We start from the raw sequence: 144,179 nt of genomic DNA, 5'->3' as shown, positions 1-144,179 counted from the left end.
ATATAAATTAGTCTTCCAGTCAGGCTAGTCAAATTTTACGAATAATGCTGCTAAACTTTCAGCATTTTTCTCTTTTTGTCACCGATTGAAATAAATTTTATACTAAAATACCTAAATTTTAATTAAAATTTGCTTTGGATGTACTGTAATTCCCTTCCCTCTTACCATGAGCAGTTGCATTGGACCCACACAAAATTCTTGCCACAAAATACAGGCTAAAGGGGATCTGTCTTCTTTAGAAAAACCACAAAAATGAGCTATCCATCTTGCTAACCAAAGCTTCTTCATTGCAACAAAGTGCAAAAGCAGTGATGTTTGTTTAGAGTGACCCTGTGCGTCATGGTTTGATTGTCTGCATTTTTCCAGATGTGACTTAACTTTTACATTCTTTCTAATGTAAATTCCTCCAACTAAATGCCTCTGGATGTAGCAAAATATATGTGCAAATTAACCCCAGCCACTAATAGATCTTCCACAGCCCTGCTGGTGTCAATGAATGGTTTAATCCTGTGTTTCCAAAATGTTAACTCCCTGTAAATGTGGTTTATCTGGAAAGCACCACATTTGTCTAATAAGTGTGTCATCTTACTTTCCAAATACAGGACAGAAATATTTACAGAAGATAAGTGCAACACTGAAGATCACTGTCATCTCTATCCAGCAATAAACCATTACTGTTGCTCAACTTTAAAAATCATTGTTTTCCTTTGTCATACATGCATTCTTCTTTCTCTTTCTATTTCTCTTATTTCCTCCTATTAAGTTTATTTTTAACTCTTTCTCACTTTCTCTTATACTCAATTTTATTTTTTATTTGTCTCCTTTTCTTCTCATTCTTTTTCTTTCTCTCTTTTCCTTTTTGCTTTCATTTCTTTCCTTCTTCTCTCACTCTCATCTCACTCTTTCTTCCTGCTTTCTCTCTTTACTTTTCAGTTTATATAAATGAGACTATTTTATTTCCTTCCAGAGCTTTTACACATTCTCCTTCCATTTCTAACCACTATATTTACTCTTCCAGTAAACAAAATTAATTTGTTTTCTCTTTTTTTCTTTTTAGTTTTTTTAATAATGGATTTTCAGCCATGTGAGAAAGCCTTCTAAACTTTTTATATAATATTTTTTTTTCAGTACATCCTGTCTTTGTTTTCACAATAAAGGATTATTATACATTATCAGATAAGAGTTGTTTACACTGGCTATAACAAGATAATGATACCAAGTCTCTTGTCGGACAAAGCCTTACAAAGTTTAGTAACTTCATCTTACATAATGAGGCCTAAAATATTGTTTTCTCATGCTGGGTCCATTATCTTTCGTATTATAAAATTAATATTGACTCTTTTTTCAACTAATTTGAAAAACTCTAGAGATTTTTTGGTGTTTTTTTCTCTGTAGCAGACTCTCCCTGATAACCTTCTCAGAGTCTGTCAATTAGGACCAACTCATCAATACACATTGGAGAAGGTGCCCCATCAGATTCGACCCTTTAATATTTCCTTTGGTTTTTTGTTGGTCCACTGTATATGAATTATTGGTCCTGAGTTTCTGATTTTAGAATCTTTCCTTTTCTTTTTTTTTTTATTCTCTCCGTCATGTGTATGCTGCCTTCTCAGTCTCTGATTCTCTCAGACCCACTGCTGACAATCATTTCAGGAAGGTTCCTGGCTATTTTATTTTTCTGCTCCAAGAATTGTTCCCTAATGTTTCTACCTGGGGAACACAAACCTGGTGCATTCTGCAACATCAATACCATGGAATCAGGATCCCAGCTCCCTGCTGCTGGGCTGAGCAGACAGCTCTGACATGCAGAGCAGCAGGTACAAGGCAAGGGCTGGAGCACTGAAGTAGCCATAGACAAGTTCAGAGAGGGTTTTAGTAACATTTTGTCAGAAATAAATACCCTAATAATGGGTTAGAGAGGAATGAAGGACTGAATGAGCAATTTCTTTAAACACTGGGGATATCTGTAACTGTAGGGAGATGCGTGAGAGACATTTACTTCAATATTGTGTCACTGAACAATGAAATTAAAGGATTGAGACAGTTACCATCTGTTGTGTCTGGTCTGCAAGTGTCCTGACACTCTGAGTTCCTTATGGCAGGGGCTTCTTAATTTGATTTACTGGCTTAGTGTGTTAATTACTTATCTGGCTATCTCACTCCAGGTTGTATTATTTTTAGAATTTGAACAGGTCATAAAAAAATGAAAGCCATTTTTGGAGTAGTGTGTCTCAAGGAAATAACCAGAAATAGATACCATATAGAAAGAATAAACTTGGTTATTTTGTAAGGGATTGGGCCTGATCCAGTTCCACTGAGCTATTGTGAGTCTCTCTGCATCACTTCATTTTTCTCACTGGATGGTTGTAAATTCATTTCGGTGTTTCTTGTGAAAAGCACTTCACTGTACAAGTTAAAGTACAATTTACTTGAAAGAAATAAATACAGACCTGTGATTCATGTATCCACACTTATTGAACACTGGTGTGCTTATGGTTCCTGAACTCTTCACCAAATGTTTTCCATACTTTTAGGTGCTTAAGGTCTCCTAGCTCAAGGCTGCCTTAGGCAGAACTCTTAGGGGACAGGCTCCAGCTAAGAAATATCATTAGAGTTCCCAGAGTGACCAGGTAAAAGAGTCAGAGAGAAAAGGAGTAGAGTTTCCTATTTTTTTTTTGTAATTTATTAATATACTAATGCTCCTTCAAAATCTCTCCTTTAACCTTTCTATTCCAACCACCATCCACTTAATACAGCTCAAAGTTATATTAGTTATTAGCTTGTAGTTGTATTAGCTTGAAGATGTGGTGAATCCCAAACACCAGAGTACCCAGGGAGTTTATTATTCTTTTTTTTTTATTGGATTAAAAAAAGAAAAAAAAAAAAAAAGAAAACTGGAGCAAATGGTGTCAGGTTATTCAAGCTAGACAAAAACAAATAGACTTTAATTCTTCCAGAAAACAGGTATGGAAACTCAGGTCTCAACATGGAGGTGTACCTGAAATACCTGCATTATCTGTGGCAAGGCACAGGAGAAAATATAACCCTGCATTAGCATTGGCTGTCATTTGGATTGGTTATAAGATGCACACATTTGAATCCAGCAGGTTCTACTTTATTGAACAATGGCAAAGTCACAGCTCCAGTACCACTGTTTGTGTTATTGTCAAGTTTCCAAAAAATATAGGAAAGATGCAGGTGATCCATCTATAAAGCTAAGAAAAGTGCCACAAAAGCAAAAAAAAAGCCAGGATGTACGAGAGCCAGGTAAAATAACTACAGCTGACTACCTCTATTTATGCACATGCACAGACACAGCAGGCAGATACACTCTTGTGGGATAAGCAATCTGTTCAGAGTGTTTCATTAAAATGCTTTATTGCCTGCAAAGGAACCTATCATTATCTCTTGATTCTTGAGTAGAAAGAGAGCTGATGAGAAGATTCAAAAGCAATTTCAAATCTGCTTATAATAGGATAATAGTATTCTATGGCATGGTGGTGTAAGTAACAGCAAGAAGGTGAGTGTGATGCCAAGCAGAACATGGAGGCAAATACATAAAAGGAGACTACAGCCATCCATACAGAAATTTGGCAAGGATAGTGATGTCAAGTTTCAAATTATTGCAAAAATGGGTATATCATCATGAAAGTAAAAACTGTTCCTGGTTTCTATCCTATCCAAGGAAGAGAACTCTCTAAGATAACATATCCTTCCTCTTACTGGCTTAGTTTCAAGTTAAAGAAATGAAAGTTTTAAATTGTCTTTCAGTACAGTTATAGCAATCCACATAGCTTGCTCCAGATTGTCCTCACTTAATTTTAGGCAACTCACTTAGCATCTAAATTAGGAGTATAGTTGTCACAGACTTTCTACATATTATGTGTTGTAGAACAAACATTCACATAGAAAAATTTCAGATGACAGAAATATAATACTGTATTATTTTGAAAGTTTTCTTCCCCCTAAGTGTCACTCTTAAGTCTGTAATTCAGTAAAGCAGATATATCCTTTCAAAACAACTTTATTTTTATTTTACAAAATCATAGTCAAAATATTGTGAGGTCACAGTCAGACCTTGACCTTTTGTCAGCAAACTGCTCTCTTGATATTAAATTCAAATTAAGGCATTTTACTTTTTGATTTCTTTGCAAATGTTTAACAGAATGAACTTGCTCTCACAAAAAAAAAAAAAGTTTCTAATAATAAAAGTTTCTGAATAACTTTCATTCACCCACTGACCTGCATGGAAAAAGTCTGATGCCACTTTGGAGGGAAATCAAGCACTGATTGTGTCACTCAGTGCAGCCACAGGCACGATGCTGATGGCAGAATGGCAGATTTAGAAATCAAATACTCAAGTACAGTTATCCTTGCTGGGTAGCTCTGCTCTCAGCTCACTCAAAAATCACTTCAATCAGCGGCTGTAAGTGTAATAATATCATGATTTGATCAAAATGCATCCTGATGGAAAGCCTAAGCAATTGCCAAAGAGTGTGAACCAATTATTTGTGTTGTCTGGAAATAATGAGGTTGCAGAGTAAGAACCAAAAAAATCCAGAAGAATAGATGCCAAGGGTTTTTTTTTAATTTTTATTGTGATGTTCTCTTAGTTTCTAAACTGGTGGGATTTACTGCACACAAAGTATCCGAAAATTTCATTTCTGGTTTTCAGAGTATTAGAGACCTACCTTATCAATAAAAAATGTCTATCTCTATTATTTCTCACAATAAAATAAGTGAAGTGAATAGGTAAATATTTATCCAAACACTTCAAAGGAAGAAAATGGCACTGACTTGTGTAATATGTCTTATTTTATATGCCAGACTACTAACAGAAGCTTCATTAGTCACATCCTAAAGAACAAAAAATAATTACTGTTGCAAGCACTTCCACTTCTCCAACAGCCAGTAAATCCCTTGCACAAACACATATCTATATCACTTAAAACTTGCATGAACACATGACAAATCATTCTCAATCTACTATCATTTGACATGAAAAATTATTACTATCTGTTATCAATATTTATATCTGGAATGACATTCATGCAGCAGCCTATGACTATGGTTAGAGTTATGCAGCAACCACTGACAGGGTTAAGCAGCACTGACAAATACACACATGCAACTATTGATTACAAATCCAAATTACTTTATAACAATGAAGTCAATATGCTTCTGTCTGAAGTTGGACTTCTGATGTCAGAGACTGGTGAGTAGTGTTCATTAGTAAATATTGATGGAGTGGAGGATATTTAAAAGTGTTTCACATACTTACATAGTAAGACTTTGCTGGTGGTGTCCTCTGATGTATTATTGTTTCTCTTTTTCTCATGTGTTATAATCTGCTAATGGCAAACATCTGTAATTTATTAAACATTATTTATTACCCTAGCATATTTTATTTCTACTGTTGTGCTCAGAAACTTGTTTATGGGAAAAGAGGAAACATGCCCTGTATATAAAGCAGATAATTTATTGTTAGCATAATTCAAATCTCAAGAGTCTACTCAAGAATCACTGCGAGCTCAGATAAAATTATTATAGCAAGAGAAAATTAAAATAAAGAAATTAATACTTACATAATGAAAAAATAGAATAATAATAACAACAATAATAATAATAGCTTTAATTGTTCTACAAACATTTTTTTGTTTCCATCCCTTTTCTTGGTGGTGAATTAACCTACCATTTCTCCTCTGAATCCCAGGTTGGTGGCTGAATCTGGTGCTGGAGTGATGCCATGATGTCCAGAGTTTTCACTGGCAGGAAGATGATATGTGTGTCAATCATTTATTCTTTGTCCCTCTGGGATTCACTTGGGCAGTTTGCTACACCTCTTCCCATTCTGCATTGCTCTGTAACTCCATGTCACATCTGAATTTACAGAATATGGTAAATTAGCAGATATTACATAATTCTTTTATTCTCTTCTCCTAAGAGAAACTTTGGCCAGCTGCAGGTTGACATTTCTTCTGCTGACCCCTGGTGAGTTGTTTGCAGCCATCTCTGGTTCCCATTTCTTCTCACCCCAACCCTGAACTCCTCTGCTCTGCCTCCTGCCTCTCCACCTCTCAAGGTCCCTGATATTGTGCCAGGATGGAATGTCTCTGCACGACATCATTGTGTAAATGCTGAAAATGGCTCATTCTGAACAAAAGAATTACTTGTCAGTACAACCTCTGTAAAACCATGATTGCACCATTGTCATGGTTTAACTCCAGAAAACAAAGGTGAACCAGACCAGCAACAGCCACCTGATCAGGTGAAGAAAATTTTTATTTCAGCTAAACCAAGGAAAAATCAAATCTGCAGGTTGGGCAATGCAAGTTTATACAGGCAAATCCAGCAAGCCTCAGTCCCCAAGCCTGGCCAGCTCAGTACAAAGCCTGTGGCCAGCTACCAGCAATAATGTGCTACAGGAGTGCACAGTTAGAATTGTAAAGGTTCAAAATGTTATCAGTCAAAAAATCAGTGTGGGCTTGCTTGTATCTCCCACAGTAAGTACAAAATAGCTCTTCATAGTCCAGTTAAAAGGCATATTCTCTCTACTGCTGAAGTTTCAGATCAAGTTAAAAAATATCCATATGAACAGTTTTATGATGCAAATTTTTGAGTTCACTCAGGCCCAAAATATCCTCTGAGGCAGAAAACTTCACAGATGATTCAGGGCATTTAGAAACTTTGTTTTTGTCCTATACCCTTAAGACAGCTAAAAATGTTTTTAGGAAAAGCTGTCAGTCACTGAGTTAAGTGCTGGACTAAGATTTAACAATGCTTTTCCTTTTCAGGCATTGTGAATAATGAACACTAGCTTCAAAGACACTAAAAACTAAAGTTTTCCTAATGATTTACGAGATTATTAATATTTTCTAACAAAGTTCCATAATAGAATAGAATGTAGTGGGCAGGCATCTTCCAAAATGTTTTGCAGAAACAAGAAAATTTATGTTACATGAAAATGAAAATCTTGAATTCTATTTTTTTTCCCTTATTTTCCACTGCAATTCCTCAAAACATTAAATTTCAGCAATATCAAGCTGCACTTGCCCCCCACTCAGTTAACTACGCTTTCTTTTTACACTGCTTTTCCTGTTGTCTAGGTCTATATGATTTTCCAGGGCTGTGAGTCAAATGACACTTGCAGAGAGCTCTGCTTTGCCATAGCTCAGTGAATGTCTAATAACCAGACAGAATAACACACTAATTTTGCTAAAAACATCTTGTGTGGGTTCTCTCTCTATATATGGCCTAATTTCTCCAATACACCTTACTGAGTATTTGCCAAAGTGTGTCAAGAAAAGCTGAATTATGCTTTTAATTCTCTCTAATTGCACAGGGCTAGAATAGCATTTGTATAAAATAAGCCTTTGATGAAAGTGTGAATTACTACTGTTCCTTTGCTGGGTATCACCCTGGACTCACTTTCAAAGGCAGGCAGCAGTGTTAGCCCCAAAAAGTTCACTGCCAACCACAGTTTTAATGCTTTGCAGAAAGTTAATATTACCCAGGGTCTGAAGAAAGGACCTGCCAGTCAATTTGTCTGGGAGTCTGTATGTCTTCATAATCTGTTACCAATTAAAAGAAACTAATCAAATCACAACCTCTCAGTAAGTCTTCCCTTGTAATAGTGTAAACAGGAAAGCAGTTCTAAATGCTTATCCTATTAAATATTCCATTAAATGATTTAGTAAGTTAAGTAAAGCTGTCTATTCTTTCTTGATAAGTGATCTTTCAGAAACAAAATACTATATATTGAATCCACATTTACATGAATATTGATGTAGTTTAACATAATGATGTGGTAGATTAAAGAACTGTGGGTGTCCTATGAAGCAGTGAATGGCTGCAATAAAATCTATTAGCAAAATGGCAAAATCTGCCCTGAATTTTGTAGTTGCCAGCACAGCATAGAAGAAAGAACATAGCTCTCCTTAGCCTCAGATTCACATGGTCTGTTACACTTTTTCCATGCCAAATGTAAAAGGCACCTTGCCATAAAGAGCTCAAGTAATACAGTTTAAAAACAAGGTGGATTAATTTTACCAATTGTAAAATACAGATCTGAAAATGGTATACAATGGTACTGGGCCACCCAATTACTGCTCACCAACATTTTTCATTCTATCTCATCATTAACTTAAAATGTATCAGAATTTTTCAGGCACAGTTTATTTCTTCTGAACCATGGTACAAATAAAAGGCAATTGAGAGATAAAACTGCATTCTACCAAACAAATCTTTTTTTTCTTCCTTCTCTCTCTTTTTTTTTTTTTTTGTTTTTTTTTGTTTTTTATTTAGTTTGGTTTTGTTGTCTATGGGTTTGGGATAATTTCCACTTTTAAGCATAGATTTGGAAATAATATAATCAATCTCTATTATGCAATGGCTTTCAGAATTGACAGCAACCATGAAGATCATATTCTGGTGCCAATGCATTTCTCTCATTTAAGTACACAGATTCAGATGTGAAAGAACTTTGAACCCTAATTCAAATTACATGTGATTCACACAGTGAGCCAGGTAGGTGTTTTGTCAAAAAAATGCAGTTTCTAAGATAGTAATAATAGAAACTGATCTCTATTTGGACTAAAAAGCAGACAGGCAGCTGAATGTATAATGAGTGCCAACTCAACTGAAAGGTTGCTTTATATCAATAGAGCACATAAAGCTAAAACAATTGTTTGAACTGAAACTTTGTTTGCATCCATGTTGAAAAATGTGGTGCATAATTCTCATGGGATTGCTCTTTGCTATTTGATTCAATGACCCAAAGAGCGACAGCACTATTTTAATATTTAATTTTTAATATATTTTAATGTGAGGAAAATGAGCATCAGCTAATTTTACCACTGTTGAGAGCTGCTGAGATGTACTAGCAAGGCAGCACATTTCTCTTTTTATTATGGGATACCAAAGTGTGGCATTATTTTAAATTAGTCTTCAGAAGTTTCAAGAAACCTAATTTTGACTCTTTAAAACTCAGACATCAATAGGGTCTCATAGTCTACTCTTAATTTAGGTATGAAGGTAAATTCAGAGGGTGATTTTTCCCATCCAAAATCAATGTTTTCACGATAGTCTCATACTTTAGGTTAACCTTTTATATGAGTATTAGATTTTGCTCTTCCTAGTCACTGTTCTTCTATCCAAGGTCAGGCAGAGACTTCAGATCTACTTAGGCCTCTTTTCACATAATTCTTTCCACTGGACACTGAAGACGACACAGAGAAACCTCCCTCCTCAGTTTTAGGGTTCAGTATCAGCCAAACAAAGGCAGTTGACAGCTGTAAAAATGCTGAGGTGTTGATAATTATTGCAAAATATATTTGTCCCATCCCACTCATAGTTAACTCTCTAGAAGTGCTTTCTTCATCTGCCCAATTGCATTATTACTACTGTGAGTAGTTCAGAAGGTATTTACTAAGGATCAAAGGGGTAGGTCACAGCAGATCAACACCTTGAATCATGTATGCAACAAAACATTCATGGTGCCTTTGTTTCACCTGTGTGTGAAAAGTTTGTTTTTTCAGAAATTTATGACACATTAGTCAGAAAATTCTGTCACTGGTAGGCTGCAGTGTCATGTCATTGATGAAATGTTCAAATCTCTGTTAAGAATACATTGAGACAAATTTAGGTGCACACACACAAAAAAAAAGCCAACGTGAGATATATCATAATACCTATGAGAAAAAACAGAGGTCTTCTCTTTTTAGATGTACTTTCCTGAAATTCATCTCATAAATTTTTTTCTTTGCCTTTGTGTCTTCTCCATACTTATTTTCTGTACAGCATTACAGAAAGTAGCTGAAAGCCTGTGAGTATCACAGCAGAGGTAGTTATAGCTGGCTTTGTGGTTTGTTATTTCTCAGCAAAATTCTCATTGACACTTCAGTTCTCAGCTTTATTCATAACAAATTCTTGTATTTCACTCTCTTGTTTCCCTGTGAGGTTTTTAAAGCTTGGCTACCTCTGCATAACTTAAGTACTCTTCTATCTGTTGTAATTATTCATCTGAAGCATAAACAGTCCTCCACTCTAGGTTGAGCTGGTGTCAGCATGTTGTGTTGGCTGGAGTTTTGCTTGTGTTTTTCTTCACTTATGTCCAAAGCCTAGACCTTCCAAAATGCTGAGGGATAGCCTGTGCAGCCTCCACATGCTCACCTCTTTTGTTCAGCCTTCCACAGAGCATTTCAGAGCTAAGTGGAAAGTTTTCATTTGGCTTTCCCTCTTTTAGAGTATACATCTACTGGCTTTCTTGGAAGTCGACAATGTTTCACTTGTCTCAAAGGACTCCTGGCAGAATCCCTCAATGTCATTTTTGTGTTTAACACATGACTTGGCAACAACTTCTGTTTGCATGGTTGGGATGAGACTTTAAACACTTCGAGGTTAAAGGATCTTTCAATAGTGGGTGGGCATATTGTGTAATTCTCTTTTACAAAAATTACATTTCCATATCTAAATCCTACTTAGTCTGCATTAAAAGGTCCTTCCATCATCACAATTGCTTTCAAGAATTCTGGGTGGCAACTCTAATAAATAAATCACAGAAACAAACTATATTTATAAAAAGGCTTTTTTTTCCTACTATAAAATCATAAGATATCTACAAGCTTTATAAACTATATCGAAATTTTTAGTGATGAATTAGAGACATGTTTTTGATTCTTTGGGTTTTTTTCCACAGCTGGTCATGGATAGTACAATCAAGTCAAACAATTTCATTTACTACAATGCAACAGCACCAAGCCTTAGGAACTGTAAGATATATATTATGTCTGAGATACCCTTCACTGAAAATAAGACTAAATGGAAGAAAAGCAGCTTCTTAGTGCTGATCTGTACTTGGCAAATTTTCGGAAATTCGGCTTTATTCACATGTATACTTGTGGCAGTTTACATGGTCTGAGCCTGATAAAGCAGCTTTTGTACTGTAGTCCTTCATAAAATGGGCTCAACCTGTATTTTTAAATTGTCTATTAAATAAAATCAGAAATTGCCAAAAAAAATACCCTAATAAAAGCCTGCAGGTCTACGTATGTCATAAAAGTCAGATGAAGGCTCACACAATGGAATCTGGTTGTGTGGCTACTCAGAAAAAACTATTGGGGCTGGAGAGGTAAACCTTATTGCGAGGGTGGTTATTGACTAAAAAACCTACATAAGATTCTGAAGCCATGATATAACATTATTCTCTTTATGGGGGAAAAAAAAGGAAAGGAAAATAACCACAGAATCACAAAATGTGCTGAGTTGGAAGAGACCCAGGAGGATCATTGATTTCAACTCCTGGCTCGGTGCAGATCAGCCCCAAGAGTCACCCCATGTGCCTGAGAGCATTGTGCAAACCCTTCTAGAACTCTGTCAGGCTGGTGCTGTGACCACTGCCCTGGGGAGCCTGTTCAGAGCCCAGCCACCCTCTGGGTGAAGAACCTCTTCCTAACCCTGAACCTAAACCTCCCCCAGCACAACTTCAGGCCACTCCCTCAGGTCCTGTCACTGGTCACCACAGAGCAGAGATCAGTGTCTGTCCCTCCTCTTCACCTCATCAGGAAGTTGTGACTGCAGTGAGGTCTCTCAGTGTCAGTCACTGTCCCCTCAGTCTCCTCCAGGCTGAACAGACCCAGGGACCTCGGCGCCCATACAGCTTCCTCTGAAGACCCATCACCATCAACGTTGCCTTCCTTTGGACAAGAAATACAGCAAAACCCAAAAAACAAATTCTGGATGCCTCAGTGAAGATGAACAATAACAAAAAATGAAATGTATTAATTGAAAATTTACCCTGCTGTAAATTTTAAAACTGAGATTTTGAATCATTTCAGAGTTCTGCTGAGAAGTAAGGTAACAGGGAAAGAGTTGACCAGGAAATGCAGAGAATTCAAACATGGCTAATAGGTTTGGTGGATAATCAGAAGCTCAGCAGCAGAGAGTGTGATAGATTGTTTTACTGACATCTAGGACTTGACAGAATTTAATTTAAAGTTTATTAGTTTTTTCTAGACTGAACTTAATTATAAACAGTGACCAAATAACCACAGTAATTAAACATCAGGTGGCCAATCCTGCTCACAGATCACAAAATCTTCCTGCCACAAGTCTTTGTTTTGCTGAGCTCACCAAAGGGAAGTAAACATCTGGAAGCCTCAAACTAAAGCAAACATTTATGATGGTGAAGCATAACTCAGCAAGCAGAGTATAAAATAAATTCTAGTCTTCATTCTGCCATCTTTGTTGTTTTTAAGGAGTAAACTTTTAATTGAAATAAGATGATCAGAGACTTTCAACAAGAGATGCAAGTTAGGAATTTATAAACATCTCCCGATAGTGGAACTTACTAGTTCCATCATTAGGAACTACAGTGGTAGAGGTTTATGTCATTCTTAATGAATTTTATAAATACACATCAGCATTGCTGCACAGTCACATTATCAGTCACACATTCCACTCCATAGCAGCTTTTTGTGGTTTTAGGGTATTTGTATTTTATTTTCCAGACAAATCTGCTCTGTGCCCAAGACAGTGACACCATCATTTCTACAGCTCTGTGATTCAAGCAGGGACTGGATCTTGTTAGAGAATGGTGTTATAAACTGAAGCATGTAGGACAATAAGCACTCTTTTGGTAGTGATTTGCAAATGCCATTGTGCAACCACAATCTATTAATATTATTATTTAATGGGCAAGATTGAAGAGAGAAGAGAAGAGAAGAGAAGAGAAGAGAAGAGAAGAGAAGAGAAGAGAAGAGAAGAGAAGAGAAGAGAAGAGAAGAGAAGAGAAGCAGAGAAGAGAAGAGAAGAGAAGAGAAGAGACGAGAAGAGAAGAGAAGAGAAGCAGAAGAGAAGAGAAGAGAAGAGAAGAGAAGAGAAGAGAATAGAAGAGAAGAGCAAGAGAAGATGAGAAGAGAAGAGCAAGAGAGAAGAGAGAGAGAAGTATCCACAATAATTTGAATGATCAGAAGCAGTGATAAAAAAAAAAGCTTCATACAGCTCAGCTTTTGCTTCCACTTCTGCAGGACTCTGTCTGACTCTCCATTGCAGGATATATTTTATTTATTGTAGATATTTGCAGGTCAGCTTCTTCTCCAGGTTTCTTCAACAATCTAACATTTCTAGGTAGTTGCGTGCTTAGAACTTTGTTTCCTTTTTGAAAACCCTAGAAATGTATTTTCTTGCCATTCATTCCATGGATATGATTTTTTTTTTAATTCAAGTCTTTCAATATAGAACTCTAAAGCAATTTTTCTCTGTCAATCTACAGACCCTTTCTCCTTTGAAGTTTAGATTTGCAGCAGATTCAAAGCATTCCCAGAGTGTTAAGAAAGATTTCATAAGGCAATAGCGTGATGACATATTATATATGGGTCTGGAGAGGAGAGAGGGAAGAGCAGAAGAGCTGCCAATGAATATAAGCCCCTTTTCTAGAAAAAAAAAAAATCCTTATTTTTTATTGTATAATTGCTTACTTTGGGCAAATGGGACAGAAATGGAGGGAGTCAAACCAGCAGGTTAAATGTTTTTATGAGTTAAGAAATGCTTTGTGCCTACAGCACCTCAGCACTTCCAGGAAGAAAGAATTAGAGCCTCAATATGGAGCCAGTAATTTTCTTTACATCTTGTACACAGGAATTAAACTAGATAAAAGACAGGTGAGCACCAAGGTAGAAACACTGAATGGAAATGTTTACCCTGTAAGATAAGAAAAAATTAGATACACAATGTGCTAAGACATTATATTTAAAAGTATTCTTGTTTTATAGCATATGGAAATATTAAGCTAAAGGGAATGGCAGCAGCAGGAAGTATCACTTCAAAACACAGTAAATGGCAAACAAGGTTTCCCTTTATGGAATTAAACCAAAAAATCACAAGTAGCAATCAAAAGTAAGAAGAGCGTTAACTATTTAAGCACAAAGTTAATTTCTTGCATATCAAATAAATCTTGTGCTTAATTTTACTGGGTGATGTTTTTATTTATAAGCCTCTGTTATAATTATTTAAATTTTAAAAAAGATGGATTATACAAGCAACGCTGAACCATCAAAAATCACAAAAGATTTAGACTGGAATGAACTGGCCTTCATGAGCACTTTCACCACAATTTTGCCAGGGACTAAGTTGTGACTGGGCAGACAATGGTTTCCTGGGCTCTCCTTGTCCTTGCAGATCACGAGAAGTGCATTTTCTTTTTCTTTGCCCATAAACTTAAAAAACAAACCTTCTGCACCACCCACCTATGGGACCTCATGGTCTGCTCTTTACAGCTGACAAGCCATTATTTTGCCTTTAAAATCCTACACCAATGCAAATCAAACCAAATCAAGGTTTGGACTTCCCAATTCCATCTCTATGTGATCCTTCTACATTTCTTATGGGCAGACCCTCCCTGCTTCTGCCCTCTCCACATTTTCTTTTTGCCTTTCCTCTGTCATCCTCCATTCAGCAAAGCTGGCATCCTGCTGTTCTTCACAGGGAGTTTCTCGTAAATAAACAGTTCTATATTACAATGGACTGTTTTTCACAGCTTTCAGTCACAGGGGCAGATACTGACATCAGTTAAGCTGCTTAAATCCACTGAGTTCAGTGAAGGTACTCAGTTTGTGCCAGCTCCAAATCTGGGTCATTCACAGGGTTTTAATCAATTACCATTTACAGTGTGAAATTATGTTGTTCATGAAATACTGTGAAAAATGTACTTATAATGTTTTTCATACAGTACTTTGATATAAGAGTTGATACACTGAAGCATCAAAGTAAGAATATGTGGTTCTGTGAAATACATGACTGCATTTTGCAATATATTACCTAGGCTTGATCTTTTTTTTTTTTTTTTTGTGTGTGTGTGTGTGTGTGTTAGAGCATTTAATAGAATTATTTATTAGAATAAAAATTATTAGAATACCTATTTCCATTTTAGTTTAAAAATTAATTTTTAGTTCATTTTATAGACATAGTAAAATCTATCCTTAACATGTATACATTTGCTACCTCCTTCTTAGCAGTATGGGTTTGCATTTATCTGCAGGCACAGATATGAAATTATCTACTCTGAATCCTCAGAAAATGGAAAATACTTACATATCCTCCACAAACGTTTTTCAGTCTATGGCATAATATCATATTACTGCAATTGTGGTTTTCACACACATAGTTCTCCATTTGAGCAAAACAATAATGGTCTGCAGAATTTTGCAATTGTAAAATAAAGTATTCAATGGCATATAATGGGTCTTTATATGTGAGAAAAAAATCAGTGTCTCTCCCTATTATGTTGTTCTATAGCTAAAAAATTTGTTTCCGTTCCTTAACAAAACCATGGAAATACAGAACTTGGGGGAGATCATATTCATACTCACCATGTCTAATTGCAATGTTGCATGCTACTAATTTTACTTCTGTAAAAGATTTAGAATTATTAATATTATTATTATCCACCTATTAGTTGACATCAGAAGGTTGATTGTGTTGACAGAAAAGATGGCCTTGTGTCTGATGGAATCAGATTTACTAAAAATATTCCAATCTACACCTTTAGCTTGAGACACAATTGAGAATCAGTTTTGTTTTTCAATGTAATTACTATTATTTATATATACCTGGCAGCATAAAAAAACAGTATATTTTTTACTGATTTTAATTATAGAGCAGGATTTTTTTAAATGGGCTAATTTAACTTTAAAAATAGCTATAATATGCAACTTTGAATATACTTATTTTACCAGAATTATAAACCATCATTTATTGCTTTATTTAGATAATAAGTTTACACTATCAAATGAAGCTGTACAGATTTTTAAAAATGCATATTGTCTGTACATGTAGTTCTATAAATTTTACAGTTTTCTCAATTTCTACGAGTAGCAGTTCATTTTATAAAAGCTGGCCACTTCTAATATCCAAATATGAGTCTCCCAAACAGGGAGTCTGTGCAGCTATTGTCAAAAACACAGAAACACTGGCAGCCTGTTCATTAACACAAACCTCATACAAATAACTATGTCAGTACCTGTGGAAAACCAGGTCAATTTATGACATTAGGATTATACATATTTGGAGACAGCACAATGCAAAACACAGGAAAAATCTGACAAAAAATGATTGCTGGGCAAATAAAGGAATGGTAACAATAAAAAGAATAATGATAACAATCATTTTTAAAATTGCCTTTGCACCTTCTCAGCAGCCCTGAAAGGAGAGCAGTTGTTTATCTCCTGCCTGGCTTGCTCCCAGGTGCACTTTTATGCATTTCTCTGAACACATCACATCTCCTGCCCTGACAGTGGTGAGCAGCACCTCCGCAGGCAGCAGGAGCCTGTGGGGCTCCCCAGGGAGGGATTCTGCAGGACAGCTGTGGAGCCTGCTCAGCCTCAGCCCCGGGCTGAACACAGCTCTCCCTGACACACTATTCCAACGAGACTAATGCTGCCAGAGCTTTGGCAGCTCGACCTTAACACTGCAACCTCTCAGCCTGCACTCCTCATCAAAAAAAGACCCCAAAGTGCCCTAAATTCTTTAACAATTGCCCTGTGTCCAGATCCATTTAGCTAGTTTAAATCAAAGCAATCCCCATTTAGAAATATGCCACATCAAACTAACTAATGGATTCTTTGCTCCTTATACAAATTAAAGATACATCCCCATTATTAATAATCTGCAAAAAAAAAAAATATAAGCAATTTCCATGTTCACTAGCAGGCAGTACTATAAAAATACATTAATAATTTTATTGATCCCTGATGTTTGCTTTTTACTTCTGCTGTTTGCAGTATTTGCCTCAATTGTGACAAATTGTCTTCTATGGTTTGGGGAAGTGTGGGTGGGGGTGAGGGTGGAGGAATAATGCCTTTACACATAAGGCACTTTGTGAAAAAGATGGGAGCATTGTGTATTATTCTTGGACAAATACCTGTAGGAAAAATGCAAAACAATTGAGGTAATGACTTACTCAAATACAATTAATTCAAAGAAATTAAAAGGACAAAATCATGTTTTTTAAGATGCATGTGAGAATATTATGCTAAATTTGTGAGTTATCTTTTCATCTTGCTTCTCCACCAGCACAAAAATTCTTTGGGGTTTCTGGAGTTGTAAGTCAATGACTGCCAGTGTTTAATTTTACATAAAGGTGAACAACCTATTTCCACCTATATTTTTGGAATCAACCCACTTGGCTCCAGGGATGTCTGAAATTCCAGCCAAGATGCAAACTTTGTTTTTCTCTTTGAAGTAAGAGGAGTTAAAGACATTTTTACTATTTAAAAGCCTTGTATTGCAATCGTCTGGTATGGCTCATTGGTGAGTAGATGGCACATGGAAATATGTGTGTATCAGGGAAATGGAACTTTCTACTTTACTGACAGGCTTTAGAGAAAAGTTCATTTAGACAAGTCAACCAAGAGGCTCTGGTATGAAATATAAAAGGCTTTTTTGAGGGGGACAATGAGTGGGTTTTCTTGATTTTTTTTTTTTTCATAATTAGTGCTGTTTTTTCACTGTGGGAAAACTTCGCATGACCATTTCCACTTTACATATAAATATATTTCATCTGCAAGGTGGGAGAATTGGTATCCTTTAATAATTTACAAGGCTTGAAAATTACTCATTTGTTTGTAATAGGATCCTTCCATCAGATACATAAATCATCAGTGTATGCTTAAACTGTGTCCCAGCAAATATGTCTGAATTGTAATTTAAATCTTTAGACTAGATCTCTGGAAATAATTTAATCAAATTAATTTCTTTTTCAGGACTTTAGATCTAGCAGATTACTGTGAATAGGATTTGTACAGGAATTTGAGCTGGGCTAAATACAGATATTTGAAAAACATAGGGAAGACTCTTCTCCTTGCATCTAAGTTTTATCAGCCATGATTGTAGAATGATCCTACTCCTATTTGAACTTCTATTCTATGAAACTGAAATGCTTTCACCACTACTACACACAGTAAGGTCCTTTCTTCTACAAAGACAGATATAGACATGCTTTATTTTGCACAAATGTGCTTAAATGTGCATCATTAGAATCATCTGGACTATTTAAACACTATAACTTTAGAAAAACATAATTCTTCACTGGGCTGTGGCTTAACCATATACATAAGTCTGTAATTCATCACAGCTTTATAAAGTTCCACTTTAACTGAGTTGCTTGTAACACTTAAAATATAAAAAGAGACAGAAAGCAAAGGAAAATCCTACAGAATTAAGCAGATGCTTGGCAGGGGCAAGTTGCAGCAAACTCTTGAAGTCTGGCAAAATTATAATAGGATGACAAAAGTTCCCAAACTTTCAAGTATTAGCCAATGTTAAATGGATTTTCCTGCTGCCATAATGATAATTAGTAGGTGGAATAGGTTACCAAAAATCAGTAAGATTTATATTACATTATTATTCCCCTGCTTCCACAGCTACAGAAACCCATTTTTTAATAATGATAATACTTTTAATTCAATTGACTGCTTTGGAGTCAGTGCAAAAGTTATGGACACTTAGGAAACAATCAGTTTGTAATTCCATATGCTTAATATTAAAATAAAGTGCCTCACATTGGTACTCTGGTAGATGTCACTTCACAGTGAATTAAAATTGCTTTAGACCTCAAGCATCAAAGAAGAATTGAAAATTATTCAGCTATATAGTCACACTCACAGATATAATTAAAGGTCTGTCAGCACTTTCATTACATAAAGCCATTTTTAAGCAGTTGGCCATGACATTTTGCTTAAAGCTGGACATGGGCTGTAAATTTCCTGGCTGGAAGTGAAGTTTGGTTTCTTATGAATGTAATTAGAATCAGATTATTTTCCTGTGTTTCCTGCCCATGACAAAGGGGTTAAGGAATATTCTCTGTTTTTTCCTGACACACATTCAAATACCTCTGCACTTCAGGTAAGCACCTTGCAGATCACAGGGCTCCATCAATATGTGGGCAAATAAAACTCATCCAGGCACAGGCTGGATCCCTGGCCCACTGACAGGCACTGTCTAATGGACAGCCCTGGAAGGGGTTTTTCCCACCTCAGCTGGGCTTTCCCAATGTTCAGAAGCCCTCTGGGGAATCCCACAGTTAAGGTAGCTTTGATGTAGCCATGCACTTTTGGAGGTTTGGGGAAAGAGTTTAAGTCATGCTTCTGATGTAAACTGTGACAAGATATTTGGCCTTAGGGCCAGAGAAGAACCATTTTGTTTGCATTTTTGTAGTTATAAAGTAGATAAGCCTGTTTTATTTACCAGTATGGACATATCCTTAAAATACTTTTCAGACACACATTGGGCCAAGGTATTTCCAATTTGGCATGTGCTCACCATGCTGGCTGGTACCTGCAAGTCTAGGACCATTCAGGATACCAGTTTGGTTTGATCCTGTTATAGATAATAAAGAATCAATTTCCATGGAAGGTTTAAAACACAGAATAAAATCGCTCAGCTATTAATACCAGGATATATCCAAAATGCATGATTATTCAGGCTGAGTTTCAAGAAAATCAAAGTCTGACATTATGACAGGATTATTTAAAGTAGGACAGTTCACAGAAATGCTGCTTAATTGACTGCTGTGAGCTTTGGAGGTCAAAGTCAAGATGGATATATGCACAGTCACTGCCAAGGAATCCATTGAAAGGAAAGTGCTTGCTCATTCCCAAGAGAAATCACAAGATTATTGAAGAGGTTAAAAGAGCTCAGCATGCCCATCCTCCATCCAGACAAATCCTTCTCAGTGTATGGAGTATTTCCATCATTTCTCTCATCACCTTCAATTGCATCCCAAGTGGATCACAAGTTGTTCTCATGACTGAAAGATAAGCAGTACAGACTTTATTTATTTATGTGAAAGTGTCATCACAAATCAGGAAGTATGACTGAAATGTTTTAATTTCATTAGAAGTCAGCGCAATTTTTTAATCATAAAACTCACAAAGAATTAAATCTTTGGTGAGAAGGTGTCCATAGCCTGTTCTATCTCTACAGCTGGTTGAGAAGGTAACCATTTCTCTGAGAGAAACTGTGTTGGGAAGGTCAACAAAAAAATCTTAAATAAGACATTCCAAAAGCTATCAACAGCATAAGATTTGTCAATCTTGTAAACATATGCACAGTAATCCAACTTTTACACTTTCTACCAAGAAAAAAATAATACTAATATGTTCTTACCAGTTTACCTGAGATGGAAAGAAATTATTTGCTTGCACTGAAAATGAATTTCTGTAAATAAATTCAGTTTCTGAAGAAGGTAGAGACCAGATATAAAAGTATCACTATTACTATCAGAAAACAACAAAAAAAACCAAAAACCAAATACCAATATATCACCATTACTATCAGAAAAAAAAAACCAAACAAAAAACAAAAGACTCCCAAAAAAAAGAAAATATAAACCCCAAAGAAAACAACAAAAACAAAGCATGAGCAAGCAAAAACAAGCCAAAGAAAAATAACAGAAAATTCTCCTTCAGAAAAAAATAATGATGGACATTTGCTTTTAATATTGGGAGCATCATAGCAAAAATAATCTAGCAACAAAAAGCCAAACAAACTAAAAAGAATGAAATAAACAAAAAGAAAAAAACCCACATGATCAAGGATCCCTGGAAATGCAGTCCTCCAGAGTTTCTTTACACTCAAGGCATATAATAGGTATTAGGGCTGAGGACAACTGAGTAAGAGCTGGTAGGATAACATCAGGTTTTGTCTTCAAAAAGACCACATCAAGCTGCACCTTCCCTTTCTGAGCAGTGGTGATGGCCTGGAGGAGCAAGCAGCAGGGCTCAAAAGTAAAATTCTCCATTGTGGGTTGCTTTGCCAGTGACACTAACTAGAGAATTAAAGAAATATGAAGATTTGGCTTAAGACTGTCACTTCAAGTTACTGGAAATCCCAGATCAAGTGAATTATGGGTTCCATCTGCTGTGATTGATTTGCAGTGAGCTGCAAGGAAATAAAATCTCTATTTTACGCCAATAAACAATGAGATTTTCTTGCTGTTTTCTCAGTGCTCACAAAAATTCTTAATGCAAAATATGGTGATCATATTTGACTGACATTTCAACTGGCTGTGCAGTGACCCAACATAGGAGATTTGTGATACGGGAGGGGAAGATTATTGTCTACATCCTTTGAAATAACAGGAACTTCTGCAGTGAGAAGATGCATTCTGTGACTCTCGCTGCCTCAGAGGGCTGAAGCCCTCTGGTGAGGAGCAGCAAGGTCATCATGGTTCAAGGTGACTGTGCCCTAATGGTACCTCAGTGGAAGGTATTTTGAAAATATAAATATTAGATAAACCAGAAGGGACATTATGAAATGTTTATGTGAGGTATCTTGTACAGGGCCAAAAAAGAAAGTAGAATACTAGACTCAAGAAACAATTGAAATGGGAAGAGAGGTATCTTGCCATTATTGAATTCTTTGAGATGCATTTCTGGAAATAGAAAAAAATGTTACCAAGTTCATCTGAGATCTGGTCCTGGGACTAATTAGGTGTGAAGGATCCATGGAAACTGGCCTTTAGACTTTGGAAACAAACTGACATTGGAGGTAGCTTAGGCATAGCATGGCTTCACCTTCACATGTCCCAACACTTCCAGAAAACTTCCCAACTGAGAGAGACCAAGTGAGGAACAAGCAGGCTGATACTGCTGGAAAAAATTTCATTTCTTCCTATACTCTAACAAGGAGTTAGTGAAGGGCTGTTCTGCACATGGGCAGCTATTTTGAGTTCACATCGTTCTGCTCGTTGAAGAGTAGAAGAGAACAAAGAAGAAAAAGAGTATATGACAATCATAATCTTAGTTGAATTTTATATTTAATCTTTCTGTCTAAATGCGTGCATTTTGACAAAAAAGAACATTATTGACTCCAGGAATTGCTCTTGATTTTTTCAAATCTCTCCTTGGGAAGTTTAAGGTGATGGGGTTGTGGAGCATAGTCTCAGCCAGCATGGCTGAGTCCATGCTAAATGGAGAAATTAATGATTCCTTAGTCCATACTAAAGTCAAAAGAAGTAACCTATGGACTAAGGAATCATTTCTCTCTCCATTAATTCTATTATGAGGCTAACACTTTCATGAATTTATGAAGGATGTTTTAGGCACCATCCAAGGTGACTTGGAGGGTCATACGTGCACTGTCACTGCACAGTGAAAGGAGATATTTTAAAATGTGCAGATTTTGATTGTGAAACAAATTGATTTATTCACTCCTGAGATTGGCCTTTGGGAAGGTTTTGAATCCTTCCTTTGGGAACATATATTTTTATTACTTCACCAGTTCTAATATTCTAAGAATATTAAACAGTACTTAAATAATTGATTTTATAACAGAGTTTATAGATAATAAACTTTCAGGCTCTTGGAAGTATTTATCTCATGAAACAGCTTAGTGAAATGAAAAGGAATGTTTTGAATCTGTCACATATCCCCCCTGTGACTCAGAGATTGCGCAATGTTTTCCTTTTAAGTCTGTAAAATTATCCCAGGTATGGTATAATGAATAATACCATCTTAAAGAAAATGAAACGTCAGCTTCAGCTTCATGATGATGTATTCCAAAATAAATGCTGTATTGCATATTCTTTCTTAAAATGAAGTAGGTCAAGCTACTATAAAAGTAATACCCCTTTATTACTGTTGATAACCAATGATTGTCTTCCCCAGCCCTTAGCCAGTTCAAAGCTATTTTCTTATTTTTAGGCCAACTGGCTGATTGGCAGGAAAACCACACAGCTGCAAGGCCTGCTGGCTTCAGCTTAAACTCTGAGTGCTCAGCTCTTCTAAAAATCAGGTCAGGGAGCTGAGGTGAGAGTCTGGGCTGCTATCAGTTCCCTACCTTCCTGGTTTGCACTGTGGTAAAGAAAAGCTCAGACTGCCTGACTGAAGAAGTCTCCTCTGGTGTTAAAGCTTGTACAATTATTGCTAACAGGTAGTTATGTTTTGGTTGTGTTTTCTTTTGCTTTTTTTCAAAACACAAGGACTCAGCTGACTTGTTTCAAGGTGGAAGTAAGTGTAAATAAAACCAGCATTTTGACCTAATACTCTGATTTACATTCTCCAGGTTCATGTAAATGATATTGATCCTGAGGTCATTATTATTGTAAACAACGGGTCAGAATTACTTTGCCAGAACACCTTTAAGTAAGGGAAGTTCTGTTTGAACTGAAAATTCTTCATTTTCTTGATTTTTTTTTTTTTTGAAAAAAATATATTTCTGAGAGAAAGTGTTTTCACTTGGAAAACTGGAAATTTGATTTTTTTTTTGTTTCTTGGATTACTTCACTTGATTGGACAGATACAAGTACAGGGAAAAAATTTAGAAGTATAAACATGAGAAGTTTTTCACAATCTGCAAATTTATCCAAAAGCAAAAAGCTTGGATTCTTTGCTGAAGAAACCTTGCAAAATTTTCAGTCAGAAAACCTAATATTTTTCAGGAAAAATGAAATTTTTGCAAAGCAGAAATTATAAATTCCAGCTGTTCTGCTCAAGTTCCAAACTTTTCTCAGCTCAGGAGCTAAGTGTTTTATTGAGTTACCATCCAGTTTTCTGCCCCTCCAGTTTTAATTTCCAAAACCTGCTTTCATTAAAAACATAACATTATTGTGCAGATGCTCAGCATTACAGGAGACACCTTGGATTTACATTAGAAAAAAATCTGTATCATTTCTCTTTAAAACCTGAAAACTTTTTGAAAACTAGATACTTCTCTGGCTAAGTTAGAAAAGTTGCTCAAAAGCTTTTGGAGTAGCAGACTGGTTACTCCAAGTATGGGGCTATTCTATTTAGTTTGAAGAAATATAGTAAATAAGGTCTTTATACTGAACTATCTACCAAGAAAAAGCTGCAGTCATTGTGATTCAATTGCAGGTCACATTACACACTCAGTTCTGGATTTGCAATGAATGTGTTCATTTTCCTAGCCCAGGTTTTCCATACCTTAAAAATAAATTGGAATAAGTAGAACATTATGCACTTGAGACCTACTTTTCTGTTTTGTGTTGTATGCAACACTATTTGCCAAAATGCAGCACAATATATTAGTTCTGATTAGACACTTTTTCTTCTAAAATTGCTCTCCATGTTAAATGTATACACATTCAATCTTTGCAGCTTTTTCATTTTTTTAATCTTGGTTGTATAAGTGAAATTCCAGATATAAATCTACATCTGCATGTTTGCCTGAGCTAATCAGAAGAGAAATTAATTCTATTTTTTAATTAGTCTTAACAGCTTGAAAAGCACCCCTTCAAAACCAGATAGCATCTTATACCCTAAAACAAATGGAGGTTGTTGAAGGCAAAATAATATGTCCAAAAGAGTGGTTTTGAGGCAGTCATTGAAAAAAACATTGAGATTATATTTCTTCTTTCTATTAGAAAGAACTCCTCAGGCACTAGGAAAACCAGACTTTATCATTTGATTTTCCCTCCTGAACTCCAGAATCATGATCAGCACCTAAAATGTCACCTTTAATATTCTTAAACTTCTATATTAGTGTTCAATTATAAATAAGTCTTCATATTTTTAAATATTCTTGGCCTATGTAGTGATAGGTTGAACTTGACTGACCTGTTTCTTATTGATTCATTTTTGTTGCCTGTCCCAGTCCTGACCATCTGATCTGCTTTATTCACTCCTGAGATTGGCCTTATTAGCACTGCTTGCAGCTCTGCTATGCATATCACTGGCCAGCACATTTGAATTAATTATGTTTTTCTGAAGAAGAAATGGGACAAGAAACTAGGCCAATTATTCACTGTTAACCAACAGAAAACATTCACACTAGTGGTCCCAAATGTTCCCAGCGCCTCTGTTTAAAATTAATCCATCAGAAAATCACAGGGAGGATGCTCAAGACCCCCCTCCAATTATTTAAAATCATGTCATTAAATCAGACAAATGCTGGCACTGCAACTCAGCAGGCGTTAATTTAACCCATATGCTTTGGGTCTGTTCCTACATCCTTTTGTCTTAGCCAGAATTTATGCAAGAGTTATTTTTTTTTTTCCTATAAAATAAAATTGTATTATAAGATCACCAAATAATTTTAAGCCCAACGGGTTCTAAATAGAAGCTGGATAAATATGAAAAAAACTTTAGCTCAGCAAAACACATAATGACTTCTTGGAGACTAATATTACAGAAAGGAAGATCCAGAGAGTGCCAAAAATCTGAAGACTGGAACCCAAGCGTGGAAGTCCAGCCACCATGGAATTATGTTCCATAATTAAAATAATCAAGATATATTCCAACAGACACATGACAACATTCTGAAATACCCTAGTTAAAATTTTAAATTTGTCCTTGCATCTCAGGCTTATATATCATAAGTAAGGCTCATAATCACCTTACTTGTTTTTCTGAATTTCTTTCCTTTTTTGATTCTGTTTTTTTCTTCATTTTTTCATGCTTTGTCACTTTTTTAATATCTTCCCATATCTTTTAATGTCTTTTAATATTTCTCTTCTGGTTTATCTCTCAGATTATTTCTCATTCTTTCCCATGTTTAATATACTTTCCTTAAAAATCTGTGTTTGAAAATAAAAGGACAAAGCAAAGCTTAACATCATTTGGATTCAGCTAAAATGATACTGTCATTATGTACTATAATAGCCTATACATCAGCTTTTCATACTGTGCTCATTACAAAGGAAATGGTGATTTAATTATCATATTTATTTGTATGTGATTTATGAGGGAAACTGTGATCTTTTGGTATTTGAAAATCACAATAATGGTTAAAAAGCACTACAATTCTGTATTTGCTACAGCTCCAATTAGGGGCAGAAGAAGAAATGAGCTTTTCCAGTGTAGTCACGGCAGTGACACCACTCTGTTGGCCATTTACTATGTGGCTAAATGTATTTCAGTGCAGTAATTCCAAGAGATTGTGAGGGAAGCACTTACCTGAATAAATAAAAAAAAAATATTCCTAAATCCTCATTATTTATTTCTTTCATTCATGTTTGGATTTTGCCAATGTATGATATAAGAATTTTATATGTGTATCTTTTTGGTTTTGTGTCTGTCACAGCAACTTACCATCTGGAAATGCTAAAAGTGCATAAAAGAAATAGGATTTATATGCAGAAACAATAACTCCTTCAAACTTTCTTCAATCTGAGCTATGCTTTTGAATACAAGTTGCCCTTTTCAACTGTCATTTGCTTTTTGTTTTTGTAACTGGTCATCACCATGAAACTAGTCTATAAATCCCTGAACACTTCTGTGTATAAAAGACTGCTTCAATTGATTAAAGAATAGCCCTTTTCACAGGAAACTCAAGGGATGCTTGCAGTTCAGACTGAAATACTTTCTTTCATTTTTGTAAGCAAATTGGGAATTGCTAGGAACTTTTATTCAAGAAAAATCAAAATGCAATATTACCAAAGCAACCTCATGCCTTGGACTATGCAATTTTCTATGAATTTGCCATTCTTATCAGAGTCATACCACTGAAAACCGTGAACTTGATAAAACTTGGTCACAAAATAGGGTGTTTGTGGTCAGAATCTTCCTGCCACAAGGGAGAAGTTCCTTCAGGCACAAACTTTGGAATCTCATCTTGGGGTAGCCTGTTCTCTGGCTAGAAGAGTTTTGAAGCTCTTGCAGCCTATTTGCCTGCAGACTTCTTGAAGCCTTAACTGGCAAAATCTTCCCCTGCTGCCTTTTCAAAGTATGAGGTGACCATTAATCTTCTCTTCCCCTGGTCAGTCATGTCCTTACTGGTTGACATACAGGCAAAAAAGGCAATGACAGAGGAAACTGCACTTAAATGAAGTAATTGATCTGTATTTACAGCCATTTCCATAGGAAATTCCCAGAGGTGAATTGGCTGAACCAAGAGCACAAAAAGCTGAGGGATGGAGGCTTTACAGAAGTGGGAGCAGAGGAAACAGCTCACAGGAGTGGAGCCTTGGGGCTGAAAGGGCACAGACTGTGTAAGTGACACATTGCTGATGGATAGATGGATGAATCCGCAGAGATGCCAGGACATATCAGACAGAATGGAGAGCACCTTCAACTGGAGATCTGCAGGAATGTTTGTTTAATGATTCTTTTTCCTTCCGCTTTGACTCACAGATCAACAGGATCTTTGGTGTGATCTTTCCAGGGTATTGGCTCTACAAGACAGGTTCCTGCTCAGTTTTTCTGCTCAGTTATCAAAGTGTGGTATGACCAAGAGAGCTGTGCAGCCAGGAGTCTCTGCATAAAGACCAGCACTGAAATGGTCCATAAACCAGTCCTGCTGTGATAACTTGAAAGTTACAGATTGCCTTCCAAAGAGGAAACTAGAAAAGGAAATAATCCAGGTCTCAGGCAGGACAAATCTAAACTGCTATCAGATGCCCATTTTCCTTCACAAACCCAGGGAACATGTATGTCTAAAGAATTCCCCTGCATAGCTGATTTCCCAGGGTAGAAATGAAAAATAAAAAATGCCCTGAACATTTCATTTGTGTTAGTTAAATCATGACTGAACTGTGCATATCTACCAGAGTAATTAATGTTGAACCCAGAAGAACCCATACAAGCCAGAAGAGCAAAGCCATATGATAATTTATACAGTTTTTCTGAAAATATTTACATTTTCCCCCTCTTTTGCCCCCTCCCCTCAGAGCAGCTGTAAACCATTCTTTCATTCCCTTCCTGTGCCTAGTGAGATCCAGGAGGTAAAGCATCCTCAGCTTTGCCTCAGGGGACACATGGCAAGGCACACTTGTGTGACATGCATATGCTGGCATGCATGCCTCCATGAAGATTAGTAAATATTATCTAGTCAAAAAAAGCTCCCTTTAGAGCTAGTAAAAAGAATTAGGCCCCCAGAAATTAGAATAATGTAATAAATAGGTGATATACCTCATAGTTATCTATCTTACTCCATTGAATGTAAGTGAGGATTATTAAGCTCAAAACTAAATACCTTATTATCTTAAATTCAGTTCCATGTTTCCAAGCATGTGTTTTTTCCTCCATGTCTGTGTTGCATTCTCCAAGATACTTTGGGTTATTTTGTACTTGTCACAGTGAGGATCTTCTGGAAGACAACAAATAATCATTCTAGTACTTCAGGTTCTTGACAGAATCTGATTAGAGGTGGTGTTAAATATCTTATGGCTCAGTTTGAATCCCAATGAAATCAACAGAAAGTCTCCCAAGTATATGCACTGGAATTGTATCTTAAATTTGTTATTCTAAGCTGTGATTTTTTCAAAAAAATCTCTTCTCAATTTCAGTTTTAAGGAGCTGGTAGTGAAAAATGCATTTTAGTGTACAGTTTTGGACTGAGAACATGCTTCTATAAATATCAAATTCTCTTACTTGTTAACAGCTTAGCTGCAAAGTAAATTTCATATATAAGAAGAAGCTGTGGAAATTGTAGAAGTGAATTCTTTCTGAAGACTTGCCACTCCTATTGTCTAATTCTCTTCCCCTCTCCACAGGACTTTTATTGCTCAAAATACCCTAAAGCAAAATTAATCTTTAAAATCAATAGAAAGTAATAGGAAGAGTTTGATAAAAAGACCATCTTTTTGGAATAAACGTTGTTTACAGATCATTTTGTTGTCTTACTTTATGGTCGGTTTCATAACTCAAAGTTGGTTCAGAGATTTTATAAATCATTCACTATCTGGATTCACTAAAAAGAATGTAGTTGTTGTAGCTAAAGAATGCATCAGAGAAAAGTAAAAAAAAATAGTTAAATGGGCAACATGATCTTTTTTCTTATGCCTTTTGAAAAAGTACTTTTAAAAATAACATGCTGTGAGCTAATATTAATCATATGAGGAGGGATCACGTAAACAAAGCCTATCTAGTGATCTAGTTCCAAACTTCAGAAGGACTGTGAATCCTGTTAAATTTTCATTTTTATACATCCAAACCATTTTTATAATGTAAAATTTATTTTTGATAATTCTCAGAACTATAAATCAGTTCACTTTACAGCCCTGTAGTCTTAGGATTTACGAATACAGCACAAAATCTGTTTCCTATTTGTATCCTCCACTGTTTGGAATTACATGCTAGCTGAAGAAAATCTGCCCTTATACAAATGTGATAACACAAAAATATATGAAATTGTCCTTGCTTAGGTATGACTAGTCAGGCTCAGCTGGTGTGTTCTGTTACTTGAACTATATAATGATAAATAAAGTTCTTGGCTCACAAAAAGAGGAATGTTATAACATGAGCCATACACTTTATTCTGTTTCTGTTTTGGGCCTGTAATTCATTGTAAGACACAAAGGCTGAGGATCAAGTGTTCCAAATTTAACATAAATTTATATCACCTTAATTCCCAGCGAGTTCCCAGTCTGGGCACAATTTGTCTTAGGGTGTAAATTCCTTTCCTTGGTTCAGACCAAAATCCTACTGTGCACCTAAGCTACTGTTTTCCAAAGGGAGCTCCTATGCATTCAAGTATTTCTCACATCTGAAAAATAAAAGCATTAATCAAAAAATTCTTAGCACCCTGTAGTTGAATACAAAGAAGCTTTCTGCTTTTTCAATACAGCACCCAAACACGCAGTAAATCTACTTTTTGCATCAGTACAAAAATGCCTCCAAATAGCAATGGACCCAAATTATTAAAGAGCTTTATTTTTACCCTAATAATCTTTAAGAATATATAATTTGGAAGAAAATGTGTGTAATTTATGCAGACTTTGACAGAACTAGAACTAGATATTTAGAGCACAATCAACATGCTTCTGCAACCACTGAGTTCCTTTACAAATATGTGTGATCTTTTACACACTGAAAATTTAGGTTCATGGACAAGGAAGCTGCCAAATAACATCAACAGTCTCTTAGGTATCTGGCCAAGGTAATGTAGGGAAGACAAACTAATCTCTGAAGAAAGTGACATGCAAGAGAATGTAAGTCTCTTCATTTTACAGTCTCTTTTCCCATGGGAGTTCATAGGAAAAAATCCAACGTGGTTACTTGAGATTTCTTTCAATAACATTCAAGGAACATACCTTTAGACTTAGACATATCAACCATCCTCCTGCTGTGAGCCAAAGCAATTTCACAAGAGCAGTGTGGGCTTTGCAAGTCAGCCCTGATGGGCTAGGCCAAGGGAAGGAAGATGGGAACACAAACCATCAAAAAGAAAACTCTCCTGGGTCAGGGTTATTTTCCTGTTTTGATGGTATGAGAACACTAATACCAGCTAGGAATGCTGGCAGAATTTCCAAGGTGTTGACTCTACAGTGATTTCTGTAGGACAGTTTCATGTGCCTACAGAAGTCCTACTGAAGCCCAAAAATTGCAATCAAACACAAATTGTTCCAATTGAAGCATCTTAATATCAAAGAAAATGTAAACAAAAAATGCTAATTTTTCAGAAGAATAGTTAAGATACCTGACATTTTAATTCATCTAATTACATATATATTTAGCTAAAAATGCATTCTCAAAGCACTCTTTATCTCTTTAAATATATGAGTGTTTTTGTGTTCCATGCTAAATGAATACTTAATGCTTACATTTAAATGGCATTCCTCTTCAATTCCCATCTGCTCAAATAAGCCTTCGATCAGTGGGTCTCGAGTTCAGTCTGACAGATCAAAACAGCTCCAGCCATCTTTGCAGGGTTACCCCCCTTCCTCAAGGATTTAGATGGACTTCTGTTTATCTTTGGCTTTCCTCAGGGAAAATGGTGGGAAAAGGTCACTCCTAGGCCATTCCTACCCTACATAATGTGCCATGTGTCCAGAAGTCTCTTCTAGAGAGGTTCATCTCTCATCAGTTTAGCAATATTCTCAGGAATTTTCAATGAGAAATCATAAAAAGGTGCATCTCTGTTGATTATGTAAGACACTTTATTCAGCAGGCTTTATAATTTATTTCAAGAGTTTCTTCAGGATGTGGATCTCTTGTAAGACCTGTATAGACAGCTACTGAAATAGTACATATTTTAGGAATTAACACTGATGTCTTTAGGCCATAAAATAAAAATGAGAAAAACCACTTGGACAGAATAAAGTTTTCACTATTTTTCAAATTGTCATATTTTATTTAAATATGAGTATGCATTACATTAAAGTTGTCAGCACTGGCTAACTATATTCTTAGACAAAAGATAACAGTAGTTGATTTCAACAAATTTAACTTTTTTTTTCCTAAAAAGACATGGAATTAGATTAACTTCAAGCAGAAATATTAATATTCACCCATGCATAGTTACATATCTTTGTCTGACAAAGGCCATATGTTTTTTAAAATGTATCAAGAACCACTTAAGAGTCTGAGGTCAAAAGCTGGTGTTGTACTAATTTGTATTCATTCCTGAAGTGCAGCCTCTCACTGGAATTATTTCACCTTAATGTCTCTCAGAAGACAAAATCAAGAACAAAGGAATGAGGAGCTAGAATGGACCTTTCAGTTGTCTCCTGCACTTTAGGAAATGGTTCTTTGCATGGCTTTTTCTGGTTAGATAAAAGCATATTCACTCTGAAGGCTCATCCTATTCCCAGTTTTTCCCAATTATCCTTTAGATATTAATTGCTGTAGAAATTTTCCCACTGTCTATCATGGTAAACTTTATTATAGTTTTTTCCCTGTGATTTACCATGTGTTAGTAGCCTTTTTTCTTGTCCTAGCCTGTACTCTCCAGTTGAGACGGTTCTTTTGCCCTGGGACACCTGGCACACTATTATTCTGATCCACTGGCCCAAGTGCTATTTAATATAAGTTGTTCATTAATTTCTCATTAATAAATGAACCCTCTGCCTGCCTAGCTAGATACCCTGCATTCACAGCAGTGGAAGAGTTAGCTGAAAGCGTGCATGAAAAATATCACATTTACCAAATGCCAAAGACAATGTGAATTGTGCAGATAAACCAGAAAGTGCCTATAGGAAGGGTTTGCATAGCATACTTGTTTTTTGCACCCTAGAAAGATTCTCCAAGCCAAATCTACATTGGCTGCTACAGAAGGTTGGCTTAATACCTAAAAAGAGCGTCCAGGGCACTTGTTCAAACATATCCAGTACCCCTGGCTCTCAGCACAGCCTGCAGGAGAGGGAGCCAGGCTGTGTTTTGAAAAGCAGCTGTGAACTGAGGGGTTATGCAAAAGGCATGTGCTCTGACTCTCCTCTTGGCAGGGGTGATTTCCAGATCCTCAGTTCCTTTGCACTCCACCTAAACAGATTCAAGCTACTGCAAATTTATGTGACTAGACCTAATTTTTCTCAAGGCACTGGCTGAACTGTCATGATGGAAGAGAGTAGGCAGAGTAACATCAGCTTCCATTGTTTCTTTGCCCCACCGCCTGCTATAGGGTCTGCTCTTGGCTTCCCATATCCACCATTGATTGTGTCACTGCAACTTTACTGTCTGTAACATAGGCAACACAAGGTTTATTAAAAGGTTATATTTTTTCTACTGGATGTACTTTGAAGTTCAACGCTAACTTGTCTGCTTGCATAGAAAACTTGGTTTACATTCACATTAGTCAGAAGTATCACTGGTTTGTAGAAGACGTATTTCAATCCTCTCTCAGTTTTAGAGGTATGGGGTTGACTTTGGGCTTCTCAACACTGTTGAACAGGCTAAAGAAGCGTGGCTGGATATTTTGGGGTAAATTTGTTTGCCTGTCTGTTTCATGTTTTGCTCATTTTTTAACCACAGAAAACGAACAAGATCTCATTGAAGCCCACCATTGATTGCTACTCATGGCAACAATTTTATCTGTTTCATATATTTATAAAAGACAACCTAACATTATTTATTCATTAACTATTTGAAAAATAAAATACCAATATTGGTTTAGAATACCTTATGAAAAAAATACATTTCAGAATGTGGCTTGTAAAGAGAAGATGTAAATTCAGAAATCAGATGATAGGTTTTATAAGTAGTCTAGTTAAAATCCAACATAACTGCTGAGACTAAAACTAAAATTTATCATGAATGTTTATATGGAAAGAGAAGTTTCAAGGATTGATAATGAATATAGCAGGTCCTTGTGTTGCACAACCCAGCTTGACAACTAAGGCTCTTTCACAGTGGAGAAATTTGCAGGTAGTCTGTAGTCAGTGTTGCTGCTTTATATCAATTCCAGGCACTAAGGCTGAAACTTAAATGTTCTTCAAAGGTTCTAGTTAGGGAGTGTGTTGTGGTGGAAATAGCCAGGGGCTATCATCCATTAACGTGATTTTTTGAAATATTTGTGAGCATAAACCCCAAACATATTCACATTATTATTGCCCATGTTCTCTTTGGTGAAATCTCTGTGAGCCTTGGTAGTAGTCAAGTACAAAAACATATGAGCAGATGAAAACAGCAGTATGAATTCTCCCTTCAGTAACAAATTTATGTTTTTATTGAAGTCCTTAACTGAAATCTATTTTATTAAAGAAGTAAATAATCCTCAGAAGTGAAGAAATCTTCATTTAAACCGAGAATGTGCTGAAAAATAATAATTTTATCCTTGATCCAAAATCAAAATAATAATGAGCTAAAGTCTCTGGATCGCAGAACTAAAAACTAAAATACTACAGAATCTGGGATGAAAATCTAATTTATGTTGAAGATACAAAAACACTGTAGTAAAATTAGTTCTGAGCTGGCAGAAGATTTCCAGACTAAAAGGAACATGTGAGAAGTGACGTAAGAAGCGTGAATAGCTGGATTGAAAACATATAGGATGAACAGCAGCTTATAACACTGCTTCAGAAACAGGGGAAGACATCTGGGTTTCAGAAAATCATGATGAAGAAAGGAGATAAATTTAAAATTTGATCAGAGGAGATGATATTTCAGCAACTTTCTAGGGTGGTTCCACAGCCAGAGCTCCTCCTCATATTGTTCTAATTCTGCTGATTTTCAGCAACAATAAACACCTGCCAAAATCAACCTGAAATCTATTTTGGATACAAAATATAAGATTCCCAACAGAGTTAAAAGAACAATCCCAAAAATATGCTTTTAAAATTTCAAGAACCATGATATTTTGGATTCTATCCATATGAAATGCTGGTCTTTTTCAAATATGTGAGAGCATTTACTGGTATTAAAAAGCTCTGGGAATTGTCACTGTCACGAAGGAGATTAGTGTCTTGTGCTCTCCTTATGGTGTTTTCAACTTCTGAACCAGCCTGTGACTAAATTTCTATAATGAAAAACGTTTGCAGTACTGATGCTGACCTCATTTGTCTCTTAAATGCTAAATGAACTTTACCCTTATGAATCTAAAAATTTTTCTGTAGAAACAAAAATCTGATATGTAGGAATGGAAAATATTGGACTTACTAGCATCCAAGTAAAACACTGTAGCAGAGAAAATGAACAGGTGATAATATTATTTGCCTTTTCTTTTAATCTTGTTAGATTCCTTCCAGCTGATTTATTTTCAGTTACATTCATAGAACACAAAGGAACAGTCTTCCCCAAGCTTTATTTACTTAAGTTTTGTAACTTGGTAACTGTGAATTTTATCAGGTAGGATGAGGTGGCTTTAAACTTTAAATAATCTCTATTCTACATTCTCTGCACTTCTTAGTCATCATTGTCAAAAAACTGCAATTCAGCATTCAAGACATTGAGGAAGGAAGAATAAATTCCCTAGAAGAATAAATTTATTCTAAGTGACATGAGTGGGCACAGTGGGCATGAAGAGAAATGTAGGATGTGCTGCCTGAATTTCAGCAGTTGTTTCTTCACTGGGGGGATGTCTGAGCACTGGCAGAGGTTGCCCAGGGCAGGGGTGGAGCTTTCCTTCCCAGAGATATTCAAAAGCCTCCTGGACTTGGCCCTGCCAACCTCTGTTAGGAGGTCCTGCTTCAGCAGGGAGGTTGGACAAACTGACCCTCAGAGGTCTCTTCCAAACTCAGCCATTCTGTGATTCTGCCTCGTTCTGAGGATATTGTGTTTGTGGGTACCCTTACTGCAAATTTCTGTTTCCACAGTACTTCCAGAAGAGTGGATAACTAATTGCATACAACACTCTCTTTCAGACATAATAAAAAATTTCTGAAACTGAAGAGTTAAATTTCTCCCTTCATCATTTATCTGCCACCATTTTCAATATCATCAGCTGTACTGGAAAGCCTTTAGATGGAGTAAAAACTGGATAATTCTCATTAATATCTCTTTTGGCTGTAAACCAAAGCTAAAACCTGGTTTAGTTTGGCTTGTTTTTCAAATTGTTCATAGGTAGTACAGTAAAATATGAGCCATGCAGAAACATTTTTATCTGTCTCTTGTTTCAAATTCCACTGAAGCTATGTTTTGAAAAATGTTTCAGAAGTTCAGTCCAAGAGGAAAGTATTTTTCAATATTCTGGTACTTATTTTAACCTTTTGCATAGGAAATCCTTTCAAAGTTGACCTGGACAGATTCTACAACTGGCCAAGGCCTAATTCTGACATTTTCCTGCCTGTTTTTTACATGAAAACTTTATTATTACCTTAGTCACTGCTGAAATTTGGTTAATGCTAGCAAATCTCACTGTATTTTTAATTCTCCAAAGAAAAGGTTTTCATTTTATGCCAATCTAAATTTACCCTTATCTAAACCTTAAAAAGAATGAACAAAAGGTTTCTTTTCATTTCAATGTAGTTTTAACTGGTTTTCATTTATCAAATTCTGTCCTGAACTGTATCCATGATAATAGAGTAGGGAGTTATTGACATGGTATTCCACTGACACATGGACTATTCTAAAAATAAACTTAATCTATACAATAACATAAGCAATCTGAAGCTACTTTAACATAAATAAGTAATCCAGAAAAATAAATTAATTTTTCTCGGTTCCTAAGTGGTTTCTTCCAGTTCTGGATGTGTTTCGTTTAATGAGCACTAATTGACAACATTTTCTGACCATTCTCAAAGACAAGTCAAAATCTGGCTGCTCATGGAGTCTGAAGTTTTTCCTGTGCAGGGAAAAGGTTCCCCTGGCTTAGGTTTGAGATGTGGCAGCACAGAGTGGATATTTTAACACTTTAATTGTGTGTTAAAACTTTGTTAGAGTTATAGATACTGCAGAATTGGCCTGAGTCAAAACTGATGGCCAGATTTTCACTTCTGTTCCTTGCTCATCTTCAGTAGCACACTCCTGGCCAGTGTTTGCAAGCCAAGGGAAACCCAGCTGTACTTGCTCCTAAATTTTAATGCAGTATTGTCCTTTGAGTGACTTAAAGCATGACAAGATGCATTCTCAGGGCCCTGTCCTAAGAGAGTCCCTTGAAAGGATGTGATATATGTCTCTGACAAAAGGCAGGCAGGGTGACAAAAAGCAGGCAGGGTTTTTTTTCTCTCAGAAAACCCTTGTCATTCATATTTCACCAGTTACAGAGAAAAGGGTTTGGGAGAAAAAGCATCACCAGTCACAAGCTCCTTCAATAAATTTAGAACCAGTTATATCTGAGGTTTTCAGCAAAATAGAAAATATTTATTGTGAATTGTTCTCTTTGCCCATGAAGGAATAATTCTTTCAAGTCATTAGTTCATATCTCTTTAATCCAGTTTCAGAAGTGAATGTGTTGTCATTTGTAATGACACTAGCACCTGAAAAAAAGCACAGATAAACATGCTTATGTAATTTGTATTCTCTCCTCAAAGCATGAAAAATTATTTTCTTTTAACACAGTATTCTCAAGGTTTTCCCATGCATGTCTGATATTTTGACATTTCATATTTACAAATGCAACTTCTGTGGAATGTAATTAAACAGAATAAGGCATAAGATCTCTGTATTAATGAATAGAAGAATTTGGGGGCACAAATGGAAGGTAAATTTTTCCTTTTCTCTTGGTGAAAGAGTTACATGATGTTATTTTTAATTAAGTGTAAATGACATATTCTATCACGGGTTATTCTGGATTAGTTTTTAATTATAAACTCTCTTTTTAACCTATCTCAGAACGCCGTGTTTTAAGAAAGTGAAAATTCATAAAGTCAAGCATTAATAGAACAATGGCTTTTGTCTACTGGACTTTTGTCTGCTGCTGTCAGTTCTATTTAAATATATATAAATAGTTTCCTTTATTGAAATACATTGTGGTGGAATAGGAACATGTTTTATTTGATCATGCTTGTGGAATGTCTTTTGTAAAAGAAACTATTTTGGAAGCTACGTCTATGGAATGAGCACTGATTTCAAATGTATCTCTGTCCAGTGAAATGCTAATCAGAAATGTGTTTAAGTGATTGAGCAGAAAGAAAATTGGGAACTCACTCAAGTCAGTGATAAATTCTTGCTGTTTTCCAACAGCTTGGTAAGATTTTTTTACTGCCAGCAACAATAGGATCATAAGTTTGGCTTATTTCTGTGGCAAAAGATTTGATCTTAGCAAATTCACTGAGTGATAAATACAAGTTCAGCTGTAACCTTAGAAGACAAGATAAACAAAGAGACTGCAGCAAGTGAGCACCTTTCTAAAGGCAGAGAAATTAATGATATCTTTGCAACATAACAAGTGAGCTGATCTTCACTGTCAGAAGTTCTTCCCTATAGCATTACTTGAGTCTCTTTGCTGAACATTGTATTTAGGCACAGACTCCCAAAGCAGACCAAACTGCTTCATCAGTTTAAGATATAAACCCCTCAAATTTCTGCTTGTTTTTCTGACAGAAGTTCTGCTGTGGGACTGGGGTAATAGAAGTGAATATTTGTAAGCCTTAGTAGAGGTGGTGCAATTCTGCCCCTTCTAGCTCAAAGGTGTTTGCACCCTTTTCACATTATCCAGCACGGTGGTAAGGGGAAAACTACCTCCAGCCACCAGGGCCAGACTTACCAAAGGTTTTGGTCCTGTTCATCTTAGTGATTCTTCTAAATCCCCTTATTGTTAATCCCTTTTTAATGTTCCACTTTTTCTGTGGTTTCTCTTGGTACATAAGTCATCAGTCCACACTGCAATTTTCACCAAAAAGTTTCAATTTTGGCAGGACAGCACATGAGAAAGTATATTTCCAATTTGATTTATGCAGGGCTGTTCTGTCTGCTATTGCAATCAGAAAACTGATAAAGACTCAGTTTGTATTTTCTAGCAAACTCATTCAGCACTTTATGACAACAAGGGAAAAAGTTCTGATGTTCATGTCCTCTATTTTTTCCTCTTGTTCAGCTAAGAGAAGTTAAATTCCAAAAGCAAATGACGACCTAACCTCTGTCAGTAAAAGTGAAGACATACATCAGGAATTTGCAGCAGAAAGTGAACAAACTGAAGCTGGTGTGCTGATGTCTCCAAGACAAGATTTTTTTTATTCATTCTCAGAATATCTACACTTTCATAAACAAGATCAGTGATATGTTCCGGGCCTTGTTGCCACAGATCTAAAGCACTTGGACAAAATGAAACACATTGGGCCAGGTCCTTAGCAGAGTTTCAAGGAAACAAAACAACTTGGGCCAGCTCAACATGTACTATTTCCTTTGGATGTTTTTAAGCATAACTTACTTTACTTTTTTTTTTTTTTTCTGGACAGATAGAAATTCTCTGTCTTCAAAGTGCAGCTAAATGATGCTATTATTATCCAGAGAACAGGAAAAATAATGTTTCAAAAGTGTATTTTTTTCCTGCATGAGGTGCAGGAACAACTCAATGAGAACTTATAGTTTCTCCTGCTTCCTTTATATGAAATTGCTTAGAAACAGAACACACTTGAAACAAACACTTCAGTAAGCTCCTTGAAATTACCCAAAGCCAGACTTTTTTTTTTTTTTTGCTAAGGAGCTGCAAACACTTAGGTCATATTACAGTTGATAGCAGTTTGTTTTGTTTGTCTGCCATAGCTGCAGATGACAGAGATCCAAGAGCCATTGACTTGAACAGGCTTTGGATTGACTGTGGGGAAAGGATTTCCACTGGAGATAGGAATGCTTGAAACATAATCATTTAAGGCTCCAGTTTCAGAAAAAATATTTCAGCCTCTATCTTTCTTTCTCTCTTGCACATGTACACATTTGCTTAGGATCAAATTCTCTCTCCTTTGTTCATATTAGATAACCATAAAACCACCAAAGCCATTCAAAGAGCAAGGTGTAATATAGTGTGAATAAAGCTTTAAATGCTTGCCTAGAGGTGGGAATTTCCCCTCCAGGCCTTGTTGAAAAGCTGTCAGACATGCTCTCAAAGGAGGTCAGCAGATTACTGCTCCTTTTTACGTACAGCATTGTCATCAAAAACCCACTTGCAATAATGTCACATTAATGGTTGCAGTCAGTTATTCCATGGCTAGAGAGTGCCAGGGCTGGGGTTGCACTTTCTTTGCCAGAGAGAAACAACTTAGCCTCAGGCTGGCTGTGCTTTTCCAGACTATAACTCACAGGTGCAGAGTGACTGGTCCAGACAGCACTCACCAACACATGCACGTCTCAGACTTCCTCAGAACAGCTGAAAACAGGATTAATTCAGTTACCAAGAAAAGAGGACCAAGGCATAGCAGCCAAGTCGCTTGCTGCTATCATTTATTTTAAACTTTCAAAAGAAGAGAAATAATTTAGGAGGGCCAGGGGTGCATGAGAGAAGGAGAGTGATGGGGAGGGAAACAGAAAAAAGGAGAAAGAAAAGGGAGCTCTGACTCAGTCAGTGAATCACTTTTTTTTTTCCCTCTGAACATAAGTTCAGACATCATGAACAACTCAAGATCTTCTGAAATGATAACCAAAGTATACCACGGGGACAAACAGTAATTTTTATTTTAATCTTTTTTTTTTTCTTGTGATAATGCAAACAGCTAATAGCCACAGGTTTCATTAAATCCACAAATTTCTGTATTAACAAGATAGTTATGTACCAAGATAGTACACAAATTAAATTGGAATGAGGGAAAAAAAAAGAAGACATTACGTATTTTTTGCAAACAAAAAAATATGAAATTTCCTGCTGAACATAAATTCTGTAATTTCTGAGTTACCTTATGTAGCACAGAAATTGAAGACACATGAAGTAAATGAAGTCATTGCAAGGTGATTGCAGTGAAAGTCAAGAGACTGCAAGACTGCATCAATGTCATTGCATTGGTGCAGCCAACAGGACTTGCTGGGGATTCTGGTCACTTAGGTGCTCTTCCTGGCTCTTTCATTTGCTTGTTGGATTCATATGGACTACTCAATTCTGGTTCTGCCAGTTTCCTAATTCCCTTTACAACTGATGGCATTATACGAGATAGGTTTTCCCTCAATACTCAAAAATATCCATACCTTAAGAATCAGTAGATGAAATGGATGTTGTTCTTGGTCTTTCCAAAATTCAGTACAATTTAAACATAGGGCAGGTTTCCCTGCAGGGGCACTGACACAGGCCTATGAAACAGCAGGGAAACCTCTGACATCTGCAGCATCTGAAGTTTGAAAATCAAAGATCAAGCTTGTGGCAATCACCGGTTAAAAAGCAATAGAGTTTTAGTTTATAGAATTAAAGTCATGTCTGCAAATTTTAGCTTGGACCTCAATTCAGATTCAAAACTAATTTTTTCAAGTCTGAACTTAATTCACTCATCAACTAATGATAATTATTCTCGCATTAGGTAATGGTACAATTTAAATAAAGTTTAGAGTGGGAACAGGTCAACATTTCACAGTTTACATACTGCAGTTCATAGACATTTTCCATCATTTTAGACAGTTATATTTATTTATATTCAGAAATCTTTGTGAAAACTTCTTACATAATATAATTTCTCATAGCCTTTCTTCTTAATTTTTATTTTTTATAAACATAAATTTCACAAGTATACTCCCATTCTTATCACTTCTCTCAGTAAATCAAAGAGAATTAACTGAGTTAACTTTAAATAACTTTTGTCCTCATTCTAGACATTATTTTGTGAAATAGAACACAGTTTGAACTCAAGGCTATTAAAAAATGGTGTTCTCTTGTATCTTGGTGATACATATATTACAAAGATACATGATTTCAGTACTATGGACTACATATGAATTAAACATCTGTCTAGTATTTATTATAACATCAATGCAAAAAAACTATTAGGGCATCAAATTATCATGTTACAAAGCTGTGAGATTCATCCTGCCTCTGGGGATATTCAGATATTAGACTGATGCAATACTTGTTCTTGGCCAAGTAAACTCTGTGCTCTTTCCTTTGTTTCATTATGTATAAATATGTACATGCATTGTTTATAGATTGTGTATACTAAGCAAGGCCAGGTCTGATGCACAGCTGTGTAATTAATCATGTTCTATGTACAGGGGATTTCAGGGAAAATGGTTTTGTATCAGTACTCTGACTCTTCACAGTGCTTCCTTTTTATGTGGTAAATATTTAAGGCCAGGCACTGCAACTGGTAAATTATGATTATATAACAGGCTCAAAGAACAGAAGATTAAAAAGTAAAAGAAAAAAAAAGAGCGCAGTAACGTAAGACATATTGAAACACAAACATACAGCATTCACAGCATAAATCAACAGCTTAATGTATTAACTACTTGGCATAAGAAAGACATTTACCCTTTTAACTATTTCCTCAGCAATTTCCTTCTATGATGCAAATAGCAGTGCACAACAATGTAAAGTTGGCAGTTGTTCCAGGCATATGACATGAAACATGTGACAGGAGCTCAAATGGAAAAAGATCAGTGAGTACCTCTCAAAGTGTGAATCCAAATTTATTTGTAAACAGCTTCCATGCATCACAACAGCAGAAAATGCTTTTTGCTGGTTCATAGCCTGTACTGACATTCTTAGACTTGTCCCATTGCAGGTATTCTAAAATTATTTTGACCACAAGTGAGCACAAACCAAAGAGATTAAAATTTGTCTTTCTTTTACAATCAGTGAAATAAAAACTCAGGGATAAAAAAACAAACAAAAAAAAAAAAAAAAAAAAAAAACAAAAAAAAAAAAAAAAACAAAACAAAACAAAACAAAACAAAACAGTACAGTAATATCTGTATCTTTGAAATGTGGAACAAGTTCTACTTCCAGATATGTCATGTGGCATTACTGAGAAGGAAATCAGCAATCAGCATGAAGAGCTGTTCAAGGGGATTTACTGCCAGCACCTCATAGCACCAGAGAAAATGCAATGCCACCAGACCTGTGGGACTGGCATTCCCCTGGAAAAGAGGTTATGGACTGAGCAGGGTCCCCATTGCACTGGAAATGACACTAGGCAATGAAGAAAACTGAATTCTGCACATCAGCTCTTGATTTTTGCCAAAGGGGCATTGAGAGACCTTTCCAGAGACTTCTCCAGATGTAGAAGGAGTGGATTGCAGAGCTTCTGGCAATTTGTGCAAAATGTCTTCTTTCCTTGCTGAGATTTTTCAACTTTCTACTCAAGAAAGACTTCAGAAGTCCTCTGGGTCAGAGAATGCTCTGTGAAATGGAGCAAATTGTTCCACTGACAACTATGTTTAAGAAAAGAAAAAGAAAACAAAGCAAAACAAGAAAAAAGCCACTTTGCACCTAAACCTTAAACAGAATTTCGAGAACTAAACTGCAGTTTTATAGACTTTCTTGACTGCAGTCTTGAGGTGTTTTCACATTCTTGTGAAAGAACCTCGAAGCCAAGTGCTGCTTTGACATCTCCTATCCACTGCTGTAGTGCTGCTGAGGCAGTTTTCAGAGCCTGTCTGAGAACACAGGACACAGAGCAGAGATCTGCCTGCCCCCCACACTTAGGCCAAGTTTTAGGCACTGCAGCCCCTAAGTCCTACCTGAAATGAAAGAATGTAAGTATACCAAAGAGAAGAAAAAAAAGACTTATTGAATATTGGTTTCAGAAACTCTAAACATTTTATTAGTTGCATTTTTTGCGTAAGTTCTCTTTTCAACGCTTCTTTTTTTTTACAGGAAGACCTAGGTTCCTAGTTGCAAAGTAGAGTGGAAAATATCTTAAGAAGAGTAAATCATAAACTTTACTGAGATTTTTATAACTCATTGTTCCTCCTGAAGGCATCGGCCCACATAGGCTCATGTAGGGAACATGACATTGTTAAAATTAATATATTTCCATTCCATTACCCATACTAGTTTCAGGATTTTACTGTTTCAGACTTTTGAATCCAATTTGTTCTGAAATGATGATGTGCCATACAAAATAGTAATTGAGACATGCTTATGTTTTTGGATCATGACAGTTAAGTAGGTGAAACCATCCTGTTTTAATTAAAAAACAACACCCCCTCAACTGTGTTTCTTATGGTTAATGTTTTTCCCCTAATAAAATGCAAGCATTATTATGAGAAAAACTTATGTCATTTATTGACAAAGAAGAAATATATTTCCTGTCTACCATGTGTCTAAATACTGTTCACTTTTCTATTTCAACAATACCACTGAGTCAAAAGCAGCTTTTTATAAACAAGGATTTGACCTTTTTAAGTTTCTTCTGAAGAAGATGTTTAGGAAAAATGAGTAATATACTAAGAACAGTTAGTCTGAAGCCACAGTAGAACAAAAGTGGTTTGTAGCAGTCACTTTATGATAAAAGTATATTTTTTTTAATTTAACAAAAGTAAGACAAGCTACTCAGAATTAGGTTATGTTCCTCAGTACACTGGAAATATCCTAACAAAAAGAACTGTCCCGCATCCTACAAGTCAAGCATTCATTACATGTTCTTGATTCACACCTTTAAGTGCCAACTGATATAAAAGACATTATGTCAAGCATTTCTCATAGAAGTTGTAAAAGCTTGTATCCTGAAAGTGCCATTTCTTGGGCTCAGAAAATACGTAATTCTACTTAGAAGTGCTGATTTCTCAAATGCCTGACTTCACAAATGCCATGGGCATTCATTCAGAAGGACATCTGTCAGAGAAGAAAGAGTTATGTTCTTTTCTTGATGTCTGTCCTTGTGCCAGAGCATATATTCAGAGGCAGGAAATTTGCTTTCAAAGCTTTCTAAAAGGAACCTCCACTAGATAGTTCCTCTTTCAAGAAGTCAGCCTCATCTACCAACCTCTTGCCTGCTCCTCCTTATGGAACTTTTGAATAGCCTCTGTCTAGTGTTTAAGCAAAGAAAATTCCTCCTATCCACTTGGTCTTCTTCTTCCACACTGTTCATCTGAGACTCCATTCCCAGTATTATTTCTGTGTTTTACATGGTTCCTCCTTGTACAGTGAGCACAAACAACCCTGGAGAAAAAGAAAAATCTGTAAACCTTTGCTGATGCTCGGAATGGAAAATTACATTCCTTTCTTCACATTCAATGAATTGTTGAAGATTATCCTGAAAATCAGAATGTTAAACCTTGTAGTAGTGAAAAAACACCAAATTTCTGGTATTATATGAAGTACAATACATCAAATATTGTTTTTTAAATGATTATTTAATCACAGAATCATAGAATAATTTAGATTTGAAAAGAACCTGAAGATCATAGAGTCCAACCATGAGTGTTTGTCCTTATTCATTTTGAAAAGCATATCGTAGTTTTTCAAGATGTGAATCCTAATCTCACACACCGTCAAACACATGAGCATCTGTAACACAAAATCTCTTTTCCCCTCAAATATGTTATTAACAGATGTCTGCAGACTCTGCAAACTGCTCACAGGTGGCAAGGAAATTGTTTTAAAACACTGTAACAAAGACTTAGAGTAAACTCGAACTGCCTACCCAAAAAGAGCCTAACAGATCCACAGAAAATCATCATGGAAGAATAAAACAGGGTATTAGAACCAGGAGGGCTTTCTTCAATAAATAGGAAATTATTTCAAGCAAGATGGGTAGAATTAAGCATAAAGTCAGGCAAGCATGGAATAAGATAGGCCAAAAATCACTTTCCTAAATAATTGCAGGAGGGATAAAAACTGTGACTAAACCTTTTTTGAACATACCCAAAGCAGGAAGCATGCCAATTTGTCTTCAGGGTTTATAGTTGATTTAAAAGATGAAAAAAAGATAATGTCTTCAACAAGATGCAGTCTTAGCAGAAATAATAAGTGAATTATTGACATTGGTGTCTGCTATAGAGTAGAGCAGGTAAACTCTGACACTTTCCTTATGGCAGAAAAATCCAAGGAAATAACTCAAACTGAAGTTTGCTTAGAATAGTTTTAAAGTTCTGATGATTTTTTTATCATTGATAAGACTAAGGAATGCAAAAGAGTTTTCCTTGAAAACTCAAAATCAGATTATATTTGAGATAATCAGAATTTCTTGAGTCATCTTGGATGCTGGAAGAGTGAAAATGCTGAAAGAAATGGTGGATTTTTAAAATATCTGACAGGAGATATCCAGGAAAATACACATAAGATTTTTTTTTTTCTTGGACCAAGTAACTGAATTATATGATGAATATGAATAAATATGATTTAATGGAGAATATTCAGTATGAGTTTAGCTGGGGAAAATTGTGCTTCACTGTGGACTTGGAGAAAAAAAAAAAAAAGAATTTTCAAAAAACTTTCAAAGTTCCTAATCCAAGCTCTTACTCTAACAGGGAAGGTTTTCTCATAAAGTAATGGTCAGTTAAAAGCTGGGAAACAAATAATGAGAACAAACAATCAGTAATGTTACCGTTTTTAATCCGTGAAGATCTGCACTTCAATGCATATGGCTGAATATAAATGGCTTGAGATGACAAGAAAAACAAAACCTGTTGATATTCATCTTTTCAAGACAATAATGCCATAAACTGATTTTGGAGAGTTGAGTATGCTAGATTATACTGGATGGTTAAAAGGTAAAATGAAAATTAAGTGCTGAAGTGCTGATAAATATAAAATAGTCAAAATCCAGTTACTCCTGTATCATTATGGACTTTAAATAAACAGCTCTCAGTGAGGAAAGGGATTTCTGGATCTTTATTTCTCTAGAATTGCCAGTTCAGTGATCATCAACAATCCGAGAATAAGAGAATGCTGTTAAAGACACAATAGGAAACTGTAAAACTCAAACACACCTGCTATGCTGCTGAAAGTGCTCCTCACCACTCTCCTCTCCAAATGAATATAGCAAAACTTGAAAAGATAGAGAGAGCTGACAAGGATGATGAGTGGAGAGGAATGTTTTCCACCTGAGAAGTTTTAAATAGTCTAGAACCATTCTCAGGAAAGGAAGGGACCAAGAGTGATTTGACAGGCTGTAAAATCATCAATAGGCTGAGAAGGTCACTGGAGTATAATAATTTCTATATTTTACAACACAAGGATGAGGAAGAACTAGGTAGAATTATCAGGCAGTAGGTCTGAAGGAAACAACTGGAGTACTTTTTCATACAACACCTCATTATATTGTGGAACTCACTGCCACAGATAATTTCCCATGCCAAAAGTGTAAATGGATTCCAAAACACATTAAAAAAATTAAGCACTGGAAGATCCATCAAAAACTAATAAACCAGATGATGTGGTGTAATCTTCAGTTATAGAAAGGCCCTAGAAGAGAAGGCTGGAAGCTGCACAGCTGTGCAGTTACCAAAGCATTTGCTGACCACTATCAACAACATGATGTTGGCACACATGAGTTTTAATTCTGACTAGAACCAGATGGTTTTATATTCTTAACTCTTCTCACAGTTTCTAGGGAGTTCCCCTCACCCTGAGCAAAATTCCTGAAGTATGCTGCCCCTGAGTTTTGTCTTTAGTGACTGTTCCCATCTGACAATTTGGGCCCATGCATGCCTTCATTCATCCTTAATGCTTGGACTATACCCATGAAGAGAAACCAACATTCATTTAGTGTCAAATCAGTCCAACCAGGACCACATTTCTCCCTCTGGAAAGACATCTCCCTTTCCTTTGATCATATAAGTTTTTAAGTTAGTCATCTTAGTTCCATCATAAAAGGTAGAGAGACGTGGATGACAGAGTAGTTTAAAATTCCCTTGGCTATATTAAAATTTAAAAAAAGGGGAAAAAGGGGGGAAAAAAAAGAAAGAGGGGGAAAGGGACAAAAAATGGGAACAAAAAAAAAAGAAAGGGTTAAGAAGAAAGATGAGAAGGTCTCTAGAAACAGAGAGGAAATTATGGACACTTAGTTGTAAAAGAAGCCAAATATTTTCCTTTTTTTCAATATTAAAACTTCAACTGGTCAATTTTATCAAGATGTAGCACTTTTTAATGATGTAACATATTTCCACACATGAAAATTGCAGTCCTTAATGTTATATTTAACACATTTTTTCCCTGCATCCTCTGTTTCAATATTACAAATAAAACACTGAAAATTATTCATTTATTAAACCTTGGGACTGTACTTCAGAGCAATGGCGTTGGGTGGGTGAAAGAAGTCACAGCTTATAAGGAATTTATCTTTGAAAGCACAAAAAGGTTTTTTCCCTTCTTTTTTTTTAGAGAAGAGCCAACAATCTAATCAGTTTGGTATGTGATAAGCCTCATTTTTCCTTTTTTGTCCAGGTGCATCACTGACCTCTTCTTGTCCAAGAGCTCAGGAAAACATATGATTTTCTCCATGTATGGATTTTTCAGTGAAAAAAAAATTTGCACTGAATCGTAAGGTAGTGTTTTCAGGAGGACTCTTCTAATTTCAACTCCAGTTAAGAGACCTGATGATCAGTGCTTTAGAAAATGTTAATTTTCTTCACTAAGAGACCTATGTTTATATCATGGTATTGTTGTCAACGAACAAACGAGAGGCATCAGCTTTTGTAGAGTGTACTTTTGTACTTAATAACATCATCCAAAGCAACTCACCAAGTTATTAAGTCACTCTTGCAGACTCTGAGTATTCCCAATTTACACATGGAGCCTACAGGAGTTTCTTTTAGGTGGCTGAAGTCAGGTTCCAAAATCTGTCTCCCATAAAGTAGGTAATACCTTCAATTACTTCACCACTCTAATTTCAAACAGTGGTGAAAAACATTTATCTACAGAAAGATTCCCTGAATATCATAGTCCTTGCATAATAAGTCTGGATAAAAAATAAAGCTCAAAGAGGGCAAGATTCCTTTGGTGTTTCTAAACACATTCAAATTACCTATGTTTGAAAATGTTAAAATGGTAACATACTCTTTCTTTTCTTTTTTTTTTTTTTTTTGTTTTTGTGAGGGAGATTCTGTGAGAGTTATTCTGCCTTCACTAGGACAGAGTGAACAAAAGATATGCTTTGATAATAGCCTGGCTTTTTGCTGAGATGCTATTACTGTGTGTTTCAAACAATTTGAGACTGAGGGAAGGTGTTCCCTTTCAGTACTCAAATTTCATGACACTCTGCTATTTTTTTCCCATCATATGGGAAATCCCACTCAAGGGAGAAGATATATATGACTACAACTTGCAGTTACTTCGAGATGACAAATACCATGATGAAACAGAAGAAATTTCCCATTAAAATAAACCACATGTCAGATTTCAGCTCAGGTTCAGCCAGCTCCCAACTAAGGAAATGTGCCTTAGCTGTAGATCACGGAGTAAATACATATCTGCTGTACAGAGTGGCCCATAGAGAAACAAACAGAAATATGAGCTAGCACTGACTATGAGAATGAGAAGAAAAGCCCTCCAAGAGCAGGCAACCCCATGCTTTTACCAGGGCAGCCCTAAAAGAATGAGCTGCACACAACTGCTTGCTTTTGGCAATGCTTAATTGTTTTGTATCTAAATAAGTTGTGGAAATCAAGGCCAAACATTCCCAGTGAATGCTGGAGCTCATCCTGCTTAAGGTATTCCCTGTCCCTGGATATAAAAAACCTGAAGAACTGAAAGCTTACTACGAGATCCAGGAAAACAAAATGTATTTCCTTTGCCACAGATAACAGATTTCTGAGGACATCTTTTATCCAATAAAAAAGTAGTAAAAAGTAAGTCTGGGGAGTAAAGGAAAAACTGGAAATAGGAAGAAAAAGTACTAGAAAAAAATCCCAGTTACAAGTGATTCACTTTCTCCATTGTCTAATTAGGCAGAATGTGGACAGAAACTTCATGCTTAGTTTTCAGTATAGCTCCCTCAAATTCACACAAAAATCCCCACAAAATGAATATTGAAGTGCTTAGCAATTTTTGATAGATTTTCTTCCCTGGTGCTTCATTGCTTGAACAAAAGGCAAAGATTTTCCAGAATATAAGTATTAACAAATTTTCTTTGGGCAGAATTTCATGTCTACCAGAAAGGCAGCTGAGAGCCTGAATGCCATAACTGCTCCTACCTCTCCTATATTTCTCACTCCCCCTTAATCATACTGCATTCTCAATTTCATAAAACCTGATTTTGTCTCGACTCAGACACAATGATTGCTTTCAGGTCATCCTGCTTTGGTGTAATTCCTTAGATGCACACTGGGGAATAAAGTATTCCAGGAAAAACAGGTGAACTAACTTTCCTCATGTGAGAAAAAAAAAAAAAGTCCTAAATGGCTGACAGGGTTTCAGCCCTGAGACTTGAAATGTCCTGGCTCAACGGTACATCTTGTCCCTCTTGGATGAGAAGTCAAGATTAATATTTTTCTAAAATATTCATTTCACTGAGTTGAAGCCCTAGTCATGGGTAAATTCTGCAGGACTTGCTAGGACTTCTTTCTCAGCTGAAGGAGTCAAACAGATTAAAGGGAGTTCATCCATGAATGGGACCATCATCACCCAGACACTTCATTGCAGAGAAACAGGAATGGGATGCTGAAGGGACTATATTCCATATGTGGTGCTTCCATTCAGTTAAAACAAGCACAATACAGCAACAGAGATATCAGCAATTCTATTTGTGGCCTTCTTTGGAAAAAGAACAAAAGCAAGAAAAAAAAAAAGATATGATTGCATACATAGTAGTATTTCACTGAAAAATTAAAAACTAAAATAATTTAGGGTAAAACTTGAGTTTGAACAAATGTCAAAATTACTATTGCATATTTAATGGATTGGTTATTCAATACTCACTGTCCTAACTGCAAGGCTATGCCTGTGAATTGTTTGATAATGGTGACAAGTGACCATTTTTAATATGTTATCAACTTCACATTTCTTTAAGAGATCCATTTAATAAGAGTTTTACTAGTTCGTCAATTTTTAGCACAAACATACACTTGCAAGCACTTGTATGCAGCTATCTTTGGTTTAAACCTAAATGTTTACTTAATTTTTGAAACATTGTGTTAATTGCATTTTAAAAGCACACACATGCAATCACTGATCTTTTTTGGAACATGACCTCAGGAATATAAGAGCCAGAGTAGATCGAAATATGAAATTGAAAATCAAGATGTTAAAATCATGAGCAGTAATGAAACACAGATTATTATTATTATTATGCATTTATTCCCTTGTAGAGATCAGCTTCAAAATAAATTGTAGACCTTTCTGAACCCTGAACAGACCATGTGATGGATCCACTGCCCAGTGTGATTTTTCCTTTTGGACATTACTGCTCCCTCAAAAAAAAAACAAAACAAAACAAAACAAAACTAAGTTGACTCACAAACAAAAAAATTTGTCTTTTTTATTCTTATAATCTTTGTGTTTAGCCCATATTAAAAAGTGAAAATTTGAAAATTTTTTTCAGTTTAAGGGCAATAATGTTCCAGAAGTCTCTAACTGACATATTGACTAAAACCATCTGAATAACGAACATAAAGAACATCTTTTCTTCCACATCTGTCAGCTTATTTGCATCCCATGATTTCCTATATTTGTCAAATTTTATGTTATGTTTGTGTTTACCTCTCATAATGGTTTGAAAAATGAATATTTCACATGAATATCGTACCATAATATTTCTTTTCCATGTCCTACAGACAGCAAGTCACATTCCTCTTTTTATTTTCTCCCATATAATTTAGCTTACTTAGTAGTTATGTAAATACCTCCTCCCTCGTCTTCGTTTCAGAGTCTCAAACTACACTGTCTCCCCATAGGTCTAATTCACAACAGGTTCACTAAACCTTGGAGCAATCTGTGTCTGACTTTGAGGATTGCACAGCTTCATACCTGAAGAAAGTTTCCTGTGCTGAATATTCCATTTATTCAAACTATCTCAGCTGCTCTAACAAAGGCATTCCCTCACAGGAAGATGTCTGTCTCAGTGAGGACATGAATTCACTAATTAAAAGAATCTGAATTTTGTTATTCATTAGTCTATCATTTATTTTTAGCTCAATAATAAAAAGGACATGTAATGAGGCTAGCAGCTAATATAGTGCTAATACAATGTGGTTAGCACAGCATGGCTGGCAACCAATCACATAGCACTCAGAGTAAATAATTAATGACTTTGAGAGTAACTGCTGAACTTAAATATATTCACAGATATAATGATTACTGGTAATTATAAGTAAAACCAGAAGTATACAGAAGTTAGCACAAATTATTTAGAAAAGACTTAACTTTTCATGAATAACCTTGCTGAGCTTGGGCTATATGGGAAAGTTGGAAGCATAATCATTAAAATTGGAGCTGTATGGTTTCACCTTTTTTGGTATTATATTTCAAAAACCCTTTGTTGAAAGAAATGGCGTGATGGAGACAGAAGTGATGAATGCACTGAAAAATTGCTTCCTGTCATAAATGACTTTATAAACCTACTGGGAAATTTTTCATGTCTACATCTGCTAGATGGTGACTAATGCAGGATAATCAAATTAGAAATCATTCAGCCAGCAGAGACTAGTGACCACACGAAGGTCCAGTGACTAAAGCAAGATTAGAAGTTGATATGTGTAAATCACAACTGATTCTAATCAGAAGCAGATGCCTGATTTCAGACAGGTCTTCATGGACAAGATGTCAGAAAAGATTAGGAATAATTGAGTAGATGGAGACAATGAAATGCAGACTCCATTATTGTACAAACAATTGGCAGGACTTTATGCAAGTAGGTAGGTATGCATAGCTTAAATGCAGAGTCCACAGAGAATATATGTTATAAGAATAATTGCTTTCTACCTTATTTAAATTAATAATAGATAGTGTGTACATCAAATGTAAACATATTGTGAAAAAGGGAAATTGTTGATTAAATTTGACATGCAAGATAATATTCTCCATGGTTAAGTTTAACATATAGACATGTAAATATAACATTTGTTATTAATATGTAGGCTTTATGTATGCTTTTGAAAATAGCATGTTTATAGTTATCTAAACTGTGAGCTTCATTTTAAAATGTTCTTACAGATGAATCTCAATTAAAATCATAAAATAAGTGAAAAATAAATTTGCTATTATATTTGCTATCTCATTTTTTGTTTGTTATGTAAATTTTAGTGCAACTTAGTGAAAACTTTCACTCATTACTGACATATGTATTTGTTTTTATTTCATATGTCCTATATAGAATGTATTTTAATGCCTGATAAAGAAAACAGGAGCTGCATAAAGAGAAGGTATGATTTTTTTTCTACTTTAATAATTTAAAAAATTTGTTGTGATATTTTCAGAGTACTGGATATGAATGTGTGTCTCCAGCAGTACTCTGAAGAATAAATGCTAAACTTTTATCACCTCCTCTTAACATTTTCTAATTCACATAGGCACAGAGAACTGAATAGAGTGAGTTATATGTTGTATTACACTGGTTTGTAATTCATGCAATATATCTTGTATAAACTTTCTCAACTGTATCTGGAAGGGGATGTTTTGCAATAGAAGGATTTCTAGTGCTTGCAGAAGACAGAAAAACACTCTATAAAACCATGACAATATTTTACCCATAATTAGCAGATCAGTGAACACTGGGAGAAGAAGGTTTACTTTCAAACAACTAATATATTTTTAAAAAGCAATTGTGAAAAGCCAGGGCGTAGGTTAATTTTACAAAATTAGTAATTTTTATGATTCTTCAATTTTTAGTTCTTGCAATTTTTGCTTAGGTGACTCCTCAGACTCTGATCATTTGCCAGCTCCTCAGTATGAATATTCATGTGACTCATTACACATCACGCTTTTTGATTGGCCAGCTAAGTCTCACAAGGCTCCCTCTCCTGTCTAGACAACTGTTTTACAAATTATATCTGCTGGTATTTAATCTTAATTTCTTATGTAAATCCTCCTGTGACTGAGATTTAGACAAACACATACACAAACATTTCATTGACATGAATGGTCTTCAAAGCCAAAGAACAATTTAGACAGAGTAAGAGCCAGAGCATGTTAGCAAAAATGTGTCAGAGGCCTTCCTGAAAGCTGGGTGGGTGGGTAAGGTTACTGGGAAGGACTCACACTCTGAACTTACAGTAAAGTTACATCTTTACTATCCCTGACTGAACAGGGCCATCAAATCCACCAATGTCTTTCAGCTAAATGTTCTCTATTGATTTTCTCAGTAGGATTTTTAATATGGGTTTGGGAATAACACAGAAGTTTGTTTCCACTATCATATTTATAATATGCCTGGAGTCCTTGCAGGTAAAAGTGATGGCATTTGAGTAACAGCTCTGCACAACTGGAAACAATGTCAGCAAGAGCAGACTTTAGATGCTGGCTGCTGTAAAGCAGAAATATATATAGTCATGCACATTAAACACAGTGTCACCAATCCAGAGATGAAACCACACTCCACTGCAGAAAAAAAGGAACTTAACTCACCCAGCCATGCACAATAATTGCTTAAAGATCTAGACAAATGTTTGTACTCATTTGTACAATGACTGACAGAATAAGAAAAAAGAAAGGAATTTGTCAAAGTGTATATAAGATATATTTAAAAGGATAAATTCATTACTCAAAGCACATGTGCAATTAACATCTAAGTCCTTTTCAGCTTCTGAATGCAAACATCTAGAAGCAGGAGAAATTAGCAAAAGCAGCAAGTATATTACACACACTCAACAGGCAGGATTTTCGAGCAGGAAAAAAATACTCTTTTGTTAATTCTTTGAATCAACAACATATGTTGTTTACTTATTGTTGCATCTTGCAGAAAAAATAAAGTTGGCTTCGGCAAATAATGAGCAGATGAATTTTGAAGAAAGGGGACTGTGTGGCTAGAATTACGAATACCAGACAGTAATGCCATTATACTGTGGGCTTAAGGTTTTTCCACAGCAAAATAAAAGCCTGCCAGGCAGACAAACAAATTAGCTGATGATGGACCTCCCTTCCACAACTAAGCTTTAATCCAAGACAGTCAGTTTAACTAATGAGGAATCCTCCTCTTGTCCTACAATCAAAATTTGAAAGTGGTGTGGAACTGATAAACTGAGAAGTCAGTCAAGTTTTTGGCCTTTCTCAGGAGTGTCTTTGACATCAGCTAGATGAGAATGTGAGGACTCAGCCATTTGAGGAAGTCTCCAGTGATCTAGCCCCTAGAAAGTCTCAAATAACTTCCTTAGTCATAACAGGCACTTTGGCCTGACTCACAGAACAGACTAGCATGTAAGTTCAACTCCCACTTAAAATTGTTCGTGGTTTGAGTTCATCTCACTTAGTTTTAACCAGCTCAAACATACTGGTCTAGCCTAAACTAGACACTTTTCAAGATCCCTTAAAACTCTTTTAGTTTCTGAATTTTCCATCTGAACTCTTTAGAATTCTGCTCTAAGATGTGCCCAGTTAGAGAGAAATATCATATTAAATTGGTGGCTATCTCATATTTAGCTCCTTTTGGACTCACAAAACAGGAGTTTTGCAGCCTCTGACATCTGTTGACCATCAATTTCAGAGTATACACAAATTCTCATGTAAGTACAGGGACAAAGTGCTGCCCTTTTTCAACACAAATATTTTGCTATTTGATCATTTGGATGATGGAACATTCAGCAATTTATTTCACTGTCACATGATACAGCCTGAACTCACTTCCTCCACAATTACTATGACTAAGAACTAGTAATGTGCTAAGTAGTGACCTCTTTGGAGGGAGGGCAAAAAAAGAGACAGATTTTCTCCTGACTTCCAATTTTTACTTGAGCTAGCTTAATTTTCACAAAATGAAGTTAGCAACCCAAGAATTAGGTGAGGGTGTTTTGCCCTGATTTCTGTAGAAACATGTGTAAAAATATGTTTTCAATGTAATGAAAGTCTAATCATAATTTTCATGGCAAAAGCAAGCTACTGTAATGGAACAAACAGTGTGACAATAATACTGACTGAGAAAAATGGACAGATTTGTGGATAGAAAGTACATGTTTTGGGGCAGATGTGCTTTTTACTTCAGTTGTCACTGAGTGAAATGTTACTTCCCTTTGTAGCAGCTCTGTGAGAAGGCTTACAGTGTCAAAATGAAAATATTGAGAGGTTTCTTTGCCTGCAATTTAAGTCCACATTATAAGACATTCCACAAAAAACAAAAACAAAAACAAAAACAAAAAGAACAAAAAAAAGAACAAAACCAAACAACAACCAAAAAACACAAACCCACCCAAAAAACCCTAAGAGAAGGGTTTTGAAAATAAAGACTGTGGAATCAGAATTTTCCTTCCAAATCAGTTTTTTTTTGTCTTTGGCACCTAAAATTAATGGCCAATGGCTCAGCAGGTCATTCATTTTTCTCCTGGAGAGGCGGTGGATCTTCCCCAAAGAAAGTTCATATCAAGTTCTGATACTCAGGGAGGAGCACTGGGATAGAGCAGTAATTGTTTGTTCGTAAAAGAGATAAACTGCTGGGATGACTTTCCAATTCTGGTTTACATGACTTTGTTTCTAATTTCTGAAGATATGTTGGTCACCCAATCCAATACAGTTTTCCTTCTGACTATGCTGAATCAAAGAGAAAAGGGCTAGACAAGTGTATCATGAAAACAACAATGCTTTTGGTGTTTTTTTAAATATAACCAACAGAGCTATAATGAAAAGCTACTGTCATTATTGTCCTCAAGCCTTGTTATGGACTGAAAATGTCATGAATCATGAGAACAAAACTTCTTGGTTTATATGTTCCCCTCATTTTAACAGTTTACCATCTGAAGTGGTGTATTCTCTCTGGAATATGGAGCTTCCATAATTCCTCTTGGCCTGATGTTTCTCACTCCTTCAGATATTCATTTGTGGTTAATTATGACCTGCACTTTTGTTTTCTAATCTATTATGCAAATTTCTTTTCTCTGCCTCATGGTGCTGTTTGGGTATCAAAACTGGTGAAGGCTTTGAGATGTGCTGGCAATAAAGTTTCCATGAGCGAGAGGTGATCTGGAGGCAGGTTGTGCCTCTATCAAAATGCAAGAAGACAAAGTTAAGAAAATGGCAGGACATAGCAATAAGGGAGGAATGAGTCTTTCTTTGTTGCACTGGTGGACAGAGTCAGTACAACAGAGGAAGCAATATTCTAGAGAGCCCACGTGGCCCCACTGTGCCATCAGGCTGTTGGGAGGTGTCCTGCTCTACTGGAAAGAGAGAGGATGTTTTGGCTGATCACTACAGTCTGCACCACAATCCAAAATCCTTGTGGCAAAAATTGGTAATATATGCATTTCTCTTTCTACTTGTAGCACACTCAGTTTTGATCCAGCCCTACTTTTGCACATTTTCCCATGACAATATCAAGCATGAAACAACATTTAGCTGCAGCTGCACCCACAGGTACTTCTGTACCAGAAAAATCTTCCACTGAACCTCTGAAGTTGGTTCATGGTGTCTAAATTTCCACAGAGCTGTGCTCTCTGAACCAGAGCAGTGCAGAAACAGCTCTGGAATCTCATCTTTTGGCCTTTTCAATCCACTGCTCTGATTTCAGAGGGCTATGAATTCAGAGAACATATCTCCCAAGCAAAGCAACCATTTAGAGTATTTTGACAGGATGCTTCAACAGAACAATTTTATTACCAATAAACCACAAAGCCAAACCTGACTTTGCTTATGAGTTTAAAAGCTCTTTAAGACATAAAAAGTCATTTCAGCATCTCATTGCATGGGTCAGTCTTAAAACGGGACTTCCTGGTATTCAGCTTGCAAAACTTAAGACTGCTCACCAGTTTCTCTGATGACAATTAGTAACACATTATTTTAGTGAATGGCCACAATCTGTGTCACATTATCAGAGCAAATGTCCATATGAAGTAACCATATAAATCTAGTGAAGCATTGCTACCTTTACACTTGGGTTTTTCACCTCTAACTCCTCTTATACTGAAATTCTACAGGATTTTAGGGATAATCTTAATATACTATTATGAGAAGATCAGGACCTTCTCCCCAAATAGAAAAATATGTATCAGCAAGGCATACTGAATATTTATTGAACAATCAGTTTTGTTACTAAATTAAGTAAAAAATACTGAATAGCACAGGTTCAAAGAGAATTACATGGTGGGCTCATTATGAATTGAGAGGAAGTAATCAAGTAATATACTATTTTGTAATTTTCAGGAAAGTTGTATACCCTTTTAGTGAGCTCCAGAGGCACTACTTGCCTGTACTACTCAATGAATTCCCAGGCAGTATAAAGTGGATTAACTATGACAATAAAACAAAAATGTACTGCAGATCAGTGATATTTTTTTTTAAGAAAACACCAACCCTATTGAAAATTATTTCAAATGTCAGAACAATATAGCTGTTGAAAAAAATTTCTTCAGGATATTTCAGACAAAGGCAATAGGAAATATCTGATGATGCCAAAAGATAATTTTTTTGTCCAACAACTGCAGGGCTAAGTGTTTTTAATGACTGAAGGAGGAGAGGGTCTTAGGAGACTAAAGTTAAAAGGTTGGTGCAGAGAGATCACAATAGTAAAAACCTGGGAAGAAGATGATTTTGGTCTAGAATTCTCTAAAGAGCACAAGATGAGCTGCAAACAGAAGAGCTTGTACTAAAAGGCAGCAAAAATAATAACAAAATTCCTCCTTTTCAACATATATGCATTCTTTCAGTTTATCTGGTTTTATTCAGAAAAAGAAATATTTTTATTACTTTTTGATCCACTGGCCTGAGAGTTCTGAAACAGCCTGTAGATGCTGTACCCTGCTGTGTACAAATTAAGTAAATACATAAACCCAGTCAGCTTAAATCTGTCAAAAATGCTTCTAGAAACAGGCTGTGCATGCAAGGACAGCAGATGGAAAAAGCTTTCAACTGTGATGAAATAATCTACTCCCAAATCATTCAATCCAGTCAGTTCTGCAGAATCATTTTTCATAAGACACTTCAAGATGGACTCATTCTACAAAGTAGTTTAGAAATGAATTAATTATTGTGGGTTTAAATGACCCTTTATAAAATGCAGATTCTTCCTTTCACATACACACATGACATCTACAGGCATTCTCTGTTCTGCTGAAACTCTGCCATTCTTACAGGCATCAGGAGTTGGCTGTTGTTGGATAGAAATGTTTATTGTCCTCTAGATGGAAAGGACATGACAAATTTTGTTTTGATCTGCCTTGGCCATAGAAGATTTCAATTCCCATCTTTAAAGGGTGTAATGCAAAAGTCTTAATGTGAAAAAAATTTGAATTATTACAATAACTGTCTAATTATACATGGCCTGAAATAAACCTCAATTTCAGTCCAGTTCAAAGAAATCTAATGAGGTCTGATGTTTACACCTATTTCCTGGCTCCAAGCCAAGTTAATGTTCTCATGAAATTTGATTGGCTCTGGCAGGATCAAAATATCTGGCATTACAATAATATAAACATTGAAAATAAAGTTTTATAACACAGTATTGTAATCCATAATTATGTTAAAAGTCTATCTGACTTTGCTATCTCTTTTCTACTCCTTACACTTTTTACCCATATTTTAGAAATTCAGTTTCTGTCCCTTGGCAATCTTGATACACAAGGATGTCTTCCTTCATTGGCAAATGGAGAACTGAGGAACAGGGTCAAATAAGCAGTTTCATTGTGTTAGGAAAAGTATAAAATCCAGACAGCTCAGTTTTGCTCAATAGGATGGTTTGATTCACTTCTACTCATCATTTGCACCTAACTAACAATAATTGCTGTATCAGCAAACAACAAAATTCTGATGAGAAAGGATAGAAGAAGCAGTTCTCAGACTGATCACCTGTACTACTTCTGATGAGATGGCAGCCTTTTAAATACCACCTAAAGTTAACTTTTTAGCATCAGGTTTATGACCAACCACATCACAGCTCTGTCTAAAATGTTCTGGAGAAATCCAGAAAGCTTTATGTTATAATTGAAGCCAATTTTGACAGAGAGCAGATGCCTGCATGTGGATTAGGTACATTTCCTAAGCTCACTGGCTGGTCCAGGCCAGCGCCTGCACAGGGACTCAGGTCAGCAGATCGTGGTCTCAGGCAGGAAAACACTGTTGGGCTGTTGGGTTATATCCTGAGCAGACCCTGGAGTCCTGCACCTATGAAATCTTACTTATTTTGCAGATGGGGAGATTTCAATTTCTGCTAAGAGGAAAGCAGTAGAATGCATCCCAAGTGAATGGAGGAGATGTTACTTTACTGTATTTTCAATAGAAATGGAGAAGCATGTACCCTGGACTGTATTATTCTTGTTGATACCTAGGTTACAGGTCACACAGCAGACAGCTGATTTCAGGAGCCTGAAATTTCATCTGCAGATTTTAGAAGTGCTTTTTTTCTCTTCAAAACTGATCAAGTAATGCAAGTAATTACCTCAGTGTAAGTCAAATAATCGTTCTTCCCTTTTCTGGTACAAGATACTTCAAACTGGAAAGGTACCAGGGCCTGAATAGATTATACCCCCCCCTATTTTATAGTATTACACAAACAATCCTGACAGCAGGAACTTGGGTCTCTGGTTCACAGGAGAGGCTCAAGGTCCTTGTCTGGGAGGGAAGTTCACAATTGTGGATCAACCTGCCAAGTCCTGGCATAAGCCATGTCATGTCAAAAATAAGCATATGCATATGAAAATGGGAAAATCTGTCTGGAAATCAACTAAGTCTGAATTCATGCAAAAATATGAAGAGAAGGGTGAAGCTAATCCTCAGATTTTCATGGGCTGCCAATTCCCTTCTCTCTGTAAGATAAAAATTATTTATTTAGTCTTCAATTTCAGAGTGCAATGCAGGGATTCAAACTTCACCTATGCATTGGTGCCTCCACAGAAATGAACTAGAAGGAAAATTGAGCTTCTAAGTAGTTATGATGACCCACTGGCAGATATGTGGGGATAAACTGTGTGGAGATGACCTACTATAACCCAAACCTTCTCCTTTGCCAGCCTGATCTTTTCCACTAGATGCTCACCCCTGTCTCATAGCCAATAGTGAACTAATAGGTAAATTCCAGAAAGGAGTCCTGACATTACCCTGTCGTTGCAAAGTCAAGTATCAGTGTAGGTTGGAAGTCAAGCCTGAACAGGGCATGACTTTCATGACTGTCCAAACTGCTTTTCTAAGGAAAATATACTGTAATCCCAGCAGAATTGATTGAGACATTAGTACAGAAATTAGTTAATTAGAAGAGCACAGAAACCACATAAAAATCAAACAGAACTGAGACTTCTGTAGACAGAAAAGAGGTTTTTAACTGGTCTAAGTATTTACCTCTTGCAAATAATATATACTGTTGCCACTGTCAGTTGTAGATGTTTGTCACTTACAGCTTTGGTCTTGGAGATTTGGTTTTTCATATTATCAGGAGATTGGTTTGGGAAAATAGGTGCATAATATAGACATTTTAAGAGCACTGGGGTACATAATTAATAACTACAGGAGACTTCATTCTTGACTGAATAAGTCCACACAGAATTCTAAGACTGTAAGAGTGTTTTTGTAAAAAAAGTGAGGACACTGAAGATGTGCTACAAATTTAATTAGTATCTTTTCCTGATGACAGTATCAACTAAAACACAAATTTAAAATTGGACTAGAAAACTAAATAGAAGCTTAGAAGAAACATAATACAAAACCCAGAAGGAGGCAGAGTCATTGTCTTCTATAATAAAAGGAAATTCATTGGTAGTGATTCAGAAGACATGATAGAAGACTGCACTGTCCATGTAGTTCCAATATACTTAAGAACAAATAAGAAGCAGACAGAATAGGATTTCTCAGTGAGGATAATTTTACTGTTTCAGACATTAAATGGAAATAATAGATCTGTAGAGGCAACAATAACATTTTCATAACTGTGAGTGAAATCTCACTTTTATACTGTTGGAACCAAACCATAGTTTTCTGAACACAGTGATCTCCAGGGATTATTTCTTCCAAGAGACTACTCTGTATTAGCCAAAGAAGATTTCTTCAAACTCTATGTGTGTTATATCACTGCCTGTGCATGTTTGTGCATATGTGTCTGTATGTGTAACTCAGACTTTTTACAATAGTCTCGTCTGAAGAAAAAACTCATTAATAGTATCCCAGCCACAGAACATCTTACAAATGAATGGGTATTGTTCCCTCTTGACTAACAGCTGCTTTCAGTTTAAGCAGTTTACTGTAGCTAAAAGCTCTGACAATCCCAGATACTTTTTGCTATCGAGGTTTATCTCAACCTGCTAAAGTCTAGATAAGGGATTGCCAGTTTTCCTGCTTCAAAGGAGACAAGAATAATTGGAACTATAAACTGTCCCATTTATCATTAAAATGCACATTTTTATAGGACCACAGAAAGCATCTGTATCTTTACAAAGACAGGACATGCATTAGACAGGTTTAAAGTGAGACTGCTCAATACAGCAGATCACTTGTCTGACATTTACAGATGTTAATGTGCACACACTTACTTCGGGAGAGGAGGAAATAGCACATGCTTAATCAGAAGATTATTTCACAGAGTGAGGTACTCACCCTGAGTGGGTCTTTGCTTCAGTTGAAGCCAAGGGCTCTTAGTCCTTCACCAGACTAACTCAGTACCTTCCAGGCCCTTTAACATTTTTCAGTGCTGTTTCTCTCACTTGTGCCTTGGCATAAAGACAGTTTTGTACAGCTAGATCCAAGACGACTGCAATCCTGAAGGTTATTATGAACAATATTACTTGGCCAAGTGTACCAATTTTTCATTTCCACAGTTCATTAACAAAAAGTGGAAACTACCAAGCCACTAATAGCCCTGATTTGTATCAGATGTACATACTTCTTCATGGTCAATTTGGTGGGATCTCCACTTCCTTTTTAATAGCTTGCAAATTCATCAAAGAGTGACAAGTTAAAGTTAAGATTACTCCTACAGGCTGCAGTTACCATTCAAATTTATAAATTCTACAGTTTTTGCAGAAGAAAAAGTTAAAAAAAAATTATTTGATTCTTTTCTCTTGTGTCCAGTTATTCTAAAATGGATCCCTGCTGGTTTCCACTGGAACACTGTTAAGAAGGTTGTCTGATAAGATGCCCATTAGTTTCCCCAGTAAAGGATATTTTAGTGCTATCATAAAAGAGGAGTTTGGCTAACAAATCACTGTGAGAGAAACGTATGGAGCTTCTAACTAATCCGGTGTTCTCTGTGAAGTTTTTTCCATTTGAATGCTCTCTCTTTCTACAAGAGATGGGATTTGCAGGATGTATGAGTAGCCTCCAGTAAGCAAAATTACTTGTTCAATGAGAAGGAATAAACAAGAACCAGCTGCACAGCTACTTTGATGATTTCATATACACGTGTTCAGATGAGTTTCCTAAGGAAACAGGAGCACAGAATCATGTATGCACAGTCCCAGCTCCCTCAGCTTCTCTTCCTAGGTCAGATGCTCCAAGACCTGAAATGTGTTTGTCCCTCCAGCATGGGAGGCTGCTGGCCTGCTTTGCTGTGATGGTGCACTGCTGGCTCATGGGCAGCCCCTACCCTTCAGGTGGTCCCCAGGTGGACCCCAGGCCCATCTGCTGGTCTGTCTTTCCCTAACAACTTTTGAATGCTCCGATCAAACTCACTTTAAAAGGGTAAAAGTCTCTAAAAAATTATTTCTCAGCACACACAGAGGTCTGGACCACCCTCATAACTGCCCATATTGTTCAGTGAGGCAGATTTGGTGTTGCTACAGAGCAAGATATTTAAGAGTGACACATCCATAGGAAACCAAACTTCTTTATTTCCCCTTTTAATGAAACATCATCTTTTTTATTGCTATTGCATGGGCTATAGACATACTCTAGCCACCCTTGATAAGTAGCTCAAGTCTACAATGGAATGACATACAAAAATAGATCCTAAAATCAGTAGACTCCTGAAGGATTTAAATAAGACTAGGAAACTACTCCTAAGTTATTCTACAATTAACATTACAGTAAATAATCTTAATGAGCCCAAAACCCAAAACTATGGTTTGTTTACCACAGGATTCTGACAAACTGTAATGAAACTCTGCCTACCTCGCTTCATGTTTGATGTCCTAGATAGCTTTCTGATTATTTTTTAAAATATCTATTTTGTTAGCCTCTTAGCTTCTTTATGAGAGGAGTCTATTTTATTTGGTTGTCTTCCTATCATCTTGTATTTTCCTGTGTGAATGTTGTTTGACTGGTTTCTATTTTAGACCCCAAATATTTTAATCATTTATATATACTTTCAGACCAAGATTTGCAATAGTTTTTGATACTCTAACCTGAGCACTTAACTAGATTTTATATTTGAAAAGCAATGTAAAAAATGAGGCCCTTTCATTGTTCTACAATAACTTGATACATGGACAAGGCCCTGTGTTTGCCTGGCACTTCATGCATCCAAGAGCTTGGGAGTGGTTTGTTCAAGGATACTAAAAAAATCAGTGCTGAATTTCCTCCCTTCAAAGAGCTGTTTCATGGTAGAACTGAATGGATTTAAAAACTCATTTAAAGGTCTGGCAATATGAACAACACTGGCATATAGTTTTTCAGCAAGATGAAATATGCATGTGGAAAAGTAAGGAAAAAAACCAAGATACTTGCAGTCTAATCCATTTAGCAATCTGTCTCTAATTTTAATGATGTATTTGTCATTTTATTACTCACGAAATGTCATTTGTATGAAACTGTCACTATGATATTAGAGAGGAACAGCTTGTGTTAAACTGTGTAACATCTTTGCCAACTTTCAATGTTGGTTGCGTTCTACCTCTTTAAAGTTTCCCTTACGCTTTCAATTCAGCTTGGATATATTACTTCATGCACCAAAGTTTTGTACACAATGGCTGTAAAAATGTGTGCGTTTTGGTTTTGGGTGGATACAGCCACTATCATGTTTAGTTACTTCAATAATAAGGAAAATATTATGAAAATTTAATGTGTAAAAATAGCTTGATGTGAAATTAAAATCTTACAGTATCTGAAATATCTATCATAATTTTTAATATCAATATCAAATTAATATCAAATAGATGGGGTTATAGCCACTTTCAAAGTGGAATAATAAAATAAGATTAAAATAAAACAGTAAATAGTTTATTTTCTTTTCTCTTAAAGATGTTCAATTTTTCTTTTTCTTCATGTCTGATAATCTCCACTGTGGAAGAAAGGTAGGTTTCTTTTTTTAAATGTATATGTACATTTATATCAGCAACTGTGATATACAGTTTATTTCAGTTAAAAGTAAAAAATTCACACCTAGTAAATAAATCCAAAATTTGTAAATTTTTACTTCAGGAAACATGAAGAAACACAAAGGCAAAGCTTGTGTTTTCACACATGTAAGGGATTTAGAGGTCCTTATGTTCAGATCTGATGCCTTTGAAAACTGCACCATTTTTCTCTTGTTTCTCATGTTCTATTCAAAGTTTTTGATGTAAGTATCTGGGAATAACAAAAGCTCATGAATCTTGGAAGCATGGAATCTCCTTTGTTTTCTATAGCAAAATGAAGGCAAATGTCTCTCAATTTCCTTTCTATGTCATAAGGACTCAGGAGAAAGCAACAGCCTCTTGCGGAGCATTTTGAAGCATTAATTGTAATAGAACTGCAACAAAGTTGTGTCCTTGAGTTCAGCACTGATGTTCAGCTTTAAAGGACCAGACCTAAGCATGTTTTATCTCAAACACTGAGTATTGCTACAGGAAGTGTGTGATCAGGAGAGGGTCCCACAGAGGTGGGGCAGTGCTGTCCTGATCCAAATTCCTGCTCCTCCTGGAGACTGGGGTTCAGTCCACTTCCCCCCACCTCACTCTGAGGAGAAGGGCTGGCTGTGAAGGAAAGAACAAAATGTGTGAGAAGTCTAATTTACATAAGAGACAAGCATCAGGTTAACTATAAAAGAGAGCAGATCAAGCCCCTTCACTTTTTTTTCCCTTCTCTTTTCCCTGGCTCTTTTTCTTTCTGACTTTTTCCTCTTTCTCTTTCTTTGTCCTTGCAATCCCAGCTACAGACCATCCACATGGTGAGGCCAGTGTAGGAGCTAAGTACTGGTCATATTTTTTGTCTTCTTCCCTTGCTCTGCCTGGGCAAAGTGCAGTTCCCATATTCTTCCCCCTATCCCTAGTGGACTTTATTGTGGGAGTGGGGACATTGTGGCAGTGCTGTGGTTTGTTAGCCAGTGCCCTTGAGTGCTGGTGTGCTGTGGCTGGTGAGCCAGCAGCTTTTGAGGAGTTTATTGAGGGAGTTGAGAACTTACTGAAGTGTATTTAATTGAGGGCTTGTTTGCCCCCACTCTGGTGGAAGTGTATTGTAAGAATTTAAGGGCTTGTTAACCAACATCTTTTCAGTCTAAATAGAGGGCTGGTTGCTGAGGTTATGGCAACTATACAGTAAAATATAAGTGTTCCCTGACAGTGTCCAGTGTCTTTGTTCAGCATGCTGACAATTCATCCAGAACATCTCAACCCCAACCAATGGGTCACAAAACCAACAAAGGAGGTGTTTTCATTAGAATTAGTTAAAATTGTTCCTGAATTAAGATAAAAGGTAACTGTGAAAGGAGAACATTTTAAAAATGAAGCCTCCTATCTACAAGCAAAATTTTTTCCCCAGCACTTTCTAATGAGCAACCTTTGATATCCATTTTGAAACAAAGTCTGTCCTTTAGAAGTTAAAAATTTTCAGTTGCGAAAATGGAAGGTTTTGAAAAATGTACTGAATGGGGCAAAAATGTGGAGCATCTTTCATATCAAACAAATTAATTCACATTGACTGATTCCTCTTCCATGACAACAAAATTGACCATAGCAGAAAGGAGCATCAGAAGCTTGGTTCTGGTAATCTTGATTTGGTAATAAGAAATGGGAGAAAAAAAGGTATTATAATTATTTAAAAATGAAGAATAAATGTTACTGTGGGGCCAGGAGGGCTGGTGCCTCCGTGTGCCAGGGGCCGGGGGTGTCAGAGCAGCCAGGGCAAGGCAGGGCAGGCAGAGGGACAGACAGAGCCCTGGACATCAGGAACCTCTGTGGGAATGAGGGCAGGCTGAGGCTGGGATGAGCCAGGACAGGTGGAAACAGAATCCTACAGCCTCCCTGGGATGAGACCTGGCAGTTCCTGGAGTGGGTCCTGAGCTGTGAGCAGGATGAGGGGAGTGCCAGGAACAGGCAGGGATAGTAGGGCTGCTGAGAGAACTCCAAAGATAAAGTTAATCTTGAAAAGTCAGAGGCAAAGACAGAAACTGAATACAACTCAAATAAATTATTGTTCAATCAGTAAAAGAAATAAAATTTTAATAGTAATAAAATCAATGCAGATGTTGATTGTAAAGAACTATTTCAGAACTCATTCTTTCTCCAGAGAGGAACATGTCCTCAAGTTCTTCCATGTGAATCCTCACTTGCCATTAGCATTTGGTTTTAATCCACAAATCTACCATGCTAATCTCACAGCAATTGCCTTGTTTGTAGAAATGTGGAATCTAGCTTTACTAAATGACATAGAATAAATTTTGAACACAATTCAGTTGGTTTTCTCAAAAAAATCATGTGACTTAACTATTTGTAGTATTTTAAAAATAATTTCTGAGTCTTTTTTAATCATCTTTCATGCCTTCTGAGGATAGACCTGACTTTAATTTATGGAAAAAAGTTTGGAAAGTCAAGACATGACTTGCACATATAAAGATATATTGTACTCTCTGATGTAATCATAAAGGGGTGTTGACCCTGCCATTGTGAATGATTTAGGCTTCATTCTGATTTTAGATGAAGCACATATCAGATACAGTTATCATCATATTATAAAGATATCTGTATATTCAATCACATAAATGTCAGGCCTGGTATACAATCTGTCATTTGTAATTCTGAATCCTAAGAGATGTGTCTAGACGAGTAATATAGATGCTGAAGAGATATAAAATCTAAATTCAGCTCCAGAGCACAGGCCAGTTATAGGTGCTCCCCACAGGTTCTGAAGTAATTGGATGGAATGTCATTAAAATGCAACCATATTAAAGTGTTCTCTGCATTACCTTTCAATAGCACAAAGACATGAAATAAGGCATCCAATACAGAAGACTAAACCATGGCACCACATTTTCACTGAAGACACACAAACTGTGGTTAAATCAGAAGAAAATTTCAATTGGTTCTCTCCCATATCATTGCCATTGTTGAGCCTTTGAATGTCATTTCAAGTTTTATTTTGAAAAGAGAAGAGGAATTAAAGGGAACCATTAACATTTTTAATGTCAGTTTTGGGAGTCTTTTTTATGTTTATGGTGTTCCTGTCTTAGGCACTGTATAAACAAGACGCATCCCTAAATGGAGTCCTTGCCCACATTCAGCCAAAGCCACAATGCTTTATAAATTCACTGGATTATTTGCATCTTCAAAGGCAGGCATTTGTCAGTGGGTCTTAAGTTTATGCTTGAAGTTAAACATATGTTTAATTATGTTCCCAAATAAGGACTTAAGTTCTTTGTTACAGCATAATATGTTCACATTCCTATTATGGTGCTAAATAAATCATAAGTTACAGTCTACCTGCTCTCACTGATTTTCCATAGATATATTCAGTGTTTAGGAATAGCATCTATGCAAGAGATTCTTTCTCAGCACTTTGGACATTATGACAGAATTTGAGAAGCCTAAAAAACCACGGCAAAACTTGTTGATGTGATGTGTGGTGGTAACATGTGCAGATTCATCTCTTGCTACAAATATGATGGTTCCTGCTGTGGGTTTTTAAACTTGGGCAAAACCTAAAGTGTTATTTATATGGTGGAACTATCTTGCTCACTATAAACTGACTGATTACCCTCATGCAACTACCCTAAAAAGAGTTATGTTAAGATTCACATCAAAGATACCCTGTTAGGGTAAATATCCATGGTTAGATAAAAAAAGAAAAATTCATTTGATTCTTGCCATCTTCCAACTACTAAAGCTTTACTCAACTAGCAGTCTCTAGGAAAAACATCTTAATTTTTTATTTATCTTCATGGTTTGACAGACTGCACTGAATCTGCCCAGACAGAAGAATTAATCAAATGAAATATCTGTGACAAGATTTGCCATCTGGTTTTGACTGCTACATGGCAGGAAAAGTTCTGCAAATACATTAATTGAAGACATTTATGGCAGCTCTGCATCATAAAAACCATGTAACAATGATAAAATCCACTGCTGAGTCTGGCCTTGGAATATTTAATACTATTTTTATTCTTCACATCATCATGAAACTGTTTTTTACTGAGATTTAACTGTAGATATCACATTATTATCAGATTGGTAGTAGCCTCCATCCTATGATTCAATTGATTTATCATCCATTACAAGAAGTCCAGAATTGTTTTGTGAGAAGACTTTTAGGATCATCAAGTCTTAAGCATGGTGAGGTGACAGAATCAGATCCATTATATTTCATGTTATTTATTCCAATGCAATAAAAATAAATTTTGGAGGGAAAACCAAAACTAGTGAGTCATATTCTAAATGTCTTATCCTCCTTTGCAGATGCAGTTTTCTACCACATGACAGGCATGAAATCTGTTTCCAAAAAAATTCTGCAAAACTCTGGTTCTCAATAATGTGTAGTGTTGGGCAATATCCTTTAGGCTATAAGGTGAAATGCTAGGCACCTAAAGTTCTTTTTAGTTCCTATAATCTGTGAAATGTTTTCTTTTCCTCAGAGCTCATATTTTATTTGTTTTGAATGTGAGACAAAACATTAGGAAAGGCCTGGAGGGAAGTCTAGCACACAAGTGACTAGTAACAGTATAATCTCCTTTTACTATTGGAGGAAAATATGTTTTGGTTTCTTTCTTCTTAGTCGAGTAAACAGATAAATATATTTCCCCTGGCTTCCATTACAGCAAGTTGGCAGTTACAGAAGAATCCTTTCAGTTTTGATTTCCTGTCAGCTTTACTAACAAATGACCACAGAGTACAGTATTCTCTTGGTGTGGTTTTTATAGACTCTGTGCCTTAAAAGAAGCATTTTTGAATGAAATTACTATATGCTCTCACTTGAAGGGCTTGGTTTGTTTTCTGCATGAGTGCATTTCTTCTTTTAATGATTATGTAAAATTGGGAAAATGATAGGAAGGATGTGGCCTGAAAAAGAACATTAAAAACCCCCAAACTTTTCTTCCCTTGATCTTCATCTTCTGAGCTGGATTCAAAAGACTGGCTAAATTCAGATACAGACATAAACTGGTTCAGGCCACTTTTTCAGTTTGCCCATAGCAAACAGAAAAACCAAACCAAACCACTCCATGCGCAAAGAGCTGATCTCAGGGAAGTCAGTGGTGTGCTGCTGAGATTTTTTTTCAGTAGAGCTTGCTGAAATTTTTCCCTCAAAGTTGAATTTCTTCTCTTAGATTTATCTTTCAAAGAAAAAAACCTGAAAACAATACAGCTCATGAGTTGTGGTCAGAAGCTCTGTGGTTCCCAAGCTCCTCAGTGGCCACTCCTATGGGCTGGGACCTAAAATGATTGTGCTGCTTTCTCTCACCTAAAGTTCCCGGAGGGTAGCCCTTAACCTTTACATTTGTCTCTGCAGAATGTCTCTGATTCACACCAGGCATCTATTCACTATTCATGTGCAGGCGGACGAGCATCTTGAAGAGCAATCAAAAGCCTTCTGTACGAGCAACAATCTTTTCTAACAATTCTTCTCTTTTCCAGAGTGAGTTTTCTTTGTCTACTCTCACACACCACAGTTGTCATTACAGGCATGGTCTCTGGAGAGAGTGAGGCAAATGTGGAAATGCCACTCTGCTCCGTGCCTTTGCTGTATTTTGCTCTCCAATACAAGTTTGCTCAAGTATCCCTGGGTCAGGATTTTGCAGAGGGAAAATGTCCTGCAGTGAGCGCTCTGTGCTGTTGCTGAGTTGGCACCTAGGGACAGAGATAGCGGCGTGGGGAGGGGGAAAGGGGAGAGAGACACAAAGTGACTTCATCACTTCCACCCTCACAGAGAAGATAATGAGCAAAGCACTTTTCAAACAGAGAAAGTGAAGTGTAGTCAGACAGCAAAGGAGGCCGAACAAACTGCCAAGAGAGGATTGAAGAGAACTTTCCAAAAAGCTGTCCTTAGCAGACCATAAATCTCACCCAGAAGACAGTTCAAACACAACACTTCCACCAGCCCTACTCTTCCCTGTTTATTTTCCTCCTGTCAGCATTAGAATAGAATAATAAAGTACCAGACAAACAAACAAGGCAAACAAGAAAATAAGCAAGGAAACCCAGTAGAGAAGAAAAAGAATCGGTGACCTTGTCTGTCAGCAGTGCTGAGCAGCCTCTTGGATCACTCTTTGCAGCAGCCTCTGCAAACGCCCCTGCCTCACCATGTCTGATCCAAGAAAGGAATTCACAAACTCTTCTCAAGTGTCTGAAATCACCATTCAGAGGAATATGGGAATCCCAAGACTATATTTGAATATTTAACAGGGAAGCACATCCAGGGGTTTTGCTTTATGCTCAAGTGAGATGTTTCCCTGTGAGCTTTGCTGTCCAAGATCACATCAGCTTCACCGATTCCTTCCTGCTTTTAGTTGGAAATTGCTTTAAAGGTAAGAAGTATTTTACTCTCCTGAAAAATTTGACAGGGAAATGGGAAGAAAATTTCACCCTCCACAGGGTAATTTAGGAAAGATAAGAAACTCTGCTGCCAATTTTGAAAGGCAATGTGCAATACATACCGAAACAGGCAGGGAAATACCTCTTTGGAGGAAGCCACACAGAGAGTGAGCCTGGGGAGGTGTAGCAGGCAGGCTGGAGGAAAAACAAATGGATTTCAGTTGGAAACCAGCCTGGTCTCTGTCAAACATACCAATAAAACTGACATGTTCCTGCAGACTGAGTTGGTAAGATCTGCATGTCGTGATGGGAAAAAGTACCGATAAGGAAATTTAGCGGCATTCACGCAAAGGCCAGTTAAAGAAAACTGAAAAGCCTTTCTTTTTTTTTTTTTCTCCTTTTATTTTCCAGCCATATGTATAAACCAGACAGGAAGGTAGGACTTAAAAAACTTACAAAGAAAGTTAAAGGAATTAATGCTCAGGGATTAGTGTTAGGGAGTTACATGAATTAAAAAGTTGTTAACCCTAAGTAACATCAAAAGGGATTAAAAAAAAACATTTGCAAATACAGCCTGGTGTCTCTGATAAAATAAAAAAAAAAATAATGTGAGAAATCAGCCTGAGAAAATAGGACTTTAGAAGACACTCCAAACCAAATTAATTAAGATAACAGCCCAGAAAGAGTTCAGGTAAGGAAGCAGGTTTCTAAAGGAAGAATATTTGCTTTTAAGGCTGTTTTAAAATTAAGGCCAGCCTCTCGTGATACCGACCAAAAATTAAAATGGAATGAAAGGAAAAAGAAACCATCTAGAAGGATCTCCAAAGGCCCATGCACTCTTTCAATAACAGTGTAAATACAGGTGGTTAGCACTGATTCCCTAAAACATTTGAGCATCTTAAGGGCCAAGGCTGACCTTTTTTAACTTTTAAATATTGCAGCTTTCAGATGCAGGTTATAGTTATACCAATGTATCAAAACAAGAACACAGATGCCTGAAAATTAGCCAAGTTTACATTTTCTGCTTCCAGAACAATAAAAAGCCATCCCAGAGTTTTGTGCCAGGAAGAATTGATACATGTGTCTCTGCACACATGGGCATGCACACATGCCCACAAAGACATATGCAAACATGCAATCACTGCAGACCTAAGTGGATTGGTTTGGATCCAGCTAATCCAGAACATGGCCAAAGGATAAGAGGTATGTAAGTTTTTATTCCAGCTCAGGCTTACACTGCAAATGTTTGTCATCACAAATGTGCCAAATCAGGATATCAAAAATTCATATCTCTGGCTGACACTATAAAACTTCTCCATGTTATTCTTGGTTAGTTTGAAAGTGAGATAAATTGTCCTGGTAGGACAACCTCTCTTCACATGCTGTCATGTTCCTGTGCCAAGGCACTTGAGTTATCACAGCACTGGGACAAGGAAAACCCCAGGTTATAATCCTTCTCCTGAAGTATGTGTGTAGACTGAGAATTAATTAATTCTAGATTAACAAAGAACCATTAACCATTGTGAAGGAATTCAGGTGCATTTGGGTGGGTATGATGTGCACTTGTTTCTGTGTCCACGTGTAATTTTTGTGCTTCTGATGCTCAGCCATACCAGACCTCTGGCAATGTAAGGCTGGTTTGGTATGGATGGCTGTGGAGCACCTCTCCAGGCTTTGCTGATGTGGGATGTGTAGAAGCCATCTAGCCCACTAGAATATTCCTTTCCATGAGTTAATGTACTAGATGGGAAATTGGGAACATCAGGGCAGATAGCTGAAGGCTGGGCTGCAATGAGTTTTCACTTCCTAAAGGTATTTTGAGGACTTTTTCTGAATGTATGTAACAGAAAAAAATGTCCCATGTGGGGACACACAATGCTATTAAAGAAAATATTCGGTGATTTCATTTTAAAAAATTAAAAAAAAATAAAAAATTAAATTAAAAAAATGGAGAGGGAGTTCTGTGATGGCAGTTTTGTAACTGCTCTGTGAAGTGAGGGCCCTGTTAAACACAAGGCTGAACAGCAGATGGCATATTTACGCCCAAGACATGAGCCTGTTGTTGACATGGTTTGTAATAGCAATCTTGATGTAAATGCATATTTGCTCATTGTGTGTACAATGCTGACATTAATCCTCAAGAAAAGAAAACCATCTGGATTTTTTTAGTCCGTATTATATGAACTGAATTAAATACTATAAACTCAGATATTGCTGAAGGCAAAACTTCTCTCTGTGGAAGAGAAGGACTGTATCCTTATTTGTGTTTTACACTAGCCTCATCTAATCCAGTGTATACCTCTAGTGTTGTGGGTTTTGCCTAATTTTTGATAAATTGTTATGAATTGCACTGTCCTCTATATAATTTTTCTTCCAGTAGAATGCATTAAATAACCCAATTGAGGTCAGCACTAGTTTCTATAGATAAAATGTGAGATATCTCAAGCAAATGACATCTCTTGGACTCTGAAGTGGTACATTTATTTGCTCTGGTGGGGAGCTTTTCCCTAAAGAATTTATTATTTTTTGTATAAAAGCTAGATTAATAGCAACTGCATTCATCATGGGTTTTAGGACTGTTGTTCTTCTTCTTAATAATTTATAATGATAAAATTATGGTTGTTATTATTATTTAATGAAGAATATCTGAATAGTAAGAAAATTAACCAATTCTAACCTTCAGTCAGACTCTGAGCAAATCTGATAGTCTGCAGTTGAACTTTGATGCCCAGCTCTGAAATAAAATGTATACTTTCTCCCTCTGACACTCTCAAACAGTCCTGAGCACTTCTTCAAGTCAGGATCTGAAACAATGTCAAGACAAAGTCTGAGGGGTTCAGAGGGAAGCTTTGGGACATATCTATTAGCCCCAGATTGGGCTAAATAGTGCTTTAAAATAGTATTTTGACAGTGATTTCAATGCAAGTAGGATCAGGACCTCGGAGACAGGAGAACAACTTGTCCTATATCTTCTACGACCATATGGAGAAGTCATTGCATCTTCCCAAGTGTTCTCAACAAAGTGAAGTAGATTTAGCTATTAAACTATTCTATTGCAGCTTTTCACACCATAAAGCCTATGTTATAAAAACTGAGACAACATGAAAAAAGATTTTTTTTTCTTTTAGGGCTTATTTTGTTGTTAATCTTTTTATGGTCTGCCTTTTCCCTCCCAGCTGTTTTCTTTCCTATTTATTGCACGTGGGTTTTATTGGAACATAGCTGTCCAGAAATCTGTGCTTTTGAAGGCAGAGTAGATACACAACTGAACCCTACTAAATGGCCTGCTCTGTTTACATGAGGATTGTTAAATAACACAGAGCAGAACACAAGCAGTGAGCATCAATGTGGGTTTCCATCATTTATCATCTGCAGATTACAGTGTTCATGCAGCTACAAAAGATAAAGGCAGAACAGAATGTAATATGAAGGAAATATCCCTTTAGAGATTTTTGTGGTGCAAATTGTTGTACAAGAAGTTAATTCTCATGGTTCCCAGAAGACACACAGGTCACCTGAACATACTGAAAACTGAATGTAAAAGTATAGCAAAACATTGTTTTGACAGAGGGACTATTTATGGATTTTTTTATAACTTTGGAGGCACTCATGCATGGTGGAAATTATTGCAAGCTTCCCAGTGATTTCAGGAGATCCTGATAAAATCCATTGATTTTATGGATTGATTAGAAAACTCCCTTTTTGAAAAACACAAAAAAAGAAAGTGATGTTTTCCTTGGAAAACTCAGAATCAGACTTCAAACACGTTGCACATGAGTCCATTTGAAAAATGATTCACTGCGGATATAGCTGGAGCAAATATATATTTAAATCATTGAAATCACAGTGTAACCAGAAATGCTTAGAACTTTGAAATTTTAGCTGGATAATGACAAAGAAGTAATGAGCTTACTGTCCCTTATTTGGGCTCACCAGAATGCTCAGATTTTACAGGAGTTTGACAATACTTGGCACTGATCTGGTGGGGTTAGTAAGGGTGTTGCCTATTTCCTTTTCTGGTAGCTGCTGGTTGTGGTATTAAGCAGCAGCAGCAGCAAGGTTTGTTGCAAGTTACTGCTCTCTGCATCATCTTTTGTACCTCAGCACAAAGTGATATTGAGAGGGGAGCCCTTTCCAGAAGTGTTAAGTGTATTTATTCAGATAAGTAAAATTCCAAGCCTCTCATACTGAATTTGCAAGGGAAAAAAAACTCTACGAAAATATTTTTGTTTAGCTTGAGAACATCCTTTCCACTGCAAATCTACTCTCACTGTTATAAGCTTAGACCATTCTCAATGCAGAAATAATTCAGAAAGGTCTTGGGAACTCTCAACAAGATCACCAAGTATTTGGCTCTTTCTTTAATTTTATTTTCAATTCTGCAATTGGACACAAGAGGATCTTTACAACACCAGTCCTCCTTACTTTGCACATTAAAATCCCTCACTGGAATTGAAACTGGGAAACTGCAGTGGGGTTGTGGCCTTGTTCAATAAGAAATGTAATGCTAATTAAGTTTTTGTTTTTTATAAAATACTTTATTAAGAATAATAAGAGTAAACAAGGTTACAAAAATACCAACTTTATTAACTAATGAACATGTTAATTACAGAAGATTTGTATTACAAGTTATAACCAGAGTGTTCCCTTTTCATTAGGCATTCATCAAGTTGTACTTAATGGGAGCAATATTTTTCCATCTTAAATAAGAAAAAAATACTTTTATCATACACTGAACTCCACAGGCAGCTCCCTGAAGTTAGATCCAATGCAAGAAAATGCGACACCTAAATGCCCAAGGGTATGTTTAAAAAGGAACACTGGAAAAATTTAGGGTGAAAAGCCATGTCAGTTCCTGCCAGCAGCCCCAACATTCAAAAACAGTTATATACCAGTGCACATGAGGGAGGGAAAAAAAAATTGGTAAGGAGACAAAGCTAAATAACCAACCTAATAGGATTCCTACAGTCTCCGTGGGGGTCAACTGGTTTACAACCAGCTTTACAGAAGGATGATGACAAAGCCTCAACTCCTGCTGAGGTTGCCTTGGAGCTGAGAATGTGTACAAGGATCCACGTGGAAAAGCACTGAACAAATCTTAGGCTCTGCTCTTATGACAATCTCATTCACTAAATTCAAGGGACATTTTGCCTGAGTAGATTTTGACCCCCAGAAATATATTTGGACCCTCATCTGAAAAGCTCTACCTCAAGTAAGTAGCTCTGTCAAGTACATTTGCATTACCTGCAAGAAGGGATTGCAGAATGCCTCAGAGAATTTTAATCTTAAACTAGAGAAAAAGATTTCAGCAGTAGCAGCAAAAATCTAGACCAGTACATTCCCAATGAGAGCTACATTTTTCTGAGGGTCATGAGGTTGATGAGATAAAAAGAGATAGGGGGAAAATTTTTTTAAGGGAAAAATGTTTTCTTTAATAAAAGGAAGAAGTGTTAGCCAGTTCCAATGCCCAAAGAAAATAGTAATTAAGTTCAGTTAATTAATATTAAACTAACTTCAGTTGCACAAAATCACCTGTTAGGTTTTAATTCCATAATTTTGTATCCTAAAATTACATTTTTCAGAGATCAAGGATCAGTTACAGCAAAGAGAATGAGAATGAAATTCAATGGAGTTTAAGAATGTCCTTAGACAAGAATTTAAGTTCTGCACCCTTTATTCTAATCTGATTTAAATCACATCTATGAAGTTCAGATCCTACTGAAGTTAGTCAGGGGCTTTTCAGCATTTAGATGGGCACTAGATCAGGTTCTCTTGTTATAACAGAGAGAAAAATATTAGAACAGTGAAAAAATATCTCTAGCGTGTCCTTTCTTAAGAGAGTCCTGCAGTTATAATAATTGCCTGGTACGGTACCATTGGTACCAACAAGAAATATTCACAGGAATAAATGAAGTACAGATTCATTACCACATATCATTATTCTTCTGTTCCCTTGCTCTTCAGGATCTCAGGTGCCCTCCATGCTGAGATAGGGAGAGCAAAAGTACCTGGCAAGCAAGTGCATACAAACTTGTTAAGTTCTGGAGCATTGACTCTGCACAATTTATTTTACTGAGGCACTGCCCAGAACAAACAGGTAAAAATCCTTACACATTGTCTAAGAAAAAACAGTATTTTTTATCATATATATGTGTGTGTGTGTGTGTGTGTGTGTGTGTGTGTGTGTGTGTGTGTGTGAGTGTGTGAGATATATATATATATATATAAAAAATCACAGTCTTCTGCACAGCAGAAGCTTATAACTAAAATATTTTAGGATTCAAATTTTTTAGATAGACATAACAAAATGCCTGCAAATATAATACAGTGAGCACATGACAATTCTTCGAATGCAAAGAGTGAACATGGAATTGTATATTTTATCCACATTCTACTTGTGGCTGAGAACAAAACTCACTTGGAGTTTTTTTGAAGTCTTTCTTAAAAATGTAATCCTTTCAATATGGTCGGTATATACTTAGTACAAATACACTCTTCACCTACATGACAATAATTACGTGTAAATACAACAGGGTAAATCCTGCCCTCTTAGGCCTGGTAAGTAAGAGAGGCTAAAAGAGCATGAAGCCTTCAGAGGTGGCCAGAATAGATTGAGACAGACTGTCTGCATAGCATCCGCAACCTTGAATCTGCTGTACAGAGAAGTCACATCTTGTCCAAAGAGATTATTTACATCAGGAGGAACTTCAGAAGCTCTGCTTGCTGAAACACTTCCCATGTGCCAGTAGAATCCGCTGGATATGTGACACAATTCTCAGCAAGCCAAGCCTCTTAAGCATGGGCTGAAACTCATCCCAGCTCACCAGATGTAAGCATGCGGAGTCCTACTGAAGTCAAAGTGCACTGCTGAAGAAAATTTGGTGAGCCAAGACAAGGCCTGTCTCCCAAGACATCTCCCCTGAAGTGGTTGCTTTCTGACAGGGCAGAATTCAACCCTGCATCTTCTGCAAGAAATGTCCTTTTGTATATCCACACCACGGTGACCAACTTGTGGCTCTGCAGCTACCTATGATACACAGACCAAACACTACTGGAAACATTTACAATTTACACAGTCACAAGTGAAGCAACAGTGCCATTATTTATGCCATTACATGTACAGTAGTAAAACTAACAATTGGATATATGCTGTATCAATTTTCCAGAAATTAAAGGGTAATCAGTGCCACCTATGCCAACATACTTGTACAAAATTTCCAGACATAAAACTAAATGCCTACAGAAGAACAAGCACTTTTCATAGATTATGTTTTTGTGTTCCCTTTTTCTATCAGCATAAAGGAAAAAGATTGTCCCACATATAGACAGGAAACAAGTAACTAAACTATTGGTGATATTGTCCATATTAAATACAAGATCATGTCAATCTCTGCAATTGTTTTATTATCTTGAAAGGAATTATACAAAAGATAGAATTTTGTCCAAATCTAGTTAAGGTTTTATTGAAGTTCTCATGTCTCTGAAAAACTATTAATGTATAACTTACTTTTCCCAGTTTTAAGTCTCTCAGCCAGGTGCTAGATTGAACTGTTCTTTTCCTTGCTGTAAATGCAGAGTTTAATGAAATAATTGGAACCAACCAAACTCTTAATACATGTCTGTTTAGAAATATTTGGGCATACTAGATTTAAATTTCTTTTAATGCCCTAAGTCTTCCAATAGCTCCTTAGGATTACTTTACAGCATGAGATGCTGTCTTCAGCACTGCAAATCCACAGTTATTTCTGGGTCAGATTGTAAAGACATGATCAAGAGTTTGCTACCCAAAATGGGGTTTTAGATACCTGTTAGAGGACCATATATACAGTGAAGGAACCAAGTGCAGAACTGGAGTCTGTAAGCATCGTGTAAAAGAAAGTGGTAGTGACTTCTACGAGAACTCTGCTTATGGCAGGCTTGTCAAAGTCCATCGATAATAAAAATATTGCTTTCTAAAGATATTATTTTTTAATAAAGTACTGAAATCTTTGAACTCTTATAAGGGAGAAACAGAAATATGATCATAAATGCTGTCCTGGACAGATGCATATATTTCTCAGTAGGGCTTTTGTTACATATGAAGAGAAATATACAGCTCACAGAAAGAATAAGATGTGTTAAGTAGAACTATAAGTTGTTTCTCCTAAGATAATCTGAAGAGCAGCATCAAGGAGGTCATATGATATATTTCTACAAAATCATTTATCATCCAGTAATGTCTTTGCAAAATTGTTTATCCATTCAAGTATCTTCAGGAGATATGTCACCATACTTGCATATACTGTAAGTCACTCCAACATTTATAAAACAACACTGAAAGACAAAAAGACCAAAAACACCCATAAATATTAAAAGAAGCTCAACAAACTTGACTATCAAGTACTTAAAAATTGTTGTTCTTTACATTACACATTAATTACAGGCTGTCCAGAATCTTTCAATGGGAGTTGTTGCCTTTTTCAGGGTTTTCTGTAGGTCATCATAATCTTGTGAATCCACCGGGAATAATATGAGACCCGAACAAAAATCCCAGGACGATTTCGAATGGCACATCCACGGCCAGGCACAATGACACCAATTACTATCTTCAGCCTGTTTTGTTCACAAACCAAAGGACCACCATAATCTCTCTAGGGAAAAAATAAACATGAGTGTCACTTCTCAAAATGCTTCAAGACACAGCTCCCACCTGTCTGCTACTGAAAGGTTTCTTTTGGGGGTTACAAGATGCACCAGGCAATAGTGTTCTTGCCATAGGACATAAACCAACTTCCAATATATTTTTTTTTCATAACTGGAACTTATGAAAAACAATGTCAGAGTTGGCCTCTGACTTTTTGTTCCTTCTGTGCAAATTAAGCTCTGTGATCCATCTTTACATGTCATTCTAATGACTTCAGCCTACCAGACTTTATTCACCTCTTTCAGCTACCAGGCAAGCCTAATATTTTTTATGTGAAAATAAACCAGATGAGCAGAAGGTGAGTTGACAGATAAACATCTTTGTTATGATGACAGGCTTTGCATCAAACACTGATGCAAAGTCAGGTTAGTATCTTTCTTTCAATCAATCATCCTGCAAGGCCCCAGGATGAGAATTTGTATGCACTAATAGGCAGAGGGAATAACAAACATAATAAAAAGGTAATACCTTTTGAAGCATTATTTTGAGACATAACTTGTTAAAATGATATTTTTTGTTATTCTGAATGAATGAGATACCTACACACTAGTTTATGGATTCCATGAAAATTTGGAGTATGACCACTGAGATCAGTTAGATACAATCACATAGATCTGGGACTTGAACATAGATGCTGCAGTTTCTACCCAGGCTAAAGGTAGACTGGACCCTGCAAACTCGCTGCAAAACTAGACAGCAAATTCTCATATCAGTGAGTTATTGTTTCAAAAAAGGAAAACTGACAATTAGTATTGCATTCTCTCTGGATCACCAGAGAAACAACAATGCTTGACCTTTATTTGGTTTGGGATTTTTTCTGACTGACGGCAGACTAGTTCCCACATGAACAATGAACTATGTCAGAGCCATCAGAGCTGCTCATAAAACACTTTCAGGAGTGGAGTTTCACCTGCCAATCTGATTTTGTTCCTCTGCTGGTTCTCTGCTGAGGAAAGTAGCTTCAAAGGAGAACTTAGGGAACAGGAAACTGCTCAGTGATTAAGACTGATTGCTAATATTAATTCATTCCATTTCTTCTAGCAGGGGAAAACAAAGTGCAGGATCCCCAGCAGACTCCCATGCAGATGTTTCATTTATAAGCCTTGACAAGTCTAAGACCTCATTTACAATTAAACATTTTATTTTGAAGAAAATACTTTGCAACAAAAAATGATCCCACAGATTATTAATAACAAATGGAAGAGGCCTCAGTTTTATGAAGATGACCTCTGTTCCCCATGGTTTGGCAGTACCCTTGGGTAGGGAAAATTTGACTACACAGTTAACGTCGGTATTAGGAAATCAACAATCCTATTTCAGATAATAAATACTTAATAATTTTCATGACTTCCCTCTTTCTAGATGTCTGCAGTCAGATTTTCCATCAAAAAAATATTATATCTTCCTGTAATAAATTATTTACAACTTTTCTCCTCAGATGTCTTTTCTCCATCATCAAAACTAGATCTAAGCAAAACAACTGTCCCAAACTGCATGATCACTGAAGTGGCTCTCCTTCATCAAGATGCTGCTCAGGCTCAGACACCAAAATGCTCCAGCCTCCTGACTCATAGAAACCTCAGAGCATTTTTGGATTTTTCTCCTTCCCTAATAACTTTATCACCTCTGTTCAGTACGGACTGTTAAGCATTTTGCATGCAATACCTCATCTAAATAAGGATGTAAATTTGCTCCAGCCTTTGATTTCTACTCAATCAAAACATACAGCCATTGCTACCACAGAGCCCACCTTTGTCCTTAATAATAAAAGTTTGCCTCAGTCTAGTGAAGTGTTTTAGTATATGAGTATATATAAGATACCTGTAAATCTTTCAATGGCATGGTAGCACAGTAAAATGAAAGTAATTTCTGCACTCTGACATAAAATAGAAGACTTGCAACCCAAATCATTTTTCAATGCAAAAGTTTAGTGCAATGAGAATGAGTTTAAAAAGCCTCCGGTAATTTATTTTTTTGGTAAAGAAATAGCCAGAGTCCTAAAAATGTATTAGGAAATGCAATATTTACCTCACAAGGCCCAGCACCTACGGTTTCAGCCACAGCACAGATTTCAGACTCATTCACAGTAATCTTTCCTTTGAGATATTGGTTGCATTTCTCATTTCCCAAAATAAACAGGTTTGCTACTTGGAGAAGGCCATCATAGTTGACTACTACAATTGAAAAGAAAAGAAAAAAAATATTGTATTTTAGGGGAAAGTGTTTCAAGATGCAGTCCACATAAAGTTATTAATGTAATTTCAGTTATTGTACTTTCTCTCCAAAACTCATGTTTTTGTCTATCCCCACTGTTAGCATGCTTTTGTATTTTCTATTTCTTATATTTTATGAAAATAGGATTTGCCAGACATTTGTTTGGTTTTCATGTCTGTTCAGTTCTCAGAGAATATCTGGATAAGTTTTTTAGCACTAGAATAAAGGGCTGTGTAACTGGGCTTGCTCTACAGCTCACCACCAGACTGCCCAGTCATCAAAGAAATCAGAAAAGGAGCCTGAAAATGTTATCACTCCCATCAGTGGAGGGAGGATTCTGCTCCCTGCCTTAAACATGAGTTAATGTGTAACAGTGCCTGCCATGGCCTAGGGAAGGATGTGTTACTTGAAAAATACTGTAGCACAGTGGAGTTTTTCTCAATCTGTGCTGGCTCAGCTACCCTGAATGACTTTGTGCCTGCAAGGGCAGAGCCACAGCCTTGTGCAATCTCCATTCATCAGTGTGAAGGTCAGGAAGCAGGAGCCCTGTGGAGCTTACTCTTGTTCTACATGTCGAAAGACAAGCCCTGTACAAGCTGCAAAAATAAATGAAGGGACTGGACCTGCCCATTCTCTGCACAGCCATCAAAAGAAAATGCCAAGCTTGCCCTCCACTGACTTATAATCCTGTTTTCTTAAAAAAAATGGATGTAACACTTCTTCCTTCCCTGACCGGGATTCTGTGAGGATTATATAAAGTACTGTAAAAAATATAGTACAAAGTCCTTGGATGACAGATGTTATGTATTTACTGTATTACATAACTCCACAACATTGCAAATTCCTTATCAGTTCTCTTAAGCTAAGCTTTCCTGTGATGCTGTGCTGTGCTCCAGCCTGATGTCCCTGTCCCCCAGACAGCCGATGCCCCCAGAGGATGGCTAATATGGACATGCTGGGAACATCAAAGGCAGTCATTTGGGAGAGGGCTGGTACAGATTAATTGCCACCCACAAAGAAATGGCAGAGTAGTGGCTATGAGGAAGACAGCCTCAGAATTCCAGCCTAGCTTCTGCTCTGCTTCCAGGACAGTGTGAGTATATTGCTGCTGCTTACTCAGGGTCTGTGGCAAAACAACATTTGAGCACAGTAAATATTGGAGTAATTATTGTCAACTGGCAGCTATTAACTTTTTATCAACACATAATTAGCCAGATATAGCATTTACCAGACTAAATAAATGTCTGTTCTCCCACATATTTGTATTTTCTTCACACAAAACTGTGTTTAATAAACATTAGAAAGGCTGCAAAGTCAAGTACTCAAAAGTTAGGAAATGCCAGACTTAGGGTTGCCTGTGCATCCCTAGTTTGCTGTTATTGTGTTTATTATTAGTCTTTGATTACATGTTTCTGTATTAGTTTTTCCACAGGGTCCTGCTTTGGATTACAAAAAGAGACTGCTCAAGTAGGTGAACACAGATTTGTCAAAAAACCCTGTTAACATTCTGCAGAGCAATTTTGCTATTTTTTTTTAACATTTAGATTGGTATTTTTCTCTAATTCATTCCTCGAAATGTTTGAATCATTTTTTCTGTCCCTGAAACAACAACAAAAAAAAGGAGAGACTAGTTGAAAATATTTCATATTAAATTAAGTTAGATAAAAGGCTCAAAGATTTACAAAATTAGGAAAAAAAAACAACTCTATTTTTTAACAAGAAGTGTTGGACAACCGTGGCATCAGGCCATACCCGTAGCCTCACCTATAATGACAAGAGGAAGTAAGTTGTCAACGTATTCATTTAGTTTTTAAAAATAGTTTCTTACATCCAGTGTATCCCCATCCATAAACACTGCAGCTGGTCTTCTCTGGAATGGTACATCCAGAAATGGGCAAGCGGATTATTTCTACAAAATTTGTCAATATAGCGGGTCTGAAAAGAAGAAAAAAAAAATGGATATAATGGATTTTACTTAACCTTCTCAACTGTGTTTTTAAAATTATGTTAAGTCTGTTATAGACCACAGCAATTTAAAACTATGCCAATTCTTTTCCTTTCATTTTCTGTTTCTGAAGAATATGATGGATTCTTCTACCTATTTTTTGTACTACAGCTGCCAACTGTCAAAAGAATTCTTGAAATGCTGTCACCACTTTTATGCTATTTAACTTGGGTTTTAATCTTAAAAGTAAGTAGTGATGGCATTTCATTTGGATATATAGGTTTATTCATAGGGAGAAATTTTGGAAGCTTGTATATACACAAGGATCTCAGCTACAATCTGGTGCTTATTCTATAAATTAAAACCATATACTAGTCCATGTGGGTACTTAGTGGGTTTTCTTTAAATCTCCCAACAAACCTAGACAGGGTTAACAGGAAGAATAATGTAGGTATGATTTCACAGGAGTGACATCTGTTTTCTCAGTACCACTGATGGGCCTGCATTTCTGCATGTATCAAATAAAATTTCTTCCAGTTGGAAATTTACCCCATGGAGACAGCATCTGTAGTACTGGGGATAGCAGAGCAATGAACTTGCAAATCTCATTCAGGAAGAATCTCACCCAGCAGATGAGAGTGAAAAGATGAAAATTCACAATAACAGCTACTAACCTGCTAAGTTTCAGTAAGACCAAATCTGACCCTGTGGGGCCATACACCAACTGGGAGATGTTCCGGACTTGTTTGCGCTTCTCCTCTCCCTTTCCTTTGATATTATGGACTCCAAGCCAGGCTTTGTAGTCTTTCAAATCTTTGTACCTAAATGAGGCAAAGTTGGTTATGATTTAGCTGAGGGTATAATAAAATAACAGAAAAACTCTGCTTAATATGATTATGCTGGAAGATCTTAAAAAATGCTCCTTAGCAGAAATGGCTTCATGCTGCCAACTGCTATTCCAAAATCAACATGCTTGGATGTAAGGTTTTGGCCTGAAGCCATTACATAATTTTATCTTTAACAGTTACTAAAATCTTTTTTTTTTTTTTTTCATAACAGTATCCAAACATTTAAATCCTTGGACAGTATGAACCTTTGAACTTTTCTAGATTTACCCAAGTTTTTTATTTTATTTTGTCCAGTTAAGCAGAAGCATGAGATTATTCTCATAAAGAGGCAATTGTTTAATCATGACACTTGGAAAATCTATTTATGCTTCTATGTAAAATAGCCAGGGCTATTTAGATTTACAGCAATAATAACAGAAAATAGCAAGGTCCCACAGGCCTTTTATATCAGAAAAGCAGTGTTAAAGCCAAACAGGAGGAAAAACTGCTGCACTCAAGTTGAAGAAGCATCGTGCTGATAAGTTCCTGAAAATAGATGGATTTTAATATTGCAAAGTTCCAGACTACTGTACCGAGAGGGGAAACACTGCCTTGCTGTAAGAACCCACTCTTCTTTTATCAAAGTACCACCACAGATATGCTTATTCCTGGAGGAAAAAAAGAAAAGGAAAAAGATGTAAAAAAAACCAAAAACACCCCACTAATATTAGTTTCTACATAGTCAAAAAGTTCAAAGAGTGTTTTGTTCCCCACACGCTTGCTGGTGAGAAGTGGCAGACTGACAACATTCAAAAACTTGTCTCTGTCCCTTTGCTCCAAAGTTTCAACACTTACAGTAACATGACTTTGCAGAGCTTTACTCCAATGTGCAAAAAACCAGAAAGAAAGACAAATTCAGTTACCCTGTTCATTTAGTGGTTTCAAAGCTGAATTTGTAATAAGACACCTAATTTAAAATGAAAAAAAATAAAGAACAAAAAAAGGGGCAAATTCTTTGTAACAGGAATTGGATTGAAACTTTCAAGCAAGTCCCCAAACTGCCACCAGATGTAAACAACATTTGGTCATTATTCATGTAAGTATTATTCAAAGCATTGACCTCAAGGTGGAGAGTTCCTATTTGATTACAAGCCCTAGGAGACTTGCGTCCCCACATACTTCAGTTGGAAACAATCTTCTGTGTATGACATCCTACATGTGATTATAGAAAACCTGAAGCATAATATATCAAGTAAAATTAAAGCAATTAAGCATGACAGTTCTTAAAAAAAAAAATTACTGTGGAATGTAGATTAATTAGTTTCCTTCTTTGTGCCTCCAAAATCACATTTATTTTCTGTAGCTCTTTGGAAAGTGAATCAGAATTGTCAGCAATTTGGGAAAAGCTTAAAATCTCACAATTTATAAATTCAAATCACACAAATGTCCAAAGCTTTGTGAAGAACTACTGGATGGATACCAGACTATATATGGAGTTCACAGACAGCAGGATAACACAGAGCTTTGACTTTTTTTTAATCATATTTTGATTGAGGAGCAAAATATCTGGTCCAAAAGGCTGGAGTCTTCTAAAATTTAGGTTCTAGCTTGTTTTATAATAAAAATATCACAGTCAGGAGTATATGTTAAGTTTACATCACTTATTGTTTTATACAGGATTTCATCATCTGCGTTAGAAGATTCATTAGTACACATAGAAAGGTTAATTCTTCACTTAAATATGGGGCAAATTTAGAGCTGGTTCCATGAAGCAGATGAAATCCATTTAAATACACTTAAATACATTTGATTACAGAATCTGAATTGGATATACAAGAAAATTTCATTGATCAGTTTAAGATTTAGAGATGGGCTTTGTTTACCAAATATGAATAGCTTCTAATTTTCACTGGGCCTTCACTATTCAGACACAGCAATTCCATTTGGAGTATACAGTTAGGCTTTCTTGCAGAAAGATCAGATGTCATTAAGATTTTGTTTCAGACAATATTCTATTTGCTTCCTTGGTAACAATACAAAATAAAACTACATTTTTATGCCCCCATGTAATACTTCAGGATAGATTTTGCTGCTGGAGTATTCCAGGAATCCGTTATTCATAAAAGGATCTGCAATCATTTAAGCACTCATGCTTCATGGAATTTTATTGCATAGCAGAAAATCCAGGTTCAACTACCCTAACAACAGCTATTTCAATTTTAGACACCCAGATGTAATTCACCTTACCTGCCTAAAAGTTAATCAAATATCAAGGCTACTTTTAAAACAGTGCAAAAGGAAAAGATTTAGCCCACCTATCTGGTTATTTGGTCAAAGAAATAGAGTGATCTTCCTCTAGGAATGCCTTTCTGAGCCATCTGATACACTCCCAAAAAGATTTTGATCTGATGGATCTCACACGATGCCAAGGTTACAGGGATGGGAAGATCCCACCCCCCTCCATGAACTTCTCTAGCAATGAAGAGATGTAGAGAATGTATATTTTATCTTTTCCTTTATCTCCATTTTTCATTTAATACCTCTTTTGCAACATAGTTTTAAATGAGATGATGAATCATAAGCTAATAGAATTGAGCTTCCCTTTAGTCTGGCCCAGCAGACAAAGCATGGTTTTTTTAACCTTTTTTTTTTTCATAATAGAAGAACCAGGGCCGATGCATGAGATACATCCTGTTATAAATTAATGATTCACACTTCCAGCTGATGAGTTATGAACCAGAGTAAAGAGTATAGGAAACAGCCTTTCTGTGTTCTGGCTTTTACACAGCAGCAAAGATCTGCCATAATATAATACATGTGTTATATACAAGTCGTACATGTCAGGGTCTTTTCTTGTTTTACAGAATGAAAAGGATTTCCTTATAGCTCCTACTTATTTATATTTTTTAATATCAAACAAATTTTAACTCCATGCAATGTCATGGGGGAAAGCTTTCTTTGACACAGGTATAAATCCTGAATCCTATACTTCACAAATAAATGCTTTGCCATCAAAGTGAAAATATTGATCTGAAATTCAATTCTTTTTTATCAGTCTCTAAAATAACCACTTTAATGCTGAATGTGAAGCCAGTGTTATGCAAAGGTCTGCAGTAGCTTAGTGGAAGAACAGAAGACTATGAATGCTTGGCAGGTTCATCTGTAGAAGTTAGCTATAATGAACACACAAAGTATTTCACTAGCAGAGTGAATACTATGACATCACCTGACATCAGAGGAATGCTGATTCTCTGCTTTTACAGAACTTAATTGCAATGTAGAAATATTCTTTTATTGTTCCTATGGCCAACATTTTTCTACAATTCTAAAACAAATATCCTAGTAGTTGTATTGCCCTTCTAATCAAAGTGATAGTTACCTGTACGTCAAACTAACCACCCATCCTTCGTTAGTTTGTGTTGGGATTCCATTTACAACTCTCAAATGTTTTGTTGAGGCACAAGGAATGGCAGTATCTGAAAGCAGGTCCAGAGATCACATTTTACTAAAAGCAGTGGTAGGAAACCTGCACAGTTGCACATAAGGACCACAAGAAGGTCAATATTTATTATGTATTAACTTTCCTGTGCTAATGAAATATATTTCTAGGCCATCAAAACTACTTCAGTGAAGCTGAGTAGGTCTATTTAAATATCCATAGGGAATATAAAATACATAAATTTAAATAGGTTTTTGAGATTTACATAGTTAAAAAGCAAACATTGAAGCTCATTACTAAATCTCACCACTGGAAAGACATGAGAGTGAGAATAGATAAAGGAGTATAACAAAGCTATTCCCCATTTTTCTCTTGTAGAATTAATTTTGCTCAGTTTGTATGGTGGGTTTTTTAAAACTGTACTAATTATTATTTTGTTTCCCAATTGGAAAGAAATGTCTACATTTAGAGCATAGTCATGCACTGCACAGCTCATACACAAACTTACTTACCATCCAAGCTGGTTGTAGTAGGAGTTGTATCACCTTCACCTAGACAGACACAGAAGATAGCCATAATAAAAAATTAAAATACATTTAAAAATTGACTGCATTTCAACAGCAAATGACATATTGTTAAGTTTAATGGTTCACAAAGTTTTAAACTTCAATGATTTCTTCAGTACACTGAAAAGCAGTATTCAGTAAGGCTTAACAAGGAGACAGAATTTTTTTCCAATAGAATGAAATAAGAAAGAAACATTTTGGAGCGGGGATGTCAAGCATTTTTCTTCTTGGCTGAATCCTAAAGACATCAGGCTGCCTATCATGTTCAATTTACATGTTTCATTCAAACTAGCAAATGCTGAAAAATATAGTTATCACTTTACTATAAGCTTTCAGGAACTACAGAAATCATGTGATTAAATCCAAAGGAGGCTGAAAGAAATTCTCAATTCCTTAAAAAACTTTGAAAGACATTTTAGGTTCCTATCAACAAAAACTTACTCTTATCAAAACAAGATCTCCAACATCTGTTCAGTATTCCATCTAGTCCAATTAAAAACTAGTTAAAAGTATGTTTTAACTTGTTTCTAAATGTTTACCTTGAGTGACACATACAGAGTGACCTAGCATTTTGAGCTAGACGTAGAGGGGTAGCTGCTGAAAACTTGCCCAGGAAAATTCAAACAGTCTCATCCAAGTAGATTTCCATCATTAAGAAAATATGTGTGTATATATAGATACAAAAACACACACACACATAGGTATATTCATATATTTAGATGCAGTTATATCCACAGTGAAATTTCTATGTGCAGGTATACATGCATACATAAATGTATGTGTATATAGGTATGCACATGTGTGCATACATGTATGTGTTCCTATGTACAACTGTATGTATGTGCATAAATATTTATACAGTATTGTAATACTAGTCCATATGAGTTACCATTGTTAAACTGGCATATTTCCACTCTGGTGTGTGGTTGCAGAAATGTACTACTCACCAGTTCTGGAATTAATAGATCCAAATAATGAACTCAGAAGAAGTGAATAAAAAGTACATTTTTTCAGCTATTCTTTATTTCTATTGACAGAAATAACCTTTTGCACAGTTTTGTTTACTCTTCACATAGATGCCAAAATATCACCTGAGACTTCAAATACCAGAAGAGATGCTGGAGTTTAGGCTATGAGGAAATGCAGTAGATTGCCTCTAGGAATGAGTGTAACATTATCCTTAACCTCCAGAGATCTCAGACATGCATTCAAAAGCCTGATTTACCATTTAAGTGTTCTCCCAGGACATACTGCAGAATAACTTAGAAATAAGAGTTGAAGAGAAAGATTTTGAATATAAAGTGAATTGCACATTTTTCAGCATAAAACTATCTTTTTCTACTTGTCATCAGTTTATTGATGAATTCCCAAGGATTCTTAATTCTGTTTATTTAAGCTATTTAGATTTAAACATTCAACTTTGGAGGCATGATTTTCCTAATTCTTGCCAGGAGTTAAATCATCCCATAAACATCCGAAAGCAGAATCTAATCTCTATAGCACATATTCACTTCAGCATATATATAGTGCGTTATCCTAACATTACAAAGACAGATCTCACAAAGAGTCTCTGAAGCCTGTAGCCCAGAAGATAACTCTGCCTGGGTTTCTTGAGGCCACAGCCAGATTTCTGACCGCTAGACAATTCTTTGTCTCCGTCCAGCCCTCATTCAATAGCTAGATCTGCTGGAAAATGTTTGACCATCTGTAATAGCCCCTTTGTGCTCCTGCTGCATAAATAAGTCTTGAAATCTCCAAGCTGGTCAAGGAAAAGAACCCCTTGTTCATATATTGCACAAGCAGCTTCTGTCTGCTCCTTCTCAGTCACGCACAATTGATTCTTGATAGAATCACACATTTCTGCAGCCACAAGTGACAACAGGAAGGTGTGCACAGGCCTGTGACACCGTGGCTTCACTGGGACTGCACAGCTGACAGTGCCAGCAGCGTGCCAAGTACTCACATCGAGAAATAGGGCAGTAATCCCAGGGCACAAGAGGATCATCTGTGTAACACCAGGGACCATGAAAATCATCATCTGGATTGCGGCAATAGTTTTTCTTCAGTTTACTAACATCTGGTTCTCTGAATATTTGTATATGCCTACAGGGAAAAAAAAATTCAAAGTGTTGAAAAGCTTTATACTATAGCCCAAATTTTCAAAGGTTAAATGTTGCTTTGCTCCACATTGTATTATTAGCTGATTGAGAAGCCTACAGGTCAGGGTTTAGGACTGGTTAAAATCAAAGGGAAGATGAGACTCAAATATTTTCTGGATCTTGGTCCAACTTTCCTCTGGTTGGTATTTTAAGCACTGTGTCTACTGGACAGCTGGGAGGCTTCTAGATCTCCCACTGAAGCTAAAATCTATAGATATCCTCAGGAGGGATCAATATACTGATTAGAAGAGTGCCTGTGATGCCCGCAGAAAATCTGCAGAGCACAGGTTCTATCTCCTGCAGGTTAGCAGCACAAGGGAGCACTGAATCTACAAAGCTAAATCAAAGGCAAAAGAAAGGCAAACTAAGAAAGCAAGCAAGGATGAGCAGCAGGCAATGAGAAAGATGAATGGCTCAGACCAACTGCAGTGCAAGGTCACCTAAGCTGCAAGCCTACGTGAAGCACTGTAGAGGTAAAATTTTGAGGCCAAAATCAGAAGCAGAGGAAGAAGTTTATTTTTGGCTTGTCAGATGCAAGGATACAGGCTTCTTTAGTTACAGCTGTACTGCTCCTTTAGTTAATAAACAACCATTCACGCTGCCTCTACAACACCCATAACCAGAGAAACTGTTGGAGTGAGACAGATAACTTCCCAAAGAAGTTCCCAGATGGAAAATGGGTGGGAGTAAGGAAAGAAAGGCTGATCTGTGCTCTATAGGATGAATGCAATTGCATCAAGCATCCAGTAGGTTTATACTGCCTGAGTCACAGCTAACTAAGACTTATCATGCTTCTCAGACAGCATGAGCTTAAACCTCTGCTTCCCTTCCATGGACAGCACACTGGAATATGTATCCTCTCTCTCACCATCTGTGGGGAGAAACACATGCACTCCAGCTGATGATACCAGACATGGCCACTGAAATCTGTCTTTTCAATTCAGCTTCCCCAAAGACTGACTTCCTGACCTACACAGTCCTTCCTAAGGACAATGGCTTGTATGTTCAGCACTGTGGCTCTACAACAAGTACCAAAGCTCATATTGACACATTTGCATCAGCTTCAGAAACTAAAGGAAAATGAAAGATAAACTATTTTCAGCACAGCCAGCAAAACATTTTAGGAATCAAAGTTATGTTGTACCTCACAGACAGCAAAACATTTTATGAATCAAGGTTATGTTGTTCTACTACTTGAATATGAAGCCAAAGTAATGGTAAACGGAAATTGCAGGTCTTTTCATTGGCATTGGATGTCAGTGTCACTAGATCATAGACTAAAGAGTCAATTTCAGGCTGCAAGGGACATTAGGTGGTTTGAAGTCCAATCTCCTCCTTGAAGCAGCATGAGCTTTGAGATGAGGCTGATGAGACAACCATTTCCTCTTATTTCTGATATCATCACATTGTAGCAAACTTTCAAGGACAAGGATAGGGTAAAATAGGCCAGTAAACTGAACACTAAGAAACATCCCAAAGCCTGCAATTACTGGTTAGCCTGAAAAAAATCATATTGTGCAATATATTTAAACACAAAGAAAAGGAAAAAAAAAAAGGTTAGGAAAACAAGGATAATAAAAGCTCCAGGACATAAGCGGCTACTTTAGAATCAATGCAGATGAAAAAGAGTTGCCATCTGGAGGCAGTATTTATTCAGGACTCACTGAACCATCTCTTTCTGTTTCATATGTACACACCTACGTAAGTCTTCAATATTTTTGTCCCATGTGGAGCAAGTTAGCCCAAATCTTGTCTTGGATAGATTCCCCATGTAACTCTTGCCATTGCCACGATAACAATCTGAAAAAAGAACGATGAGACAAAAAAGTGGAGGGTGAATTGTGCAACATTAAGAAGAAAACTCTTCCTTTCCATCAGTAATCCAAATTACTAAAGACAAGTGTTCTTTTAAGCAAATGCTAGACAATTAAAGGCAATTGCATAAATCAGATCAGAAGAAAAATGGAAAATAGTTTTCAAATTTAAATACATAATCTCCTGTTTGAGAACCTCATCCCCAAGACAGCTGTATTTTGAATTTTGTCTTACTTACATGGACTTGGAAAATTTCTTTCATAAATAGTTGGTTTATGATTAATTTAGATGGGTCACACAGAATATCCTAAAAGTTATCAGAAGCTAGTTTATACAAAACCAAGAAAAAATGGTCCCCTATTCCTACTTCTATAAAAGAACAGGCATTCGGTTTAGCTGTGTGCAGTTTTCAGATATTGGCAACAGTATATAATTCTAGACTTAAGTACTTCAGCAAAATCAAAAAATCATCATGACTTTAATTTTAATGTAATTCAAAAACTTGCTTGTTCGTTCCAGCAGAAGTCATGTTTAATTCATAAGCTTTTATCACAAGCCTTTTTGAGGCTTTTCAAGAGAATTGTTTAAAATTATCAGTACTATAAAGACATTTTGCATAAAGCACTTAATTTCATATTCATCAGTATTTTTACTTTTTGATAATTGATACTTTACGGAAACACAGAATGAAGTAAAAGTTTAATCCTTTCTCTGACATAAGTCTTGCAACTGCAACTTTTTAAACTTTATGGTAACATTGGCTAAAATTTAAAGATGGAGATGTTAATGCAGCCTGATGTAGGGTTATAGGTCTGAGGTCTTAGCCTCAGTTTATGCTGTGATTGACACACATCCAGGATGCAAAATTAGTCGTTACAGTAATTCCAAAACCTCATGGGAAAAACATTTGCCTGAAGACTCAGAATGAACCTCAAAGGCAGAGGTAGGTAAGAACTCAGAGGATCAATCCCTTCTAGACCAGGAGGTATTTGCAAGAAAATAAAAAGGGATAAAAAAACGCTTTTGGTAGCCTGATATGCAATTATAAAAAGACTGTGAACCAAGGAAATCATCTCAGCTGTGGAAAAAGGCCTTTCAAACTAAGAAAGGTAAAGACAGTAGAGCAGATACATAGATGGGCCTTGCCTAAAAATCATGTCCAATAAAATCTTTGCTGCAGCTTTCCCTGCTGGAATTACAAATAAAGTGAGAAAGGAATCTCATTTACACCACAATGATCCCCAAGCGTGCCAATAAAACCAAAGCAGAACGACAAAGGTGTAATACAGACACAACTTCTCCAGTTTTTAAGGCTGTCTACTTGACGTTTGGAACAGTATGGCATTCACTTAAAATCATGTTATCACCCTTTCCTCTGTTACCTTGTTCATTTGATACATCACACTTAGGAATCTGGGAGCAATAACCAATACGGATGTTTGGGTCAGTGGTAAAGCACCAGGGTGATTCAGATCCATCTGGATTTCGGCAGTAGTTCTCCCTCAAATCCCTGTAAAAATAAATACGTTAGCTCACAGCAGGGATAATCTAAACCCACCAATGTGGTCCATTGGTTTTTGTCATGAAATAACAAAAATACAGGCTCATTCAGGTCTCTGTGTTACTGATCAGTGTCAAGTGCAAGGAGATGAGGAGCCAGTAAGAATGCAGTGTGCAGGAAAAAAAATTAATTGTAACAGGAATATGTTTGTGGAAATTCATTTTTAGCAGACACGTGTTGATGGGATATGAGATTTCATTTTAAGATTAACAATATTTGCATCCAGGATCCTCCATCAAAATTTGCACGGAACTGACATTGGATACACCTGCAATATATTACAAGTGGTTTTAAATACAAACATTATCAAAGTGCTTAAAACTCCCTGTACTTTGAATGGTTCTGCTGAGTTTGGAGAAACAAAGTGCTTTAGATTATCAGTAACTCATTTAAGAAGCTGAATTGTAAAAAAATAAAAAAAAGCGTATGTCGAAATTCTATACAACTGTTACCTTTAAAGTAAAAGTTAGTCACAAGGGAACATCTTTAAATGTCTTTTGCAGCTTGCATGAAATATTCAAACCTCTTAAATGTAAGTTTTATTTCCCTGTCTCCTGACAGTTGTTGCTATGTTCTGTGCATCTCCACATTTCACTGTATTTTTAACATCTGCAGCACTTGCTGATAACAGACTATGGAAAGAATGGGCCTAATACTGTAATTCTTACCAATATTTACCCATCAGTAAAGATATTTAGTGCAAACTGGGCTGTGGCTGCAATCTGGTCAACAAGGTTTCCTCTAGGCTTAGTTAAAAAGAACTGAATGAGCATTACTAAGGCAACTGCCTAAAATATGTAGATTATTCACACCTTGGGAGTTAATGAACCATACAGAAAGGTTTGATGACCAGTGGTCAGTCAAGTAAAAGTAGTCTTATTGATGAATCTATATTTAGTAATGAGACAGAAAAAGGACTTAAAAGATGAAAAATTAAAGAAGTGTTTTCAAATATTATGAGTGCTAATTATTACAGAGACGATTACATTCAGGTAATATTAAGGACATATTAAATTAAAGTTAGCAATCAAGCTCTGAAGAAGTTTTTAGTTCCATGAAAAATATCCAGTGGAAATGTATCAATGCTGTTGGGATCCAAGTCCCAGCCTGGAACACATCCAGACACTTCACAACCATACTGGTGAATAGATGCTTGAAGGAGAGGTTAATGAAAATCCCGAGGGTTTCACACAAGTTCATCTAGAACTATTCCTTTGAGATCTGGAGGACTGATTTTCCCAGGCTTAAATAGTTTTGAGCCTCAGCAGGGAGAGTGGACGCGTCAGAACAAAGGGCAAGGACAGAGCCCTATGGTCTGTTCCAGCGCCATGAATTGTTAAACATTTTAAAACTCAGCTCTTTCCCCACTGCAGTAATAATGCCCACGTGTCTCTACTCACTTGCATTTGAAGTTCTCAGGAGTGATGTTGTGCTGGTGAGGAAACTGGGAGTCCCACCTCTGGCACTGGATTCCACTCCATATGGTGCTGACGGTGCCACGGTAGCCCTCGCCCTGACCCCGAACACACGCTGTGGTCTCAGCTGCTGCCTCTGTGCTGTTCACCACGCTCTCCTCTGCAGACCCAGACAAGAAGGGCTCTTTCATTCTCTTAAGAATGGCTCAGGATGTCAGGTTTGAACTCCACATTACTGATAAAGTCATGGATTACATGATGTTCAAATCATGGTAATTGCAGTTTAATTGGTGATATTGCCAATGTGATTATAGAATAATTTTCTCCTCTTCATATTTACAACATCCACTAAAAATCCAAAATCAAAAGAAGTGCCAGACTTTATGCTAGTTTATCCATTTGCATGCAAAGAGGCTGTAATATTTTCTTGTGTGAGACACCTGGCCTATGCTGTACCATTGGAGGATAGAAGATATTCCTGGTTACTTTTTCAAGTTCAGCAAATACCATTCCCTCAGCTTTAAAAAGTTAAGTGGCCACCCACATGCACGCTGTTAAACATGGTAACACATATTTGTAGGATTAAAATACAATTGGGTTTCTCTAAAGAATTCCCAAAATATCAGGTCACAGGAAAAAAAAATGCAGATAAAAAAAAAAATAAAGAACTATAGATACTATTATAAGATAATGTAATAAATTCTTCTGGAAGGTTGTTTTGTTTTGGTTTGGGTTTTTTATGCCTCATATAGTTAAAAGAGGGGAAAAAACCCCTCGCTTTTGAAATCAAAGATCAGTATTCTCTACAGAGAGAAAAATGCTTTAAAGACTAACAAATTCATCAGACTCAAGATCTCTTACAGATGTTGATATACTCTGCACTCACCCTGGTGTGGGCTGTCTTGAACTAAATTCAGAAAAACAGTGGTTTTGAAATGACTCATTCACATAACTTAAAAGTCTCTTTTTATTTCTTATGCAATTTTCATAATTGCAAATTAATGGCACAGATATTGCATCAGATATATACAAAGTAGTGAAAAACTAAATACACTGCAGTATGAGTTTGAGAATATTGAAGAACATTTCTTCAATATTCTCAAAAGCTCCCAATACAATATTTTAAAAGAAACTGCCTATCTGTAGGCAATTGCTATGGTTCACAAGTCTAATTTTATTAATTATCTTAAAAGTATTAGTTGCCAGCAAACAGTATGTCAATAAACTTCTTTATTTAGTTTTCTTCAAATGGTCCAGTGAATAGAACAGTATTTGTGTGTTACCCATATTGTAGTTCACTCCTGGTAACTTGAGCCAGTTCCATGAACTTGGAGAAAATATGGATCTTAAGGAAACCAAATGTCATAACAGATGGTTTTGGCTGATTTGCTGACTGATCTTTGACGTTAAAGATCATTTCCCTGTCAGATGATAACATCAAGTTGTGCAGTTGAATTATACATTTATCCATGCATCCCTTTAGCTCTTCATCTGGTTGATGTTTTTAAGTCAGTGTTTCATAGTCAAATTCATTTCCTGTCCCTCCTTCCCAAGGCAAATGTTGTCCTGTTTCAATGGGATTTTGTGTTCCAAGCTCATTCCAAAGTCAAAAGGATATGGCACTGCAAGTATCACAAGGAGTTTCTGCAGGCTGACAAATGCACTCTTTCTAGGGGAACTCATCAAACACTCTTGCAGCTAGTAACTTTATATTTAGTCTTTAACCATCACTTTTTAAATAATAAGACTACAAAAAGATGAATTCATATAACTCATAGTAATAAACAGCTGCAATATTTCTGTTTTCCATGATAAATAATATATCAAAACAAATGGAGTTATATTCTAAAATAGCTTCTAAGCTGATTAGAGTGAACATTGCTATGCAACATTCAAATACATATTAGTCTTTCTAAAAAATACAGGCATTTCTTTTATACAAAGTATAAATGAAAGAGATCTGGGAAAAAACCTGAGGGGGCAGGGAAGAAGAGTTCCATAAAATGATAAATTTCAGCATGCACCTTGGCCTAATAATATCTCCTAAGTAAATTAATAAATTAAAACTACATAACTCTATCAAAAAGTCTTCTTAAATAACAATAAAAATGTAAAAAAAAATCAATCAAATATGAGCTGTTGCAAAGACCTTATCTATACACAAAATTTACTATTTCAACTGTAATGAACTGTATAGGGCACCTACTCTGTACTCAGTCATGCTAAAGAAAAAGTAATTAGATTGGTGTTTATATATCATTATGTGGGTTTTTATATATCATTATGTTGGTTTGTTTTTTTTTTTCTTAAATCAGATGCCTGAAATGAAATATGTGATGCATCAATTGATTTAATCAAGGCCATCAAAATTTTGTAGAGCATTCCTTCTTGTACATCTGCATATACACAGGTAATTGTTGAACAATACATTATGTGTCTGGACAGTGACCCCTATCTGTAGATCAGATTTTACAACTTGGCCATGTCAAAATATACAATCTAAAGGCATCAGAACTTAACTTTCACATTGTCATGAATATTTGCACAGCCAAGCCACTTCTGGAAAGACTTGCACTATAATGACTAAGAGAGAAATTATTTCAAAATCTGTAGCATGATTATCTGCTATTACTTGTGGCAGCTCTCAAAGAGAATTCTAGTAATAAGAGGGATCAGTAAAATATTCTTATTTTGACTAATAAACCAGTTTAATTGTTCCAAAAGGTCCACAGAGCCCTCCCCAAATTCTTCTTGCTGTACCACCTGCATATACTACAAATGTCTCATTATGAAACATGAAAAATGAGACTCCAAAATATTTCCAAAATTTAATTCTGAAATTCTGAGGGCTTGTGCCCTCAGAACCAATTCCCATTCTAGCTATTGAGTCTCCCAGAAAGCTCAAAACTTACCAATAAAGGCTTGAGAAATCCTTCATTCATCTGTCGATTCCACAAACAGCCATGATGGGAACAGTCTCCCTATTCCTGTTAATGAAAGTTGGGCTGGATGTGCACAGGAACAGGCAAGAGCTTGAGGAGCAGTGCCTGTCTCACCAGACACTGCAGATTATACAGCACTTGCCAAAATAAGTACTGCCCAGGCTGTCCAAGCCTACAACTTACATAGTCATCTCCATTCAGTACTGCTCTTGTTGTTGAGGCTAATTACTCATCACCCACATAGCAAATTAACTAAATTTAATAACTCTGAGCATGAACATCAGATGAGCAGAGCATTGGTGAAAGAGCCCTAAGACCACACTCACCAGTTCTCTTACAAGGCAAAGTCAAGATCAAGATCAAGATCAAAATCTATAAAATCAAATTCCCATCCTTATACCAGTAAATCCTTTAAAATATAAATTAAGATCCGAAAATCCAAGGTATTGCTCCAATGAGGAAGACAGTATGAATTTAGTTAGATTAATTTAATATCAATAAGCAATCTTTACATGGAAGTACTTACTAATATTTCATAATGGAAGTTTCCATGATTTTTTTGCTTCAGTTCAATTTTTTTAGTTCTGAACTGAGATTAAAAGTACTGTTAAAGAAAGATCACACAAAATTCCACCCTATAAAAGACTACTATTTATAATTTATGGATTAAGTGGCACTTTTTACTCCTGTAGGAAAGTTCATTATGAATGGAAGAATTTGGTAGTTGTTAGCAGCATTTTGCTGCTTTTGAACTTTGTGGGTTTTTGTTTTCTTTTTTAAATTCTGGAGGACTAAGATTAAACATGTAACTCAGCCACATGAGTGAATTTCCTATTATTAGTATTTCTACCTTCACATGTTCACTCCAAAGTCCCCAACCAAAAGGCAATAATGCAAAGATATCCTATTTTTTTTCCCCATAAACCCCTCATTTTTTGATACTTCAAAATACATAAATTTATAAATACGGGCCAGCTCATGCATTCACAGAATCTTAAAAAAGATGAAACATTATCCAGGGCCTTATGTGTAAAGCCACAGATAGTCCTTCCAGTTCTGGTTCTCACAGCAACGCCAGCATGAGGGAATCAGCAGGGGCCTTGAGTCATTCCACAGCTGAAGTAACCAGCTAGATACTGTTTCACACTTTAATCCCAATGACCCAGAAGACAATCCTGCACAAATTTTAGGTCAATGGTGAGAATTGCACTGACTTAAAAAAAGGTAGAGATTTTGCTGGGGAATACATGCTCTTTCATGACAGTACAACCTACGTATTTGTGGAAAAAGACATAGCTGGAAAACAAGCAGAGTCCTAAATTATATCATGAGGAAAATACCTGATCTTGCTTATATTCATGCAATGTCTCTTCTACAGTGTCAGTAAACAGAAAGAAAATGTGCTCTGATTTGTAGCAAAACAATTTAAAAAGTTGATTCTAAACACGATCCATGCAATTCTGCAAATGTTATTAAGAGAGCTGAGTGGCATTTTGAAGTTGCTCATGCTCAGTTACATGCTGTTTTCTTCAATGTACCATGGCACAGTATAAGAACGGAAGAACAGCCCAACTTGTTTTCAGTGTTTTGCTTTTTTTTCAGTAAAAACATATGAGAAAGTGAAGAAATCAATTCTAGCCAAGCTCAAGAATCACAGCACTGAAGAACTCATTGTCACCTAAAACCTTCACACATACAATTCATTTGTCTGTGAGCACGGAAAGATCTTTCCAGGCTGTTCCAGTGTCTACATCAAGGCTTTGATGTAGATTCAAACAAGTTTTATTTTAAATTTATTAAAAAAAAAAAAGTCCCCTCACATTTAGAGTTCTAAAATTTCACTTTCAAATTATCACAGAAATGATAAAAATTATTTGAGAAGGATCCTTTTTGAGGCAACAGGGATTAAGCTGTTGCATGAACAGTGCACACTGGACCTATTCTTTGTCTCCTTGTAAAGCAAGATGGGACGTAACACTTTATCAGCCTCTAAACATCAGTCTCTTTTCCCCCTCTCTTTCTATAAACATCTTTATCTTACACAAATATTAACCTTAAATGAGTCTAACTTTAATTTGTTTACCTACAATGATTCAACAAATAACTCTTTAATCAGAACTGTGCATTCAAACGGACAGTTGAAATCTCTGTTTCTAAAGAATGACTAATTTAATATTAGTGGGTTTTTGCCTTCCCAAAGGCTGTAGGCACATGGCAACAGTTCATTTTAGATCTAGAGTCTCAATTTTGGCGTTTCATTACTTGTTCTTTCCCATCCAACTGAGGCCTTTTTTGAATTTTCTCAAAGCTCTTCAAGCTCTCGTCACCCTGACTACTGTCAGTGACTACTGATGGCAAAGGCTGAATCCACAGTAATGGCATCTGGCTGGACATCAGGTAGGCATCAATGAAACACTGTCCTTAACACAGTAATTCCAAAAAGCTCTGCTGTTCTCAAATGACTGATCTACATAGCTTCCTTTATGGGTTTCAGGACCCCTCTAAAATCCACCGATAGAGGAGCTGCTACCCATTTGGGCTTTAAAAAAAGCAGTATTAGTTCCCTACTCCTGCCTTCCCTGTAGTCAATATTCTCATTTATGCCAAAATAACAGTCATTTTCCTTTTTCATGTTTGCTGGCACTGCTTCCATTTCTTCATTTCGTCCTACACTTCTTCATTGCTGTTGTCCTTTTATCCTCTCTTCTAACTAAAAATTTTCTCAAGCCAAAACCACAGACACATATGTGAGCAACTTCAAACCAGTCCTGGGGTCCCCAAAGTCTTAATCCAAATCCAGTTTTTGCAGCTTGAGCCATCTCTAATTCCTAATTGCTCCTGTCATCTCTTTCTCACAGCCCTGGCTATAAGCCACAATGTTTTATGCTGCATTCTGTGCTTGGAAGCAAAATTACAATGCCCTCTCTCTCTTCAGTCTTAAAACCATATTTATTTTCTAAACGCTTCCTTCCACCAACTTTTTTGCTGAAAATTTTGTATATGAGCTGTTGTCAGCATTTTGGCTATAAAGCACACTAGCACTCACGGCATGTAGCAAAAAGCCACAAGCAGCATGCTGCCTTGTGGTCAGTCCCCAAACAGAGGACACCTACATTTTTGTATATGGTCCAAGGACTTGGATTTGCAAAGCATTTTTCCTAATTAGTATTTCTTGTAAATTAAATAAACAGTCCTCAGCATAGGAATTAAAAACCTGTGTGAGAATCCAAACCACAAAGCTATAAAGACCTATAACTCATGATGTTCTCTTTTTAGTGTTCTGAGACTGCAAACAGCCCCAGCATCAGAAACACAGAGCAGCCACCCAAACCCAGAATAGCCAAGTGTTTTGGGCTCCCTGCTAGGAGGTGGGAAAACAGTTTTTTTATGAGCCTCAAGAAAGACAGAAAACTGAAATAATTTCTTTTAGTATTCTGGCCATCAAGATGGTGATTTAACAGTAGCATCAGCAATAAATTCCCTCAGTGGGTTATAAAGGAAAGCGTTGAGCACCACTGCATCTTACATAGAGGCCAATGTCATATGCCTGTGAGAAAAACCCTTTGAAATTATCTGCTGGATTAAGCTTTCATGACCCCTACTTTTAAACTTTTTTCTCATTATTATTAATTTCAAAACAGATACAGTATTCTGCAGGGAAAATATAGCTTTACATGTGAAATTTCCACTGATTTTAATATAGTTTCTAACTGAAGGAAAGAATTTCTAGCTCCTTCAGTGAACTTTTGCCTAGAAATGAGACAAAAGGCTTTCATCACAATACAAAAATCATTACACTGTGTTTTGGAGTTGCTTTTAATTTCATGTTGATCTTTACCTTTTCTTCAGGGCTCTGCTATGATTTGGTAGACAAAGGTGATAATCCAGTAGTTTTCAGGAGATGTCCCACCTAACTATTCTAAAAGGCTGAGGCCAGACTGGAGACACTGGAAGTTGCATGAGGCATAAGCTTACGTGACCAACAAGGCCAGATGTGAATCCTCAGAACAGTGACACATCAGCTCAGGAAATGCCAAAGGATAAAGGTTTATAAAAGTTGCATTTGTGAAACAGTCAGCTGTAACTTAGGAATACTTTTTTTCTTAATAGTAACAGGGGAAAAGAACAGTTCTAGTATGCTACACATGATTCATATGTTATCTAATAATTGGAGAAGTCTAGGAAGCACAGTTTAGTTTAAAAAAACAAACCACAAACCAAAACAAAACCCAAACCAACACAGGCCAAAAATCCAAAGCAGCAGCTTCTTACTTAATGGAGCGACTAAAAAATTGGAAGATGATTCAGTGGCACAGCTAAGGAATCTGTGTTCACAAAGGAGATAGTCTGAGCTTTTCCCCTTATCAAAGATTATCAGCAAGCCTAGATACAATGACATGGATTAGTCTTGTAGTTCACAGGTAAGACATGGGTGTTCAACATGGGTGTGACTTAATGGGTGCCTGACCCAAAACAAGCAGCAATCCTGCCAAGTTTATTCTGTCTCTGGAGAACCTGATCAGACAGTGTCCAAAGTATCAAAATAGCTTTGCCTTTTTTACAGTGAAATATTTTTTTATAATTTAACTACCTTACACTGGAATTACAATGACATAAGATAGAGCAAGTTAAATTACTCTACATCAGGTGGTACAGCATATTCTCACTCAACCCTTGGATTTCAAAAACTGACAAATTTATTAGACCAGACTGAATCTCCAAGACATCAGAACTGGCCTAAGTTGTGAAGAGCCAAGGAGAGAAATTTCTGAATTATTGGTGATTCAGGCAGAAAACATGGCATAATTTTTTTTGATAAGAATTCTAAGTGAAGGTGGAGAATCCCTCTTTAGGCAGCAATGGCTCACAAATAAAGTTTCACGTCAGAGCGATTACCTCTTCCCTGCCACCCATCCCAATATTTAAAGCAAGTCTCAGTAAAACTGATTCTGCCATCTGTCTTAGCCCCAGTATTACCATGAAAGTATAGAAAAATTTCTTTCCTCAAGTTTTTAAGGAATGACCAAGTGTTCTACCTTCCTTGTCCCTTTACTTCTCATTTAAGACATCTAATTATCAGTAAAATAAAGCTTTCAGACCTGTCAGCGAAGTTAAGATGATGGGAGCTTTGTAGACATAACATGCTGTAGTAAGCTCTAGAATGCTGAACAAGAGCATCTCAAAGTGAGGATCCAACAACTGTGCACCTCAATGTCACTTTGATCCAACTCCTTGTCTCTAAAGTGTGGTTAACAAATGCCACCATCTTCTAACTGATGAAGGAAAAGAAATTCATTGCCTGTGGACTGCTTTGATATGGAGTGCTGAATATCACAGAGAGACCCATGTGGAAATTAATAATTCTATCTTCAGCATAAGAGTGAATAATATGCAGGACCCAAGGCCTAGAACTGCAAAGCAGTAAAGAGTTGTTAGCAGAGGACACTGAGGAGGGATTATGTGTGTGCACCAAATGATATTTGATACTCTCAAATGATAACACTAATATCCAGCATGGCAAAACTAATAGTGTACATGAGATCCTCATGATTTTGCAGTCTCACTTTTTTAGCTCTTGATTTTCATACATTTTAATGCAATTTACAGTACATAAGCCATACACATATTCCAGTGGTAAGTAACACACAACTCTTCTTTCCTGTCCAGATCAAATATAAAGTGTTTATAGGAGACCGTCTTTGAAAGCTGTGTTTTAAAAGCCAATGAAGGGCAATGAATGAACTAGCGGTGGTCCTATGCTGCTTGAAATATCTGTGTCCAGATTTTGGAAAGGAAAAGGAAGTAATAAATTTTGCTTGAACTCACCACACGTTTTAATTGCACAGAACTCCCAGGGGGTGTTAGGGTCAAGAGTGTAGCACCATGGTCTCAGCTTGCCATCAGGATTGCGGCAGTAATTATCATCAAAGCCCTTGTCAGGATATCTGCAAACCACAACGAGAAAAGCGTCAGGGAAGTCTTCCTGGCAACACTGCACTGCCTTCTACAAGGTACTTAAAGGACAGATTTCAGCAGAGGCAAACAAGAACTGGTTCCTATTAACCTTGGGTCTGATCCTGTAGGATGGATGCAAATATGCTTTTAACGTTGTAAAAAAGTTAATAACGTATAAACACTTTCCAAATCTGCAGCAGTCAGACCTCCACTGAGAGGACTCCCTGCTGTGCTAATGCACAGGGTACCGGATAGCCTAACTCCACTAATTGCTAAACTCTTGCTCTTGTGTCTGTCAACCGATGACCAGACACTTAAACCACTCTTTTTTTTTTTTTTTTTTTTTTTTAAACAGACTAATTAAATGTGGATTATCTAAATACTGCCTGCCATGCTGGACTCATTAAGAAAACAGGTTCTTCAGTGCAACAGCCCTGGGTTCAAACTGGAAGCTATTTTGAATAGCTTTGTTACCAATGATAACTCCATTTTTGTAACAGAGCTTATTTTTGGTCATGCCCTCATTTCAAGCATTGGAAGAAAGAAGGAGAGAAATAAGCAAATAACTTCCATCTCACTTTATCTCATTAAGACTTGATAATATTGTGCTATATTTAAATGTTTCCACATTCCTACAGCCATCACTGACTCTCAGACAGATATCCAAGATATGTAGGGTTTTTTTGTATAAATACATGATACTAACATCTGTAAACTTGAAGGAGATAGATGCATCAGGTTGGGCTTTTTTTCTCTAGCGAATACAAATTGACTTGGCCTTCCAGTTTTATTGAAATGGGTTTGCAAAAGAAACAAAAAGTAGATTTGCCTCTGAGGAAAACCTGAAAAGTTTGTAAGAGAGCAATAAAGTTAACTACTTGGGACCCTGAATCCATTTACAACTGCAAGCAGATGTCTTTCACACAAGCAGATGAAAATATGATTTACAAGTGTATGTTTTTGCTAGGATGCTTTTTCTGTCAAACCACCATGCTAATTTTGACTCATTTGCAACTTCATCTCCTGTTTCTTAGGAAAAGTCAGGTTTCTTCAACTATACAAGGGACAAGGACAAGATTTAAGTAGAATTAGAAAGAACATAAAAAAAACCAAAAATGGCAACAAAACTACCAAGGAGAACCTCACCAAACTGGTAATTCAATGGAAGTCAAGAACATGGTAATTTCAGATCTAGCAGCAGTTCCTTGTTTTCTGCTGGGTGTAAAACAAACTTTAAAGAACACAGTATGTCCAAGGATTTCCCAAAAAATAGTTAATGGGCTAGTAATACAGAGGAAAACGATATGGATTCGGCCTCCCAGTAGATGCAGTGATGAGCCTTGATGCTGGTGGAACATGTTCCATGTCAAATAACGTGGAAAGTGCATGTTACCACCCAAGAACCAAGGTGAGCCCAGGAATGGCAAAGTATCTGCAGTCACAGCTCACAAAAAGCATTCAACGCAGCTCTAGATGCAAAGAATCCATGCTGTAGAACACAAATGTCTGTCTTTGCACTGAATGCTCCATCCTTCCTAATATTGCCCATTATGTGGCCTATTCCCCTATAATATAGAAAATTCCCACATAGTATATCAAGTACAGGTTATTTACTAATTCAAACTCAGGTAGAGATGTTCTTCCAGGATCAAGCTTTGAGTGGCTTCATGGGATGGTGTAATGCCTGTGAGCCATATCTTTTCACTGACTAGATCTACTTGTCAGTAAAACTAGACTTCCCAGTCAATGGTTCTTCCCCCAATATTAAGGGGGGGCTTCTGTCTTCCTTCATACCCAGCAAGCAATAACTGCTATAGAAAAGGTCAACCAATACATTTAAGAAACAAATATTAGCAATAAGATAAATAATAGGACTTCAAAATGGGCACACAATTCAAAAGTGAGCCTATGAAGGATTCCCTGAGAGCTGTCTCTTTGTTGCACCCACTTCTCCTTCCCCTGTACATTTGGGCACAGACCCCTTTCTTAGACCTAAGAAAGAGCCTGAGGTGTCAGAGATCTTCCAGAATTCTACATATTTCTGGGTTTTCCCCCTTGAAACAGCAGTAGCTCTACTTCACTGCCAGAACTGAAATGAAGCATCAAGATACATATCTTGTTTCAAAATCCAGATTTTACCTCAGTTTCTAGAGAAAAGGGAGGAGAGTATTAGTCAAAGAGATAAAGTTTTTTCTTTTTAGAGACACAGAGGCTGATCTCCAGCTCTCCTGGAAATAAAATGAAACTTAGTATCTAAAGTTCTTCACCAATATTTCTTTTTCCCTTTGTGTTTTTTGTTTTTGTTTGCTTTGGTTTTTTTTTTTAAGACATGTAAGACTGAAAACTTGATTTTTTATAAAGTAAATTTTCATACAAAAGATATAAGTTAGTATAAATTCAGGGTACTAATAAAGTGATGTTTGCAGTTTTTCACCCCCTATGATATACTTCAACCCTACTTTCCTCCACACAGTAAATATTTTCACAGGATGTCTGAGTTTGAGCAGAAAAGGACAAAAACTTTTCCCCCTTATGATGCTCTACGTCCAAGACATTATTCTCAGTGGTCTTCCTTCCATCCTGAGGCATAACTGTGCCCATGAGGAGAAGGCAAAAGAAGTAGAGTTTCAGAATATAATTCTGCATCCACTAATAGCTGGAAATGGGCCATGCAGGAGCTGTTTGGGAGAATTCCTTCTGCTGTCTTCAATCATATCTAAGCAGACAGTAAGCATCTTCAGTAAGTGACCTCTGAGAGGAGTAAATGTGGAACAATTCATTGAGGTGACAGAAAAGAGAGTTGTATTTACCCTGATCCAAAAGCACTGTCCATCAGCATGTAGACTGGTGCATTTGGAAAGATTACCATCTTTACTAATTTTCTTCATCATTGCAACTGATGAAGCCATAAATGAAAATAGGTTTAAATCGGTCCAGATAATCCTTCCTGGTTTGCAGGTTATTTACATTACACCTGGATGATATACTACAAGTGTCTCTAGAGACTGGTATATTTTAATGGGTCATTTGTTCCAGACCTTTTCTCTTATTTTCAGCTTATAAAACTATGAAAAAAACAAAACAAAACAAAAAACCCAGCAAACCAAAACCTTCAGCATTTTAAAAATGTGGTATAATCAAAGTATAATTGCTACTACTTTTAGTGACCATTCACAGAGCTAATTAACATCAGTGTATCAGAAATATGCTGGACTACATTACTCTTCTGAAAGCCCACTCAAGTCAGTTCAATCTGGATGGGTTGCTTTTGTATTAAAAAAAAACAAAAGCACTTTATTACTGTCTGAAAACTTTCAAGAAGATGTTCTCAGAAGGAATTATTTCAAAGAGGAAGATGATTGTTCGTAAGACTGTGGTTAGTCTGAAAAGTCATTTTGCAAAACAATCAGAAATTAATGGAAAAAAAGAAATTTCCTCCTGACAGTAAAATTATTATTGTTTGTACCCATGAGTTCTATAAATGTTTCACTCCAAAGAAACAAAACTGTTTCTGTGACTTATTCTAGAATACACAGTAAGTGCATGGCAGAACTCAGAAACAGATTATCTTCAGTCCCACTCTGTTAATACAAAATATTTATTGTGGCAAAACAATGGGATAGACTGCTATTATTCATGAAACAGATCATCCAAGCCAAGGGAAAAAACAGATTATGCCACATAAGCTCCAAAACTCCAGATCCTCAATACTTTGCTGAATAATCAGGCTTTTTAAAATTTACCAGTACCCATATCTCTTAGAACAAAAAATAATGTTTTATGTGGTGAAACACTTTTACGCATAAAAAGAAACTTTCAGTGGAAGGGCTTAATCCTTCTGATTTTGTTGATTCTTGCAGTTTTTGTCTGGCAGTTAAGTTTATTCAAAACAATATATAAATGGAGTTAATCCAAAATCCAGAATAAAACTAAAATGAAATTGTAGTCTAGTTTGAGTTGAACAGAGACCCCCTCCTGTGTGGCCTAACCCCATCCCAGCCTCTCCCTCCCACAATACTTTCAGAAATGTGTATTATAGATGACCCTTTGTAGTTGGATGAATTTGGCCCTGTAGGACAAACACTAACAGGGATGAAATTTGTCTTGCTATTTCTGACTCAGCTTTTGGCACTGTGAATCAGTGCCTAAATTAAAAAGGAAAAAAAGAAAAAAAGAAAACAAGTCTAATAAAGAAATCCATGTTCATAAAATGCTAAACAGAATGATTAAATCCTTTCCCAGGGTGAATAAACAGATGTAATGGTCAAACAGTTCAGTCAAACAAATTGGATACTTAAATGTGATTACTATGGAAGGTCACCTGCAGCTTTAAAGCTGTTCAATATTGCAAAAAGGAGCATATTGTTATTTGACAATATTGGAATTTTATATTCATCAATTGTGTTTTATCTAACAAAAATGTATTACTTTAAATCATTATTTATTAGGTGATTAAGTTATTTAAGCTGACTGCAGCTGCATACCAATACATACAGAAACATTCAGAGATTATTTATTTACTGTCAATGAACTAGGGAGGAATTTTTGATAAAATAAAGCGGTAGCAGCATTAGTACCCTAGTCAGGCACGGGATATAACCAGAACTGCACAAAACAGCCTCTGCTCTCCATCCTGCATCTCCATTGTGCCAGTAGCCAGCCTCCACCAGGGGCCAGAAGCCCAAGTATCTAAAACTGGTGAACTCCATAAATTTCAGTTGAGCTAATGCTAGTTTTGCTCAGCTGGTTCCAAAATGTGCGTGATTTTCAAATTATGACCACATGGTCTTGCTTGGGGGTAGGAGAGGTTACCTCTCTGGACGAAATTTGTGCTTGTGTGGTCTCTGAAGATCCCAGCGCTGACACTCCTTGCCTGTCTCAGTGTGATCCATTGGCCCTCTATAACTCTCTCCATTGCAGGTCATGCATTCAACTAGGAAAAAAAAATGGACACTAGTCATTTATTACACTAATGATTTATACAACAACAGCAACAAAAAAAAACCCCAAAAAATCCCAACCCAAAATAACCCCCACAAACCAAAATAAAACCAGACCAAACTCAAAAAAACCCTCCTAAAATCAAACCCAAAATCAAAGAAATCAACATAAAAAACCCCAATGTGTCCTTACTCTTATACAATTATAGCAAATTAAGGAGGTATTAAACTATATCTTTCTGTTGGGTTGTTATGTGTAATGCCCTTTGTAATATAATTGTATCTATTAGCACTAATCCAGATGCTTAAATTTTATATCACTTTATAGGACACTTACAGTTTTGAAGCAGGTAGAGGGGAGCTACTAGTGGCATTCATGTTCCTATCAATATTTTATTAACCTTACTTATGGTTAGTAAGAGAGAGAGACACATAGCTAAGGATGAAGTATTTTTTAAAGGTGATATTATCTATCTAGCACCATTTATTTTTCTAAATCACTCTAAGTCACAGTATAATTGCAGGACAAGTTGAAGAGCAGAATATTGGTGAAATTCCAATTTCAGTGCAGTACAGTATGTCTCTTTATATATCCAGTACTTCCTGCTATGTATGATACTGTATCTTTTTTATGGTAATGGTTTTTGGCAGCTTAAACTAAGTCCTGGTTTGGCAAAGTTGGTCGGGGGTACAGAGGGAGAGTGGTCAAAAGTCATCAAAGGAATTTGAAAGCATTGTTGAACACAATTTAGAATGAAAGGTCTGAAAATATAAAAAAAAAAAAAATCACCAGAATTTACTGCAGGGAAACTTCTCAAGTACTCCCTAATTACAGTAATTATAAGGAAGGATCATTTAGAAAACACTATTTTAAGAAATTACAGATATCACAAAACATCTGCTACCAAAGTCTTCATCCAAAAGTGAGCTCCAGGTCAAAAATCTCATTTGCAGTTCACATAAGTTTATCTTTAAATGACAGATTTTCACAAATTCTCAAGCTCTGTGTAAATTATTCTGTTTCTCCTTTCCTTCCTCTCTCCCTCCCTCCCTCCCTCCCTCCCTCTCCTCTTCCCTTCCTAAGGACAGCACAGCTATTGCATGTGACACATTAGCAGGAAAATTAAAGGCATCCTATCTTGAAGATTTAAATAGGTTGATTGACTGGAACTGAATTGGCTGATTAGCAAGATATAAGAGCTTAATTTGGAGGTTAACAGAACTTAAAAGTCAACAAATGCAATGGTGAATATAAAGTGTCTTTCAAATTCTGTGACTTGAAAGTCAAATGGGGCTGGATTTGCTAAGAGTTATACTTATTTACAGTATTTATTCAAAAAGCAAAATGCATGCTTATCTTAAGCTTTCATCTTGTAATCCAATATCTGTATTTTCATCAAAAAAGAAGATGAAAAGCTGATTTTACCATGGAATGGCACTAGAGGATTTTATCTCATAGTAATACTGAAATTGTAATGGATTCACTATGGACTAGACCAGCAAAAAGAAAAGGATCACATTTGTGTGATCAGCACAACTTCATTGTTCAAGCTCCTCCATAACCTGAAAAAAGCTGCTGAGCCTGAAACCTTCCAGCACACTGGAAAGTCACAAGACCTCCTTTTCCTCTATCAACTTCTTTTCTTGCCATATGAGTTACTCTCACTGAGAAATCACATATTCTTTCTCTAAAGGCCATGAGCAAGTGATTACTGGGAGCTCTGTGCAGCCAGCAGAGCAGAGGCAGCTTTGTGCAGGAGCTGTGCTGGGTTACCTTCTGAGCAGAGGGGGATGTCACAGACTTCGTGGCGTGTCTCTGGGCTGGTGGTGAAACACCACGGGCCTCCCTCTTCCCCTCGGGGGTTTCGGCAGTAGTTTTCCCTCAGGTCTTTTCCCCGATAGCTCGAAGGCAAAAAGCTAGTTTTAAAATGACAATCATTACAGTATAAGAGCATGCAAAGGTTGGGGTTAATCATACTATTTTTACAAACAGTTAGAAACAATCACATTTCTGCTTCCTTCTCCCTCCACCCTGTCTAAGCAAATGCACACACCCAAATATCTGTCCGTACACAAATACACATCTTCAGTTGGGATTACTCAACCTAAATGGCCTAAATCTGGGACAATTTGTCTAGCCCATAGCGTGCTCCAGAGAGTTTTACTCCCATCCCTCAGCTGTCCAGAGACAACTATCCAGGGCAGAGCCAGAGGCAGTCACACACTCCCTGCCAGCCTGCACTGTGTTATTCTTCAGGAGTTCTGGCTGCATAGGGGTTGACTGGGTCTGTAATCAGGTGGGGCCTGTCCTTCCTGTGCATGTTGGCATTTACAAGACGTCCAGCTGGGCTCAGAGCTCACCTACTATGGGAAACCCACAAGCAGAGAAACCTCTTTGCATCCCTGGTCAGGCAGCAGCAAGAACTGATCATCAGCAGCATGCAAGTGTGACCAAGTCTGTGCTACACCTCACTGAGAGGCTTTCACTGCCTGAAACCAGGGACTGCTTTGTATATCAGCACCAGAGATTTCCCCAGATGCCATTTTAGCTGCTCTTAGCTAAAGAATGTTCATATTCATTTAGCATGCTCCTTCATGCTCTGCCACAAACCACACTGTGGTCACCTCAGGGTCTGCTACTTACAGACCCACTCATAATTGCATTGTATGTGTTCAGACATTTAACAAAACCCCAGCTGACTTAATATGTCCAGGATCAAGGTGTTTTTTCTCAGGTATCTGTAAAAGTATGTGCTTACATCTAGAGAAACCATGTCATATACAGTGACACATGCACACTTTATATAATATAGAAATATTTACACTTATAAATAATGCTAGCTTATTTACCCCACAAAATAAGGAACAGCTAACCCCATAGTAAGGAACCCAACCCCAGAGCTGGTCTGTTCAATGTGGCTTCAACAGCTCATGACCACATTCAGGCTGCACACTGCAGACAATTCTGAGGCAATTCTGTACCAGTTACATTGCAGCAATACTTAGCAGCAGCTAAATATCTGAGTTAGAAAGCAACTTAAAATCAGAGATCTGTCTCATGAAGGTTTTTTTGTTAGCTGAAATACTGAGCTAACCACATAGGTGATCACAAAAAACTTGTAACTGAACTTAATGAATTTATTTAATTTTTTGAGATTTATAAGATTTGTTCAACTTTTTTTTTAGTATTTAAGCTTTGGTGGAAATATAAATTATGTACCTTTTATTCTAAAAGTATTTGATATTTTATTTTGAGTGCTTTGGGAGAGAGAAACAAGAAGAAAATTTTGGCATGACATTTTATTCAAGTTTTATTCCAATTAATGAACTATTTGAACTAACCAAAGTGAAAAATGCCTCTTTTAAGCACATTGTGGTTCTACTCAATGCAGTATGGAAACATCATATAAAGTCGCTATTTTATTTTTGGTGCTTGTAGAGATTAATTTTTATGTCATTCCTTCTGCCTATAAAAGTGGTGCTTCTTTTTTTCCTCTGTAGTCTTATAATGTAAGTACCTTAAACTTTTTTAATGAAAGACCCTCAGGTGAACATTTTTGATGAGACATTCCCACCTACATATGTGTTAAAGTGGTATGCTAGTGCACATTGGAATATTCTATTTAACTTTTCTGCTCTTTAGAAAAGATAGGGAAAAGGCATCTCAAATTACATCAGATATGCTGTAAGAGCATTAAAAAAAGAAAAAGTCTAAAGGAGTAGCACTAGGGATGCAAGATGGCTCAGAGATACAAATAGCTTCAACAGGTACTGAAGCAAAGTTCTTGAGAAAGGAAAAGATGAGTTGCAGTGAAGATCTACTCAGAAATGGGAGAAAGGGCCACTCCTAAAACTGATGATTTAGTTCATCTCCATTAGGTAAGGAAAGAAAGAAAAAAAGCCAAAAACTGAAGCCAGTAAGAGTAATGGTAAAAACAGATTCAACCACACAAAAGCCATGGAAACTAGCCAAAAGTCTATGAAGCCTTGGTCTGCTCTTTGACCATTTCTCTTTTAGACCTTTTTACATTGGTCTTTTTAATTTAAAACTCTCTAAGAGTCTTAAAATCTGTACTAGGATGGAGATGACAATAATGGAAAGCAGAATTTTGAGGGGAATCTCTGTGTTCTGATGGACTACAAATAATTAAAAATATGACTTGCTACATTGAAGCAAAAGTTTCAAGATGTTTCAATTCTTTCTAGAAATATAAATCCAAATTAATAAAATACATTTCTCCCTTAAATATGAAAAAGGGATTTATTTTCCAATGCCACTTTGTGATAATCAGCTGTTGAGAAAAACTGACCTACAAAGCTGAGCCTTTTTTACTAATAAGTTCCAAACACACCACTACTGTCTGCTTCTTCCCACCTCCCTCATGTCTCTGATGATGAAATCATATTTTCTGATGTTGAAAAACAAAATTAGCATGCAGCCACCTCATTTATCCGGTGACCTTTTAAAAATTAAACTTATTGCACAAGGCAGGAGAACAGTCACTCTCATAAAATTCATCATAGAAGAGTGGCTGTCCAAATGCATTGGATAAAAATTTGTGTGTGATAAAACTGTGTATGCTGTGTATTAAAATGCAGTTTAGTGATAATATGTGCTATCCAGACACTTTCCTTTTTCTAATTATATAAAGTCACATGTACATTAGGTAGAATAAATGCTCATTTTTGCTTAGGTTATAATGATTAAGAATTCTGTCACTTCTGAAAGATGAAGATATCTAATTCAAGGTGTTAAGTCATTGCTTTGGGATCTGGTGGTATTTATGCTATGCTCCCAGTTAAGAACAGGTCTGGTCCCAAACTGAAGAGCAGACACTGCGGTGTATACTGTAAGAGCCAAGTCCAGTAAGTCTAAGCCTGAGGCTCAGCTTTGTAACACATCATAAGAGGACAGAATTCAACTATCCTTTGCCTTTTAATGTTGTTCCAAGATATCCTCTTGCACACTGGATTGATTTGGTCAGGACAGGACTGGGCAGTGCACAGCCCAGTTCCTTACCAGCGATCTCCAGTGTGGCTCCTCCTAAACAAATTGCTGACTCTGGGAGTCTGGAGCAAAAGGCAGCAATGTGGATAGCAAGCTTATGGGTAAAAGGACATTTTGTTTTTGTCTCTTACAGTTTTATTATCTACATGGCTAAAGCCAGTACAAAAACATTTAAAGAGAAGTGGTTAAAGATCAGACCAGTACTTTTTAGTCCTTTAACTGGTTTCCGGGAACATTTGTTGGGGATGAATCTGTTTTTACCATTACTCTTACTGGCTTCAGGTTTTGGCTTTCTTCTCTTTTTCCTTAGCCAATAGAGTTCAACTAGATTTACTCTCAAGGTGTAAGTTTGGCCTCAGTTTCTCACTGTATCAGAGCCTACTCTGAAAAGGTAAGTCCTGTACATGCTCCCTCAGTCTTTAGCTTATATAATATGAAGGGAAGGATTTCAAAAGTCTCAGTCCTTTCCATGGATTTGTTGCCTGGCCTAAGTGCTCTGTAGAGTTTAACATATTTCATAAATAACAGAGAATTGACAGTAACTATGCAAAATATACTAACAATATTATACACTAAGCAGATAGGTGCTCTGCTATCCCCTGCTTCCTAATAATGTGGTTTTGCTCATTCCTTGGGAGTCAATTAGAAAACAGTGATGTACGTTCAGACCCTGGGCTGAAATAATGCAGATGTTTTGTTTCTGCCAGTAGCTAAGAGATCAAGAGGATATAAACAGCTAAAAAGAACCCCCAACACAGGAAAGAAAGAGATACAGACATACAGACTGGCATTAGGAGAGAAATTTTTGCAGAAAGTCCAAGATAAGGATTTTCTGGGATCTGGAGAATGGCATCTCTTGGAGAAAGGCAGAATATACTTAAGAGATTTTGTTGTCTAAGGTTAGTTTTCCCATAAATTCTTATGCTTTATGGGAGCTGTCTTGGCACTATTCCCATTGTCTCTGCTCCTGAACTCTTACCTGTGCTCATGGGGGATCATTGAATTCCAGGCCTGACACTGGATACCACTTTTTGTAACAGATATTGTTCCTTTATAGTCTGCTCCTTTTCCAATGATACAATTTCTGACATAATCTATTGAAATAAAAGAGAAGAAAATTAGGGATTTGGTTAATGTATGAAAAATTAAAGCTCATCTTCTGCTTTTACATAAAATAATATATTTATTACCATACCTACTTAATTCTTGAAAATACTGTTTATTTGTTGACATACATGCCTATCTATTTATTTTTTTCTCCAAATATTAACCACTATCTGATTCCAAAAAAAAAAAAAATCCTGGAAACATTTCCAATGTATCTGATTGAAAAAAACTCCATGTCTGAGGACTTAGGTATCCCACTCATTAATGAGATACAAAAGAACAATATTAAGTAATAAATGGTAACTCATAAAAGCTCATACTGAGCTGCTCAGTAGTAAACTGAAGTACAAAACTGAAACTAGTATATTTGACAGGAGGCAAATATGTAGATTGGAAAAGTGACCAAGAGCAAGTAAGTAAACAAATTTGCATGACAGCAAACTCAAGATTTGTGTAAATAAAACTGTAGGATGCAGCTTTGAAAATGCAGGAAAGCACCATGCCCAGGATGTTCCTACAGCCAAAAAAATCACTGACTGACCTCAGGGTTTTTTTTCCCCTCCCTAGCTGGGAAAACAAAATCAGTAAATAAATCAGTTACCCTTCTTTTCATACAGATCAAACGCATGGTCTTGCTTCTTTCTCACACCATTTGTCAAGCTGTTGAAGGATAACCAATGGCACCGTTTTGTAACTCTGTCATAAGCAAAGGCCCTGCAAAGAAAATCTGGATGAGAAAAAAATCTCTGTGTGGTTTATAATAATGACACATGGCCTGCCAAGGAGCATGCAATGACATCAGATTTATTTTTACTGGGAAAGTCAGAGAAACAGTCCAAATTACTATTTAAACCCACAACTGTGCTGACAAGAGCAAAGAAACAAAGAAATTAAATTGATGTGGTCATTACATTAAATACCAGTTTGGTTGTTCACACTAATCTAAGAGTTTCCTTGTCATTAAAGATCTTTATCTTAAAACTTAGATAAATGTGACTGAGACAGCATTTGTGTCCTCAGTTATGCTGCTCCCCGGAAAAAAAAAGAAAAAACAACTGTGAAGACTCAAACATCATCTTTGCTATCCTTACAATATGCCTCTGATATAGTTAAGTATCTCACACTTATGGGATTGAGGAAAATTCAAGAACAAGGAATCTGTTTCTGGCCTAGAACAACAGAGCTGTTTAAAAATAAGATTATTTTTATTTATATTTTATTAATAAAATAAACTGTGATAGTGTACCTAGAATTTTTCCTTGCTCACTTTCGTCTTCATTTTTTTTTCTCTTATTTTTAACTGCTTTCTAGGAGTGAGTACAACGTGCGCTGAATTGACTGGATATGGGGGACAGCAAGAAAGACAAACAAAACACTTTCTTTCAATACTTGAAATGAAAAATGAAGACTGTTTTCTCTTATAGCAGTTTTGAAAGGATAGTTTTTAACTATAGGTAAAATATTTTAAAGGATTTTAAAACCACAATTGACCACCTTGGAGGGGGCAACTTTTTTCTTTAATTTTTCATTTGAACCAAATAACAAATAACTGACATTTTTTCCTCTACCAAAAAAATCTGTATTTTTGTCACTCATCCCATACATTCTGAGATACTTCATTCTGATCTGAGAAGGCATTTTAACACTACTTGATAATATCCAAGAGTCACACAGATTTCTTACACTTCATGCATACTTTGGCTATGCCATTTTCTTCAGCATTGTGTCCTTCAACAAAAAGTTCCCTGCTCTTCATTTAATTCACCATACAAGATTTCTGTGTGAGATCTTGCTGGCTTCAGTTAAAAATGCTACAAGATCCTATCCAATCTCCCCAGTCCTCTCTCTTTCAAACATCTTCTTCATTATCGTTTCCATCACCAAACAGATTTTTCATCCAACTGCTCTCTCTACTCTGTTGACTCCAAATGTTTCCAACCTGCTAACCTTCATCCCTCTGCCCTTGTGCAGCCTTCTGTTCTCTTCTGGCTGATTCTCAAATTCAAGCATATCCAAGTGCCTCTAACTCCATCACTCACAAAAATATCCTTGACCTTTCCTGCCTTTCCAATTACATTCTCGTTTCTGCTCCTCCCTCCTAAAGTGGGAATGCAGAATGCACTGTTTACAAACTATTCTTTCAGTTTTTGCCTTTCAGTTGCCTTTTGGTTTCTTTCCAGTTTGGCTTCAACCAGTTCTGCACATAAAAGTTTGTAACAATCTTTTCTTGGACCCAAATCTGGAGGGTTTTTATACCTCCAAAGTCAACATATTTCAGCAAATTCTTGGACTTTCTTCTACTGATGCTACCGATCACAACAATTTTTTTTTTTTTGGTTTCTCTTTGTACTGAGGTAGTCTGTAAATTTTCTTGCAGGTGCTGAAATTTTGTGGTCTATACTGAAATCTTTTTCTGGGTAAATACAGACATTCTGAGCAGATAACAAAGGATAAGACAGTGACAACTTTGCAGCAAAGTTATGGACACACCTGCAAAAATCATCTGTATAGTAAATAAAAGAGTAACTGTATTGATTTGTTTTTTCATCCATAGGAATTGTTTTGGGAAAAACCCCAAGGATGACTGTAGAAAAACAGAGGGAGTATTGGATTGCTAAGGGTGGTAAAACAAAGGAATAGAACAGTTTAGCAGCAGCAGCAGCTTAATAAAATTAATAGGGAAGGCAGAAAAAGGCTCAGAGATTTATGAAGTCAAAAACACAGTGTAAGTGAATCTCAGGAGTTCTTTGATGGAGGATTTTAGGAATAATGTTATGAAAAAGAAACAAGTCTAGATAAAGATCTAGTAACTCAGCTGGAAATGAACAATATCTGTGCAAGCATGACAGCAAAGGGAATAGGGGAAGTATCTGTTCTCAAAAGTTACATATATTAGCTTCACCAAAAAAGTGTTAACAGTTAAAACCATTAGGATTAATGATTAAACAATAAAATACTCAAAATTTTCTTTCATGTAACACAGAAAGTTATAATGAAGAAATAGAAAGTCATCTCAATTTCCCCCCCCACTCCAGAAAATAAGGAGTACCTGAACCTTTACAAGTCTGTAGTACCTGAAATCTGCTACTTTTACCACTTTCTGGCAAAAAAGAAACCTAACACTGCTCCTGCTTGTGACTGTCACAGTGCACAGGCACAGATGTTGTTGCTCACAATCCTACTGTCACAATTATGTTACAAAGCAATTCCATTTTTAATTCTTACATAAAGCTTACATACAGAAAATAAAACATCAGTGCTGTGACCCAAGTGATGGAGAACTGCTGCATGGATGTGGAGTATAAGAATCAAGCCATGAAAATAAACATAGGAAATTTCAAGTCTCATATTTCAAGAATTTAAAATGTCATTTTGTGTTACTTCTTATTTTAGAAAACTCCCGCAGCAGGCAGGAAGCTAATTGGTTTTCATTTAAGTTGGCAACAAATTTCACCTTGTAATAACCATGTACTGGTATGAAGTTAAAGACTGGGATCCTAGGAATAAAAGGGAAACATTAGTAAACACTGGATCCTTTAAAATAGAGCACATGTAAAATATGTATTTACAGTAGCATCAAAGAACAGCTCACAGTACAAAAGGATCCATATGGGGCCAAAAGGGAAACCACAAGAATGTTCTGAGATCCCTGTAAAGAAAATCCCATGCACTCTGTGTATAATGGTAGCACAGACCTCATCACCTACACCTCTACTGTGAAAGCAGGTTTTTAGCACCTTCCCTGCTAAAAGCCCACCAGGGAAAACAGGAATTCAGAAAGTCATCAGGATCTGGAATTCTCCAGATTCAGTGCAATGTAATTGCATGACAGATTGCCATTCTGTTATCTGTGAGCAGGGCTTTTCCAAGCTCTACTCTAAAAGTCCCTCATGTTTCCTTTATGTTGTTGCATTGATTCATTAAAGGAGCAATTGCTCCCTAAGATATCCATCAGACACTGAAAAAAATCCAAGAAAACAAAAAACAGCTACAAAACATGAAAACATTTTAAAAATTCAGAGAGACTCTAAATTAATTTTATTATAAAAGATACTAGACACATATATTAACTTGCTTTTTATTTTCAGAACACAAAAGATAGCATCTGGAGCAACTGCAAGTGGCTTGAGACAGTTTTCCCAAACTGATGCTAGAGTATAAAATTGTTGTTTTCTTGGAGTTATTAAGAATTTGTTTTATGCCGTGATACTTAATTTTGCAATATTCCTTGCTGCTGCTCATCAGAACTCAAGGATGTCTTGCTGTATTGAAAACAGCCTGATCCTTTTGGCAATGACATCAGTGGAAGCCCTGCCAATAGGGAAAAGCGTGGCTTGTACCAGGTGAAAAGTCTCAGCGCCTGGAAAATATTTTTTATCTGAAAAAAGTTAACTCTGCTCATTATTTACACATATAAATAGAGAATGATACAAATGAGATCTTGCAACAATGGCATTAAAGGCTTACAGAAGAATTTAATCACAGTTGAGAACCTTTTCTGCAAGGAAGAATATTTGTTGTCACATTTCATCCAGCTTCCATTTGTACCAATTGTCAAAACTGTTTTGTTTCAAGTACAGGCTCACATTTAGGCCAGTACTCACCAGTGCAGAAGTCATCCATCTCTCCAAGATCCTCTGCAATGCCTTTCATTGATTGCTAAAGGTCTAGACTAAGAGAGGCCAGCGGGATCATGTAAGTCTAATACGCCAGATAAATGATAGTGATTTGTTCCAAAAAATAGTAGAGACAATGTAGAAGGCAGACAAGTGATCAGCTGCATGCTGTGTTTCTAAGAGACAGCAGATGCTGGAGGATAGCTATCACAGCCCAGGTTTGATTCCATTGTATCAGATTCGCAGTACTTGCCAGTGAACTTCAGCAGGGCATGTATCTGTGTTCCATGTGTGAGGGTCTCACTGATTTCAGCAGGAGTAATGTGCAAAGAATGAAGACAGAATATAGTCTGAAGTGGTGCTGAAACACTGCAGCTGTGATGTGTGACAATGACCATTTTATAAGAGACATAAAAATCTCAGAAATGTTCACCTAATGCTACACTGCAGCCCAAATCATCAGCATTTTAACATGAGTACATTTTGTCAGGTATGTTATGGAAACGATTACAGATTGGACAAGCTAAGAAGACAGACAACTCAGATAAAGCCTCAGACTGACACTCTCTGGACAGGTAGAGCAAGGCCACTGAAATAAAAACCACAATCTTTAGGTTGTTCTTGGTACAAGCTACCATTGATGACAAGCAGAGAGACCTTTGATCAAAGGCTGTTATACCTGTTTCCTAAGGGAAAAAAAACCCAAACACAAAAGATACATAACTTACTTGCAAGTGAAGGAAAGGCCTTTGTTCCTGCTGCATCTCTTTGCACATTGCTCTGTGGTATTTAACAGCTTCGTTTTTACTTCCAGTGTCTTGTTTACTTTAATGAGCATCAACTCTCCTGTTTTTTTGAAGTCATGAAGAGGATTTCTCTTTTTGCCTTTGCCCTCTAAAAAAAGAAGTGAAGAATATGAAGAAAAAAACCACAACAAAATAAAATATTCTTCAGAAGAATGCTGAGATTAAGGATGGCATTAGATACAGATAACTTTTTCTAGGAATTATAACATCTCCAGAACCTAAAGCATAGAGAATCTCACAAAAATAGGGTATAAGCATATACTGCAGAAGAATTGATTATTTTAGAAAATGAATTCCATTTTTAAAAACAAAATAGAAGGAAATGTAGCAAAACCAGTTTCAAATAAGACATGCATAATGCTGTAAAAATGTAAAAAGAAAGGTTCTCATCCTTTGTTAATTTTTTTCAGAACCTGCAAAATATGCCTAATAATTATCTGAGATCTTGTAAATTTTTCCATTAAAAGCTCAAGCGAAAAATAACATCACTTTCTGAATGCAAAAAAGCAGTTCTAAAAACAATACACTTATCACAAATTGTGAAAAAAAAAATGGATTCTGGAAGTGACACAAAGTAATCATCTCACTGCTCCAGTGAAGTCTCAGTGTGAGTGTTGTGTCCAGTCTAAGTGGGACTGAACTAGAGTTTTTAGCCCACAGAAAAGATTATAAGGTCAAACAGAGGCCATAGCATAGTCTGCAGTGTTCCAAAGATTCCTGCAAAAATGAACACAATGATCTTGTTTCCATGTCTCTATTGAAAAGTCCACAGGAAGAGGTATCAAATGGAGGGAGGAAGATTGGCTAAAGATGTTTGGCTAAAGTGCAAGTGGAAAAGTCTTTGATATCGGTAAGAAAATTCCAGAATTTTCCCAATATTTATTTTTATTTTCGCTTTGCATTCCATTAAAACCAGTCTACCATTTCTGCTTTGCATTCCATGAAAACCAGTCTATTCCATTGTCTCTGAAGACAGATGAGTACATCTGGAGACTAACTGTCCCTATTCTGTCAGATGAGCAACAGAGGGAGAATAAATTGCCCTGTGGATCTATTTCTCCTATTTCACTCAGTGATCCCAGATGATCTTTTTGGATTAGATGGCTTATCCACGTAAGGTTAGGTGAATAAATTCCTTCTTAGTTTACAGATAATAGTATTTTCCTTAACTTCTTTCCATGTAACTGTATTCACAGCTGTCCTTTCATTTTTCTCTACAGACACTGCAACAATAATAGAACACAAATGCTCAGGTTCAATTTATTAAATTTTGCCAGAGGTTTTCCAATAGATAAAACCTCAGCCTAGTGCTCTGAATAGATCCTCAGGCACATGCAGAGTACACTTAGGCCAGTAAAGCTTTGCTTGGTACACTCTGCAGAAGCCCAGAATAACCATAAGCTGCAATAGCTGAGGCTCTGGAGGAGTTATTGCCAGCTCCATGTGCTGGAAACCCAAAGAGAGCTTAGCAGTATCCCCTTTGCAGAGCTTCCATCCTGATCACTGAGCTCACATGTGCACTGCATTCAGCTAAACCACACCTCTCAGTGGTGAGTTATCCCTGAAACATCTAGAAATATCACAAAGACATCTACATTAGACCTCATCAATCTTCAGCTTTTAAAAAAAGAAGAAAAACAAAGGAGCAGAATATCTCTGCTACAACATCCTTACAAAATAATCTTCACCCCATTCTCCTTTCTCTCTTTTTGAACTGATGAAAGTAAACTATGTTGCTCCTCACAAATTTTAATCCCAATCACCAAAAAATGAAGAAAAAAAATCTATTTACCTTTATTATTATTATTATTATTATTATTATTATTATTATTATTATTATTATTATTATTATTATTAATATTAATATTAATATTATATTATTACTATAATATTTTGATCAATTACTCCAATGCTCATAATTTTGGTGTTGTGTTAGGGACTCCTATCAGCTCTCTTAAGCATTTTCAGCCTTCTATATGTGCAGTGCACATGCACACTCAAAATTAATCACTGCTTGGAGAAATATTATGGTAATGTTCTCATCTTAAGGATCCTGAACCTGTTACTGGAAATGATTGAAGCTGCTTCTTTTTTTGTTTGTTTTTGTTATACCTGTGATAGAAACAAAGTGCTTCAAAAAGGATGGTATTTACCCCTTAAGTCAACCACAAAAACAAATCTTCCATAAAGATTTTATGGTGTATTTCTCAATCTATTATCTTACAAGACATACTTGTTAGTTTTATGTTTTCTCAGCCAAGACTTTTATGTCAAATGGTGGTAAGAATCTGTAGAGAAATATCAAAGTGTTTTCTTTCAGTTCCTGATACTAACATTTCCCATCTACTGATAAGTGTCATTATCTTAATTCCCAAGATAACAGCTCCTTAAACTCACCAGCCAGCATGCAAGAATATGATTTAAACAATAAAGAAATTCTGTTCTGCCTGAAAAATATGGTACAGAGCTCTGCTTTTTCTTTTTTGTCCTTCTTTTCCTAGCAGTTGTCCAAAGAGGATTATGGGTTTGATCTTGCATTTAGCAATTCATAACAGCCTGATTTAGTTTAGCTTTCAAACAACAACATTCTATGTCTTGCCTATAATCCAAGAGGCAAAGGGCCAAGTGCATCTGTGGTGTGACTGTTAGAAACATCAGAATAATGCAAAGCACTACTTTAACAATTCTCACAACAAAACATATAAAACAATATTATTTTGGTGTCAAATTAGGTGCCTTTTTAATAAAAAGTTAACTCAAACAGTGTCATAGGCATGCTCCACATTTAAGGTTAGTATGCAGTATGTATCCAATGTGTGATTGCCATTCATTTCAATTTTTCAAACTCTTATTAAATCAGGATTTCTGCTTATTTTGTGGGCCATGTCCTCTGATGTTTTCTGTAGTTTCATACCACATTACCAAGGAAGTCTGACATTCCACTTAAATTTGAAAATATTAGCAGCTGATTCAAACACAAAGGGATCCAGTCAAACATGAACCAACATTTTTTTCTTCAACAGAAACAACTACTAACTAAAAATATTTCTTCAGTCAAAAAAAAAATCTTAAAAAGGTGAGGATGGTGCCTTTTTCTGTTTCTTAACATGAAGTTGAACTGAAAAGAGAAGAGCTCAGTCAACGCCCAAGGAAATGGGAACTGAGACATCTGCTCTAGTAGGATGCAGCATTGGACAAGTGCTCCATAATCTCACAAGGGGTTTCCAGAGTCTCCCTGCTGGTATTCCCATTTTCATAAAAGACTTTAAAGATTTACTTAAGAAAAGAGGTACCACACAGTGAAAGACATTTACCTTGGAGCTACAAGAACTCACCTTTCAGTTCCCTTACTAGATTTTCAAATGAAGTTTCTGTACAGTCTTCTCAGACAAGAACCATTGACTGAGACTGCTATAGGGCACCTGGAGGAAAGATTTCCAACAGTACTTTTCCTTGGAGCAAGTCCAGTCCATGTCAAATTATCTCAATAATCAGAGATAAAGAAAACCGACATTCTACAGCATTTTTGTAAGAAAACTCACCAGCTAGTTACAGTGCCTGTGTTCTAGAACCTGCTTAACTTTAATTACCTTAATACAAAACAGAACCATTAACACAGAGAACTGTGACCAATGGAGACCACAGTATGCAATACCATAGAAAGACAGCTTCTTGAGTAACAAGAGAATCTGGTTTGAATCAGCAAATGTATTTTTATTTTGATCTCTCTTTCTCTCCAGGTATTCTGTAATCACTGGGCTGATAGAAAAATGACAGCAGTATAGCTTCTTTTTCCCTTCTGGCCTGGTGTCCCCCAGAAGGGGCCTCCCAAAAAGAGCTCCCAAATCACCACATCACTCAGTTCTGTTACTACCTGATTATGTTCTGTTGGTCCGATACTGAGCTACATGAGGGAATAGAAATTCAGTAGTTTCAGGTTTTTTGAGTTCAAACACCGAAGCAATTCACATTTTACACCCTCAGGTCTTAGTCTGATTACAAAAAATATTTAGTTTTGCATTATCTATTTAGTAGTAAAAAGCCTACTACAGCAAATACAAGACCGTTTTTGTGGTAATCAAATTAGCATACAGTGTGCCATAGGGCCCAAAGATCACCTTTGCTCATTAAAATGAGATCAAAACATTACTTGTGTTATCCACAGCAAATCTTTCCAAGGAGATGACTTGAATTTATCTGCTTCATTGGTAATCCCTTTCTCCTTCCTCCACCACTCCAGCTTTTTCTAATAAAGATGTTTTAGGCTGCAAAGTTTTACAGAGCTCAACTGGAGCATACTGGCTCCTTCCCCTGGAAAAATCTCTACTTCTATGGACTTCTTACAGGCTCTAGAAATCTTTTATTAAATACCAGTTATGATGCACTCAGCATGTCAGCTTCCAGGGTTTCCAAATTTCCCTCTAGTCTATGCAAAAGTTGGTACTTTTTTGAAGAAACACATCTTGAAGTCTCCTGATAATGTACGAAAACTTATTCCTTTTGTTTCTTTTTAATTTTGCATCCCACTTTGTTATACAGAACAAAACCATCCAAACTTAACAACAGGTTTTCCAAATGGGAAGATAAATAAATAGAAATTAAATGCTTATGTTTTAATTGAGATTCTTAATGAAAACTTGGTTCTTTTTGGTTGAGTTTTATTTCCCTTTTCTGATTGTTTACACTTACAGAACTTGAGTATTTTAATATTTGTTTTGTTGAGCTAAACTTTCAACTCTGTGGGGACCTTTTATAACTGCCAGTTTTTTAAGACTATAAACACTCATCTAAAAGCATCACCATTTTTTGTTTGTCAGATGTCAGAAATAAACTAAATCTATGGGAAAATAAAGATAATTAAAATACCTGAATTCCTTAGACTATCAGATGCTGTCAGAGAACTGCAGGAATCAACTGCAGTCCTTCCAAATGGAGAATGAAGTACAAAATATTTCTCCTCATGTTGTGCTAAGTGGACTTAGCACAACATGAGGAGAAATATTTAAAATAGGGAAATTGTCCACATGCTGTGCAGGAAACACAGAGAAGCTGATGATTCAAAATATATTCCAGTGAAGAAAAAGGATCATATAAAGTGACACAATTATTTCAGAAATAAAAACCAGACATAGGCACTGTTGTTAGCATCAACTGGCATATTAGATCTCTGTTTAATATTTTGCATCACGTTTGTAATGAAATTAAGCCACTTGATCTTGAGCAGTTAACAGATAGACTAATTAGAGACTGACTTATTTGTGTTGTAATTGATAACCAGGTCAGAATGCTAAAATGAGATTAGTTATGAATTTAACTTTGCAAACACAATCATCACTGCAAGATAAAGAAAACTAGATTTTCCCAATGAGCTAGAAAAAAATGAGAGAGAAATATCATGTGATTTAAAACTTGCACATGGGGGGAGGGAAATCAGAAATCTACCATCATATGAAAGACTTTTAAATAAAAAAAAAAAAAACAAAACAAACCAACTTTAAACACACCTGAAATAAATGTAGGAAAGCACAGTTCAATACAGTAGACATCTCAAACATTTTATCAGGGGACACCATACTTGACAAAAAACACATGGTAACTTATATTCATAATTTCTGAATGGGAAAAGTGCAAAGCAAAAATCTGCAAAACAATGTATTATCACAGTGTCAGATATATCAAAGCAGAATGCTTATCTCAGTATAAACATTGACAATTTAATAAGAAAATTAACAACAAAGTATGTTTATGTGCCTAAAACAGAATTTGGCAGTACTTGTGTAACAAGAAAAAATCAGTGAGTGGGTCTGACAAAAAGCAACAATCCTCATCATATATGGCTTGAAACCAGCATGCAAATACTGTGAGGTGTTTACCTTGTCTACACAATATGATAGAAAGTATAGTTTTAATTATATTTAATAAAGTATTTCCAAGACAATGCTTCATAAAGGATATAAAACATCAAGGCTAAACTGTATGTGTTCCTCAGTATGATAGCATAAATATACTGGTTTCATCAAGAAAAAAAGAAAAAACAAACAAACCAAATCTTCACCAGATGGTGACAGTAGATGTTACTAAATGCTTTTGGATACAACATGCCTAAGTTAACAGTGTGGTCACAGAAATAAAAGAAAAGATGAATGTTGATCCTAACATCATTAATAGGGTCATCACAGTATTGTAATCTGTGTGAACCATTTGAAAGCACTTTTTCAATAAATACACTGAGGGCAATTTCGTCTCAAATCAAGTCATAACAGAGTCACTCTGACAAAAAGAATTAGTGCTCAACACTTTTAACTTACTTTCATTTACTTTGACTTCTCCTTCTGCCTGTTTCAGTATCAGAAATATCCAGATTCCTGGCTAGAATGCAAAAAGTGAACACCTTTTCCAAATGACTTCTCAATTGGGGTGAAAAGAAAAAGAAAAAAAAGGAAGAAAGGCAGACCAACATAATGAGAAACTGGAACAATAACAATCTGAGTTGTGCCCAAGAAAACAACTTTGTAGATTGGATAAACTTAAAATGTCAGATTAAGTTTAATGCAGTTATTTATATAAGACAATAATTTGGCGTAAAAGAAGTTTACCAACCATACCCAGAAAATCTGCAGTCAGCTGTATAGATGGAAAGTCACCAAAATAAAAGTAGCTGTCCAAGGAGGCATCTCTAGCTTGTCAAAACTAAACAGTTTCTCAGAAGTACCTGGAGGATGATGTGAATATTTTAACTTCTGACATTTATTTTCTTGGCACAAGACCCTTATGGGGAAAAAAAATCACACAATTTTTAGAAAGTAGTTTGAAATATATACAACTATCCATACAATATCTATATATAATAGATAATGATTTCCGTATTTCTACATTGGCTCTCAGTCTAGTTGTTGAGCAGATTCAGGAAATGCAAAAAGATTTTTTTTTTTGGCTTTATGTTACCACTCACACCACACACCCATTATTATCAACTGCAAAGACTGCCATGTAACTGGGAACCCAACTTCATGTTTGTGCTAAGTCCTGCCTTTGGTATCCACTCCCATGGTCAGCATGAAAACTCAAGGAGCTAAGGATAATGCTAAAAACTGACAGTATGTTCTAAAATTGGATGGTAGCAGCAAATGGACAGATCTTTTCCTTCCAAGAAAAGGTTATCTGCTCAGCAGGATGCTGGGACCCACTGGCAGAAACAAATGTGCAGCAGTTTGTACTCTGACTTACTGTATCTAACCTCTGGCTAAATGACTGAGAGGATTTTCCCTTGTAAGATTTGTCCTCTTACACATTGTGCACAAGTATTAAATGCCCACCACTTTTCATTGCATTCCACAATCTTTACAAGCACTTGGTGTCTCCTTTGAGGCACCCAGCATGTTGTGCCCTTCCTCTGTGATGGCGTCCCTGCCAACCGGAATTCCGGGCATGCAGCAAGGGGTAAGGAGAAAAGCACAAGTAGACAGGGCAGGGATTGGGCAAAAGAAAGAATGACAGATGGCTGAGGGCAGCAAAATAGCCCCTGTGAGGAGTGATCAGAGCCTTGCTTCATGTTGTATACATAAAAATAGTGCTGCTGGCCAAGGCAGCGAGTCATAGGAAAAGCTGGAGCTGAGGGGAGTCAGAGGGAGCAGCCAGTCCCCAGCTGGGCCAGCAGCACCGAGGACTGCCAGGCACGGCTGGGCTCATCAGACAGCACATGGGTGGAGGCCCACAAGCCACTGAAAACTACAGCTAGGTTTTGCCAACACGTTTGACTAATCTGAAGCACATTCCCAGCTCTGCTTCACCACAGTGCTGCTTTGCATGTAGGTACTAAGTGCATTCGAGAACAGCTCTAAACCCTCAGAGCACTGCCACAAAAACTGACAGGAGAAGATGGGGAAACAGTGAGGATGTCCTCACCCCTTCTTCCCAGGTTTTTTAGCTGCCATGTTTTCTCCACAGCAAGGTTCTAATGTTGCTTGCATTATGGCAGTTGTCCTACTTGCTTCCCAAGTAAGCATGGAGAGCAATCCTTTCTCACCTCCATGATCAATCCATTCTCACCTCTGTGTTGCCTTCCAGTCTCTGCATTCCACCCCATCTTAATGCTGATGGGGAGAAAGTGAAATTCCAACACTCATCCAGTACAAGTAATTGTAAAACATTCAGGGCAATGTCTTTTTTCTCCACATCATGCTTTTACTCAAAAAGAGGCCCAGTTATCCTGGTTTTAAACCTCCTTGGAAAAGTCTGAAATGCTTAAGTGGCAAACTAATGTTCAGCATAAAGATCCAAAAGGGAGATATTCTGCTCTCTGAGGGAGACTGAACATTTCCCTTCCAACCCTGGCCTCAGTTGAAGTATTACAATAATGACAGATGAGCTCCTCCAATAAGAGGCTTTCCTTTCCTTGACTTCAGTGGTCAATTTTCCAGAGTTTTACGCAACATTTTAATCTCATGTCTTTCAACTCTATATTCTCCTGCTATGTTGCTTATGAAAATGGCATTAATAGAAACAGAAAATCTGTTAAGCAGGGTAAGTGCTGTATTACATGTGAGAGCAAAACAAGCAGCCCCTGGCACTGAGTACCAAAAGGATTCCATTAAACAGAAGGAATACACTCTTCCAACTGGCACAGTTTCATTTCACTTTGTTGACAGTATATAGTATAATGATTATCTACAGCTGGGATGGGAAAGTATAAATCACATTAATTTTTAAAAATATACTTAGCTATGCAGACCACAGGAATACACAACATTCAAAAATTGATTATGGCTATGGGATTTGATTTTTTTTCTTTAAGTGATAATATATATAGGAAATAAGAGCAACTCCCACATCTTCATTAGCAACTTCTTCAGATCATCCAAACTACAGAATGTGCTTTAAATAAATTTGAATAAACACACTTGGCTGACAGTCTTCTCACAGAAAAATGTATCTTTAATTTAAATAAATCTTCAACATTCACTCTTTTGCAACATGCCAATCTACTTGTTGCTTTGATTAAAGAGTCATTTTTAGTTTCACTAGATGAACATTATTAAAGAGATTCTTCCCAAGAATACTGAATTATAAGAATATTTGATCAAGAAAGAAAACTCCTTGATAAAGTTATTAGCTACAGATTAATGTCTTTGTGTAAGTGACAGAGACTTACAGGATATTGATAATGACTAGGCAAGCAGTCTATAGGAACCATGCACATTTATCTTTCATCAATCTCAGTCTTATCTTTTTTATATTAAAAAAGAACTCAGAAAGTGATAGCGTAGACAGCTTGCTGACATTTAAATTTCTTGTGTTTTCTTCACCCTCCTTTTTCTTTACCCCTTAATATAACCCAACTGTGTTAGTCAGCAACTTCTGTTACACAGGACATTGTCTTTGCACAGAATTTAGGGCATGGGATTACAAACCCAGAATATTTGTTCACAGAAGAAACTAAATTCACCATTATGTACATTTGAAATCAGATTTGACAGAACAGCGCTAGAAGTATGGATGTGCATTGGCAAAAGACTTCTCATGTTTTAATTCCATTTGCATAATTTAGCTTGTTTTTCATATCTGAAAATAATCCTATGTAGGCAAATCCTAATCTTTCTTAAAAAAATCCCAGTAAAAAGGATCCAACATCCCAAACAAAGACAGCATATATGTTTACAAAGCAATCATTTACAGAAATGCCCCAGAAATTTGTATTTTCATAAAGAAGTAACACAACTTTCCCTTGCCTACAGTGTAAATATACAGACACTTCTTTTGAAGATCACATATTTTCAAAAACAAGGTAAGCAAAATGGCAGAATGTGCTAAGAGTCATCTTCCTTGCCAATAAGGCAAACAACAGGATTAATTAATACTAAGGAAGATGGGGGAGGAAAATTAGGAAAGGCAGGTTGTCAAGAAAGTGTCACCATGAAAGCTGATCAGAAAACAAGTCCTACTCCAAAAAACTCTTAAGTTTCGGAAATTTAATTTTTCCCCTCATCCAGGTGAACCAGTCACCCCCAAACTGGAGAGCCCATTGGTTAATGCACAACCCTATTCATCAGCCCAGTACTTATGTATGCAGCACAGAAGGTGTCTCTCAGTCTCCCTCTCAAAGTATTAAGTAGATCCAACATCCTTTGAAGTTGGTAAACTACAGACCAGCACTAAGCACCTACAGTCAGGGACAATAAGGACCTTCTCTCACTCAAGAAAAGCACCCTGACTTACCAGGAGAGCAAAGCATGACCTAACTTATTATGACCTTGTCTATAGACTAGTTGAGTACCTCTGGCCCATGGAATAAAGTGTGTGTGTGTAAGTGTGTCTGAAGTGTTTATTTTGCTCTTTTTTTTTTCCTAACTAGCCCATCAGTTAATGAGCTTCTGTCACAGGTGAGGGTTTCTCAACAGCAGGTTACCACTATTGCAAATTACAAGCTATTGGCAATGTCTCCTGCTGCACACTTCTCTGCCATTTGATTTGAGGGAAACAAACCAAGGAAAGTTTCTCTTTAACAGGAATTATTTTTGTGAAATGTTTTGACGTATCAGCATTTTCCAGTACAAGAAACCCAAAACATTTTCTCAGAAAATTCCTAACCAGCTCAAGTCACCACTTTTCAGAGAAGCTGCACATCCAAAAAATGGAAATTCCAATGTACATGGAAAAGGAGTTCAGAAAAGTATAGTATCATAGTGTCTGTATCTCTGTGTCACCTGCTAAAGAATGCCTGTGAAAACAATATCCTCAGTGAGCAGACTGAGCACAGAAGCTCTAATGAGATTGTTCAGCATCCTACAGAACCACACTCTTCCTTGCAGGGGGAAAACAACAGGTTTTACTGCACGTGATGCTGCCAGTCTGTTTTTGACTTGCCCACTCAGATCACAAAATATTCCACTTTGAAATTCCATTTCAAAGTATTTATTTTTTAACTAGAAAGCAGTTATGTCTTGGAAGCCATCAGCATTCCTTGCCATACTGTGCCCAATGCCCTCAGATATTGCCCCAGAACCCAGTGCCACAGTTCCCTGCCCTTGCTTTGCCTGCTCCTGGCAGATTCTTTCCCTGAATTGTGCCTGTCCTTTGTTTCTGTCTGTGCAAAGGTCTGACCCTAACAATGTTGCCGGAAGGAAGGAAAGGTTTGTAGAAACCTTTACAAACTTTTTTCCTTAAACGTCTTCCCAGAGGGCCAATAGAAAGCACAGAGTTGGCTCTTCAGATAACCAGTCCAGGGGGGACACTTCAGGAAAGAAATTCAGCTAAAGAGCATCCAGCACCTGATTACTTATTGTTCGTCCCTTGCCCCCCCGCCCCCCCCCCCCCATCTCCCGGATTTCAGCGGGAACATCTAATGAAATTACAAGTATTTCAGTCTGGAAATAGCACGCTCATGCTGCTGAACTTCAGCAAGGACATTCCCGTTCAGCAATGCACTACCCCGTGCTTTGAGTATTTCTTGTCAACTTCTATTATTTAACATTTATTCTACCACTGGAAATTAAGGATACACGGTCGCGTCCTGATAACGCCCGGGAGCACCACTGGGCAATGATGCGATTTTCCTTCCCCTCTCTTCCCCTTCCAGCTCTCCAGTCCTGAGCGAGCCCCGCGCCCCACTCCCGCACGGTGCAGGCGCTGGAGCGGCGGCCCCTCCGCAGCCCCCGGGCCGGGACCCGCCTCCCTCAGGGCTGCGCGCCCGGAGCGCGGCTCGTCCGGCCGGCTCCGCTCGGCTCCGCGGAGCTGCCAACCCGCCTGGACACGCAGGGTGAGGCGCTGCCAGCCCCACCTGCGGGCAGCGACCTGCGGGCTCGGACCTGCGAACTGCGGGCAGCGACCTGCGGGCTGCGACCTGAGGGCAGCGCCCAGCGCGCCGCCCCAGCGCCCTCCCTGCCGCGGCGGAGCGGGGGAGAGGGGCCGTGCTGAGGCTGCGAGCGGACGGGGGTCGCTAGCGGAGTGATAGAACTGACCTGCCGCGGGGATGGCGGTGGGCAGCAGCAGCAGCTGGTGGAGCAGCAAGGCTGGCAGGAGGTGGGTGGCCCGCATGGTGCCGGCGGCCCCCCCGGCGGCTGGCGGGGAGGAGAAGAGGAGATGGCTCCTCGGAGGGACCCCGTGCACCGACGGTCACTCGAGGAGGCAGAGTGAGCCGAGCTTTTTATTGCGATGATCTAAGTTTGTTGTGTGATTAACTGGAAAGATCTGGGTCCCAACTCCCTCTTACGGTAAGAAACTGTTTAACAACATCCCCTCTCTGCCTCTTCTCCTCCCCTCCTCAGGAGCTGCCTCCCTTCCCTCCCACCCCTCAACCAGCCCAGGGAGAGGGCTTCCCCCGCCTCATCCCTCCCTCGCTCCCTCCTTCCCCCCGCCTCTCTCTCCATCCCTCAGAAGCTCGGGAGGAGCTCGGGCCAGGCCGGGTCTCTTAACTCTTGCCCCGGGGCTGCCGGCTCCTGCGGCATGATTCCCTCCCACCCCCCATTGCCATCTCACCTGCAGCCAGAACAGACCTCTCCTTCCCCGCAGACATGTCCCTGCACAACGTCCCACTTTCTGCACTTGCCCCTTGGCCTCGTGGCCAGGCAGCGACTCCATCCATTGCCGTTTCACTGGGATTCTCCCACCACACGGAAAATTTCACTGTAAGAAAACACCTTTCCTCTGACCTGCCCATGGCCGCCCCCAGCCACCAGCCTTGGCCTTTCCATCGCCCTCTTTGGCCATCTGACAAATGCCACTTCCTCAAAATTGTGGCAGCTCTGGGGAATTTAAAGGTCAAGTATCAGCTGCTGGCGTTGCTCCATGGAGGGAGACAATCTTCAGTCCAAAGCGATGCCTGACCTTCCTTCTGTTGCAGGCAAAGTCATTGTAATTTTTCTCTTGCACTTCATTTTAACCTCATGGAAGCAATGACATTGGGTTTTGTTTAAAGTCATGAGACCGGCCTTCGTGACACGCAAGTGTTCAAAAATAAACACTTGAGGAAAAGTTTTGCTGTAATTTAAACTGTTCCTTTCTCCCATGCATCCACCTACCATCTACGGCAGGAGTGTGTGACAACAGCGGAAACTGTTTTCCTCCATTTTCCACGAAAAACCAGAGACCCACATGTGGCCTCATGCCATGTGAGTCAGAAAAATGTGTCTCTGTCCCAGCCTTGACTCCTTTGCCCGTATTGATGATTAGCATTTATGAGTGATAACAGGTATTCTTAAAAAAATAGATTGCTTCCCAATCCACAAATAACTTTTAATCAAGTATTTCCAACATATATGAGTGGGACTTTTTATCCAGTTCCTTTTGCCCAAAAGGAACAAAAGTTAAAATTTCCATTTAGGAATTACTGCCTTACTAAGTGAAAGTAAGGTGACAAAAGCAAGTTGAGAGACAGTCTGTTAAGAAAATATTTTGAGCATTTGGTATTACAGGAAAAACATGTTTGTGTGAAAACAATACTTTCTCTTGCAGAATGAGCATTATTTCTAGGGGTTTTAGTTGATTTTTTGCTGTCCTCGTTTTTCTGCCAAGACTAAAAGTTAATTTTCAGGAATTTCTTGGAGATGTACTACCTGAGAAACAGAGAACATATATTTCACTGGCCAAGAACCTTGCATGGAATCCTTGTCCACTGCAACTGATAAAACAAGGATTTCTCAGGTTTTTTTTCTGTTTTTTTCCCTGACAAAGATAAACATAAGTGTAAACAAAAAGCAAGAAAAATAATCATATCACCATTCTGAGCCCAAAATAGCCACATTCTGCTAACCAGATGTATTTGACTTGTTCCCCATGCATGTGTGGAGTGACATTTTTTGCAGAGGACAGAATCATGCACCATTAGAGTGTTTTACCACTGACTTCTCTGAGGAGAATATTTGGCCTGTATTCAGATTCCTCCTAAATTGTAGGAAGATTGCTTTTGTGTCTCTTAAGGTCTGGAGTGCTCCCTAATGGAGGAAATATTCTGTTATATGGATTCTTATTATTAATACATAATCTTGTGGATTATTCGTGATGTGTCTCAGTTCTGTAAGAGAGATCAAGTCCTGGTCATGAGCTTCTTTAGCTGCAGATGTTGTGCTGGGCAGGTGTAACTCCATAGTCCTGCTTCTCTATTTGTCCAGTTTTGGGGAGCTGTTTGAGGGTGCCTCTGCCTTTTACATAGGCCAATTATATATCTCCCCTCACAAGGACACATGGACTCCAGGGCCAGGGACAGCAGGTACATTAGAAAGAAAAGATCCTGCAGATTCTATATTCAGATGTTCTGTTTGTAGGCAGTCAAAACTGAGATTTGCATCTGGATCTGTGAAAGGAAAATGCTTTTTGGTGCCACATCATATTCTGCAAAATGTAGCATGAGCCTTTTTCTGCATCTTCATGCCTCATATATTTTGCAGTGGAAGCATAATATTTTATCAATTCAATCAAATTTTATCTTGAAATGGATTTTCAATATGAAGGATTTTTTTTTTCATGCAGTAAATTTTCAGGAAGAATTCTGTTTTCAGTTTCAACCTACACATATAGTAACTAAAAATTAAAATACAAGATTCAAAAGTAGTAGGTTTTATGCAAGAATATTTTGTTTTCTGAACCTTTGAGGACATGTTTTTGGACCTATAAATCCTTTCTCTAGTTCTGTTGTTGGGGCTTGTCTGAGAGTGGGGATTTTTGGGTTGTTGGGTTTTTTGATTTTTTTTTTCTAATTTTTTTTGGCAGCTCTGCAAACTTGCTCTGATAACCTGGCTTTCAAATCAGTGTAGCTCTGTGTATTATCAGTGTATTAGGAAAGTAGCATAACATTTCTGTAGAAGTTATCTAAAAGAAAAGAGTTACTTGCACACTTTACCAAAGATGTATTTGCTCTGGACTGCTAACATGAGTGAAAAATTTCAAAAAACTTTATTTTGGTTGGAAAAGTAAGCAGACATGACCAAACACATGGAAACTGCTATTTTTATATTCTCTTTTCTGACCATAACCACAGTTGAATCTGTTTTTCAGATGTAACTTGCTGTTCAGAAATGCTAGATATTCACAGTTTGGGCAGGAATCCTTACATGTATACAAGATAATATTAAGTCACCATTAGCTTCAAAGAAACCTTTTCTAAATGAACCAGCATCTTTCATGTGAAGCAACATTTTTGCTCAAAATATTTGCTTTTTACTTCTTGATTTATCTGGTATAGGTATCACTGTGGTAAAGTCCTACCAGAGAATAAGCCAAATAAAATAAGTGCTTGCAGTAATTACTATTAAACACAGAGTTAATCAGTGAAAAAGTCTCGGGCTGCCTCAGTAGTTTAAACTGAGCAATTGGTCTTTACATTTCAAGAAGTACTAAACTTTGTTGTCTTTTTTTATAACCTGACCTTGAGATTAGGAGCAGGAAAGATTGTGGTATGGCCCACAAGATTTGACACTGCTGGAAAGGCAGAGTTTAAGCAGAGTTACAGCCCATGACAGGTGTCTGTACTTGCTGAGGCACCTCAGCCAGAGCCCAAGCTCTGGTATTTTCCAAGATAATACCCATGCCTTCTTTGTGCAGAAAGAGAAAGGGGAATAAGGCATGAAAACTGGGAGGAGGAGCAGGAAGAAATGGATAACAAGATCCACACGCGGTTTTAATGTCCAGTCGAAAGCAAAGGCTCAGAAACTTCATGGTCTACTGTTCTAGATTCAGTCCAAAGGACTTTGCATGTCATCATACCAAATGTTGCAGATCTGACCTGCTAGTCCCAGAGGGCAGATTCACCAGCTCAGCCAAGTGTGCAGAGCCCTGTGCAGTGGAGCAGGACAGCATGGCACCTCCCATGAGGGTTTGTGCTGATTCCCCACCAGGGAAACTTGAGAATGAAGACAAGCTCCAGAGTGACTTGGCTGGGCTGGGTTCCACCCATTTGAATTCACATGTGTTCATAATATTCAATCATACATAATTTACAATTCTTCCTGCACTCACAGTGTTCAGGCCTGGCTGCTAAACCCAAGGCAGGTAATCCAGCATTCATCCCTGCAGTCAGTTAATAGCATAAATCCCTTATGGTTTTCCTGTGTGGGAGATGTGGTAATTGCTTTTCTCATTTTTGCTGTTTGCTAACTAGGAGGAGTTCAGATGGATAACAGAACAATTTTTAAGTTCTATTGTGAAAGTGTTTAAGTCATTTATGGAATGGTACCCAAGGGCAGCAGATCATAATGCAGCCCATCAGAAATTACTATTTCTAATATTTGGGAAGAGAAAAAAGAAAGAAAGACGAGAAAGACAGGAAAGAAAGAAAGAAAGAAAGACGGAGAAAGAAAGAGAAAGAAAGAAAGAAAGAAAGATGTAATAATATACACAGCACATTTTTATTAGTAGGAAATGTCTGTTAAAATTTTATCTGTTTGAAATTTAGATATTTCTACACCATGTTCTATCTACGTGGAGATGTATGTGCAAAATTAATATTTTCATGAAAATTTTCAGTAATATTCATTCAGAGTTTTGTGGGATGTGCTGTACTGTGGTTATGTGGATGTTGAAAGAGCAAAAATCCCTCAGTCTACTCAAAAGAATTTGTTCCTCGTATTTAATTAAAGTTTAGGTATATTGATGAAGAATGCTAAACTTTTGGTTTATATTTGTTTTTTTTTTCCTCTGCTATTAATGTCTGCACTGCCAAGAAATTCTGGAAAGAATAAACACCACTGGTAGTACTGGTAAATAAAATCTCTTAGTCAAGGCCTAATTTGAACTGCAAACCTCACAATTGCTTCTTATTTACTTTTTTTTTTTTTTTTTTTTTTTTTTGGTGCAAGAATGTAAGAAAAAATGAACCTCTCTGTGACCTCAATCTGCTAGAATTAAAATGTGGTACTGTCCTTTGGAAAAAAAATCCAGAAGCTGAATATGTTTGATATGAAGCAACAGCCCTAGAAGCCCTTAATTTACATACCATAGTTAAAGTTATTTCTCTGAGGATGTGGTTTTTGGTTCAGAAAGTCTTCATTGTTTTGCATATTTAGGTAAAGTACAAAGCTTGACTGTAGTCAAGGAATTCTACGTTTGGTTTTGCACTTTTTTTCTTTATTGTAGAAAAACTTGAAAATATCCACCTAAAATATTTAACCACTAAGAAAATCTCCAGGTCACATTGTCTTTAGAATTACCTGTCGTTTAAATGAATTTAATGATTTTATTGTCTGAGGTAAGGTGTGTATATATGTCATTTGGACAGTAGATTAAAGCTTTCTTTTATATGTACAAACAATTCACCCCTCCTGCTGCATTTTTTGAAGTCAGTGAAAAAAATCAAGAGTGTGCTTAAGTAAAACTATTGAACATCACTGTCTGAATGTTTGGTTTTTGGTTTTTTTTAACCTGGCTTAACCATAAAACCAAAGACAGTTTTTCCAAGATATTTTCATGTTAGATCCCAAACTGGAGAAAAAAATTTGCGTTTTCTAGACAATTTTCTATTTTCAGTAATTGCCTTTATTTCAAAAAGACAATAAAATTTTGATGGATTTCAAATCAGGACATAGTTTTTACTTTGAAATTTAAAAAAAATTGTAATGTAAAATAAAAAAGTCCAAACAAACCACAATTATTCCAGGAAAATTGTGACAAAAGCAATGCAGACATGTTAATGCAGGCCCATTATTGGTTTGTTCAACTTAAATGTGTGCTTTTAAATTGGGAAAAGTTTCCAACATGTTCTCGTAGCATACATTTTATCCCTAGAGGAGGTACAATGGTGGCAAAAGGCGAAGACTCTTTATCTTCCAATATGATATTTCTGTAAAAAAAAATTATTGTCAGATAAACTGAGAAAAAACTACCAAAACTGATGCTGAGAGATCAGATACAATAAAAAAGGTAACATACAGTGGTTTAATAAAAATGAGATATTGTTATAAAAATACTATTAATATATCTCAGACTGGTATACATTTTAAGAAGTGTTCTCAATAAATTTAAAGTACCAAAGAATAAAATTAAACTGGTCTTTGACTGTAAATTGTAGACTGTGGAATAACTTCAGCAATTCAAAAATCCAGAGACAAAAACCTTAGCTCTTTGAATTCCAGAGACTGAAGACTTCCAGAACTTGCTGTCAAAAGTAAATTCTCTAGGATTTCATATCAAAGAGCAGAATTTCTACCTAGGGTGCTGTTAAAGGTTTTAGAAAGAAACCTTCATGGAGATTCATCAGTTTCCCAGCAGTCTCTCAGACATGAGGCCATATTAATAACAGCTCAGAAAAAAAAAAAACCCACAAACAAAAAAGAAGTCATGGTTCATGGCCATAAAATACTGATCTTTCCTGGTTTAAGGTTTGTAAGCCCAGAGACAGAAACCTTGCCAAGATATCAGAAAAGATGTTATCAAAGGAGAAGTCTCAGCTTGACTTCTTTTAAAGAACAAGCTTTGGGTACTTTGGAATCAAAGTCTCCTTGTTTGGGATACAAGCTCTGTAATGCAGCTATTGGAAAATAGTCAAGTAGGGAAAGGGGACATGTGTCTGCAGAATCAGGACAGGAACTCTCAAAGGAAGATTAGGAAAAACTGGAAATTTTTTCTGCTGTGTCATTTCTTTATATCTTAAAAAAAACCCTTTTGTCTGCCCAGTTTTCTCTCTTAGGCTCCTACCAGAGGTATTGCAATTCTGGTAGTGAAATGATGCTGATAACAGTGTGATTGCTCCACATCTGCTATGCCAATAAAACAAAATATTCCCTTCTCTGGGCTACTTTTAGTATTCCATACCTCAAAACTATGCACAGTGTTTTCTACAAAGTACCCAACCCCCACATTTCATAGAGATAAACTGTTGGCCAAGCCTTTTTGTTATAGGTGGAATTTGAACATGGATGATGAAGCTTCACTGCACATTAGACAATGACAGAGCATATTCTTGCCTTAGCATATTCTTCTGCTGAGGTTTTCCCTACCAATTTCTACAGCAAAAATAGGACTGAAGCAGAATTTGGATGTTTATGGGCTGAAGTTGCAGTTCTAAAGCTGTCTGAAGCTTTGCTGAACTTTGCTGTAGTTTTTATCCCATTCTTTACATGAAGAACTAAACTTACCAAAAAACAGGTTTTGAATTTGGAACTCTACTGCTAAGCAAACTTGTAGGATGGTCTATTCCAATGTTTTTTGTCATATTATTAAAAAATATTTTCTCATTCATAAAATGAGATTGATATATATCTAAACGAAAACAAACAAAAAAAAATTTGCAACAGTGGCATAGAAAAAAATATGGAAAAGTTGTTTTGTTTTTTTCTCTGCTGAAGAGAGTTGTGCTGTACCCTAAACTGAAACACATTATTTCTGACTTTGTTTTATTACTGGAAGTTTTTTGAAGTCTTTCCTGCAGCAGTCATATACCGATTAATACTCATTGTATCTCTTAACTCCCCAGATCAGTAACACTGGGTTTTAATTTAAGAATTTGCAGATTGGGTTGAGGGACAAGTTCAAATAGACAAGAAATTTTATCTGACAGTGATCAATGAAGGTTTTCTAGGAAAAAGCGTAAATCCAGAACAAGTTTTTAGAATGTTTTCCAACTTACCAACATTTGATGGTCATCCAACTTTCAGTGCTATGAAATTAATTATCTTCCCAGTGATTTATGACTTTCTCTCTCTGCAGAGATGCAGAGATGTTTCCCATGTAAACATCTAAGCAAAAATATTAGCTAAATCAGATAGGGAAGGGAGGGATTTTCAAATATACATTTTTGTGAGGTTCTTTTGTCTTCTGGTAAAAAATAGCTTTTTCCATATACTATAGAAAATCAATATTCAGAGGTGCAATATTATTACTTAAGAAGAAAAGACGCCATACCAAAACAAACCATAATAACCTTGCTGTCCTTAATTTGTTTTTCATGTGAACCCTTGAATAAACAATTCATGTAAATTCTTGAATAAACAATTTTTAATAAGGAAGTAAAGCCATCAATACAGAAAATATGCAGATTTACATAATTTACCACAAATCTGATTTACAATTTTTTTGCCATTCCTATCTATTTCTTCATTTATTCCCAGGAGATAAACCAATGTGGATTCAATTCATGTATTCAAGAGCAATGGCAAAACTCTGTATTTTCCCTGAGTTTATTTTATACACATGTCCTTCAGTTATGGAAATACTTCAGATAAACCACTGATAATGTGCCTTGAGCACCCACAGGAAATACAGGGATATCTCAGCCTGAGATGAACAACTTTTAAACTATTTTTCTTATAACTGCTCCAAGGGAAAAAAAAAAATCTGGTATTTGTTTCCCAAGATTAAAATAGCCAACACACTATTGACATTTAATCTGTATTTTATGACAAGAATGTTTGATATAGTCCTATTGTAAAGACTGAATGGGTATAGAAACCTGTCTCTGTATCTGGAAATAATTTTCCAATTTTTGACAGGAGGCATAGTTAACCAAAATGTTGAATGCTGTATATCATATTTTTAAATAACTTTGAGTGCTAATTACTGTGGTAAACCACTTATATGCCTCATTGACAGTAGATACTGACAGTGGATATGGAATTTTGTATTTTCTTTCTTTCTTTCTTTCTTTCTTTCTTTCTTCTTTCTTTCTTCTTTCTTTCTGTCTTTCTTTCTTTCTTTCTTTCGTTTCGTCTTTCTTTCTTTCTTTCTTCTCTCTTCTTTCTCTCTTTCCTCTTCTTTCTCTCTTTCTATTATCATTCTCTTTTTCTCTTTCACTTCATCTTCTACTCCCTCTCTTTCTTTCTCTACTTTTTCTTTTCTTTCTCCATTACAATCTCCCTTTAACTTTCTCCCTATCTTTCTGTTTTCCTTTCGTCCTCTCTTTTTCACTTTCTCCCTTTTAAAACTTTTATTAAAACCCCACAGCCTTGTATTGTCAATTTAAAAACACAGTTATGTGGACTAACATGTATGAATTTAATTTTGCCCTATGAAACAAACACTAGAAGAGAATTTTACAAGAAGAAAAATTAACAAAGAATCATGACTCTGAGGGCAAAATTTAGTGGCTAAAACCCAGAGATTTAGGTGGCATTCTGAGGCATGCTGTCAGCCATCCTGTCCATGGTCATCTTTCCTGATACCAGAATATGCTGATACCAGAACTGCTGAAATGCAGTTACAGTTGAACCAAAGATACTTCTCTGTGGCAGAATTTCAAATAAACTTTTTAAAGATGTACAAGGCTAAAAGAGCTTGAAATGTTCTATCATCACCTCAGTGTATCCACCTAATACAGATAGAATATCATCACTGTAAACAGCAGCCTGTTCAAAGATGGAGTTTAACAGCAGGGATCAGCTTTTCTACTGCTTACAAAGATCACATCTGAATAACATTAACTAGCTGTTGTTCTGGGTGACGCATTTTTAAACAGGTAACAAAATATGGTCATAAATTCTGTTATCCTTGGTTATCTCCCAGTCATATTTATGGGACTACAAATGTTTTTAGACACTTTCTCAAAAGAACTTTCTTGGGTCTAGGTATATGGGTCTATATTTATAGAGATAGAGGAGATACTTCAAAGGGTGTTGACTCCAAAATAACTTACAAACTATTGATAAAAAAACTTACTGAGTTTAAACCTGAGTCAATATACTCACAAAAAAAAAAAAAAAAATATATATATATATATATATATATATATATATAAAATATAAATATCTGCCTTGGAAAATTAAGTCTGAATGAATACCTAGGTTTTGTGATTGAATTCAAAGAAGAGAATGCCAAAATGGAAAAATGCACGTTCCAACTGAAAATCATAGGTTGTCTGGCCAGCAAAAATTCCAGTGAAGTAGCACTCATGGTGAAACAAGTGTTCAGTCAAATATGACATGGCTGCAACAGGAAGAAAAACAATTTTTCAGTGGTGCATCGCACTGTTTAAGCCAAGACTGATCATATACTTGGTTAACAAGACAATGACACAACCTTCTAAGTAGGCAAAAATCTCTGCAGTCAAGCAAGAACTGCTGCAACTGCAGCAGAGGGACAAAGCTTTCTGCTTATTAATTTTATTAAATGGGTAATAGAGTGAAAATATTCTGTTTTAAATAAAAGTCACTGCGTCATATCCAAATGGATTAAGTCAGTGAGAAAAAAGTATAATTACAATAGTCTGTAAAAAAGTGTTCCACTTAGCATGTCTAAATAATAAATGCAGATGTACCATCTGTGTTTGGAATGGAAGGTTGCCTACCCACAAATCCATTTTAAAAGACATTTTTATATATACACCAGGGAACCAGAAGTGAAAATAAGAAACCTAAGAAAACTTTCAGATATATTCTAGACTCAGGAAGCTTAAAAAAATACTACTAGAAAAGAAGCGAATCATTATACCTATGATTGTCTCTTACATAGATGGGAAAATATGTATTTCTGCCTGTCACCCTGTGTTTTTACCGTGTTGTATCCCACATTTCCTACATACTTCTGCCTTTTAGTCCTCCAGCCTTACCAAAGGAAGCCCATTTTCCTGGGTGCACATCTCCTCCTGACAACACTCCTGTTTGTCCCTGAGCTGTCTTCAGGTATGTGTCACATCCCACAGCAGCAGTTCTGCTGGGGGAACAGCACACACACCATTTTGCCATATAGCAAGGCATGCACACATTGACAAACAAGCAGTAAAATACATAATGACTCCCTACTAAAAGATATTTTTTCCAATGGAAATGCCTCTCACTTGCACTTGGTTATCAGTTGTGGGTTGTATTTGTTTCATCTAATGCTAGATGTCCAGGTTTTGGACATTTAAATCTGAGGTAATCTATTAGGTTTCATTGTAGCGTCGCTAGAAGTGAAAAAGCATTTGGTGTCACAATCAATCAGCCTTTATAGATTGCCCTCTAAGTATTCTGGAAGTATTTGCCTCCTCTTAGTCAAATGCCCATCTTTCTTAGTGTCTTCAACTAAAATCTTTTTAGCTGAAATTTGCCTATTGATTTAGATTGCAATAAGATAAATAAGTTCACAGGAAAAATTTCTAAGAATTAAGGAAATATATCCCATGAAACAAAAAGTAAGCAGAAGACAGAAATTCTGTTCCCTTAATGCACCAGAAGGGAATTAGAAAACCATTCTAAAACCAGTGGAAGCACATGAAAACTCCAAGTTCGTATGTTTATGATGCAATACAGAATCATTAGTAATATGTAAGAAATTAGGTAGAATTATTAAAAATAAATAGGGATTTTTTTAAAAATCTACAAAATTAAAAAGAAAATAATAAAAATTATTCTTATGATGATAAAAATGTCCTTCCTTGTGTAGCTAAGGTTCTGATTAAATAATTCATGAGTCAAGAACTCAAGAGGTCAATGAACCAGTGTTCTGTTCATGAGAACAGCATCCCAAAATGATACAAAAATCCACAAATACTATGTATGTATTAATTTTTATGCATGTATGATCTCTGATGTTCTGTGATTTGTGTTGTTAGTGTAGGAATCCATATGGGAACATGTGAACATAATATATAAATCTGGATATGCATTATGTCCACGAATAAATTTCCTAATCTCATTCATTTTAGTTACTGGTTCCAACAGTTCTAACCCATAACAACCAGAAGGTGTTGTGAGGCTCTCTTCATTCATTAAAAGCATGAAATCTGCTGTGACA

General features: G+C 36.7%; 1 protein-coding gene across 5 annotated transcripts; it reads right to left on the bottom strand.

The window, feature by feature from the left end:
* Positions 1-77,933: 77,933 nt before the first annotated feature.
* Positions 77,934-132,766, bottom strand: HGF (hepatocyte growth factor). Of its 5 annotated transcripts, none has more exons than XR_003946019.2 (19): positions 132,506-132,766; positions 120,471-120,636; positions 115,728-115,840; positions 114,999-115,113; positions 110,786-110,928; positions 108,884-109,004; positions 103,943-104,061; positions 95,160-95,334; positions 93,581-93,708; positions 92,081-92,183; positions 90,188-90,327; positions 88,171-88,209; positions 87,599-87,695; positions 84,813-84,887; positions 84,067-84,213; positions 83,276-83,382; positions 81,262-81,407; positions 78,955-79,180; positions 77,934-78,863 (listed from the first exon to the last, which is right to left on the bottom strand). XR_003946019.2 is itself a non-coding variant. In XM_050969957.1 (19 exons), exons 1-18 carry the CDS (start codon positions 132,579-132,581, stop codon positions 79,010-79,012), a joined length of 2,181 nt encoding a protein of 726 aa, XP_050825914.1. In that variant the 5' UTR covers positions 132,582-132,766; the 3' UTR covers positions 77,934-78,863; positions 78,971-79,009. The 5 variants fall into 5 exon arrangements, 3 of the variants coding, with proteins under 3 accessions (XP_050825914.1, XP_018765871.1, XP_030094442.1); XR_003946020.2 differs by having other exon boundaries at positions 78,960-79,180; XM_050969957.1 differs by having other exon boundaries at positions 78,971-79,180.
* Positions 132,767-144,179: the final 11,413 nt, after the last annotated feature.

Source organism: Serinus canaria, chromosome 1A (assembly GCF_022539315.1).
Source record: "Serinus canaria isolate serCan28SL12 chromosome 1A, serCan2020, whole genome shotgun sequence".
Classification (NCBI taxonomy): domain Eukaryota; kingdom Metazoa; phylum Chordata; class Aves; order Passeriformes; family Fringillidae; genus Serinus; species Serinus canaria.
This window is presented reverse-complemented; position numbering and strand designations above follow the sequence as displayed.

Coding starts and splice junctions, on each gene's coding strand:
- HGF (XM_018910326.3), bottom strand. CDS start 132,581: ATGCGGGCCACCCACCTCCTGCCAGCCTTGCTGCTCCACCAGCTGCTG. Junction 115,114..115,727: donor TGATCTGTATGAAAAGAAGG/GTAACTGATTTA, acceptor TTATTTCAATAG/ATTATGTCAGAAATTGTATC. Junction 81,408..83,275: donor TGGATGGGGATACACTGGAT/GTAAGAAACTAT, acceptor TTTCAATTGTAG/TAGTCAACTATGATGGCCTT.